The following is a 144179-nucleotide window of genomic DNA, read 5'->3' on the forward strand; positions in this document are numbered from 1 at the left end:
AAGCAAAAATGAACTATTGGACTTCATCAGTGAGGAAAACTATCAACAAAACTAAAAAGCAACCTATGAAATGGGAGAAGATATTCACAAATGACGTATAAGTATCCAAAATCTATAAAGAACTTATCAAACTCAACACCCCCAAAATAAAAAATCCAGTCAAGAAATGGGCAGAAGACATGAACAGACATTTCTCCAAATAAGACATACAAATGGCCAACAGACACATGAAAAAATGCTCCTCATCATTTGGCATCAGGGAAATACAAATCAAAATGACAGTGAGATACCACCTCACACCAGTCAGAAGGGCTAAAATTAACAACTCAGGAAACAACTGATGTTGGTGAGGATGCAGAGAAAGGGGAACCCTCTTATAGTGTTGGTGGGAATGCACACTGGGTGCAGCCACTCTGGAAAACAGTATTCCTCAAAATGTTAAAAATAGAACTACCCTACATCCCAGCAACTGTACTACTAGGTATTTATACAAAGGATATAAAAATAGTGATTCAAAGGGGCACATGCACCCCAATGTTTATAACAGCAATGTCCACAATAGCCCAAACATGGGATGAGATGAGTCCAGATGTCCATCAACAGATGAATGGATAAAGAAGAAGTGGTATATACATACAATGGAATATTACTCAGCCATAAAAAAGAATGAAATCTTGCCATTTGCAATGACATGGATGGAACTAAAGGGTACTATGCTAAGTAAAAAAGTCAGAGAAAGACAAATACCATATGACTTCACTCGTATGTGGAATTTAAGAAAGAAAACAGAGGAACATAGGGGAAGGGGAGGAAAAACAAAATAAGATGAAATCAGAGAGGGAGACCAACCACAAGAGATCTTAACTATGGGAAACAAACAGGGTTGCTAGAGGGGAGTTGGGTAAGGAGATGGGGTAATTGGGCACTTGATGTAAAAAGCACTGGGTGTTATGAGCAACTGATGAATCACTAAATTCTACCCCTGAAACTAAGAGTACACTAGATGTTAACTAAATTGAATTTAAACAAACAAAAAAAAATTTAAAGGAAAGAAAAGGGTTGCTTCCATAATTTGGACACTGAATATAATTCTATGAACATAGGTGTGCATGTATCACTTTAAGTTAGTGTTTTTGTATTTTGGGGATAAATACCCAGTAGTACAATGAACGGATCATGGGGCAATTCTATTTTTCTAAGTTTTAATTAATTAATTAAATTTTTCAAGTTTTTATTTAAATTCCAAGTAGTTAACAGTTAGTTAACTAATATTAGTTTCGGAAATAGAATATAGTGATACATCACTTACATACAACACCCAGTTCTCATTTAAACAAGTGCCCTCCTTAATACACATCACCACTTTAGCCCATCACCCTACTGACCTCCACTCCAGTAACCCTCAGTTTGTTCTCTACACTTAAGAGTCTGTTTTACGGTTTGCCTATCTCTTTTTTCCCCTATGTTCATCTGGTTTGTTTCTTAAATTCCATATATGAGTGAAATCACATGGTACTTGTCTTTCTCTGACATTTTTCACTTAGCATAATACACTCCAGTTCCATACATGTCATTACAAATAGCAAGATTTCATTCTTCTTTATGGCTGAGTAATATTCCACTATATATATATATATATATATATATATATATATATATATACACACACATACACAACTCACCTCTTCTTTATCCATTCATTAGTCAATGGACACTTGGGCTCTTTCCATAATTTGGCTATTGTTGATAATGTTGCATAAACATCGGGGTGCACGTGTCCCTTTGAATCAGTATTTTTGTATTATTTGTGTAAATAGTAGTGCAATTGTTGAATCATAAGGTAGTTGACTTTTAACTTTTTGTGGAAACTCCATACTGTTTTCCAGAGTGGCTGCACCACTTTGCATTCCCACCAACAGTGTAAGAGGGTTCCTCTTTCAGTGCATCCTTGCCAACATCTATTGCTTGTTCTGTTGTTAATCTTAGCCATTCTGACAGGTGTGAGGTGATATCTCATTGTAATTTTGATTTGTATTTCACTGATGATGAGTGATATTGAGCACCTTTTCATGTTTGTTAGCCATCTGCATGTCTTCTTTGGAAAAATATATATTTCTGTCTTCTCCCATTTTTTAACCGGATTACTTGTTTTTTGGGTGTTGAGTTTGATAAGTTTGTTATAGAGTGTGGATACTCACCATTTACCAGATATGTCATTTGCAGATATCTTCTCCCATTCCAAAGGTTCCCTTTTAGTTTTGTTGATTGTTTCCTATGTTTTGCAGAAGATTTTTCTCATGACAAAGTTCCAATAGTTCATTTTTTGTTTTGTTTCCCTTGCCTCAGGAGACGTGTCTAGTAAGAAGTTGCTATGGTCAATGTCAAAGATATTGCTGCCTGTGTTCTCCTCTAGGATTTAGAGGATTTTCATGGTTTTCTGTCTCACATTTAGGTCTCTCATCCATTTTGAATTTATTTTTGTGTATGGTGTAAGAAGTTGGTCCAGTTTCATTCTTCTGCATGTTGCTGTCCAGTTTCCTCAACACCATTTGTTGAAGACACTGTCCTTTTTCCATCGGATATTCTTTTCCTGCTTTGTTGAAGATTAGTTGACCATACAGTTGCGGGTTCATTTCTGGGTTTTCTATTCTGTTCCAATAGATCTATGTGTCTGTTTTTGTGCCAGTACCATACTGTCTTGATGAATACATCTTTGTAATACAGCTTGAATTCCAGAATTGTGATGCCTCCAATTTTGTTTTTCTTCTTCAAGATTGCTTTGGCTATTTGGTTCCGTACAAATTTTAGGATTGTTCTACTCTGTGAGAAGTACTGGTTGTTATTTGATAAGGATTGCATTAGAAGTGTAGATTGCTGGGATGCCTGGGTGTCTCAGTTGGTTAAGCATCTGCCTTTGGCTCAGGTCATGATCCCGGGGTCCTGGGATTGAACCCCACATCTGGCTCCCTGTTCAATGGTGAGCCTGTTTCTCCCTCTCCCTGCTGCTCGTGCTGTCTCTCTCTCTCTCTCTCTTTGACAAATAAATAAATAAAATCTTTAAAAAAGTGTAGATTGCTTTTATACATTGTAACAATATTTGTTCATCTAATCCATGAGCATGGAATGTTTTTCTATTTCTTTGTGTCTTCCTCAATGTCTTACATATGAGTTCTATAGTTTGCAGAGTACAGATCTTTTACCTCTTTGGTTAGGTTCATTCCTAGGTATTTTATGGTTTTTGGTGCCATTGCAAATGGGATGAATTCCTTGATTTTTCTTTCTGCTGCTTCATTATTGGTGTATAGAAACACAACAGATTTGGGGCACCTGGGTGGCTCAGTTGGTTAAGCATCTGCCTTCGGCTCAGGTCATGACCTCAGGGTCCTGGGATCGAGTCCCACTGGTTGTTATTTGATAAGGATTGCATTAAAAGTGTAGATTGCTGGGGTGCCTGGGTGTCTCAGTTGGTTAAGCATCTGCCTTTGGCTCAGGTCATGATCCTGGGGTCCTGGGATTGAACCCCACATCTGGCTCCCTGTTCAATGGTGAGCAGGGAGTCCCTGCTCAATGGGGAGTCTGCTTGTCCCTCTCCCTCTGCCCCTCATCTACACTCATGCTCTCTCTTGCTGTGCTCTCGCTCTCTCTCAAATAAATAAATAAAATCTTTTTTTAAGAGAAATGCAACAGATTTCTGTACATTAATTTTATATCCTGTAACTTTACTGAATTCGTGCATCAGTTCTATCAAGTATTTGGTGGAGCCTTTTGGGTTTTCTACCTAGAGTGTCATATCATCTGTGAACAGTAAAAGTTTGACTTCTTCCTTGATGATTTGGATTCCTCTTATTTCTTTTTGTTTTCTGATTGCTGAGGCTAGCACTTCCAGTACTATGTTAAGTAACAGTGGTGAGTGTGAACATCCCTGTCTTGTTCCTGACCAAAGAAGAAAAGCTCTCAGTTTTTCCCCACTGAGGATGATAGCTGTGGGTCTTTTATATATGGCCCTTTTGATGTTGAGGTGTGTTCCCTCTACTCCTACTTTGTTGAGGGTTTTTATCGAGAAAAGATGCTGTACTTCGTCAAATGCTTTTTCTACATCCATTGAGAAGATCGTATTTATCATTTTGATTGATTTCCAAATATTGAACCACTTATCCAGAGCAAGAATAAATCCCACTTGATTGTGGTGAGTGCTCTTTCTTTCTTTCTTTTTCTTTCTTTCTTTCTTTCTTTCTTTCTTTTTCTTTCTTTCTTTCTTTCTTTCTTTCTTTCTTTCTTTCTTTCTTTCTTTTCTTTTCTTTTCTTTTCTTTCTTTCTTTCTTTCTTTCTTTCTTTCTTTCTTTCTTTCTTCCTTCCTTCCTTCCTTCCTTCCTTCCTTTCTTTTTTTTTGTGAATGATTCTTTAAATGTACTATTGGGTTCGATTTACTAGTATTTTGTTGAGAATTTTTGCATCCATGTTCATCAGGGATATTGGCCTGTAATTCTCTTTTTTAGTGGGGTCGTTGGTTTTGGAATCAAGGTAATGATGGTCTCGTAGAATGAGTTTGGAAGTTTTCCTTCCATTTCTACTTTTTGGAACAGTTTGACAATAGGTATTAACTCTTCTTTAAATGTTTCATAGAATTCCCCTTGGAAAGCATCTAGCCCTGGACTTTTTTTCTTAGGAGATTTTTCATTACTGATTCAACTTTTTTTTTGCTGGTTATTGGTCTGTTCAAGTTTTCTATTTCTTCCTGTTTCAGTTGTGGTAGTTTATATGTTTCTAGGTATTTATCCATTTCTTCCAGATTTCCCAATTTGATAGCATATGATTTCTCATAATATTCTCTTATAATTTCTTGTATTTCTGTGGTGTTGGTTGTCATCTCACCTCTCTCATTAAAATGTTATTTATTTGGATTCTTTCTCTTTTCTTTTTGATAAGTCTGGCTAGGGGGTTATCAATTTTAATAATTCTTTCAAAGAACCAGCTTCTAGTTTCATTCATCTGTTGTACTGGGGTTTTGTTTGTTTGTTTCCATATCATTTATTTCTGTTCTATTCTTTATTATTTCCCTTCTTCTGCTGGCTTTAGGCTTCATTTGTTTTTCTTTTTCTAGCTCCTTTAGGTGAAAGGATAGGTTATGTAGTTGAGATTTATCTTCCTTCTTGAGATAGGCCTGTATTGCTATATACTTCTTTCTAATGACAGCTTTTGCTGCATCCCAAAGGTTGTGGACCATCCTGTTTTCACTTTCATTTGTTTTCTGGTATTTTTTATTTCTTCTTTAATTTCCTGGTTGACCCATTCATTCTTAAGTATGATGTTCTTTAACCTCAATGCATTTGTGGTCTTTCCAATCTTTTTCTTGTGGTTGACTTTAACTTTCATAGTGTTCTTGTTGGAAAATAAACATGGTATGATCTCAAAATTTTTGTACTTCTTGACAGCTGATTTGTGACCCAGTATGTCATCTATTCTGGAGAATCTCCCATGTGCACTTGAAAAGAATGTGTATTCTGCTGCTTTAGGATGAACTGTTATGAATCTATCTGTTACATCCGTCAGGTTCAGTGTGTTATTCAAAACCATTTTTCCTTGTTGGTTTTCTGTATGGTAACCTGTCCATTGCTGTAAGTGGGGTGTTAAAGTCCCCTACTATTATTGTATTACTATCAATGAGTTCCTTCATGTTTGTTTTTAATTGTTTTATATATTTTGGTGCTCCCAAGTTAGGAGCATATATATTTACAATTGCTATATCTTCTTGTTCGATAGACACCTTTATTATGATAGAGTGCTCTTCTACATCTCTTGTTACAGTCTTTGGTTTAAAATCTAGTTTGTCTGATGTAAGTATGCCTACTCCACTTTCTTTTGACCTCCATTAGCATGATAAATGGCTCTCTATCCCCTCACTTTCAAATGCAGCTGTATTTCTGTCTAAAATGAGACTCTTGTAGGCAGCATATAGATAGTTCTTTTTTTTTTTTTAATCCATTCTGACAGCCTATGTCTTTTGATTGGAGAATTTAGTCCATTACATTCAGAGCAATTCATTGATATGAATTTAGTGCCATTGTATTACTTGTTAATTCATTGTTTCTGGAGATTTTTTCTATGTTCCTTTTTAGTCTTTGTTGCTTTTGGCCTTTCTTTCCCACTCAAAGAGTCCTCTTTAATAATTCTTGCAGGTTTGGTTTAAGGTTCACAAACTCCTTTAGTTTTTGTTTGTCTGGGAAGCTATCTCTCCTTCTATTCTGAATGACAGCCTTGTTGGATAGAATATTCTTGGCTGCATATTTTTCCCATCAGCACATTGAATATATCATGCCACTTTCTTCGGGCCTGTCTAATTTCTGTGGAGAGATCTGCCGCTAACCTTATTTGTCCTCCCTTGTAGGTCAGGGATTTCTTTTCCCTTGCTGCTTTCAGGAGTCTTTCCTTATCTCTGTATTTTTCAAATTTTACTACAATATGTCTTGGTGTTCGCCATCCATTGTTGATTTTGATGGCTGTTCTCTGTGCCTCCTAGATTTGGATGCCTGTTTCCTTCCTCAGATTAGGGAATTTTTTAGCTATCTTTTGCTTAAATAACCTTCTGCCCCCCTTTTTCCTTTTCTTCTTTTTCTGTAACCCTGATGATATGAATGTTATTATGCTTTATGGAGTCGGTAAGTTCCCTAAGTCTACCTTCATGATCCAATATTTTTCTTTTCCTCTTCTTGTCAGCTTATTTGTTTTCCATCATTTTATCTTCTATATCACTTACTCATTTCTCTGTTTTTTTTCCATCCTTGTGGTCATTACATCCAGTCAGTTTCACATCTCGATTATAGCATTTTTAATTTCAGCCTCATTAGTTTTTAGGTGTTTTTAGCTCTGGGTTAATGGACTCCCTGGTGTCTTTATGCTTTTCTCAAGCCCAGCTAGTATCCTCATGATTTTTGTTTTGAATTCTGGATCAGGCATATTACTTATATCTGTTTCAATTAGATCCCTGGCCACGACCTTGTTTTGTTTTCTCTTTTGGGATGAATTCCTCTATCTTGGCATTTTGTCTAGGTCTGTGTTCTTTGTGTGTTAGGAAATCTTGTTATGTTTCCTGCTCCTGAGAGTAATGGCTTTATGAAGAAGAGATCATATAATGTCCAAGGCCTGGTGCTTCAGGAAGTGTTTCTGGTGGGTGCTATGGGCACTCTGCTGCTGTGTTGTGTCTGCTTTATTCCTCAGGTCAGTTCTCTGCAGTGTTTCTCCTTGTCTACAGTGGGGAGTGTTTGGACCTTGATCAGAGTGTGGTGAGTTTTAACTAGGTGTACTCTGGTTTGGTTGTTAAAAGAGACCTGATGCTATTTCCACTAGAGCTGAAGATTTGTAGCACTCTATGGTCTATAGACATGGTGCAGGTGGGAAGGTTTGTGCTAGTAGTCTGGGGTAGGGGACCACTGCTCTGGTTCTCAGGCACTGTTGCCCTAGGAAAGCTATACCTGCAGAGTGCAGGGGGGAGGGGATTGGTGTAAGTGGTTTTAGCCACCACTGTTGGTGCTGTGCTGCTTACCAAAGTTAGCTTATGCTAAGAGGCAGGGGAGGGAAGTGTCCCCAGCCCTCTCCCTCATCCCAAGAGAAGGTAGTTTGTGCCTGCTGCTGTCCAGAAAGCAAACAAAAAAGCGAACAATCTCCCCTCATGTGTCCCAGGCATCCCACAGATCCCTGCCTTCACCCTGTCTGTGTCCAGGCCATCTGCCCACCCAGCAGTGCAGTGAACCTGTGTTTTATCCCATGCAGGCCATCTGAGTTTTAAAACTTCAAACTTTAGGGACTTGGCATGGCCTGGACCTGCAGTTGTCCTCTACAGCAAGTTCTCGCTACACTGGGGCTGGTGCCAGTTTGTCCAGAAGGGCAATTGCACCAATGTGCAAGAGCTTGGAGTTTGGAGTAAGGCACAGGAAAAGCCAGTGTCCAGGCTAGCCACCCTCAACAGGTGTCTCTGCACCTATGATGAGGAGCAAGGGAATGTAATGATGCCCATCAGTGCTTTTGTCCCTCGAAAGGCAATGCCACCTCTCTCAGATGTGCTCCAAGAAGGGGGAGCTGTCAGGGCACCTGGGTGGCTCAATTGGTTAAGCATCTGCCCTCGGCTCATGTCATGATCCAAGGGTCCTGGAATCAAGCCCTGCTTTGGGCTCCCTGCTCAGCAGGGAGTCTACTTCTCCCTCTGCCCCTCCCCCTGTTTGTGTTTGCTCTCTCTTCTCAAATAAATACATAAAATCTTTTTTTTTTAAGATTTTTTAAAAAGTAGGGGGGGGGCTGTCTCTCCCAGTGCATCCCAGAGGATCCTCAAATCATGCAGTCTGCTACTGTGCTATCTGCCCTCCTCCACAGGAACAGTGCAGTGTCGGCTGGGCTCAACACCTGCTACAACCCAGACCCCTAAAACACCAGTCTTTGAGCTCCACTGGTTGGAAAAATTCATGATAATCAGCCCCTCTAGTTTTCCCAGTCAATGGCTTTGGGGAAGTGTTTTCCTTTTGTGATCCCCTATGCACTCCTCTATTTCTCTCTCTTTGTCTCTTTCTCACCTCTCTCCATGATCAGGGCTCCATCTTCTCTGCAGTACCTGCAATCCTTTTATCCACCAAATCACATCTCCAACACCTTCTACCTTCCATGATGTGGCCTCTTCTCTTCCTCTAGTTGTGCAGTTTGTTCTGTCTGTGCTCAGATGGATTTCTTGGGTATTCAGAATGATTTGATATTTATCTAGCTGTGTTCAAGGAAGGAGGCAATCCTAGGGTCCCCCTACTACTCCACTGTCTTAGCTCACTCAGGTTTTTATTTAAATTCCAGTTAGATTGCATACAGTGTAATACTCGTTTGAGGTGTACAATTTACTGATTCAACACTTATATGCAACACCTGGTGTTCATTACAACAAGTGCACTTCTAAAATCCCATCACCTATTTAACCCATCTCCCCATCCACCTCTCCTCTGTTAACTATCAGTTTGTTCTCTTTGGTTGAGAGCCTGTTTCTCAGTTTGCCTCTCTCTTTTTTCTACCTTGCTCCTTTGTTTTCTTTCTTAATTCCACATATGACTGAAATCATATGATATTTGTCTTTTTCTGACTGACTTATTTTGCTCACCATAATACACTGTAGCTCCATCCACATTGTTGTAAATGGCAAGATTTCATTCTTTTTATGGCTGAGTAATATTCCATTATATATAATATATTTAATATTAATATATTAACTATATATTACTATATTAACTATATATTAACGTTATAAATATTAATTGATATTAATATATAATATATTTACATATTTTCTTTATCAGTCAATGGACATTTGGGTTCTTTCCATGATTTCACTATTGTAGATAACACTATAAATATCAGGGTGCATGTAAACTTGAATAAGTATTTTGTATTCTGCGGGTAAATACCTAGTACTGCAATTGCTGGACCATAGAGTAGTTCCATTTTTCACTTTTTGAGGAATCTCCATGCGTTTTTTCAGAGTGGCTCCACCAGTTTGCATTCCCAGAAACAGTGCAAGAGGGTTCCTCATTCTCCACATCCTCACCAACACTTCTTCTTTCCTGTGTTGTTGATTTTAGCCAACATCACAGGTGTGAGGTGATATCTCATTGTACTACTGATTTGCAGCTCCCTGATGATGAGTGATGTTGAGCATCTTTTCATGTACCTGTTGGTCGTCTTTAAGTCTTCATTGGAAAAATATCTATTCATGTCTTCTGCCCATTTTTTAACTGGATTTTTGGGGTGTTGAGGGTTTTTTTAAGATTTTATTTATTTATTCGAGAGAGAGAGAATGCACATGCATGAATGGGGAGGGGGGCAGAGGGGGAGGGACAGGGGGATGGAGAGAGATTTGAAGCAGACTCCATGCTGAGTATGGAGCCCAATGCAGGGTTTGATTTCATGACCACGAGGTCATGACCTGAGCCAAAACCAAGAGTAAGATGTTCAATCAACTGAACCACCCAGGTGCCCCTGGGTGTTGAGTTTTATAAGTTCTTTATATGTTTTGGACACTAACCCTTTATCAGATATGTCATTTGCAAATATCTTCTGCCATTCCATAGGCTGCCTTTTAGTTTTGCTGATTGTTTCCTTTGCTATACAGAAGATTTTAATTTTCATGAAGTTCCAACAGTTTATTTTTGCTTTTGTTTCCCTTGCCTCGGGGGACATATTTAGAAAGAAGTTGCTATGGCTGATGTTAAAGAGGTTACTACCTGCGTTCTTCTCTAGGATTTTTATGGTTTTGGGTCTCAGATTAAGTCTTTAATCCATTTTGAAATTTTTGTGTGTGTGTATGGTGTAAGAAAGTGGTCCAGTTTCATTCTTCTGCATGTTGCTGTCCAGTTTTCCCAACATGGTTTGTTGAAAAGACTCTCTTTTCCCCCATTGGATATTTTTTCTTATTTTGCTGAAGATTAGTTGACCATATACTTGTGGGTTCATTTCTGGGTTTTCTATTCTGTTCCATTGATCTATGAGTCTGTTTTTGTGCTAGTACCATACTTTCTTGATGATTATGGCTTTGTAATATAACTTGAAGTCTGGAATTGTGATGCCTCCAGCTTTCCTTTTCTTTTTCCAGGTTACTTTTGCTATTCAGGGTTTTCTGTGTTCTGTTAGAAATTTTAGGATGGTTTGTTCTAGCTCTGTGAAAAATGCTGGTGGTATTTTGATAGGGATTGCATTAAAAGTGTAGATTGCTTTTGGTTGTATACACATTGTAACAGTATTTTTTTTCCAATTGATGAGCATGGACTATCTTTCCATTTCTTTGTATCATCTTCAATGTCTTTCACCACTGTTTTGTAGTTTTCAGAGTACAGGGCTTTCACCTCTTTGGTTAGGTTTATTCCTAGGTATATTATGGCTTTTGTTGCTATTGTAAATGGGATCAATTCCTTGAATTCTCTTTCTACTGCTTCATTATTGGTATAGAGAAATGCAACAGATTTTTGTAGGTTTACTTATTATCCTGTGACTTTACTGAATTTTTGTATCACTTCTAGCAATTTCTTGGTGGAAACTTTGGGGTTTTCTATATAGAGTACCATGTCATCTGCAAACAGTGAAAGCTTTACTTCCTCCTTGATGATTTGGATGATTTTATTTCTTTTTGTTGTCTGATTGCTGTGGCTAGGACATCGTGTACTATGTTAAATAACAACGGTGAGAGTAAACATCCCTGTCTTGTTGTTGACCATTTCTTTCAGTTTGTCTAATTTGTTGGCATATAGTTTTTTATAATCTCTTAAAATTGTTTGTATATCTGTGGTGTTGGTTGTTATTTTTCCTCTCTCATTTGTGATTTTATTTATTTGGATCCTTTCAATTGTCTTTTTGATAAGTCTGGCTAAGGGTTTATTAATTTTATTAGTGTTTTTGAGGAACCTCCAGACTGTTCTCCAGAGTGGCTGCACCAATCTGCATTCCCACCAACAGTGCAAGAGGGTTCCCCTTTCCCTGCATCCTCACAAACACCTGTTCTTTCTTGTGTTAATTTTTTTTTTTAAGATTTTTTATTTATTTATTTGACAGAGAGACAGACAGCTAGAGAGGGAACACAAGCAGGGGGAGTGGGAGAGGGAGAAGCAGGCTTCCTGCCAAGCAGGGAGCCCGATGCGGGGCTCGATCCCAGGACCCTGGGATCATGACCTGAGCCGAAGGCAGACGCTTAATGACTGAGCCACCCAGGCGCCCCTTTTCTTGTGTTAATTTTAGCCATTCTGACAGGTGTGAAGTGGTATCTCATTGTGGTTTTGATTTTTATTTCACTGAAGATGAGTGATGTTGAGCATATTTCCTGTGTCTGTTAGCCATCTGGATGGCTTTTTTGCAAAATTATCCATTCATGTTTTCTGCCCATTTCTTTTTCTTTTATTTCTTTTTTTTATTATTATTGTTCTTTTTCTTTTCTTTATCTTTTCTTTTTTCTATATAGTACATCATGTACTATATGTTGGCTAATTGAACTTCTTAACTGGATTATTTGTTTTTTGAGTGCAAAGTTTAGTAAAATCTTTGTGGATACTAACCCTTTATCATATAAGTCACTTGCAAATATTTTCTCCCATCCCATGGGCTGCCTTTTAGTTTTGTTGATTATTTCCTTTGCTGTTCTGCTCCAGTCTTTATTATTTATTTCCTTCTGTTTGCTTTAGGCTTCACTTGTAGTTTTTTTCTAGCTTATTTATGTGTAAGATTATGTTGTTTATTTGAGATTTTTCATGCTTCTTGATGTATGCTTGTATTACTATTTCCCTCATATGACCTCTTTTGCTGCATCCCAAAAGTGCCATTGTATTACCTGTAAAGTCCCTGTTTCTGTAGATTGTCTCTGTTTTTTTCTAGTCTATGTTACTCTTGGGGTCTTTCTTCGCTTGCAGGATCCCCCTTAATATTGCAGGACTGACTTCGTGGTCATGTATTCTTTCAGTTTCTGTGTGTACTGGAAACTCTTTATTTCTCCTTCCATTCTGAATGACAGCCTTGCTGAATAAAGTATTCTTAGCTGCATGTTCTTTTCATTTAGTATCCTGAATGTATCATGCCAGTCCTTTCTGGCCTGCCATGTCTCTGTGGATAGGTCTGATGTTAGTCTGATGTTCTTATCTCTGTAGGTTAGGAGCCTTTTGTCTCAAGCTGCTTTCAGGATTTTCTCTTTATCTCTGAAGTTTGCAAGCTTCACTATTATATGTCGGGGTGTTGATCTATTTTCAATTATTTTGGGAGGGGTCCTCTCTACTTCTTGGATATGAGTGCCTGTTTCCTTCCCCAGATTAGGGAAGTTCTCAGCTGTGATTTGCTCAAACATATGTTCTGGCCCTCTCTCTCTCTCTTCACCTTCAGGCAACCCAATAATTCTGATGTTGGTTCATTTTATGGCATCAGTGGGCTTCTAGAAGCCTCTCCTCATAGGCTATTAGTTGTTTTTCTCTCTTTTCCTCAATTTCCTTTTTTTCCCCATCAACCTGTCTTCTATGTCACTTGCAGTCTCTTCTGCCTCATTTACCCTAGCTGTTAGAACATCCAATTTAGAGTGCATCTCAATTAGAGCATTTTTTATTTCAGCCTGAGTAGATCTCATTTCTGCACTACGAGTTTCCCTAGTGTCTTCTATGCTTTTTTCAAGCCCAGCTATTAACTTTATAATTGTTATCCTGAATTCCATTTCTGACATCTTACTTATAACCATATTGGTTAGATCTGTGGCAGAGTGCATTACCTCTGTTACTTTCTTTTGTTGTGAATTCCTCCTTCTAGTCATTTTTCCCAGAGAAGAATGGATGAGCCAGTGAGCAGAATCAAAAATATCAACCACGACCCAAGTGAAATACACACTAGACAAACCTGAAGAGGTCAGAAACCAAAAGAGAAAAACAAACAAAAACAAAACGGGGGTGGGGGAGAGAATATAATCTCACAGGGTGGACAAAACAGGGTGATCCACTTGTTCCTGAGTGTATTTTGGTCTGTGTTAGAAGACACTAATCCCAAAATTGCAAAGAAAGCAAAAAAAAAAAAAAAAAATATATATATATATATATATAATTGAATAGAGTGAAAGGAGGCCAAAACTGAATAATATATTTATAAAATGTAGATGTAAAAAATGAGAGTTAAAAAAAGACTTAAAAACAAAGAGTTAATAAAATAAGAAACTAGTTGAAAAGGAAAAAAATGGAAATTTTAAACTGAAAGATAAACGAATCATGAGAAGAAACCTTGAATTCTATGTACTATTTTCCCCTAGCATTGGAGTTTTACAGTCTTGTGGGATCCGTAAACCTGCTGTGCACCTGTTCTTCCAGTTGGTCTTCTGGGGGAGGTGCCTGATGCGCTGCTTCTCAGGTGTATTTGCCTGGGTAGAGTTGCACCGCCCCTCACCAGGGGGCTGGGCTTAGTGTAAGCTGGTCCTCTGTGTGGCTTTTTCTCCCTGAAGTCTTTCCTTGCCTCTTTGGAGGATCAAAATAAAAATGGCTGTGCCCCAATCTTCAGCCCCAGAGTCAAAAGATCGCAGTCCCCTTTCTTTAATAAACCCTCTGGGATAAAAGGTCTTCACTTTCGTGTGTGCCAAACTCTACAGACTCCTGCTGTGCAGGCCCACAGTGATCTTCCTGGGGGAAATCAGAGGGTCCCCTGTTACTGCCCTTTGTAGGGCCTCAACACTGAAAGCAGTCATGGGATCTTGCACGTACTGTTCTGCCCCCTTCCTGGGAAGATGGAGGGTCACCCTGTACTGTCCTTTATAGGGACCCCACCTTTAGAGCTTTTCCCTGGTCATGTGTGCACTCATTCTGCCCCTCCTGGGGGATGGCATAGGGTCTCTGGGCAGAGAGCAATCACCCGATCGGCCCCAGCTGGCAGTCTATGGTGAATAGAGCTGGGAACCCCCTCCTGCTCCACTGCTTGGGAACTCCACCGGTTCAGGCACCCCTGTTATAGTTCTTTGACTCCTGGGATCCTGATCAGACCATATTGACCCACCTGGAATTCTGCCAGTTTCATCCCCTGATCACCTTTCAGGCAGGGGTGACTCTCACTGGAGCAGATTTCTAAGGATATCCATTTTGCCCTCCAGGGCTATAACACACTTTCTGGGTGTGGCTCCCTTCCTCCTCCATTTATCTTCCAATATCTCCCTTCAGATTCACTTCTCCACACCTCCTACCTTGCAAAAAGTGGTCACTTTTCTACTTGTAGAGTTCCAGATACTTTTTCTTACATCTCAGGTTGAATTCATGGGTGTTTAGAATGGTTTGAGAGTTATCTAACTAAATTCAAGGGACCAAATGAAATGAAGTCTCCTACTCTTCCACCATCTTTCACATGGTCAATTATCATTCTTTCCCAGGATTTACTGTTATGGGCTTCTTAAAGCTGTAATAGTCTGTCTAGTGACTTTGCTGGCCTGGGTAAATTCCAAGTTAGGCAAAACAGACATGAATGCCTTCATCAGTCTTTTAGTTAACCCACAGACAGGTTAGAACAGCATATATGATAAATTGCAAATGAAGTCTGTTGTGCTTCTCCTGGAGCCAGGTACCAGAGTCTCACTCTGTAAATGTAACTGCCCTCTTCAACATCATTGTCAATCTGAGGAGAGGGTGGGACAATGACAAATAAAAACGCCACAAACTCCTGCAATAATTTTCCACAAGAATTTCTTGATTAAAAATCTTTTGATTGCTGTGAACCTTTGACTGATTTCCAGAATTCTAACAAAGTTGGTTCTAACAATATTTTGCTTGTTTTTCACTGTTTTGTTAATGGGATGGGAATGGAGCTGCTTGCTCTGTCATTTTCCTGATGTCACCTAGAATCTTTTTTTTTTTTTTAAGGAAAAGGGAATCCTGAGAAATTAATTTGCTTTTTTTTTCTCCGAAGAATCCTATGGGAAGCATGATTGAATTTGTAATTTCATTCCAACCTTGGCTGTTCAGAAACTCAAAGATAGATTGTGGCTACCATTAGCAATTATGCAATAATTTCTTTTTTTGTATTTACCTCTGCCTTTATCTTATTTTATGCATTTATTTCCCATTTGTTCCTCTTTCTTTTTTCACTTTATTTATTTATTTATTTTACAATGTATGTATCTTTGTAAGCTGCATGAAATTCTTTTTGTGGAAGGAGGTGAGATATAAAGAAGAGAATATAATTAAAATTCCAATGTTTTCACTTACTACCTAACCATCTTAAAACTGGGAAAGAATTCATCTTAAGTATCTGTTGAAATCGTGTTGCTTTAACAATATATCATTGCATCAGTGAAAAAAAAGCCAAGAAGAGAACAAAAAAGAATATCATGGCTAATAATTCATAATTGTGTTCCTGAACCTGCCTTTCAAATAGAAGCCCATAAACTGGAAGAGATGAAGATTACTGCAACAACTCAGCAATACAAAGGAGTACAAAGTTTCTGGACATTGACTAATATAAAGAAAAATGCGTTTTGGATCCCTAAGAACACCTTGATTTAAAAAACACAGATCTAATAAACTAAAATTTTATTTAACTTATTCATATAGAATATTACATAATGTTAAGCACATGAGCTCTTCAGCCAGTTTGCCTAGGTTTGATCCTAGGGGCATCGCTTTTTAACTAAGTGATCTTGGGCTAGTTATATGCACTACCTCTCCCCGATTCTGGTTCTTCAGCTTTAACATGAGTGTAATGGTAATGCATAATTCATAAAGTTCTTTTAAGATAAATTTGTTTATACATGTGAAGCTTTAACATAGTACCTAGAATATAGTAAGTACTCAATAAATGTTAGTTATTATTCAATGATGAATCACATGCAAAAAAATGAAGTTGTGTTTCTATAACTAGCTAAAAAAGAGTTAATTTTTAAAATGAAAACACAAAATTTTAGAAATTCTGATATAGACCCCTTTTAACAGTAAATAATTATCTTAGAATCATGAAAATAAGTATGACTAGGATCCTGGCTTTGCTATTTAGCAAGTGGCTTTGGGTAATTTTGTTTCACCTATTTGCACCTGAGATTCCTCAACTGTAAAGTGGGCATTGAAATAATAACTTCTTTGAGGATGAAATAAAATACCCAGCACAGTGCTTGACACATAAGTGCTCAAATGGCTTTTATTATTATTCTGGAATAAAGAATAGGCAGGTTTAAAATAGAGGAAAGGAGCTCTAGGAGAGTGGGGAAAAAGAGAACCCTTAACAATAAATAACCAGTAAGTCTGAGATTAAGAATTAAATAAATCAATCAGGCAGCACATAAAGGGAGCAGGGATAACACAAAGATAAGGAGCTTAAAGGGATGGGGTGGCTAAGCTGATGCCAACTCCCATAGTGACAGGGTTGTCAAATAAAATACAAGATGCCCAGCTAACTTTGAATCTCAGACAAAGCACAAAAAATTTAGTATGTTTGAGATATCACATGAGACATACTAAAGAAGTATTGTTTATCTGAAATTTAAATTTGACTGGGTGTCCTGTACTTTATTTGCTAAATCTAACAATCGTATCTGGGGGGAGGGATGCAATAGTCCCATTTGCAGAGGTTAGCTAAAGATTGCACGGTTAAGTGGTCTAAGATCAAGGCCCAGTTCCTGACGTGGCAGCATTAAGTTAAGCCTTGTGGTGGGTGGGTCAGGCAGCCATGTATCCAGACACTTGCGCAATACTCAGGAATCATCAGGGAGGTAGGACCTGGGCTCTGGAATAGTCTACTTCAGGACATAATCAGTGGCTAGGAAGGGTGGGGGTCAGATCCGTCCCAAGTAAAGGCAGTGGCAAGCAATACAAGCAGCGTGAAGAATAACGAGCAATGGTAGTGCTTTGTATCTGTGGGAGGAAAAGAAGGAGTGAAACTTGACAGTATCAACCACAGTAACCATCAATACCAAAATGGGAAAGTAGCAGAAACTTGGCTCTGCAGACTTGAGCACAAGTGGGGCAGAGCCAGCAAGTTGGAGTTAGGGAATAAGATCAATAACATGACCAGGTCTGGTCCCTGAGATTACTGAATCATGAGTATGCCTGGGAGAAAGAAGGCTTGGGACGTTCAGCTATTGTGAAGGGACATCCAAATTTGAGAATGTAATTCTAAGCCCCACAGAGCAGTCAGCAGGGTTATATGTCTTGCCAAGTGCTCAGACACAGGCAGATCTGAGCCTGGATAGGAGCATTAGTGGATTCAGCTACAATTTTAACAGACATGTAGGTGGCATACATTGAGGGTTTCTCAATCACAGCCTATCATAGGGCAGGGTTAGGAGGTATGGGGGATGAGAAGACTCATTTGGCCTAAAAGTCACATTCATGTAGAGTCTTCAGAATTGTGGCATTTTCTCCAAATGAGTTTAAATACTGTCACTGGTATAAGACATGATTTGACATTGTTTTTTGAGATATAGTTCACATAGCATAAATTTCACCCTTTTTAAAATGTACAATTACTTTTTATTTATTTTTTTAAGATTTTATTTATTTATTTATTTGACAGAGAGAGAGACAGCAAGAGAGGGAACACAAGCAGGGGGAGTGGGAGAGGGAGAAGCAGGCTTCCCGCGGAACAGGGAGCCTGATGCGGGGCTTGATCCCAGGACCCTGGGATCATGACCTGAGCTGAAGGCAGACACCTAACCAACTGAGCCACCCAGGTGCCCCTAAAATGTACAGTTACTTTTTTTTTTTTTAAGATTTTATTTATTTGACAGAGAGAGACACAGCGAGAGAGGGAACACAAGCAGGGGGAGTGGGAGAGGGAGGAGCAGGCTTCCCGCTGAGCAGGAAGCCCGATGCGGGGCTCGATCCCAGGACCCTGGGATCATGACCTGAGCCGAAGGCAGACGCTTAACGACTGAGCCACCCAGGCGCCCCTACAGTTACTTTTTAAATGTACAATTCAGTGGCTTTTATTACATTCACAGTATTGTGCAACCATTTCCACTGTCTAATTCTAGAACATTTTCATAACCACCAAAAGAAAACCCATACCCATTAAGAAGTCACTCTGTATTCCTCACCCCTCCGATCCTCTGGCAATCTACTTTCTGCCTACAGATTTGTCTATTCTGAATATTACATACAAATGGAATCATACAATATGTGGTCTTTTCTATCTGACCTCTTTCATTTAGCATGTTTTCAAGGTTCATCCATGTTTTAGCAGGTGATCAGTATTTCATTCTTTTATGGATAAATAATATTTCTTTTTTTTTTTTAAAGATTTTTTTTTTAATTTATTTATTTGAGAGAGAGAGAATGAGAGAGAGCAAGCACATGAGAGGGGGGAGGGTCAGAGGGAGAAGCAGACTCCCTGCCGAGCAGCGAGCCCGATGCGGGACTCGATCCAGGGACTCCAGGATCATGACCTGAGCTGAAGGCAGTCGCTTAACCAACTGAGCCACCCAGGCGCCCTGGATAAATAATATTTCATTGTAAGGACAGACTATATCTTGGTTAATCCATTTGTCAGTTGATGGACTTTAGGGGTTTATTTCTACCTTTTGGGGTTTTATGAATAATGCTGCTATATTCATATACAAGTTTTTGTATGGACATAGGCATATGTTTTCATTTCTTTTCTTTTTCTTTTTTTTTTTATTTGGTTTTCATTTCTCTTGGGTATATGCCTACGTGTGGAATTGATGGGTTACATGATAACTTTGACTTATTGAGGAACTATCAACTTTTCCTTTTTAATATTCCCAAGAGCCTTCAAAAATGGAAATAAATCTGAGACTCTTCACCACTGAGAAATCCTGTCCTTAACCAATTTTCACTACTGGGATGATCTTCAAGGTCCAATAGAAAGAATAATACCAATATAACACTGCCACCCCCAAATGAGGTCTTACTTCCGTTCTTCCCACACCTTCCCTCTTGTATCTATTTACTTCATGGAGATAGGGAGGTGTAAAATGGATTTTTATATGTCTTTCAGATACACTGTATTTTCCAGGTTACAAAGCTTTTTTGACAAGAAGGCATTATTATTCCCATTTGGCAGATGAGGAAACTGAGGCTCCAAGAGGTAAAGTGACAAGTCAAAGTGACTTGTCCTAAAATCAGTGAGTTTCTGGTCTTACATTAGATGCTAAGGCTTTCAACACCTGGTCTAGACCCTTTTACACTAAAGTGCATGCCCTATAACACCTCTAGAAAAGGTGGAAGATCACTGATACATTTGGGCTCATAAACTGAATCCAGATTACCTTAACAATGTTGAAAATTAATCTTTATTACAAAAGGAAAATAAATAAACATGGACAGAAGGAGACAAGGAATTCTGTTTTTCCTTGTGAAGGTAGCATTACTGGGAATAACTTATCTGAAGGGAATTATCCATTCCCCACCTGTACAGTGTGAATCCACTGAGGGCCTGGTCTATGCTAGGCCCTGAGATACAGAAGAGAAGGAGAAAGGCTGGAACTAAGGTGAAATGAGTGAGGTATTTGCTTTGGGAAGAATTTTAAGGGGACCCAACAAATATAGTAATCAAGATAAACAATATTTTTCTTAAATTTTTTAATTTTCAGATAATTATAGATTCATATACAGTTGCAAAAATAATACAGATAGATCCTGGGTACCCTTTACTGTGTTTTTCCCAATGGTAACTTTTGCAAAAACTATAGTACAATATCACAAAGAGGATACTGATGACACAGTCAAGATACAGAACATTTTTACCACTGCAAGGATCCCTCATGTTACCCTTTTATAGCTATACCCTCTTACTACCATCCTCTCTCTTAACCCTGGCAACCATTAATTTGTTCTCTATTTCTATAATTTTATCATTTAAAGAATGTTACATAATAGAATCATATAGTATGTAACCTTTGGAGATTGGCTTTTTTTTTTTTCACTTAGCATAATTATGCTTTTATTGCTGAGTAGTATTCCAAGGTATGCATGTACCACAGCTTGTTTAAACATTCATGTGTTGAAGAACATCCAGTTTTTGGCTATTAAAAATAAAATGGTTATAAACGTATGGGTTTAGTGTAAACATAAATTTTCACTTTTCTGGATAAATGCCCAGGAGTGCAATTACCACATTATATGATAGTTACATGTTCCTTTTTTAAAAGAAACTTCCAAACTGTTTTCCAGAGTGGCCACACCATTTTACATGCTCACCAGCAATATATGAGTGATCCAGTTTCTCTGAATCTTTGCCAGCATTTGGTATTATCAATATTTTTAAAAATTTTAGCCTTTATGATCATTGTGTAGCATATTTCATTGTGGTCTGAATCTGTACTTCCTAAATGGCTAATGATGTTGAACATCTTTTCATGTACTTAATTGCCATCTGTATATCCTCTTCTGTGAAATATCTCTTCATATCTTTTGCCCATTTTCTAATCAGATTGGTTGTTTTCTACTGTTGAAGTTTGAGAGTTCTTTATATATTCTAGATGCTAGTCCTTTGTTGAATATGTCTTTTTCATATATTTTATTACAGGTTATAGCTTGTATTTTCATCTTCTCTCAACAGAAGTTTTAAATCTTGATAAAGTCCAATTTATCAATTTCTCCTTTTATGGCTTATGCCTTTGGCATAAATCTAGGAAATATTTGCCTAGCCCTAGATTCCAAGGATTTCCTCCTGTTTTTCTTTCCTAAAATTTTTATAGTTTTACATTTTACATTTAAGTCCATCATCAATTTTGAGTTAATTTTTGCATAAGATGTGAGGTTTAGGTCAAGATTAATTTTTTGGTTGTTGTTTTGCCATGGATGGCCACTTGGCCCAGCATCATTTATTGAAAACCCATCCTTCTTCCACTGAAATGCTTTTGTACCTTTGCCAAAAATCAGTTGGGTATATTTGTCTGGGTCTATTTCTAGGCTCTCTATGCTATTCCATTGATTTCTGTGTTTATTCCTCCACCAATACCACATAGTATTAAAGACTGTAGCTATTTAATAAGTATTGAAATAGGTTACAATGATTTCTTTCACTTCAGTCTTCTCTTTCAAAAGTGTCTTTAGCTATTCCAGTTCCTTTGCCTTTCCATATCAATTTTAGAATTATCTTGCCTCTAGCTACTCCCATTTTTTCCCCTGTATTTTGGTATCAATTGCATTAAACTTATGTATCAATTTGAAAAGTGTCAACATTTTGTCCCAGTGCTAATCATTAGGCTCTCACCTTGTTCCCTGTGCCTTATTTGTTGCCCAGGTCACCAATCCCTCTACAACAGGGACCTGCTTTTATCTCACTGGACAGTGTATCTACCTTCCTCCATTGCTTTCATATCAGAGACTAACTGAAGTCTAGTGGATAGAGCTCTTGTCTTTATGGACACACCATTTTGGAGGCAGCTGCATACTGGGATCTTCCAAATATGTTACTCCTTTGGAACCTTCTTGCTCTGCATCTCCCACCTGTGGGGATACTCTTGTTAATTCACATCACACTCCAACTAACTCTCTGGTCTGTGGCTTGTCAGTTAATGTACCTAGTCCAGCTTTCTATGTGGGGCCTCAGTCTTCCCCAAACACTCATCTAACACCAATGTGCATATGTGGTAACAGGGGAATGAGGAGGATTCTTGGCTCTGGATTCTGGTCCCCTTCAGCTTTACTTGGTTTTCCACTGCTAACAAGGCCACACTAGGCAGGGCTTCTTTTAAAAAAAAAATTTCATTTATTTATTTGAGAGAGAGAGAGAGTACCTGAAAGAGGGAGCACAATTTGAGGGGAGGGGCAAAGGGAGAGGAAGAAGCAGACACACTGAGCAGGGAGCCTGACCCAGGGTTGGATCCCATCCCAGGACACTGGGATCATGACCAGAGCCAAGGCAGATGCTTAACCAACTGAGCCACCCAGGTACCCCTAGGCAGGGCCTCTGGCTTGGGACTGGAGGACTTAGAGTCTAAAAAAGGCACTTTGGCAAAGCTGTTTTTGACAAATAGAAGATAAGCATGTTTGTCTTCACAGCACTTGTTTTCTTCTTGCATTTCTTTGGTCTTTGGTCAGGTCCTGCTTACTCTGATCCTCAATTTACCTATCTTTAAAATAAAGACAAGTAGGACTGAAATACTGTTTTTCTTTAAAATCCAGTATTGTTTTAAACAACAGAGTACTATGTTGAAAAATCTCTTTTATGAAAACCCCAAATATAAAAACAATACCAGCTGAGCTCTAGTTGAACCAGGAATGGGGTGGCTTTCCTTTACTCTGAAACTTTTGGAGCTTTCTCAAACCCAATTTGAAAACCACTGATCTAGTTGACTTCTGAGAAACCTTTCCAGAGCTGATATTACTAGCTTTTGTAGCATTAAATAAACCAAGAAGTAAGAGGGTCAAGAGAAGGAGAAATGTTGAGTCAGTCTTTATTCAAGATGTGTTGGTTTAGAGGGGCATGGGTTCTAGAATATGCATGTCTTTGCCTGCCATAGGGAAATTAATTCAAGCTTTTTAATGGTGCCTGCAGCAGACCCAGTTCGGATAATATCTGTCTGGGAAAACCCTCCTGATTATCCAATTTGGAGTTCCTTCATCCTTTCTATGTGATCCTAGAGCATGCAATCCACTTCTCCATTATAACACAACTCACAATGTATTGCTATTGCTTGTTTACCAGCCCATCTCAAATTAGGCTTTAAACTTTCTGAAAGTAGGAACTGTTATTTCTTTGGACCCCCAGCCCCTAGAATAACACCAAAAATAGAGAGCTTATTCAATAAATATTTGTTGAAGTGAAATGTTGGATCAAGAAAAAAATGTTTCTACAGTGTGGAGGTTCCTCAAAAAGTTAAAAATAGAGGCACGTATTGCATGGAGCACTAGGTGTTATATGCAAACAATGAATCATGGAACACTACAAAAAAAAAAGAAGAGTCAATGTAAATAAAATCATTCACACACTGTAAAAAAAATAGAGCTGCCTTATAAGCCAGCAATTGCACTACTAGGTATTTACCTAAAAGATACAAACATAGTGATCTGAAGGGGCACATGCACCCTAATGTTTATAGCAGCAATGTCCACAATAGCCAAACTATGGAAAGAGCCCAGATGCCCATTGACAGATGAATGGATAAAGAAGATGTGGTATATAAATACAACGGAATATTACTCAGCCATCAAAAAAATGAAATCTTACCATTTCCAATAACGTGAATGGAATTAGAGAGTATTATGCTAAGCGAAATATGTCAATCAGAGAAAGACAATTAGCATATGATTTCACTCAATGTGGAATTTAAGAAATAAAACAGAGGATCATAGGGGAAGGGAGGGAAAAATAAGACAAAATCAGAGAGGGAAACAAACCACAAGAGACTCTTAACTATAGGAAACAAACTGAGGGTTGCTGGAGGGTTGTGGGGGGGATGGGGTAACTGGGTGATGGGCATTAAGGAGGGCACATGATGTAATGAGCGTTGGGTGTTATAATCAACTGATGAATAACTGAACTCTACCTCTGAAACTAATGATACACTATATGTTAATTAATTTAGAATTTAAATAAAATAAAATTAAGAAAAGAAAAAAAATGTTTCTTGAATTCCTTTGTTCCTTCCTTGAATACTTCCCCCTAAGAAACCCAAATCATCCAAATCATTCTCCAAAAAGCATATCTTAATTTAAAGAAAGCAAACTATATTAATTAAATTTTTAGTCTTCAATAGAGTTAGTGTATTAATTTTTTATCTGATTTATGATAAAGTTGAGATGCATTTTTATGTGCCAGTGTACTATATGTAGGGTTTATCTAACATTATTTGATTAACATGAATAAAAGATCATGTGATCAATGTGTATAGTAAATTGATGGCCATTTTATAGGACCAGGAATATGATTTCTCTATTTTTTTAAAGATTATATTAATTTATTTGAGAGGGAGAGAGATAGTGAAAGCATGGGGGGTGGGCATGGGGGGTGAAGAGGGAGAAGTAGGCTCCCCACTGAGCAGGAAGCCCAACTTGGGGCTCAATCCCAGGACGCCAGGATCATGACCTGAACCAAAGACAGTTGCTTAACCGACTGAGCCACCCAGGTGTCCCATGATTTCTCTGTTTTTAAATGATGTCAGAAATTTAAATTTTTTGAATGTTCAATTTTATGACATATTGGTGATATGGCTACAATAGGCTCAATCCTTCCTTTCAATCCTTAGGATTTAGAGGAAAATGGGAACCTGACTGATGTGGGGCTAGGCTGCCAATGGTGGTAAATAAGATGATGACAAGAAGTTTATTGAAATATATCCATCTTATAATAGCAAATATTTCTATATTGCTTATTATGCCAGTAACTGGAACTGGTTTTAAGCCAGTTCCAAATATTAACTCAACTTAATTCTCTTTGCAACTCTAAAAGGTAGTTATAATTACTATTATCCACATTTTCCAGATAAGAAGAACAAAATTCAGAGAAAGCAAGTGATTTGTCCATAAGTCAAACAAAATAAACATATTGGGGCACAGACATGCAGCCTGACTGCAGATTCTGGGTGTCTCAGCACTCTGCATACTGCCACCTGTGCTAAGAAAGGAAGGGATATATGGGGCAGTCATATAAGCTGTTTTTGCCTTATATTCAGGGAGGGACAATGACTCCAACCTTCATATTATATGCTGCTCTGTTTTGAGATTTCTAAGTGAAACCTCTATCGTTGTCTTCTTATGCATAAATCAAGACAAACTATCATTTTTCATGCTCTGCTCCTATTTCTATTCACTAAATTCTCTCTGAATTTGGGGGCACAAAGCAACTCTGAGAATTAGGAGAAGTGGAGAGGACAGTAAATGTATTAACAGATACTGAATGCCTACTATGTATCAGCCACTGTGCTGGGTGTTTTTCAAACCTTATCTTTTTTCATTTAATCCTTAAACAGCTGTATGAGGGGGAGGAAGGACCTATGGGTGGTTCCAAGGTGCCCCAAACTGAGAAAAATGTGAGAGGACCCTGGTAACATTCAGCCCTTCTAGAAGCCTAGCTCCATACTTGGTCCTGGAGATATAAAGCAGGCATTTGGTAATGAGGGTCTGAAGGTGATCTGAGCAGTTTGTCATCCTTAAAGACGTAAGAATTAAAGAAAGAGGGAGGGCTGTTGTCAGTTTCCTGAGGGAGAAAGCAGAAAAAAAGAAGAGATTTGATGTCAATACCTTGGGGATTGCTTCTATTTTGAAGTCAGGGGGAAGAAAAGGAGCAAAGGAGGAGAAATGCACTCAGAGAAAAAGGCAGTAAGAGCTGTGCTGTGGCTTGAAAGCCAAGGGAAGGAATGACAGTTCAGTATGATGTCACTCTGGGAACATAGCTCTGACCATCTCTCTGGGCAGCAACATAGATGGAGCCCAGCAACAAGCCTGCTACTCCTCTACCACAGAAGCCAAATGAGAACTAGGACAGGTTGCAGCAAAAATGAAACATATAGATGAAAGCATTTAGTAGAACAGCAAACATATTCACACACAGGTGAACACACATGTCGGAAAATTCTGACCATTACCAGCTTATGTGTTTGGAGGGCAATATCCAAGGAGTAAGAAAAGTGACAAATATAGTTATCCAGCTCTTTTGTCTACCCAGCAATCCTCAAATATAGTCAATTACAGCATCATAGAATCCCAAAGTGATTAACTAGAATACCAGACCAGCTAGTCTAACCCTTTTGTGTTAGAAATGTTGGAAACATAGAGAAGGAAACAGACCTGCACAGGTCACACAGAGAGTTAATGGTAAAGCTGGGCAGAGAAGCCAGTTCTCCCTCCTTCTCTCCTTTGCATGATTCAGAGTAAATGAGAAATGAACAAGGAAAGGAATGGTGGCAAATGTTCCCAGTAAGTTGATGAATTTTTAAAAGTATATGTGGTAAAAAATAGAATCTCAGAATGTTATTAATAGAGCAGGCCCTGGAGTTCATCATCTACTGTAAGGTTATTTTACAAATAAGGAAACTGAGGCCCAGAGAGTGCTTGGCTGGTTAGTGGTGCAGCCAGTCCCTCAACACAGCTCTCCTGCTTCCTTACCCTGCCCCTCCATGGAAGCTAATCCATACAGATTTAGAAAACCTGCATACATTTAAGAAATAAATACAACAAAGCAGTTGTCCACATGATTTCCTCACCTGTCCTAGTCAGAATACAAGTGCTGTGGGAACAAGCACGTAGGAGAAAGTTCAAGGAAAGAGAGAATGACTGTATACTTTAGAACAGGATAAACAGGAAAGAGCAAGGGCAGATGGCTTAAATGACTCACATCTACTGGGAGTTGGAGGAATGGGTGACACAGGGAAACAAATAAGAGAGGGCCCTAGGTTCACATCTTGTTGGGCTTAGAAAATGGGGCTTTTAAGCATGTACACTCTGTTAGATATTTTCTTTTATGTTCCAAGGTACATTAGAGAATGCCATCCTATCATTCTAAAGATGGGAAAACTGAGACCCAGTAGGGGAAGGGACTTTCCCAAGACACAGGGAAGCAGTGTGAAAGGTGGGATTTAAATCCAAGGTCATAGGCTCAGTAGTCAGTGTATCTTTTTCCTTTAGTTCTGGAGGAAGCTGATGAATGCTTACTAAGAAAATTCAGTAGAGGTTCACTAGGCTACTTTTATAATAGGGTTTTTCACAATAGAGTTTACAGACTTGGAGTGAAGCTTCCCTATTCTGACAGAATTTCTTTATACTCTGCACTTTCTTTTGGGGGATTTAGGTCAGTGACATTGGGTAGGTGAGAAAGGATAGAAGAGCCAGAAAATTCAGTGACAAAAAACCATCAAAAATAGCAAGAATCTCAGCTGAAACATTGCCGGAAAATACCTAGCACAATCCATGTAGGCAGATGCAAATTATATGCTAATCACCCACAATTCCCATCTCCTGAGGGAATCTTGAGTAAGTTTTCAATTACTCCCCCCCCCACACACACACTATAAGAATTATTAGGCCAGATTAATTGGAAACATGGAGAACATAAACATTTCTGTGAAAATGGGATTGCCTATCTCTGCTCCCAACTTACTGGTTGACCCCAGACAGGTCAATTACCATTTCTGATCTTCAGTTTTTCCATATGCCACATGTGGGAGCCCTTCTATATCTAATATCCTATGGTTCTCTTCCATTCTTCCCTGTCTCAATGAATGGCACTACCCTATTATCCACTCTAAAAATCTAGGAGTCATTTAAGATGCCCTATCTTTCCCTCTATACTTCTTTATCCAGTCCATGAGCGAATCATACCAGTTCTGCATCCAATAATATGTTTCCAATCAGTCTGTTTTTCTTCATACCTACTGTTACTACCCCAATCCAAGCCACCATCATCTATTTCCTGGATAACTGCAATAGCCTTTCAATGGTTTTCCTGCTTCCACTCTTGACCCAATACAATCTATTATTCTCACAACAGTCAGAGTGATCTTTAAAAACTAGATCATGGGACACCTAGGTGGCTCAGTCTGACTTTGGCTCAGGTCATGATCTCAGGGTCCTGGGATGGAGCCCCGCATTGGGCTCCACACCCAATGGGAGGTCTGCTTGTCCCTCTGCCCCTCCCCCTGCTGGTGCTCACATGAGCTCTCTCTCTCAGATTAATAAAATCCTAAAAAAATAAAAATAGAAATAAAAATAAAACTAGATCATGGACTCCACTACTTAAAACCCTCAATGGATGCCATTGTAATTAGAATAAAATCCAAACTTCTCACTAGGGTTTACAAAATATTATCTCTGCCTATCTCCTCAATCTACTACGGCTCCCCTCAATCAGCCAGAGTCCTGCTTACTTTCTTTCATAGATCAAGCATGTTTCTGCCTCAGGACTATTACACTGGCTGTTCCCTCTGCCTGGAATACTCTTTCTTCAGATCATTGCATGACTGATTCCTTTTCAGGAATTCCTTTTCGGTGTCATCTCTAAAGAGAACCCTTCCCTGGCCATTCTACCTAAAATATTACACTACTCTAATTCCATTGTCTTCTTTTAGTTTGTTTATTGGCTTTATCTTTACCTAAAATTATAATTTTTTTCTTTTCCATGATTATTGTCTTGTTCCTCCCACTAGAATGTAAACTTCATGAGGACAGGAAACTCAGGGAAACAATAGAACATAATGGTTAGGAGCATGGCTTCCAGAGCTAAACTGTCTAAATTCAAATCTCAGTTCTGCCACTTATTAGCTGAGTGACTCTGGGAAAGTTACCTAACTTCTCTATGCCTTAGCTTGCTCTTCTATAAAATGGGGATAATAACAGTAATACTTCTTTGAGTTGTTGCAAAAATTAATCTGAATACATGCAAAGGACTATATCCTCAGTATCTAGAAGAGTGTCTGGCATGTAGTAGGTGGCCAAGAAATATTTGAAGGCTGACTGCATGAATGAATCCTTGATGCCTTCTATTCCTTCCCTCCTTTCCTTCCTAGTTTCCTTTGGGAAGATTTTCTCTGACTATAACCCTGCCATCTGCCCAAGACTAAGTTTGTTCCCCTGTTATGTCTACTCACAGAACCCAGACTTCTTCCAATTCCTAATTGCTGGGTATAGCTATATATTTGTATGTGATCTTTGTAATATAACTGGTCTCTCTCCAAAAAAACTTCAAGCTTGCTGAGGGCAGGGCCTATGTTTGTTATATCTATTATGGAATCTCGTCTGCACACCATAATGCCTGACATAATAGGTACACAATAAATATTTTTTAGCTGAATGACCCAAACACTTTGACTCATTTTTCTCTAAGAAATGCTACTTAAGAAACATGATTTGAGGGGTGCCTGGGTGGCTCAGCCATAAAGCGTCTGCCTTCAGCTCAGGTCATGATCCCAGGGTCCTGGGATCGAGCCCAGCATCGGGCTCCCTGCTCGGTGGGAAGCCTGCTTCTCCCTCTCCCACTCCCCCTGCTTGTGTTCCTTCTCTCGCTGTGTCTCTCTCTGTCAAATAAATAAAATCTTAAAAAAAAAAAAAAGAAACATGATTTGAGAAACTTAATAAGTACTTGGCAGCACTTTTTGAAAGGCAATTCAGATTTAAAGTTGTTGTTGCACCTCTGCCTCCTCTTTTTGTTCAGTTCAGTATTGAAGCACAGAAAAAGATACATGAATTCAAACATTTTGGCCTCTACTCTTAATTCTTGATCTACTTCTTGAAAGCATCATGTCAACAAGCAACTGGCTGGCTTCTCCTTTGCTAATTCCTTGCATTTTAATGGTATTCACCCCAACATTCCTTGCCCTTCTTACCTATGTCTTACTAGTAAGGACAATGTTGGTCCTGATAGGACTAAGTTTGTTTTTCCCCGCCACCCCAAATCAATCAGTTTTTCTAATAAAATAATGCATTAGAACTCACCGCTAGCACAGCTCCTATATATTCTCTCATCCATTACAGACTTCTAATCAATTGAGAGTTATTGAACACCTACTATAGGAAGGCTACCAGCTTGGCTTGAAGGTATTGTTTTAAGTACTGCTTCAGGAGAAAGGGCAGAGGGCTATAATTTCTTTCTATTCCCCTCTCTTATCTTTAAAGTTTTCCTTCCCTTCCTTGCTAGCCTGGTTTCTTACAACTCAGTAAACAGCAGGTGAGATATCTGTCGTTAAAGAGGTCAAGAAGCCAAGATAAACTCATAGAAGTTAAGAGGCTTAAGAACCCTTTCCTTGATTGTTTCTTAACATATATTGCATGGATACCTTGATTGTTACACATAGCACAAACCTTCCAAGCTTTAGGTGCTCCCAAGATCCCTCCTTCCACATTAACTGTAATTTCCTTTTAATGTCTATGGATTGGGGGCATAGGACATACTTGGCCCTCCGTAGGCTCCCCATATTGGAGAATACCATCTGGCTAAAGTAACAGAGACATTGGATTCCATGGGGACCACAGCAGCTTGATAAAGGCATGTGGGGCTACAGGAAGAGCACAAGGTCCTGAGTTAGGAGTCCTGTTTCTGTGTCAGATGGGGTGGGTGACTTTGGACAAGTCCTTTGCCCCTCTTGGCCTGTTTCCTTGGTTTTAGTGAGGTTTGAAAGACAAGATATTTGCAAAATTACTTTCAAAATCAGACTGTGAAGCTATTAATACATTTAATTTAAACAGATGCAAAGCCACATCTAGACCCTTACCAGATATGTGAACAGAGCAAGATTAAGATTCAAAGAGTAAGTGGATAGTGAAAGAAGAAACATTAGTTTTAAAATCTCTAAGGAAATTCCTAAATTGCTTCCCACACATTACCAAATGCACCTTCCATTTCTCTTCAAACCAGAGTTAACTCATATTATAAAGCAATTTATGTTTGACATAAGTACATACATCTAAGACCCCATTTTACTTTTGATCTCCATATTTTTTCATACATACACCCTTTTTAATCTCCAACTAACTTGGTCCAACCTGAGCCCAGGCTCTAGCTTTGTAACTTAACATGTGGCCTTGGGCCAAGCCACTTTCCTTATATGAGTCAGTTTTCTTCCTTGTCAAAGGGGATGAATCTACTTACCACCTTCATAGTGGTTGTGAAGATCAAATAAGGGACTGCACATGCACCTCTCAGCACAGTAGCTGATACAGGCCAGACATTTACACGGACTTGTTCCCTTTACCCTCCTCTTATAAGACAGGGCTGGGCCAATTCTTGCCTCTGGACTCTATGGTAGGGTAGCTCAGACCCACAGTCTTTGTGACCAACTAACTGTATAGTCTTCAAATGCTTGCTAGTAGCACTACATGACAGGGATCTTCAAGACCATGAAAAAAGTATTAGACAACACCTTGAGAATTTCCTGGTTGTGAAAGGTATGTCTGGGATCCAAAGAAGAGAAGGGCTTTATTTTTTTCCCTAGAGAACTCTTTAAATCAGTGTGGACATTCCCAGAATGTCCTGAGATTTATATTCCACTAACTTTTCTCTAGCACCTAAAAAATATCAAGCCCTGTATTCTGCACCATTGGGGATGTTTTCATTGAGTACTCACAACAAGCCCTTAAAGTGGGGCTAAATAGGTTCATTTTTCAAATGAGAAAACTGAGGCCCAGAAAAAGAAATAACAAGCTCAGAGAGAGTTCTGATTCACTTTAGTTGGGAGTGAACCAAATTCCTCTTTTTGTCTGAAGCCCAGCTCTCTGGGCCTGTGCTCTGAGAGTAACTATTTCTCACATACTCTCATCGCCTCTAAATCATTTTCCACTTTGCCCCTAGAGTCACCTTCCTAAGAAATCCCTGCAATCTTATTACTCCCATGCTTTGAAACATAAAATAATTTGGCATTATTTGGCACACAGTAAGCATTTAATAAATGTATATTGAATAAATGTGTGGCTATATGATTAAGTCCAAATTCTTTAGTGTGACATTCAAGGTCTTTCACATTCTTGCTCCAACCTACCTTTTCTACATACTTTTCCCACTCCTCTTTCCCATCTCCACATGCCATATTATGAACCTTATACCTCGACACCATGGCCCACTTTTCCTTTCCTTCCTATATCTGTTGTGCCCTCTCCTGGAAAGTCCATCCTCCTCAATTGTCTGGCAAATTCTCAGTCACTTTTTGAGACCTATTTACATCTTCTCTGCTCAGGTTACACCTTATCCATTCCTGTATTATGATAGAATACTGCACTATAATTAATGGGTCACCTTACAGTCTCCCGTTCCTCAAAGCCAAGGACTTGTTTTTATTTATTTTTGCCTCACCCAGTGACCTCCCCCCCACCAGTACCTCTTTCATTGACTGGCAAAATCTGTCCACAATAGCCAAACTGTGGAAGGAGCTGAGATGTCCTTCAACAGATGAATGGATAAAGAAGATGTGGTTTATATATACAATGGAATATTACTCAGCCATCTGAAAGGATGAATACCTACCATTTGCATCGCCATGGATGGAACTGGAGGGGATTATGCTAAGTGAAATAAGTCAATCAGAGAAAGACAATTATCATATGGTTTCACTCATATGTGGAATATAAGAAACAGCACAGAGGATCATAGTGGAAGGGTGGGAAAACTAAATGGGAAGAAATCAGAGAGGGAGACAAACCATGAGAGACTCTTGACTCTGGGAAACAAACAGGGTTGCGGAAAGGGAGGTGGGTGGGAGGATGGGGTAACTGGGTAATTGGCATTAAGGAGGGCACCTGATCTGATGAGCACTGGGTGTTATATACAACTAATAAATCATTAAACACTACACCAATTTGAATTAAAAAAAAAGAATAAAAAGATCTGAGCTCAGTAACTGTTTTTAGAATGAATGGAGGGCTGGAAGGAACTAGGTCACTCCCCCATTCCCCCAGCTTTAGCAGCTGCTCCCTCCTTCCTCCCCCGCCTCTTCTCTAATCCCACCCCCCTCATCTCCATCTGAATGCCAAAGCCACTAATTCCCCTGCAGCAGCCAGAACATTCAACATCTCAAAAGAGAATTCTTCTGCAGGGTTTCTCTCCAGCGAGAAAGCGTCCACTAATTAGGGACTCCTGGTTATCTTTGGGGAGGGGGTAGGCATAAGGGCCCCGGGAATGGAAGGGTGTGAGTACGTCTCTTATCTCTCCAGTTGCCTTCTGGGGTATTTTTTCCCATTTTTCCCGCATGGGCCAGACGAATATCCTCGTTCCCTTGAACACCTCACAACCTTTGACATAATTATCTGTGACAAATTGATTTAAAACGTGACAGCAGGAAGAGAAACAGGAATGTCTCGCTTGGCCTTCTGGGAGTTGTAGTCCCGCTGGTCCCTGGGCTGCCTGGCTGGTCCAGGAGCTGCGGACTACAGCTCCCAGGGCTGCTCTGAATCCCTACCGCACAAGCTCAGAGCCCCATGCCCGGAGGCGGTGGTTACGTTGTGTCTATTGTATCCCTGGTCGTGTGTGTTTGTACATTTCTCGGGACGTGAAATTGAGAGTGAAAAGCATGGCAGATGAGCAAGAAATCATGTGCAAATTGGAAAGCATTAAAGAGATCAGGTAAGTGGAACATTGCAGCGCCCTCTCAGACCCCTTGAGGCCCCCAAAATACCCCGCTGCGGGAGAGAGCTGAGTTACCTACGGAAAGTATCTATTGTTAAGCTACTTGTGGAGAGGGGCGGGAAAGGAACACATTCACGGAATTCAAGGATAGGAGGGAGGCTGGAAGGTGTCGGGACTGAGGCTAGCGGAGAAACTGACCAAGAGAGACCTCTTGCCAGATGTCAGAGAGAAAGCCAGATGGAGACACACGGGGGTTGGGGAGGACGGGGTGGGAGTGGGCGGTGGGTGGTAGTGGTGGTGTTGGTTCCAAGACAGCTTTTTTCATCTTGGGGTGGTAGTTAGGGGACAGCATTCTTAGATCCATTATTTTTTTAGGGTTTGTTGGCTCCATGGTGTATGTGACTCCTTGCTCTTTCGGAGTCAAGATTTTTTTCAGTCTCCTGATCAACTTCAGGACCTAGAGCTCAGGCTAGCCTTTTGAGAGCAAAGTCCAGCACACTGGGGCTGGTGGTGGCCGCCAGGGACTGAGAGCTGGGGGTGCAGAAGTATCCGGCAGGCTGGGACTGGTAGGACGGCAAGCACTCGCGCGTGTTTATTTTTTGCATTCACACATTCACCACCTTCTTCCTCTCCTACCCGGTGCTCTGTAAGGGGGATGGGAGCAATGGAGACGGGGGGAGGCGGTGGCTGTGCCAGATGGTGGGAACTCAGCTGCAGCTCTAAGGTGCCAGAGGTGAAGGGCAGGCCAGCAAAGTGGGAGTTGCCTGCGTACTGACCCTTTCCTTCCAGGCGCAGCTTTGGCAAGGTGATGATGTTGTCCTTGCTCAGAACACAGTATCGCCAGGCAAGTAGACTGTCTGGGATCGCACCAGGCTTTCCTTCACCTACTCTGCTTTGCCAGAACCAGTCCCCCTCGCCGGCCCCAGCTTCCACCCTCATTTTGAGGGTGGCCTGGGTTGGACAGTCTCCCTTTAGTGCTTTCATGGAACCTGGGGGAAAGGATGTGGATATCAAGTGTGTCTCTTTAAGAAATAAGACTTTAGACCAAGAGACTTAACCCTTGGAGTTGATGTCTTTGGTGAAACTCACACATGTAGGTGGTATAGGGAAGCACTTGAGCTTTTTTGTCCTTTGGAGGGGTTGCATCTCTACTTCTGCTGGGGTGTAAAGGGAAGGGAACTATTATTTATTGAGCACATGGTATGCCAAGTTCATTGACCCACTATTGCTTATTTCAGCAAGAGTCCTGAGAGCTTCCTACACCTCATTACAACTGGGAAAATGGAAGGTCAGAACATTTAGGTAACTTTCCCAGAGTCAAACAGCTTGAAAATGCCAGATTTTGACAGGAACCCAGTCAATTTGTGTGCAGAGGCGCTGGTTTTCCCACTCTATCCCACAGAGGGTCTAGGAAAGGCTGGGGGGGTGGGCGGTTATGTTGCAATATTTTTCTGCAAAATCATAAGGAAATAAGGAGTGAGATACTTTGGTGTGTCAGAAGGCCAGCTATCATAATAACAATATAGCTAATAAGAAGCTTAGGCCTGCAAGTGAAGAGCCTAGATTTCTGTTCTTACTGGATTTTAAAGAAACCTCTTTCCCACCCCAAAAGAAGGTACAGTTGGGAGAAAGGCAAGTAACCCTTCCCAGTGCAGACCACATGGGGAGCCTTTACCCTTACCATTATAAGTCAGGCATTCCTACTGCTAGCTGGGATGGCTACATCAGTGGCCTACAGAGAGGGCTGAGCTCCCACCAGCAACCAGCAGTAACAAGGAGCCCCTTGCAAACCTGGAGGTCAACCAGAGACCCAGTGGAGAACCTGGACTTAAACTGCTCACTTGCTGCAAAAGGAACATGTCAGGTCTGCATAACCAAAAGTTTTAAAAGAGATCCATTGTCCAAATATAATTTTTAGAAAAATCACTTGCCATACCAAGATTATCAATTTAAATGACAAGAGAAAGTAAACCCTTGTGAACATTGAGATGACACAGATGTTAGAATTATCTTACAAAGATTTTGAAGTATTCACTAAGTGATTGCAACACACTTAAATGATAAAATCAAATATCTCAGGATATAAATAGAAAGTCTTAGCAAGGTTATATAAAACATAAAGGAGAACCAAATAGAAATTTGTGAACTGAAAAAATACAATAGCCAAAAAAAATTATACAAACTGAGTGGATGGGCTCCACAGCAAGATGGAGAAGATAGGAAAAAAAATAAGACAACTTAAACATCAAACAGTAGAAATCTCACAATCTGAACGAAGGAAAATTAGATTCCAAAAAAATAAGAAAAAAGAAAGAATTAAGCAGAGCCTCCAGGCCTGTGGGACTATAACAAAAGATCTAACATTTATGTCAACAGAATCTCAGGAAGAGAGGAGAAAAATTCAGGACTAGGAAAGTACTTAAAGAAATAGTGGGTAAAACTTCCCAAATTGAGCAAAGGACATGAACCTCCAGATTCAACAAGCAAAACAAACACCATCAGGATAAATGTGAAGAAATTCACACCAAGACACATCATAATCAACCTTCTGAAAACAAAGGCAAAGGAAAGATCTAGAAAGCAACCAAAGAGAAACAACACTTTACCTATACCTTCAGGGGAAAAAATTTAGAAGACAACAGATTTCTCCTCAGACACTGATGAGGCCCTAGCAGAAAGTGACACATTTTCCAAGTGCTGAAAGGAGAGAATCATGAATCCTGAATGAAATCCCAAATGAAACCCCAAATCCTATGTCCAGTGATAATATCCTACATGAATAAAAGGATTAATCAAGACATTTTAAAGTGAATTGAAGCAGGGAATTTACCAATAGGAGGTCTACCTTATAAGAATGACTAAAGTAAGTTCTTCAAACACAAAACAAACAATAAAAGGAATTTTGCAAGGAAGAATACAGTGAGCAAAAGCATGGGTAAATACAAGAGAAGTCTTTTCCTCTTGAGTTGTCTGAATTATGCTTGATGATTTGATCAAAATTTATCACACTGTCTCATGCAGTTCTCAGTGTATGTAAACACTTAAGACATTCATGTCACAAGTAGGGGAGTGTAAAGGGAGGTGAGGTTTATATTTCACTTGAGCTGATACAATGATGACATTAGATGACTGTGATAAATTATGTATACATAATGTAATAATGAGAAGAAACACTAAAAAAGCTGTACAAAGGGATACACTCAAAAACATTATAGATAAATCAAAATGGAATTTAAAAAATGTTCAAGTCCCCCACAGGAAAGCAGGACAAAACAAAAAACAAAAAAACAAAAACAAAAAGAACAAAAACTAAAACCAGATAGAACAAACAGGTAACTAAAATGGCAGGCTGAGCCTTAACATATCAATAATTTTGTACATATAAATGGTCTAGACACCAATGTGAAAGAGTGGATTTAAAAAGAAAACAATCCAACTATATACTATCTATAAATAAATGCACTTCAAATATAATGATATAGGTAAGCTGAGAGTAAAAGGAGGGGAAAAGATACCATGGAAACTTTAAAAGAAACCAGGAGCAGCTATGTTAATGTCAGATAAAGCAGATTTCAGAGCAAAGACAAATCCCAGGAACAGAGTGGGATATTACATAATGAGAAACGGTCAAACCACCAAGAGGACATAACAATTCTAAATATGTATGCCCCAAAAGTCATTTAAATTAACTTGCTTTAGACAATTTTACAGTAATATACAAAGGTTACATCACTTGGTTTAAGAATTTAAAGTGGGGAAAGTACTATAAATACATACCTGATGTTCACACATGGGACGGGTAAACATGTATGGGGGGGGAAGAAGGAGGGAGCAAAGGAAGGGGTAGAAGGAACTGGAGAAAGGAGCTCACATTTGTTGATCACCTAATTTCAGAGCTCTTGGCTCATTTATATTTGATTGTCCTAGTGGAAATCTGTGGTAGGAATTATTATCCCCATTTTACAGTAATGATACTGAGGTTCAGAGAGGTTAGATAACCTATCTATGGTCACACAGCTAAGAAAAGGAAGAGAGAATACATCCTCCTATTCACATGGCATACGCATTTCAACAAATGCTGATACTCTCATTAACTATTATTTACAGTTCTTTAACTGCTCTAGTCTCAAATCCCTAGAAGGTATGAGCAGAGCAGCCTATTTCTGTTAAAAAATAATAATAATGTCACTTCTGAGCTTAAGTAGCAGTGATGATGGCAACATCATCAAAAGACCTGATTAAGACAAGCTGGAAGCTAGACAGACCCCCCAGGCCCAGGCCCAGAAAGAAACTCATTCATACTCAGTGTTCATGCATACAAGTGGCAGAATTTGAAATGGGAAATGTTTCAGGAATAGATTCTCCAACCACAGACCATTCCCTACTCCTGACTCTGACCACAGGTCCAGCCCTGTCTTTTCTCTCAATCCCAACCACATTCCCAATACTGTGCTTCATAACATAGCCCCCAAATCTCACACTGGTCTGTTTTGCCAACCCATTCGTTAGGCTTTCAGTTGGTGGTGAAGGAACATGCAGATATGTAGAAAGGGGACAGGGAGAATAGAACAAAAGAAAGGAGATAGAAAAGAGGGAAGAAAAGAAGCTATGAGGCAGAGAAAGTGAGTGCAGCCATCACTAAATGAACCAGAGCCCTTCACCAGCTCCCCAGATGCATACTAATATCTCCTTATCATGCACATTCCATTCATACACACACATTACATCCAACCATGCCCTGGTGCACACATATCTATACACAATGAGTTTTCCCTGCTTAAGAAAGGAAAACACATTTTGGAAGTATAAACAGGTGTACCTCATTTTATTGTGCTTTGCAGATAGTGTTTTGTTTTGTTTTGTTTTTTGTTTTTTTTTACAAATTAAAGGTTTGTGTCAACCCTGCATCAAGCAAGATTTTGGGTGACATTTTTCCTATAGCATTTGCTCACTTCATGTCTCCATGTCATATTTTGGTAATTCTTGTAATATTTCAAGCTTTTTCATTATTATTGTATTTGTTATGGTGATCAGTGGTTAGTGATCTTTGATGTACTATTGTAATTGTTTGAGGGTGCCATGAACTGCACCCATATAAAATGGTGGACTTACTCAGTAAATGTCTGTTCTGACTGCTCTACTGCCCAACTGTTTTTCCATCTTTCTCCAACTCCTTGAGCCTCCCTATTCCATGAGACACATCAATATTGAAATTAGGCCAATTAATAAGCCTACAATGATCTCTAAGTGTTCAAGTGAGAGAAACACATCTCTCACTTTAAATCAAAAGCTAGAAATTATTAAACTTATTGAGGAAGGCAAGTCAAAAGCTGAGATAGGCCAAAAGCTAAGCTTCTTGTGCCAAACAGTTAACTAAGTTGTGAGTGCAAAGGAAAATTTCTTGAAGGAGTTGAAAGTGCTGCTCCAGTGAATAATAAGAAAGAAAAACAGCCTTATTGCTGATATGGAGAAAGTTTTAGTGGTCTGGTTAGAAAATAAAACAAGCCACAACATTCCCTTAAGCCAAAGCCTAATCCAGAGCAAGGCCCTAACATTTTTCATTTCTGTGAAGGCTGAGAGAGGTGAGGAAGCTGCAGAAGAAAAGTTTGAAGCTAGCAGAGGTTGGTTCATGAGTTTTAAGAAGCCTTCTCCATAACACAGAAGTATAAGGTGAAGGCAAGCACTGATGTAGAAGCTGCAGCAAGTTATCCAGAAATGTAGCTAAGATAATTAATGAAGGTGGGTACACTAAACAACAGATTTTCAATGTAAATTAAATAGCCTTATATTGGAAGTAGATGCCATCTAGGACTTTCATAGCTAGAGAGAAGTCAACACCTAGTTTCAAAGCTTCAAAAAACAGGCTGACTCTCTTGTTAAGGGCTGATGCAGCTGGTGACTTTAAGTTGAAGCCAAGGCTCATTTACCATTCTGAAGATCCTAGTGCACTTAAGAATTATCCTGAATCTTTTCTGCCTGTGGTCCATAAGCAGAATAACAAAGCCTTGATGAGAGCACATCTGTTTACAACATGGCTTACTGAATATTTTAAGCCTACTGTTGAGACCTACTATTGAGAAAAAAAAATAATTCCTTTCAAAATATTGCTACTCTGACAAGATACCTGGTCATCCAAGAGCTCTGATGAAAACAAACAACGAGATTAATGTTGTTTCCATACCTGCTAACACAGAGTCCATTATGTAGCCTATGGATCAAGAAGTAATTTCACCTTTTAGATATACATTTTCTAAGGGCATAGCTGCCATAGATAGTGATTCCTCTGATGGATCTTGGCAAAGTAAATTGAAAACCTTCTGGAAAATGTTCATTCTAGATGTCATTAAGAACACTCATGGTTTATGGGAAGTAGTCAAAATATCAACATTGACAAGAGTTTGGAAGAAATTAATTGCACCCTCATGGATGACTTTGAGGGGTTCAAGACTTCAATGAAGGAAGTAACTGCAGATGTAGTAGAAATAGCAGGAGAACTGAAATTAGAAGTAGAACCTGAAGATGTAACTGGGTTGCTGCAATCTCATGATAAAACTTCAACAGATGAGGAGTTGCTTCTCATGGATGAGCAAAGAAAGTGGTTTCTTGAGATGGAATCTACTCCTGTGAAGATGCTGTGAAGATTGTTGAAATGACAACAAAAGATTTGGAATAGTACATAAATATTAGTTGATAAAGCAGCAGCAGCTTTTGAGAGGATTGACTCGTTTTGAAAGAACTTCTGTGGGTAAAATGGTATCAAACATCATCACATGCCACAGAGACATCATTCATGAAAGGAAGAGTCAATTGATATGGCAAACTTCATTGTCTTATTTTAAGAAATTGACAAAACAACCACACCTTTTGCCAACCATCACCCTGATCATTCAGCAGACACCAAGATCAAGGCAAGACCCTCCACTAGCTAGAAGATTATGACTCATTAAAAGGTCACATCATGGTTAGCAGTTTTCTAGCAATAAAGTATTTTTTAATTAATGTATGGGCATCTTTTTTTAGACATAATGCTATCGTACACTTAATAGACTACAGTACAGTGTAAACATAGCTTTTTATGCACTGGGAAACAAAAAAAAAATATTGGCTCTCTTTATTGCAATATTCACTGTATTGTAGTGATCTGGAACAGAATCCACAATATCTCAGAGACATGCCTGTTTTGTGGTGTGAAGTAGATTTCCTTAAGTGTAAGTTTCTGTTCTGGGTCCTCTCTTTTTCTTTCTTTACACATTCTCCTGGGTGACCAGCTATACTCTTATGACTTCAGATATTACCTTCAAATCCCCAATCTCTATCCCCCTACCTTCCTTCCAAACTTCAGCCCAATACATCCCACACTGCAGTGGGTTTGTCCACCTGGTTGTTCCACAGATGCTGCTTAAGTTGGCCAACTCTTATGACTTTGTCTCTCCCTACCCCAGTCCAGGTTCTGGTTTAATGCCATTATTCTCTGAATATAACTATTGAAACCTAAATGTCAGTGTTGCTTACACTTTCTTTTTTACAAATTGTCTCTGACTCTTAGCAAATCCTACTGTTTCTATGTTTGCCATATGGGTTAAATTCCTGCCCCACCCTCCACTTCCACAATAACTGCCCCATTTTATGCCTTCATCAAGACTGAACTGCATGTTTGTAATTCTACCTATAGAATTACTTTCCTGTCTTCATTCTCCTTCCTTGTATTCAATGCCATCCACATTGCTATAAGAACTATCTTCCTAAAGCATTGGTTATTATTATGTTCTCTCTCAAACACATTTATCAACTTCCCATTGCCTATAGCAATATTTTTCAAAACACAGGTCATGAACAATATGTTTCATGAGAAAATTAATCAGTTGTCAGTAGCATCTATAAAATATTTTTAAAATATTTTTATTATTCTTTTATTTAATGCAGTTAGCCAACATATGGTACATCATTACTTTCAGATGTAGTGTTCAATAATTGATCAGTTGCGTATAACACCCTGTGCTCATTACATCATGTGCCCTCCTTAATGCCCATCACCCAATTACCCCTTCCCCCCACCGACCTCCCTTTCAGCAAGCCTGTTTCTTTCCTATAGTTAAGAGTCTCTCATGGTTTTTCTCCCTCTCTGATGACTTATCACTCAGTTTTCCCTCCCTTCCCCTACAGTCCTCTGCACTGTTTTTTATAATCCACATATGAGTGAAACCATATGATAATTATCTTTCTCTGATTGACTTATTTTGCTCAGCATAATACCATCTAGTTCCATCCATGTCCATGTAAATGGTAAGTATTCATCCTTTCTGATGGCTGAGTAATATTCCATTGTATATGTATACCACTTCTTTATCCATTCATCTGTCAATGAACATCTTGGCTCTTTATACAATTTGGCTATTGTGGACATAGCTGCTATTAACATTGGGGTGCAGGTGCCCCCACTGCATTTCTATCTTTGGGGTAAGTACCTAATAGTACAATTACTGGGTCGTAGGGTAGCTCAATTTTTAACTTCATGAGGAACATCCATACTGTTTTCCAGAGTGGCTGTACCAGCTTGCAGTCCCACCAACAGTGTAAGAGGGTTCCCCTTTCTCTGCATCCTTGCCAACATTTGTTCTTCTGTTATTGTTAATTTTAGCCATTCTGACTGGTGTGAGATGGTAACTCATTATGGTTTTGATTTGTATTTTCCTGATGACAAGTGATCTTGAGCATTTTTCAGGTCTCTGTTGGCCATTTTTGTCTTTTTTGGAGAAATGTCTGTTCATGTCTTCTGCCCTTTTCTTGACTGGATTATTTGGTTTTTGGGTGTTGAGTTTGATAAGTTTGTTATAGATCTTGGATACCAGCCCTTTATGTGATGTGTCATATTCAAATATCTTCTCCCATTCTATAGGTTGCCTTTTAGTTTTGTTGACTGTTTCCTTTGCTGTGCAGAAACTTTCTATCTTCATGAAGTCCCAATAGTTCATTTTTGCTTTTGTTTCCTTTGCCTTTAGAGACATGTCTTGCAAGAATTTGCTGTGGCCGAGGTTGAAGAGGTTGTTGCCTGTGTTCTTCTCTAGGATTTTGATGGATTCCTGTCTCACATTGAGGTCTTTCATCCATTTATAATTTATCTTTGTGTATGATGTAAGAGAATGGTCAGTTTCATTCTTCTGCATGTGGCTGTCCAATTTTCCGAGCACCATTTATTGAAGAGACTGTCCTTTTCCATTGGATATTCTTTCCTGCTTTGTCAAAGATTAGTTGACCATAGACTTGAGGGTCCGTTTCTGATCTCTCTTCTGTTCCATTGATCTATGTGTTTGTTTTTGTGCCAATACCATGCTGTCTTGATGGTCACAGCTTTGTAATATAGCTTGAAATCAGGCATTGTGATGCCCCCCAGCTTTGGTTTTATTTTTCAACATTCCCCTGGCAATTCAGGGTCTTTTCTGGTTCCATACAAATTTTAGGATTGGTTGTTCTAGCTCTGTGAAAATTGTTGATGGTATTTTGACAGGGATCACATTGAATGAGTAGATTGCTCTAGGCAGCGTAGATATTTTAACAATATTAGTTCTTCTAATCCATGAGCATGGAATGTTTTTCCATCTCTTTGTATCTTCCTCAGTTTATTTTATAAGTGATCTATAGTTTTTAGATTACAGATCCTTTACCTCTTTGGTTACTTTTATTCCTAGGTATCTTATGGTTTTTGGTGCAATTGTAAATGGGATCAATTCCTTGATTTCTCTTTCTTCAGTCCCACTGTTGTTGTATAGCAATGCAATTGATTTATGTGCATTGATTTTTATATCCTGCCATGTTGTTCAATTCCTGTATGAGTTCTAGCAATTTTGGGGTGGAGTCTTTTTGTTTTCCACATAAAGTGTCCTGTCATCTATGAAGAGTGAGAGTTTGGTTTCTTCTTTTCCAATTTGAATGCCCTTTATTTATTTTTATTTTCTGATTGCTGAGGCTAGGACTTCTTGTACTATGTTGAACAACAGTGGTAAGAGCGGGCATCCCTGTCATGTTCCTGACCTTATAGGAAATGCTCTCAGTTTTTCCCCATTGAGAATGATATTTGCTGTGGGCTTTTCGTAGATAGCTTTAATGATATTGAGTTATGTTGCCTCTATCCCTACTCTTTGAAGAGTTTTAATCAAGAAATGATGCTGTATTTTGTCAAATGCTTTTTCTGCATCAATTGAGAGGATCATATGTTTCTTGCCTTTTCTTTTATTAATGTACTCTATCACGTTGATTTTTTTGTGAATGTTGAACCACCCTTCCATCCCAGGAATAAGTCCCACTTGTTCGTGGTGAATAATCCTTTTAATATACTCTTGGATTCTATTGGCTAGTATCTTGGTGAGTATTTTGGCATCCGTATTCATCAGGGATATTGGTCTGTAATTCTCCTTTTTGTTGGGGTCTTTCTCTGGTTTTGGTATCAAGGTAATGCTGGCCTCAAAGAATGAGTTTGGAAGTTTTCCTTCCATTTCTGTTTTTTGAAACAGCTTCAGTAGAATAGGTATTATTTCCTCATTTAAACATGTGTTTAAATATTCCCCTGGGAAGCCATCTGGCCCTGAAATCTTGTTTTCTCAGAGGTTTTTGAATACTTCTTCAATTTCCTTCCTGGTTATGGGTCTGTTCAGATTTTCTACTTCTTCCTGTTTCAGTTTTGGTAGTTTATAGGTTCCTAGATATGCATCCATTTCTTCCAGATTGCTTAATTTGTTGCCATATAGTTGCGCATAATATATTCTTAAGATTGTTGGTATTTCATTGGTATTGGTCATGATCTCTCTCCTTTCATTCATGAATTTAGCAATTTGGGTGTTTTCTCTTTTCTTTTGCATAAGTCTGGCCAGAGGTTTATCGATCTTATTAATTCTTTCAAGGAACCAGCTTATAGTTTCATTGATCTGTTCTACTGTTCTTCTGGTTTCTATTTCATTGAAATTGCCTCCAGTCTTCATTATTTGTCTTCTCCTGCTTGGTTTAGGCTTTATTTGCTGATCTTTCTCCAGCTCCTTTAGGTGTAAGGTTAGCTTGTGTTTTTGAGATTTTTCTAATTTCTTGAGAGAGGCTTGTATTGCAATGTACTTTCCCTCTTAGGACTGCCTTTCCTGTATCCCAAAGATTTTGAACAGATGTGTTTTCATTCTTATTAGTTTCCATGAATTTTTAAAATTCTTTCTTTTTTTATTTAAATACAATTAGCCAACATATAGTACATCATTAGTTTTGGTGAAGTGTTCAATGAAAATTCTTTAATTTCTGTGTTGACCCATTCATTGTTTCATAGGATTCTTTTTAACCTCCATGTGTGTGAGTTCCTTCCAAATTTCCTCTTGTGATTGAATTCATGTTTCAAAGCACTGTGGTCTGAAAATACACAGGGAATAATCCCAATCTTTTGGTATCAGTTGAGACCTGATTTGTGACCCAGTATGTGATCTATTCTGGAGAAAGTTCCATGTGCACTGGAGAGGAATGGGTGTTCTGTTGTTTCAGGATGGAATGTTCTTCATATATCTGTGAAGTCCATCTTGTCCAGTCTGTCATTCAAAGTCCTTGTTTCATTGTTGATCTTCTGCTTAGATGAGCTGTCCATTGCTGTGAGTGGGGTGTTGAAGTCCCTTACTATTAATTTATTCTTATCAATATATTTATTTACTTTGGTTTTTAATTGGTTTATATAATTGGCTGTTCCCATGTTGGGGGCATAAATATTTACAAATGTTAGGTCTTCTGGTTGGATAGACCCTTTAAATATGATATAGTATCTCTCTTCATCCCTTTCTCCAGTCTTTTGTTTAAAATCTAATTTGTCTGATATGAGGATTGCTATCCCACCTTTCTTTTGAGGTCCATTAGCATGATAAATGGTTCTCCACCACCTCACTTTCAGTCTGGAGGTGACTTTCGGTCTAAAATAAGTCTCTTATAGACAGCATATAGATAGGTCTTGCTTTTTTTTCCAGTGTGATACCCTGTGTCTTTTGATTGGAACATTTAGCCCATTTACATTAAGAATAACTATTGAAAAATATGAATTTATTGCCATTGTATTACCTATAAAGTCCCTGTTTCTGTAGCTTGTCTGTTTCTTTCTGGTCTGTGTTACTCTTGGGCTCTCAATTCGACTACAGGATCCCCCTTAATATTTCTTGAGGGCGGGATTGGTGGTCTCATATTCCTTCAGTTTCTGTCTGTCCTGGAAGCTATTTATCTCTCCTTCTATTCTGAATGACAGCCTTGCTGCATAAAGTATTCTTAGCTGCATGTTCTTCTCATTACTAGTACCCTGACTATATCATGCCAGCCCTTTCTGTCCTGCCAGGTCTCTGTGGATAGGTCTGATATTATTCTGATGTTCCTCTCTCTGTAGGTAAGGAGACTTATATCTCGAGCTGCTCTAGGAGTTTCTCTTTTTCTCTGGAATTTGCAAATTTCCCTGAAATATGCCTCACTATTGTACGTCAGGATGTTGATCTATTTTTATTGATTTGGGGAGGGGTCCTCTCTACCTGTTGGACATAAATGCCTATTTCCTTCCCCATATTAGGGAAGTTCTCACCTATAATTTGCTCAAATATAACTTCTGGCCTCTGTCTTCACCCTCTGGCACCCCAGTTAATTTAACATTGGTATATTTCATGGCATCATTGATTTCTCAAAGTCTGTTTTCATGGGCTATTAGTAGTTTTTCTCTCTTTTCTTCAATTTCCTTTCTTTCCATCAACCTGTGTTCTAGATTACTTACTCTCTCTTCTGCCTCAGTCACCCTAGCTGTTAGAGCATCCAATTTAGACTGCATCTCAGTTATAGCATTTTTAATTTCAGCCTGATTAGATCTAATTTCTGCACTATGATATTCTCTAGTGTCTTTTAATGCTTTTTCCAAGCCCAGCTATTAACTTTATAATTGTTATCCTGAACTTCACCTCTGACATCTTATATCCGTATCAGTTAGGTGTGTGGCAGAGAATATTACCTCCACTTCTTTCTTTTATTGCAAATTCCTCCTTCTAGTCATTTTGCCCAGAGAAGAATGGATGAGTGAGTGAACAGAATCAAAAATATCAACCATGACCCAAGCAAAATATTCACTAGACAAATCTGAAGCGGTCAGAAACCAAAACAGAAAAGCAAATAAAAACAAAACATTAAAAAAAAAAGAAACAAAAATAAAGTTGGTGGGGAGAAAGAATATAATCTCACAGGGTGGAAAAAGCAGGGTGATCCACTTATTCCTGAATGAGTTTTGGTCTGTGTGTTAGAAGACACTAAAAATCCCAATATTGCAAAGAAACCTATATATATATATATATATATATATATATATATATATATATATATATATAAAATTGAATAGATCGAAAAACAGCCAAAAATGAAGCATATATCTATAAACTGTGGATGTAAGAAATAAAAGTTAAAAAGCAACTTAGAAACAAAGTGTTGACAAAATTAGAAACTAGTTGAAAAGTGAAAAAAAAAAAGAAATGGAAAATTTTAGACTGAGAGATAAACGGATCATGAGAAATTCCACAAGTTCTATATGCTGTTTTCCCCTAGCGCTTGATTTTTACAGTCTTGTGGGATCCGTAAATTTGTTGTGCGTGTGTTCTTCCAGTTGGTCTTCTGAAGGAGGGACCTGCTGTGGTACTTCTCATGTGTCTTTGCCTGGACAGCTTTGCACCACCCTTTTGCTGGGGGGGTGGGGTGGGGGGGTGGGTTCAATAGGAGCTGGTCCTCTGCCTGGCTTTTGTCCCCTGAAGGCTTTCTTTGCCTGTTTAGAGGATCAAAATAAAAATGGCCATGCCCCATTCTCCAGCCCCAGAGTTGAAAGATCACAGTCCCCTTTATTTAGTAAACCCTCTGGGATAAAAGGTCTTCACTTTCTTTTGTGTCAAACTCCACAGAATGTGCGGTGCATGCCCACAGCAATCTTCCCAGGGGTTGTCTGAGGGCCTTGCATTACTGCCCTTTGTAGGGCCCTGGTGCTAAGAGCGGTCCTGGGATAGTGCACATTCCCACTCTGCCCCCCCCCCCCAGCTGAGTGTCTCCGTACTGTTGTTTACAGGGCCACTACCCTGAGAGCTGTTGCCTGGTCATGGGCACACCTATCCCACCCCTCCTTATATTCATATCAATTAGATCTGTGGCAGAGAGTATTACCTCTGGTTCTTTCTTTTGTTGTGAATTCCTCCTTCTAGTCATTTTGCCCAGAGTAGACTGGATGTATGAGAGAACAAAATCAAAATTATCAACCATGACCCAAGCAAAATACATATCAGACAAATCTGAAGAGGTGAGGCCAAAAAAGAAAAGAGAAAGAAAAAAAAAGGAAAAAAAGAGGGAATATAATCTCCCAGGTGGACAAAACAGGGTGATCCACTTGCTCCTACATGTATTTTTTTTATTTAAATTCAATTAGCCAACATATAGTACATCATTAGTTTTTGATGTAGTGTTCAATGATTCATTAATTGCATATAACACCCAGCAATCATCACATCATGTATTTTGTTCTGTTTGTTAGAAGACATTAAATCCCAAAATTGTAAAGAAAGCAAAAATATATATATATATATATACATATATACATATTTTATATATATATATATATATAATTTGAATACATTGATAGGAAGCCAAATATGAAGAATATATCTATAAAATGTAAAGGTAAAACTGAAATTTTAAAAAAAGACTTAAAGGGGCGCCTGGGTAGCCCAGTCGTTAAATGGCTGCCTTTGGCTCAGGTCATGATCCCAGGGTCCTGGGATCAAGCCCCGCCTCAGGCTCCCTGCTCCACGGGAAGCTTGCTTCTCCCCCCTCTCCCACTCCCCCTGCTTGTGTTCCCTCTCTCACTGTGTCTCTCTCTGTCAAGTAAATAAATAAAATATTTTTAAAAAATAAAAAAATTAAAAAAGACTTAAAAACTAAGTGCTGATAAAATAAGAAACTTGTAAAGAAAAAAAAGAAAAGGAAAAATTTAAACTGAAAGATAAAAGAATCATGGGGAAAAAATATCAAATTCTGTATACTATTTTCCCCTAACGCTGGAGTTTTGCAGTTCTGTGTGCTCTGTAACCTTGGTATTTGCCTGATGTTCCAGCTGGTCTTCTGGGGGAGGGGCCTGCTGCACTGAATCTCAGGTGTGTTTGCCTGGGCGGAGTTGCATTGCTCCTTTCCAGGGACTATGCTCAGTGTAAGCTGCTCCAGGTTGCTTTATGTGGCTTTTGTTCCCTGAAGGCTTTCTGAGCTGCTTTAGGGATGAAAACAAAAATGGTGGCACCCCAATCTCCAGCCCCAGAGCTGAAAGATCAGGGCCCCCTCTCTTCAGTAAACCCTCAGGGAAAAGCAGTCTTCACTTTTGTGTGCACTAAACTCTGCAGACTACTGCTGTGCGTACCCTCACTGATCCTCCCGGGGGAGGGAGGGTCACAGAGGGCCTGCCACTTGCAGGGCCCTCACACTGAGAGCAGTTGCCCAATCATTGGTGCTCCCTGCCCCCACTCCCAGGGGAAGGAGGAGGGTTGCCACGTTTCTGCCCTTTGCAGGGCCACCACATGGGGAACGGTCACCTGATCATGCCACAGCTTGTGGTTTATGGCAAACCGAGATGACAGCCCACTCCTGGACTTGCTGACCAGAGCCGATTTCCCTGCTCCAATGCTTGGGAACTCTCCCAGCTCAGGCACCCCCATTCTTTCTGTTACCCTGAGAATCCTAAGACCACACTGTCCCACCTAGAATTCTGCCCTGCTTCGCCACCTGAGCACCTTTCAGGCAGGGACATCTCTCACTGGAGCAGACTTCTAAAAGTTCTGATTTTGCACTCAGGGGCTATATCACTTTCTGGTAACTGTCTTATGGAGGATCCCTCCCCCCCACCCTTTATCTTCCAATATATCCTCCGTGATTCTCTTCTCCACACCTCCTACCTTGCAAAAAGTGGTTGCTTTTCTATTTGTAGAATTCCAGCAATCCTTTTCTTACATCTTAGGTTGAATTCATAGGTGTTCAGAATGATTTAATAGATATCTAGCTAAATTCAAGGGACCAGATGAAATGAGGTCCCCTACTCTTCCACCATCTTGTCCCAGTCCTGTAAAACATTTTTTAAAATAACAAAATATGATAGAAAATATCATCATATATACATAAGAAATGGTAAGTATTCTTTTCAGAAACTTTTGTTTCAAGTTTTTATCTATGTATGTGTGTATTGGGTCACACTATGAAAATCATTTCTTGCTGTAGGTCATTTCTTACTGTATGTCTACTGGACAGATATTTGCATACATTTGTTGCATTCATGCCCCTCTGCCCCACATGTCTGGCCCAGACCCACATTTCCAATCTTACCTGCTACTACTCCTTTTCATTCAACCTCTCCTTTATCTACATGAACGTTCCTTGCTCTCTTATACACTTTTATTCCCCCAGGCCTTTGCCAATGTCAATCCCTCCTTGAACACCCTTCCCTCATTCCAAGCCTGTAATTCCTAATCATTCTTCAAGGAAGACCCAGAACAAACCCCACTTCTTGTCCAAAACCTTCCAAATTCGCCAGTCCAAATGGATCACTACCTTTTTGGGCTCCCACAGGAAGCTTTATTATTGCACTCAGGTTATTCTGTCTTATCAAGTTTTGAATTGGCATGTATCTCCTTTCCTTTCTCCCTTCATTCAGTCATTGCTCTGGCAGCTTCAGCAGGCTCCTCTGTCACCTAGCTTGAGAAATTACACAGCCTCAGTGCTCACTCAACTGCCAGTTACAGGAGATCTGGTACCTCTGGAATTTAGATATGGGTAAGTCAAGCCAAACAATGCTGATCACAGGAAAGAGAATGGGAAGGAGTTGACATTTGTCAGTGAGCTGTAAGAAAGTCTTTAAACTCAACTGTTCTAAGGTATCTGCTTTTCTCAGAGTAGCTGTTTTCCCAGATGAGCAAATAAATATTAAATGGAGGAACACTTGATACTTAGGGAGTGTTCTAGCTACTAGAGAAAGCAGGAAAAGCTTGCTCCCCTTTCTTCATTCAGTGACATTTACCAACCACCTGTTCTGGGCCCTACACTGGACTGGTATATTCTGTGGGGACCATTAAGGTAAATTAGACATGTTCTCAAGGATCTTAGAATTAAGGTGAATAGCTGTGATCTCTCCCCTGAGTTCCAGACTCATATATCCAACTTCCCACTTAACCAACCCCATTGGATGTGTCACTGGCATCTCAAACAACCTCCAACAGAACTTTCAATTCCACTCCCACAGCAACATTCTCCTTTCCTAGTCTACCCCATCAGTAGTAAATGTCTCCCCAACGCCAAATCTGGAATCATTCTTCATCCCTCCCTCTTTCTTTTTGAAACAATAGCGTAGTGATTAATCAAACATTAGCACACTGGTTTTGCATCAGGCTCTACCTGGAGGACCATTGAAATAGATTGCTGGGTCCCATCTCCAGTTTCTGATTCAGTAGATCGGGGTGGGGCCTATGCATATGCATTTCTAACAAGTTCCCAGGCAATAGTGTTACTACTATTTTCAGGGATCACACTTGGAAAACCACTGCATTAGTAAGACCTAGTAGGTTATACCTATATAATATATTCTGAATCTGTCCACTTCTCACCATTTTCGTAGCTCATCAACAAATCTGTGCAGTTTTCCATCCATCTTCACTACCCAGTGGCTTCACTTGATCAGCCCATCCTCAAGTTCTACACGTCCCAGCTGTCCTACCCTGCTTATTGTGTGAGTATTGGGACTAAGTCACCTCTGAAGCTGGATGACAGATGAGCTTGCCAAGTTTGGCCCAGGAATGAATATTCCATTGCCCTAGAACCTCCCCTCCTCTCTACACTTCCTACTCCATGTTAGCCAGCAAAAAGCCATTGGAAAGAAGTCAGCCAGCTGAGTGGTTTTTGTTTTGACTCAGGATTCTGTCTGGATAGCTGTGGCCTAGGAAGGTCAGATATCCTGGTTCAACAGTTAAGAAAGACTATGACCCCAGTGATTGTGGGTAACCCTAAGGAAGTATATTGTTGTTTTCCTGTGATTCTGTGGTCAAACCTGGTGCACTTTAGCCTCTTGGGAGGATTTCATTATAAAGCTTTCCACATAAAATCACATCTTTAATGACTTGGATGCTTTCCTCACTTGTAAGGCCAAATATGCCACAGGTTCTACCTCATGGAGTCATCTAAGACCTCTGTGCAAGGCTACACTGAGTTCTACTTCTCAGGTGGAATTTCCAAGGTTCCAGGAGGTTCCATGATATGCCCTGTTTCACCCTGAAAATTGGTGACTACACCAGGACAAGAATTCACCTCCATTTGTTTATTTTCTGTCGCTTGAGATCTATCATATGAGGAAAGTTCCTTGGTATGGTGGCAAGGTTGATTAGGCTCACCACAATAGAGTCTCCACTTACTGGCTTTGTGATCTTTGGCAAGCCACTTCTCTCAGCCTCAGAATTTTCATCTGTAAAAATGAAGCTAAACATACCTATTGATATTATCATGATGGGGATTAAATTAGATGACATATAAAATGCCTAGCACAATTACTGGAACATAGGAGACACACACACATACACACACCTACTATTATTAAACAGAACTTTTCTGAACACTCAATTTCTTCTCAGTTCCTGGCACTTATAGACTCTTAATAAATGTTGACTGAATGAATCAAATCCCCCCCCCCATGGTAATGTCTTTCTTTCTCTGAGGCTACTTAAATTACAGTCAATACCCTAAACTTACTACCTATTTGGTTTCATATTGTCACTCCAAATGTAACTGCTGAGCCCTGCTTATGGCCAAAGCAGTGTGATGGATGACGGGGAGTTTACAGGAGAAGTATGAAATTGTGACAGTCTCCAGAAAGCTCTTGTGTGTATAATTATCTGGATTTTAAATTGCTTCATGTGTAAGTCTGTACATTTAGAGGACCCAGAGGACCATAGCTGCATTCTCTTGGGCTAGTTCTTTGCTCTTTTTGGACATCTGTTTCATCATCTCTGAAATGAAGAGGATGAATTTGATTGGTAGCTTTGAAATATTCTCTGAGGAGCCCTGGGAGTTCCATGGAGGTATATCACGGGCCACTCTAATAGAGTCAGGCAGAGTTGGATTTGAAGAGGGAATAAGGACTCTGGGGGTCCCACTTCCATTTCAGCCGTAACAGTTACAATTTGTTCTATTTTCTATATTGGGTCACAATTTTTTATTTGAAGGAAGAGGTCTACTCATCAGTCACCCACAAGATCCAGCACACTGTTGGAGTAAATGGTACTTGCTTAATAAACTTTCTTTGTCCACTTGATTGATAGAAAATGTGAAGAGAGGGGCGCCTGGGTGGCTCAGTCATTAAGCATCTGCTTTCGGCTCAGGTCATGATCCCAGCGTCCTGGGATCAAGCCCTGCATCGGGCTCCCTGCTCCGCGGGAAGCCTGCTTCTCCCTCTCCCACTCCCCCTGCTTGTGTTCCCTCTCTCGCTATGTCTCTCTCTGTCAAATAAATAAATAAAATCTTTAAAAAAAAAAAAAAAGAAAATGTGAAGAGAAAGAAACTAGCATGATGTCTACTCTGTAGGTTAGAGAAAGGAGGGACATTTTCCTTAAATTTAATCTTAGCCCAAACTATCCAGTTACTGGACAGAGCATAGAAAGTGGGGCATTAGATACTGAATGTGAAGAGCATAGTAAAGGCAATTAATCACAAGGGTAACATATCTGCATTTTTTGTTTCATCATTAACCCCCTCCCTAGTCCTCCTGGGTACCTCCATTGTCCAACTCCATTAAAAATCTATTTCCTCTACACAAGCCTTCTGGTGTGTCATTTATTTTCCTGGAGAAACAGGAACAGAGTAGAAAGAGCTTAGAATTTGGGTTTAGACGGTGTTGTGCATTAAATTTAATTCTGAGTACAGTAAGAATTCATTGGAGGATATACGTTTAACAGCTCTATTGAGTTGTAATTTACATACTGTAGAAAACATCCATTTTATGTGTACAATTCAGTGGCTTTTAGTAAATTTACAGAGTTGTACAACTATCACCTCAATACAATTTTAGAACATTTCCATCATCCCATAAAAAGCCCTTATGCCCAGTTTAAATTGATCTCCATTCCCACCCACAGCTCCAGGCAACCAGTAATGCACTTTCTGTCTCTACAGATTTGCCATTACAGGACTTTGCATATAACTTAACATGTTGGTTTTGAGGCTTATACACATTGTAGCATATGCCACTGTTTCTTTCCTTTTTATTGACAAATAGTTTTTCATTGTATGGGTACACCACATTTTGTTCATTTGCTGACCAATTAATGAGCATTTGGATTGTGTCCACCTTTCAGCTTCTATGAATATGTTTCTCTGAACATAGGCATATAAGTCATTGCATGGAAATACGTTTTATTTTTAAGATTTTATTCAAATTCCAGTTAGTTACCATACAGTATAACACTAGTTTTAGGTGTAAAATATAGCGATTCAACACTTCCATACAACACCCAGTGTTCATCACAAGTATACTCCTTAATCCCCATCACCTATTTAACCCATCCCTCCCACTCACCTCCCCTCTGATAACCATCACTTTGTCCTCTATGGTTAAGAGTCTATTTCTTGGTTTGTCTCGCTCTTTTTTCCCTCTTTCTTCATTTATTTTGTTTCTTAAATTCCACATATGAGTGAAATCATTAGGTATTCATCTTTCTTGACTGACTTGTTTCACTTAGCATAATACTCTGTAGTTCCATTCATGTCATTGCAAATAGCAAGATTTCATTCTTTTTTATGCATGAGCAATATTCCATTGTCTATATATACCATAACTTATTTATCCATTCATCAGTCAATGGGCACTTGATCTGTTCTATAATTTGGCTTTTGTAGGTAATGTTGCTATAAACATCAGGGGGCTGTTTGGGTAAATACCTAGTATTGCAATTGCTGGGTCGTAGAATAGCTCCGTTTTTCACTTTTTAAGGAGCCTCCATGCTGTTTTCCAGAGTGGCTTCACCACTTTGCATTTTCACCATCAGTTCGAGAGGGTTCCCATTTCTCCACATCCTCGGCAACACCTAATTTTTTTTTCTGTTGTTAATTTTAGCCATTCTGACATGTGTTAGGTGATATGTCATTGTAGCTTTGATTTGTGTTTCCCTGATGATGAGTGATGTGTTGAACATCTTTGCATGTGTCTGTTGGCCATCTGGATGTCTTCTTTGGAGAAATGTCTCTTCATATCTTTTGTCCATTTCTTAACTGGGTTATTTGTTTCTTGGGTGTTTAGTTTGATAAGTTCTTTATAGATTTTGAATACTAACCCTTTATCAGATATGTCACTTCAAAATATCTTCTCCCATTCTGAAAGTTGCCTTTTAGTTTTGTTGATTATTTCCTTCACTACGCAGAAGTTTTTTATCATGATGAAGTCCCAATAGTTAAATTTTTTTTTGTTTCCCTTCCATCAAGAGACATGTCTAGTGAGAAGTTGTGACAGCCAATGTCAAAGAGGTTGCTACCTGTGTTCTCCTCAAGGATTTTGATGGATTCCTGTCTCACATTTATGTCTTTCATCCGTTTTGAATTTATTTTTGTGTATGGTATAAGAAAGTGGTCCAGTTTCATTCTTCTGCATGTCGCTGTCCAGTTTTCCCAACACCATTTGTTGAAGAGACTGTCTTTTATTCCATTGGATATTCTTTCCTGCTTTGCCAGAGATGAGTTGACCATATAGTTGTGGGTACATTTCTGGGTGTTCTACTCTGTTCCATTGATCTATGTGTCTGTTTTTGTGCCAGTACCATACTGTCTTGACGACCATACCTTTGTAATATAGCTTGAAGTCTGGAACTGTGATGCTTCCTTTCTTTTGCAAGATTGCTTTGGCTCTTCAGGGTCTTTTGCAGTTACATACAAATTTTAGGATTATTTGTTCTAGCTCTGAAAAATGCTGTGGTATTTTGATAGAGATTATATTGAATGTGTAGATTGCTTTGGGTAGTATAGACATTTTAACAATATTTATTTTTCCAGTCGATGAGCATGGAATGTTTTCCCATTTCTTTGTGTCATCTTCATTTCTTTCATAAGTGTTCTATAGTTTTCAGAGTACAAATCTTTTTACCTCCTTGGTTAGGTTTATTCCTAGGTATCTTATGGTTTGGGCTTTAATTGTAAATGGGATCAATTCCTTGGTTTCTCTTTCTGCTGCTTCATTATTGGCGTATATAAATGCAACAGATTTTTGTACATTGTTTTTGTATCCTGCAACTTTACTTAATTTGTGTATCTGTTCTAGCAATTTTGGGGTGGAGTCTTTTTGTTTTCCACACAAAATATCATATCATCTGTGAAGAGTGAGAGTTTGACTTCTTCTTTTCCAATTTGAATGCCTTTTTTTTCTTTTTGTTGTCTGATTGCTGAGGCTAGGATTTCCAGTACTATGTTAAATAACAGTGGTGATAGTGGACATTCTGGTTTTGTTCCTGACCATAGAGGAAAAGCTCTCAGTTTTTCCCCATTGAGGATGATATTAGCTGTGGGTCTTTCATATATGGACTTTATGATGTTGAGATATGTTTCCTCTATCCCTACTTTGCTGAGGGTTTTTTAACAAGAATGGATGCTATACTTTGTCAAATGCTTTTTCTGCATCTATTGAGAGTATTCTTATTCTTTCTTTTATTAATGTGGTATATCACAATGATTGATTTGCAAATATTGAACCGCTCCTGCAGCCCATGAATAAATCCCACTCGGTCATGGTGAATAATTCTCTTAATGTACTGTTGTATTTGATTTGCTAGTATTTTGTTAGTATTTTATTGAGAATTTTTATACCCATGTTTATCGGGGATATTGGTCTGTAATACTCCTTTTAAGTGGGGTCTTTGTCACATTTTGGAATCAAGGTAATACTGGCCTCATTGAATGAGTTTGGAAGTTTTCCTTCCATTTCTGTTTTTTGGAACAGTTTCAGAAGAATAGGTATTAATTCTTCTTTAAATGTTTGTTAGAAGGGGCGCCTGGGTTGCTGAGTCAGTTAAGCATCTGCCTTCGGCTGAGGTCATGATCTCAGCGTCCTGGGATCAAGCCTGGCATCGGGCTCCCTGCTCAGTTGGGAGTCTGCTTCTTCCTCCCCCTCTGTCCCTCCTCACTGCTCATACTTTCTCTCTTGCTCTCTCTCTCTCGCTCTCTCTCTCTCTCAAATAAATAATTAAAATCTTTTAAAAAATAACTGTTTGGTAGAATTTGCCAGGGAAGTCATGTGGCCCTGGACTTATCTTTGTTGGGAGATATTGATGTGTGATTCAAATTCTTTGCTGATTATTTGTCTTTTCAGCTTTTCTGTTTCTTCCTTTTTCAGTTTTGATGGTTTATATGTTTCTTGGAATTTATCCATTTCTTCCCGATTGCCCAATTTGTTGGCATATAAGTTTTCATAATATTATCTTATAATTGTTTGTATTTTTGTGATGTTGATTGTGATCTCTCCTTTTTCATTCATGATTTTATTTGTTTGGTCTTTTCCCTTTTCTTTTTGATAGGCCTGGCTAGGAGTTTATCAATTTTATTAGTTTTGTCAAAGAAGCAGCTCCTGGTTTCATTGATTTGTTCTACTGGTTTCTGTTGTTGTTGTTGTTGTTGTTTCTACATCTTTTATTTCTGCTCCAGTCGTTATTATTTCCCTTCCTCTGCTTGGTTTAGGCTTCATTTGTTTTTCTTTTTCTAGCTCCTTTAGGTGTAAGGTTAGTTTGCTTATTTGAGATTTACCTTACTTATTGAGGTAGGCCTGTATTACTATATACTTCCCTCTTATTTCCACCTTGGCTGCATCCAAAAGATTTTGGACCATCCTGTTTTTACTTTCATTTGTTTCCATGTATTTTTTGTATTTCTTCTTTAATTTCCTGGTTTTTGAATGACCCATTCATTCTCCAGTAAGATGTTCTTTATCCTCCATGTATTTGTGGTCTTTCTAAATGTTTTCTTGTGGTTGACTTCAAGTTTCATAGCATTGTGGTCTGAAAATATACATGGTATGATCTCAATTTTTTGTACTTGTTGAGGCCTGATTTGTGACCTAGTATTTGATCTATTCTAAGGAATGTCCCATGTGCATTTCACAAGTATGTGTCCTGCTGCTTTAGGATGAAATGTTCTGAATATATCTTTTCTGTCCATCTGGTCCAGTGTGTCATTCAGTCATTGTTTTCTTGCTGATTTTCTGCTTAGATGATCTGTCCATTGATGTAAGTGGGATGTTAAATTCCCCTAGAATCACTGTATTATTATCAATGTGTTCCTTTATGTTTGTTGTTAATTGCTTTGTATATTGGGTGCTCCCAAGTCAAGGGGATAACAATTTATAATTGTTAGATCTTCTTGTTGCATAGACCCCTTTATTATGATATAGTGTCCTTCTTCATCTCTTTTTTAAAACATTTATTTATTTATTTATTTATTTATTTATTTATTTATTTGAGAGACTGAGAGTGTATGGGGGGAAGGGGCAGAGGGAGAGGCAGAGAATCTCAAGCATTTTCCCAACTGAGCTCAGAGCCCACAGCTTGATCCCACGACCCTGAGATCATGACCCGAGCTGAAATCAAGAGCCACATGCCAAACCCACTGAGCCACCCAGGTGCTCCCCCGCTTCGTCATCTCTTGTTACAGTCTTCAGTTTAAAATCTAGTTTGTCTGATATAAGTATAGCTACTCCAGCTTTCTTTTAACATCCATGAGCATGATAAATATTTCTCCATCCCCTCACTTTTAATCTGCAGGTGTCTTTAGGTCTTAAATGAGTCTCTTGTAGCCAACATGTAAAATGGGTCTTGGTTTTGTATCCATTCTGACACCCTATGTCTTTTGATTGGAGCACTTAGTCCATTTACATTCAGAATAATTAGTGATAGAAGTGAATTTAGTGCTATTTTATTGCTTGTTTTGTCATTATTTCTTGAGATTTTCTCTGTTCCTTTCTAGTCTTTTTCCTACTCAACAAGTCCCCATTAATATTTCTTGAAGGGCTATTTTAATGGTCATAAACTCCTTTAGTTTTTGTTTGTCTGGAAAATTCATGATCTCTCCTTTTATTGTTAATGAAAGCCTTGCTAGATAGCTTTCTTCTGACCTGCCATGTTTCTATGAAGAGTTCTGCTGTTAACCTTATTTGTCTTCCTTTGTAAGTTACGGACTTCTTTTCCCTTGCTGCTTTTAGTCTTGGTTTTTTTGTTTCTTTGTCTTGACTGTTTTTTGTTGTAGTTGTTGTTTTTAAATCTCTATATTTTGCAAATTTCACTACAATACATCTTGGTGTTGGCCTGCTTTTCTTGATTTTGGTGAGAGTTCTGTGTGCTTCCTGGATTTGGAAATCTGTTCATTCTCCAGATTAGGGAAGTGTTCAGCTATAATTTCCTCACATAAACCTTCTACCCCGTTTTCTCTCTGTTCTTTTTCTGGGATTCCTATGATGTGAATGCTATTACATTTCATGTAGTTATGGAGTTCCGTAAGTCTACTTTCCTGATCCAAGATTTTTTTTTTTTATTTAAAAATTTTTTTTATTGTTATGTTAATCCCCATACATTACATCATTAGTTTTAGATATAGTGTTCCATGATTCATTGTTTGTGCATAACACCCAGTGCTCCATGCAGAACGTGCACTCCTCAATACCCATCACCAGGCTAACCCATCCTCCCAACCCCCTCCCCTCTAGAACCCTCAGTTTGTTTTTCAGAGTCCATTGTCTCTCATGGTTCTTCTCCCCTCCGATTCCCCCCCCTTCATTCTTCCCCTCCTGCTACATTCTTCTTCTTCTTTTTTTCTTTCTTAACATATATTGCATTATTTGTTTCAGAGGTACAGATCTGAGATTCAACAGTCTTGCACAATTCACAGCGCTTACCAGAACACATACCCTCCCCAGTGTCCATCACCCAGTCACCCCATCCCTCCCACCCCACCCCCCACTTCAGCAACCCTCAGTTTGTTTCCTGAGATTAAGAATTCCTCATATCAGTGAGGTCATATGATACATGTCTTTCTCTGTTTGACTTATTTCGCTCAGCATAATAGCCTCCAGTTCCATCCACGTCGTTGCAAATGGCAAGATCTCATTCCTTTTGATGGCTGCATAATATTCCATTGTATATATATACCACATCTTCTTTATCCATTCATCTGTTGATGGACATCTTGGCTCTTTCCACAGTTTGGCTATTGTGGACATTGCTGCTATAAACATCGGGGTGCACGTAGCCTTTCGGGTCCCTACTTTTGTATCTTTGGGGTAAATACCCAGTAGTGCAATTGCTGGATCATATGGTAGCTCTATTTTCAACTTTTTGAGGAACCTCCATACTGTTTTCCAGAGTGGCTGCACCAGCTTGCATTCCCACCAACAGTGTAGGAGGGTTCCCCTTTCTCCGCATCCCCGCCAACATCTGTCCTTTCCTGACTTGTTAATTTTAGCCATTCTGACTGGTGTGAGGTGGTATCTCATTGAGGTTTTGATTTGGATTTCCCTGATGCCGAGCGATATTGAACACTTTTTCATGTGTCTGTTGGCCATTTGGATGTCTTCTTTGGAAAAATGTCTGTTCATGTCTTCTGCCCATTTCTTGATTGGATTCTTTGTTCTTTTGGTGTTGAGTTTGATGAGTTCTTTATAGATTTTGGATACTAGCCCTTTATCTGATATGTCATTTGCAAATATCTTCTCCCATTCTGTCAGTTGTCTTTTGGTTTTGTTGACTGTTTCCTTTGCTTTGCAAAAGCTTTTTATCTTGATGAAGTCCCAATAGTTCATTTTTGCCCTTGCTTCCCTTGCCTTTGGTGATGTTTCTAGGAAGAAGTTGCTGCGGCTGAGGTCGAAGAGGTTGCTGCCTGTGTTCTCCTTTAGGATTTTGATGGACTCCTGTCTCACATTGAGGTCTTTCAACCATTTTGAGTCTATTTTTGTGTGTGGTGTAAGGAAATGGTCCAGTTTCATTCTTCTGCATGTGGCTGTCCAATTTTCCCAACACCATTTGTTGAAGAGACTGTCTTTTTTCCATTGGACATTCTTTCCTGCTTTGTCAAAGATTAGTTGACCATAGAGTTGAGGGTCCATTTCTGGGCTCTCTATTCTGTTCCATTGATCTGTGTGTCTGTTTTTGTGCCAGTACCATACTGTCTTGATGATGACAGCTTTGTAGTAGAGCTGGAAGTCCGGAATTGTGATGCCGCCAGCTTTGCTTTTCTTTTTCAACATTCCTCTGGCTATGCGGGGTCTTTTCTGGTTCCATACAAATTTGAGGATTATTTGTTCCATTTCTTTGAAGAAAGTGCATGGTATTTTGATGGGGATTGCATTGAATGTGTAGATTGCTCTAGGTAGGATTGACATCTTCACAATATTTGTTCTTCCAATCCATGAGCATGGAACGTTTTTCCATTTCTTTGTGTCTTCCTCAATTTCTTTCATGAGTATTTTATAGTTTTCTGAGTACAGATCCTTTGCCTCTTTGGTTAGATTTATTCCTAGGTATCTTATGGTTTTGGGTGCAATTGTAAATGGGATCGACTCCTTAATTTCTCTTTCTTCTGACTTGTTGTTTTTGTATAGGAATGCCACTGACTTCTGTGCATTGATTTTATATCCTGCCACTTTACTGAATTCCTGTATGAGTTATAGCAGTTTTGGGGTGGAGTCTTTGGGATTTTCCACATAAAGTATCATATCATCTGCAAAGAGTGAGAGTTTGACTTCTTCTTTGCCAATTTGGATGCCTTTGATTTCTTTTTTTTGTCTGATTGCTGTGGCTAGGACTTCCAATACTATGTTGAATAGCAGTGGCGATAGTGGACATCCCTGCCGCGTTCCTGACCTTAGGGGGAAAGCTCTCAGTTTTTCCCCATTGAGAATGATATTCGCTGTAGGTTTTTCATAGATGGCTTTTATGATATTGAGGTATGTACCCTCTATGCCTATACTCTGAAGAGTTTTGATCAAGAAAGGATGCTGTACTTTGTCAAATGCTTTTTCTGCATCTATTGAGAGGATCATATGATTCTTGTTCTTTCTTTTGTTAATGTATTGTATCACGTTGATTGATTTGCAGATGTTGAACCAACCTTGCAGCCCAGGGATAAATCCGACTTGGTCGTGGTGAATAATCCTTTTAATGTACTGTTGGATCCTATTGGCTAGTATTTTGGTGAGAATTTTTGCATCCATGTTCATCAGGGATATTGGTCTGTAATTCTCCTTTTTGATGGGGTCTTTGTCTGGTTTTGGGATCAAGGTAATGCTGGCCTCATAAAATGAGTTTGGAAGTTTTCCTTCCATTTCTATTTTTTGGAACAGTTTCAGAAGGATAGGTATTAATTCTTCTTGAAATGTTTGGTAGAATTCCCCTGGGAAGCCATCTGGCCCTGGGCTTTTGTGTTTTGGGAGATTTTTGATGACTGCTTCTATTTCCTTAGTGGTTATAGGTCTGTTCAGGTGTTCTATTTCTTCCTGGTTCAGTTTTGGTAGTTGATACATCTCTAGGAATGCATCCATTACTTCCAGGTTATCTAATTTGCTGGCATATAGTTGCTCATAATATGTTCTTATAATTGTTTGTATTTCTTTGGTGTTGGTTGTGATTTCTCCTCTTTCATTCATGATTTTGTTGATTTGGGTCATTTCTCTTTTCTTTTTGATAAGTCTGGCCAGGGGCTTATCAATCTTGTTAATTCTTTCAAAGAACCAGCTCCTAGTTTCGTTGATCTGTTCTACTCTTCTTTTGGTTTCTATTTCATTGATTTCTGCTCTGATCTTTATTATTTCTCTTCTCCTGCTGGGTTTAGGCTTTATTTGCTGTTCTTTCTCCAGCTCCTTTAGGTGTAGGGTTAGGTTGTGTACTTGAGACCTTTCTTGTTTCTTGAGAAAGGCTTGTATTGCTATATACTTTCCTCTTAGGACTGCCTTTGCTGTATCCCAAAGATTTTGAATAGTTGTGTTTTCATTTTCATTGGTTTCCATGAATTTTTTAAATTCTTCTTTAATTTCCTGGTTGACCCATTCATTCTTCACTAGGATGCTCTTTAGCCTCCATGTATTTGAGTTCTTTCCGACTTTCCTCTTGTGATTGAGTTCTAGTTTCAAAGCATTGTGGTCTGAAAATATGCAGGGGATGATCCCAATCTTCTGGTACCGGTTGAGACCTGATTTATGACCTAGGATGTGATCTATACTGGAGAATGTTCCATGGGCACTAGAGAAGAATGTGTATTCCGTTGCTTTGGGATGGAATGTTCTGAATATGTCTGTGAAGTCCATTTGGTCCAGTGTGTCATTTAAAGTCTTTATTTCCTTGTTGATCTTTTGCTTAGACGATCTGTCCATTTCAGTGAGGGGGGTGTTAAAGTCCCCCACTATTATTGTATTGTTGTCGATGTGTTTCTTTGCTTTTGTTATTAATTGCCTTATATAATTGGCTGCTCCCATGTTAGGGGCATAGATATTTACAATTGTTAGATCTTCTTGTTGGATAGACCCTTTAAGTAGGATATAGTGTCCTTCCTCATCTCTTATTACAGTCTTTGGTTTAACATCTAATTTGTCTGATATAAGGATTGCCACCCCAGCTTTCTTTTGGTGTCCATTAGCATGGTAAATGGTTTTCCACCCCCTCACTTTCAATCTGGGGGTGTCTTTGGGTCTAAAATGAGTCTCTTGCAGACAGCATATCGATGGGTCTTGTTTTTTAATCCAATCTGATAGCCTGTGTCTTTTGATTGGGGCATTTAGCCCATTTACATTCAGGGTAACTATTGAAAGATAGGAATTCAGTGCCATTGTATTGCCTGTAAAGTGACTGTTACTGTATATTGTTTGTGTTCCTTTCTGGTCTATGTTGCTTTTAGGCTCTCTCTTTGCTTAGAGGACCCCTTTCAATATTTGTTGTAGGGCTGGTTTCGTGTTTGCAAATTCCTTTAGTTTTTGTTTGTCCTGGAAGCTTTTTATCTCTCCTTCAATTTTCAATGACAGCCTAGCTGGATATAGTATTCTTGGCTGCATATTTTTCTCATTTAGTGCTCTGAATATGTCCTGCCAGTCCTTTCTGGCCTGCCAGGTCTCTGTGGATAAGTCTGTTGCCAATCTAATGTTTCTACCATTGTAGGTTACATATCTCTTCTCCCGAGCTGCTTTCAGGATTTTCTCTTTGTCTCTGAGACTCGTAAGTTTTACTATTAGATGTCGGGGTGTTGACCTATTTTTATTGATTTTGAGAGGGGTTCTCTGTGCTTCCTGGATTTTGATGCCTGTTTCCTTCCCCAAATTAGGGAAGTTCTCTGCTATAATTTGCTCCATTATACCTTCTGCCCCTCTCTTTCTTCTTCTTCTGGGATCCCAATTATTCTAATGTTGTTTCGTCTTATGGTATCGTTTATCTCTCGAATTCTGCCCTCGTGATCCAGTAGTTGTTTATCTCTCTTTTTCTCAGCTTCTTTATTTTCCATCATTTGGTCTTCTATCTCACTGATTCTTTCTTCTGCCTCATTTATCCTAGCAGTTAGCGCCCCCATATTTGATTGCACCTCATTGATAGCCTTTTTGATTTCTACTTGGTTAGATTTTAGTTCTTTTACTTCTCCAGAAAGGGTTTCTCTAATAACTTCCATGTTTTTTTCAAGCCCAGCTAGTATCTTTAAAGTGATGATTCTGAACTCTAGATCTGACATCGTACTAATGTCCGTATTGAGTAGGTCCCTGGCAGTCGGTACTACCTCTTGTTCTTTTTGTTGAGGTGATTTTTTCCGTCTTGTCATTTTGTCCAGAGGAGAATAGATTAATGAGAGAACAAAATGCTAGCAGGGTAACAACGTCCCCAGAAAATATACTCTAAACAAATCAGAAAAGACCTGAAGCAGTGGGAAAAGAAAGGGAAAGAGAGAAAAAAGAAAAAGAAAGAAAAAAAGAAAAAAGAAAAAGATAAAGATAAAAACAAAAGCAGGACAAAACAAAACAAAACAAAAACAGAATGTGATCAAATATGATCAGGCTGGATTATAGATTAGTGCCACACACTAGATTTTGGGTGTATTTTGGTCTGTTAAAAGAAAGTCCCTCCCAAAATTTTAAAGAAAGAAAAACTTATATATGTACAAAAATAAGGGTTGATATGATGAAGGGATGGAATATGACTGTAAAGATGGAAATTATAAAAAATTTTTAAAAAGGATTTGATAAGTTGTTTGAAAAAAGAAAGAATAGGATTAAAAAAAAAAGAAAGAAAAAAGGGAGAGAATGTGATCAGGCAGGGGAGTAGAAAAAAACCATACACTAGAGATTTAGAGTATATTTTGATCTGTTAGAAGAAACTATCTCAAGATTTTAAAGAGAGAACAACTTATATATATATATGCCAAAAATACGGGTAACTACTATGAAGGGATAGAATATGACTTTAAAAATGAAAAATAAAAATTTTTTTTTTTTAAAAAGGGATTGATAAGATGTTGGTTGAAAAAGGGAAAAAGAAAAATTCAAAAAAAAAGAAAAAAGGAAAAAAGAAAAAAAGACAGTTAAAAAAAATAATTAACTTTGAAAGACTAAAGAATCATGGTAAAAAAGCCATGAATTCTATGTGCAGTATTCCCCTAGCGCTGGAGTTCTGCCGTTCTCATTGATCGGTAAACTTGGTCTTGGCTGGCTGTTCTCACTGATCTTCTGGGGGAGGGGCCTGTTGCCGTGGTTCCCAAATGTCTTTGCCGGAGGCAAAATTGCCCCGCCCTTGCCGGTCCGGGCTAAGTAATCTGCTCGGGTTTGCTCTCCGGAGCTTTTGTTCCCTGCAAGCTTTCCGTACAGCTTTGGAGGCGGAGAGTGAAAATGGCGGCCTCCCAGTCTCCGCCCCGGCGGAGCCGAGAACTCGGGGTCCCGCTCCTCAGCGAGCCCCCAGAGAAAAGCAGTCAGTCACTCCCGTCTCCCCGGTCTCCGGCCGCACTCCACGCTCACCCGGCCTGTGACCGCGCCTTTCTATCTGGCACCTGACCCCGGGTGGAGTCTCCAAACCCAGCAGATCCCCGCGGTGCGCTCCCGCACCTCTCCTCCCGGGGGAAGAAGGTGAGTCTCCCCGGATCTGCCGCTTGTTGGGTCCCTGCTGGAGGAGCAGTGGCCCGACTGTGCCGCGGATCACGGTTTATAGCAACCCCGAGCTGAGAGCCCGCGCCCAGGCTCCGTCTCTGCAGCCGGCTTCCCTGCTCCGATCCCTGGGAGCTCTGCCGCACTCAGGCACCCCGGTCTTTCTGTGACCCCGAGGGTCCTGAGACCACACTGTCCCGCGAGGGTTCCACCCCCCACTTCGCCACCAGAGTGACGTCCCTCAGCGGAGCAGACTTCTAAAAGTTCCGATTTTGTGCTCCGTGGCTCTATCACTTGCCAGAAGCGGCTGACGGAGGCCCCTCCCCCGCCGTCTATCCTCCCGAATATCGCCTCGGATTCACTTCTCCGCAAGTCCTACCTTCCAGAAAGTGGTCGCTTTTCTGTTCAGAGTTGTTGCTATTCTTTTCTTCGATCTCCTGTTGAGTTTGTAGGTGTTCAGAATGGTTTGATCCCTATCCAGCTGAATTCCTGAGAGGAGACGAAATCCAGGTCTCCTACTCCTCCGCCATCTTGCTCCGCCCCCTGATCCAAGATTTTTCTTTCCCTCTTTTGATCAGCTTCATTATTTTCCATAATTCTATTTTCTGTATCACTTATTTGTTCCTCTGTTTGTTCCATTCTTGAGTTCATTATATCCAGTTGGTTTTGGATCTTGGTTATTGCATTTTTCATTTCAGGCTGATTCATTTTTGGCTCCTTTATCTCTGTGGTATGGATCTCCCTGACATCATCTATGCTTTTCTGAAGCCCAGCTAGTATCCTTATAATTGTTGCTTTAAATTCTGAATCAGGACTATTACCTATATCTGTTTCAATTAGATCCCTGGCCATGAGCTTTTCTTGTTCTTCCTTTTGGGATAAATTTCTCTATTTGGCATTTTGTCTAGGTCTTGGTCATCTTCTCTGTGCTAGGAAAGCCTGTTATGTTTCCTGCTCCTGAGAGTAATGGCTTTATGAAGAAGAGGTCATATAATGTCCAGAGCCTGGTGCTTCAGGAATTGTCTCTTGTGTATGCCGCGTGCACTCTGGTTCTGTGTTATGGCTGCTCTATCAAGTCAGTCCTCTACAGAGCTTTTTCTTACCTGCAGTGGGGAGTGTTTGTACCTTGGCCCGAGTGTGACGAGTTTTAACTTAGGAGTGCTCTGGTCTGCTTGTTATAAAAGACCTGATACTATTTCCACCAGTGCTGAAGCTTTGCAGAACTTTATGGTCAGTAGACATGGTGTGTACTGGGTTTGTGCTGGTCTTCTGGGGGAGGGTCCCAGTACACTGGTTCTCAGCCACACTTGCTTGAGAAAAGCAGTACCAGCAAAACACAGGGGAGGCAAGGCTTCATTTAAGAAATTTAGGCCTCCAGTGTTGGCCCTGTGCTATTTATTGAAGTTAAATTATGCTAAGGGGCAGGGGAGGGAAATGGCACCAGCCAGCTTCTTTGTCTTCAGAGAGGGTAATTCATGTTCACTGCTGTCAGGGAAGCCCTCCTAGAGGAGTGAATAAATTTCCCTCATGCATCCTAAGCATTTTTCAGATCACTGCTTACACACTGTCTGTATCCAGGTCACTTGCTGGTCTGGAGAAGTGCAGTGAGGTTATCCCATCCAGGCCAGCTGAGTTTTAAAACTCCAAAGTTTAGAGACCTGGCATGGTGGGGACCCATTCTGGTCTTCTGGGGGAGGGTCTTACCATGCTGGGATTGATGCAGATTTGACCCAAAAAAGCAGTTGCACCAGAGCTCAGGCACGTGGAATTTGGAGCAAAGCAAGTTGTTTTGCTAAGCGGCTAGTGTCTGGGTTAGCCACCCTTAGCAGATGTCTCTGTGCCTATGCTGAGGGGCAGGGGAGGGTAATGTCCCCCGCTAGCTCCTTTGTCCCCAGAGAGGCAATGCCAGCTCTCTCAGATGTGCTCCAAGAAGGGGGAACTGTCTCTCCCAGTGTGTCCCAGGATATCCTGATGTGGTGCCATCTGCCCCCTGGGTTACAACCTGACTGCCTTCTCTACAGGAACACTGCAGTGTCCTCAGTGCTATATACTAGCTACACCATGGACCTCTAAAACTCCAGTCTTTGAGCTCTGCTGGTTGAAAAAAACCAAAAAATCAACCCCTCTTGTTTTCCCAGTCAATGGCTTTGGAGAAGTGTTTTCCTTGTGTGATCCCCTGTGCTCTTCTCTTCTCCCTCTCTCTCTCTCTAATCTCCACAAAGAATCTGTTTCTTGATTTACCTCTCTCTTTTTTCCCCTTTGCTTGTTTGTTTTGTTTTTTAAATTCCACATATTAGTGAAATTATATGGTATTTGTCTTTCTCTGACTACTTATTTCATTAGTATAATATGCTCTAGCTCCATCCATGTTGTTACAAATGGCAAGATTTGATTCTTTTTGATGGCTGAGTAATATTCCATTGTGTGTGTGTGTGTGTGTGTGTGTGTGTGTGCGCGCACACACACGCGTGCACGCACGTGTGGATCCATCCATTCATCAGTTGATGGACACTTGGGATATTTCCATAATTTGGCTATTGTACATAATGCTTCTATAAACACTGGGGTGCATTATTCCTTTGAATTAGTATTTTTATATTTTGGGGTAAATACCTAGTAGTGTAATTGCTGGATCATAAGGTAGTTCTATTTTTCACTTTCTGAAGAACCTCCATACTGTTTTCCAGAGTGGCTGCACCACTTTGCATTCCCACCAACAGTGCAAGAGGGTTCTCATTTCTCCACATACTCTCCAACACCTGTTGTTTCTTGTGTTGTTGATTTTAGTCATTCTGACAGGTGCGAGGTCATATTTCATTGTAGTTTTGATTTGTATTTCCCTGATAATGAGTGATGTGTTGAACATCTTTTCATGTGTCTGTTGGCCATTCTGATGTCTTCTTTGGAAAAATATCTATTCATGTCTTCTGCCCATTTTTTAATTGGTTTATTTGTTTTTTTGGGTGTTGACATTTATAATTCTTTATATATTTGGATACTGCCCCTTATTAGTTATGTCATTTGCAAATATCTTCTCCCATTCCATAGGTTGCCTTTTAGTTTTGTTGATTATTTGCATGGAAATACATTTTAATTTCTCCTGGTTAGATTCCTAGGAGTGGAATTTCTGGGTCCTATGATAAGCATACATGTAACATTTTATGGCATTGGAAACTGTTTTCCAAAGTATTGTGGCACTTTCCATCACTAGAAGTAGTGTATGAAGATTGCACTTGTTCTGTATCCCTGACACTTGTTAGTTGGGTGTCTAAAAAAGGACATTTTAGCCACCATAGTGGTGTGAAGTAGTAATTCTTTGTAGTTTACTATAGTTAATTTGCATTTCTCTAATGACCAATTGTGTTGAGCATCTCCTTCATGGGATTATTTGCCACCCATATATCTTCTCTGGTGAAATGCCTATTCATACCTTTGGCCTATTTTTCAATTGAGTTGTTTGTTTACTTACTATTAATTTTTTTTTTTTATATTCAGGATACAAGTCCTTTAGATACATGCATCACAAAGATGGTTTCCCAATCTGTGACTTGTCTTTTCATTCTCTTAACTGTCTTTTGAATTGCAGAATTTCTTAATAGTGATGAAGAAGTCTAAATCTTTAGTATTTTCTTTTATGGGTTGCATTTTTGTAAAATAAGTCTTTGCCTAAGAAAAATTCACAAAAATTTTCTCCTATGTTTATGTCGCAAATATTTTCTTCTGAGTTTTCTTCCAGAAAGTTTATTTTTTTAGGTTTTACACATAGGCCTATGATCCATTTCCATTTAATTGTTGTATATGATGCAGAATGTAAGTCAAATTTATTTATTTGTTTGTTTGTTTATTTATTTATTTATATTCTGCATGTGAATATACAGTTGTAGTTGTATCAGGACCAGTTGTTGAAAGGACATTCTTTCTCCGAGGCATTGTTTTTACACCTTTGTCAGAAATCAGTTGTCCATATATTTGTAGGTTTGCTTCTGGACTTTCTTTTTTGCTTCATAGTTCCATTTGTGTATCTTTATGACAATATGTCAGTGTTGCTTTTAAAATTTATTACTGAAGTATAATGGACCTATAATGTTATATTAGCCTCAGGTATATAAAAGAGTAATTCAACCATTCTGTACATTACTAATTGTTCACTACTGTAATTGTTGTTACCATCTGTCACCATACTACATTATTACAATATTATTGACTATATTTGTTGTGCTGTACTTTTCATCTCCATGACTTATTTATTTTATAACTAGACTTTGTACTTTTTAATACCCTTTATCTATTTCACCCAGCTTCCCCCTCCACCTTTTCAGTGGTACCCACCAGTTTGTTCTCCATTTTCAATAGTTTCTGTTTTTTGTTTATTTGTTTTATTTTTTGATCCCACTTATGAGTGGAATCATATGGTATTTGTCTTTGTCTGAGTTATTCCACTTAGCTGAATGCCCTCTAAGTCCATCCATATGTTACAATGGCAAGATCTCATTCTTTTTATGACTGATTAATATTCCATTATATATTTCTATACCACATTTTCTTTATGCATTCATCTATTGGTAGACACTTGCATTGCTCCCATTTCTTGATGTTGTAAATAAAACTCAATAAATACAGAGGTTCATATATCTTTTTGAATTAGTGATTTTATTCTTTGTGTAAGTACCCAGTAGTGGAATTATTGGATCATATGTTATTACTATTTTTAATTTTTTGGGGGGAACTACAAACTGTTTTTCACTGTGGGTGTACCAATTTACATCACCAACAACAATGTATGAGGGTTCCTTTTTCTCCACATTCTCACCAAGTACTTATTTCTTTTCTTTTTTATTCTAGCTATTCAGATTCTCTGCCCATTTTTAATCAGATTACTTGTTTTTTTATGTGTCTCTTGATTTGTATAAGTTCTTTATATATTTTGGATATTAACCTCTTATCAAATATATCATTTTCAAATATCTTCCTTCATTTAGTAGTTTGCCTTTTCATTTCATTGATGGTTTCCTTTGCTTTTTATTTTAGTATTGTCCCAATAGATTATTTTTTGCTTTTGTTTTCCTTGCCTGAGGAAACATATCCATAAATATGTTGCAAAGGCTGATGTCCAAGAGGTTATTGCTCGTGTTCTTTCTTAGAAGTTTTATGGTTTCAGGTCTCACATTTAGATCTTTTATCCACTTTGAGTTTATCCTGTTTTTGTGTGGGCATAAAAACAGCTCATATATCCCTGCCTCTATGTATAAGTCCACCAATACTATTGGATTTGTGCCCCACTGTTAAGACCTTATTTAACCTTATGCTTCCCTAAAAATCTTCTCTCCAAATACTGTCACTTTGGAGGTTAAGGTTTGAATATATGTATTTTAGAAGGACCAATGCATTCTTTACTTTCCACTGTATGCTCGCCCAGGCACATTCTTCTCATGTGCAAAGGTCATTCATTCCTTCCTATAACTCCAAATGTCTTAATCCATTGCAGCATGTATGCCGAGCCCATAATCTCATCTAAATATCATCTAAATTAGGTTTGGGTGAGACTTGTGGTATGATTCATCCAGAATCAAAATTCCTCTCCATCTGTGAAAGCAGACAAATTATCTGTTTCCCAAGTATAGTGGTAGGGCAGGTATAGGATAGACATTCCCTTTTTAAGAAGGAGAAATCAGAAAGATCAGATTGATGGGTCCCAATGAAGTACAAAAACCTAGCATGTTAAATTCCATTACATTTTTAAGGTTCAAGAATCAACTTCTTTGGCTAGACAATTTGAGCAGCATCACCCCTACAACTCCTTGTGGCAGCCACACCCTGACAGCTCTTTGCAGTCACCTTTTTCCTGAGGCACTAGTCAGAGGCATCCTGGCCTATTGAAACTGAGGAGGGGAACCCACCCATTGAAACTGAGGAGAAAACAGCCTTGCCCCCTGGGTCTGTTAGGTCTGGGCCTATGGTGGGAGTGGCAGCCCTGATGATCTTTGAATTATATTCCGCATAATTCTTCCCTTTACTTGAAAGATAAAGCATGTTTGAGCCAAATAACTCTGTTGTTCTTTCCTGTAGAATCCCAGAGTTCCAAAAATTTTATTTTATATTTCTCCTTTCCTTGGTCCGTACTGACAGTGTCATATTTCTATTCCTGAAGTCTGCTGAGATACCTGATTAAAATGATAAGTAATCTCCTCATAGAGTGATTTCCAGCCACATCCTTGGTGTTCTTTCCATAACATGTTTTATCATATTTTGCAATATAGATAGAATTAGAGTTTTCTAAATCTTCAAGTTCTGGTTCCTTTTTGCTTAATGATTCTTTCAGTTTCTCCTTCTCCTCTTGCATTTAACTGTAAGCAACAAGGAGAAGCCAAGCCTTACCTTCAACATTTTCTTTAAAAATCTCTTCAGCTAGGGCGCCTGGGTGGCTCAGTTGGTTAAGCGACTGCCTTCAGCTCAGGTCATGATCCTGGAGTCCCGGGATCGAGTCCCGCATCGGGCTCCCTGCTCGGCAGGGAGTCTGCTTCTCCCTCTGACCCTCCCCCCTCTCATGCTCTCTCTCTCTCATTCTCTCTCTGAAATAAATAAATAAAATCTTTAAAAAATAAAATAAAATAAAATAAAATAAAATAAAAATCTCTTCAGCTAAAAACCCAATGTCATTGCTCACATTTACTACCTTTCACAAAACACTAGAACAAAATTCAGCCAAATTCTTTGCCACTTTATAACATGGATTACCTTTCCTCTAGTTTCCAAAAGCATGTTCTTCTTTTCTCTGTGAGAACTCCTCAGAAACACCTTTAATGTCCATATTTCTATCAACAATCCCTTTGATGCAATATAGGCTTTTTTATTTATTTTATTTTTTTAAGATTTTATTTATTTATTTATTTGAGAGAGAGAATGAGAGAGAGAGAGAGAGAGAGAGAGAGAGCACATGGGGGGGAGGGTCAGAGGGAGAAGCAGACTCCCTGCCGAGCAGGGAGCCCGATGCAGGACTCAATCCAGGGACTCCAGGATCATGACCTGAGCCGAAGGCAGTCACTTAACCAACTGAGCCACCCAGGCGTCCACAATATAGGCTTTTTTAGCATGCACCCCAAACATGTCCAGCCTCTACTCATCACCCAGTTCCAAAGCTACTTCCACATTTTTAGGTATTAAGGTAACACCCCACTTCAAAGTACCAAAAGCTGCTCAGTCTTCTACAACAAAATATCACAGACTGGGTGACTTATACAGCAGACATTTATTTTCTTACTTATGGAGGCAGTTATGGTCAAAGTGCAGCAAACTAGCTTTCTGGTGAGGGCTCTCTTTCTGACTTGTAATTAGCCACCTTGTTGCTGTGTCTTCACATGGCCTTTCCTCTGTGCATTCAGAGAGACAGCAATCTCTGGTGTCTCTTTTCTTATAAGAGCACCAATCCAATTGGATTAGGGTACCACATTTATTACCTCATTTAACCTTAATTTCCTCTCTAAAGGACCTCAAACTAAATGCACTCACATTGGGGGTTAGGGCTTCAACATGGGAATTTTTGAGAGACACAATACAGTCCATAACCAAACGCCAAATTTTATATGTAGCAAAAATATCTATATCTACCCTAAAATAAAGGAATTTCCTTTTAAAAGAAGGAAATAAAAGAAGAAAACATGAAATATCAGAAAGAAAGAAAACAAAGAATAAAAATATGATTAAAATACAATACATTTTCCTTCTCCTGTTTAGTTTTCTAAATCAGTTCTGATGGTGAAAGCAATAATGTAGTGCTAACATGGTTTTCAATGTATGTAGAAGAAATATTTTAGATAATTATAAAGAGTGGAAGGTAAAGGGGCATAAAGGTAGGTAATGTTTCTACTATCATACCAATAAAATGATGACACAATAGAATACAAAATTATGAAATGTAATATCTAGAGCAACCACTAAAAAACTATAGAAAGAGATACACTTAAAAACGCTATAGACAAAATATATTTCTGAAATAAAATTAATTAACCACAGGACAGCAGCTAAAAAAAGACAGAATCAAATAAAAGATCAAATGGTAAACAAAAATGAATTGGTACACTTAAGCCCTAATTTATCAATAAGTACACTAAATATAAATGGCTTAAATAATTAGATACTGATTAGCCAAGAGAATTAAAAAAATGTGACCCATTTATATGCTATCTACAAGAAACTCACTTCAAATATATAGATATATGTATGTTGAAAGTGCATAGAATGGAAGAAGATATACACTGGGTTCATTAATCAGGAAAATAGGATGAAATATTAATATCAGATAAAGTAGACTTCAGAGCAAAGAATGTTACTAGGTACATAGAGGCACATTACATAATGATAAAAGTGTCAATCCACCAAGAAGACATAGTAATCCTAAGTGGGTGTACACCAGACAAAAGAACTGCCAAATATATGAAGCAAATCTGACAGAACCAAAGGAAAAAAATAGATAAATCCAATTATAGTTGGAGACTTTAACATTCCTCTATCATTTGGTAGAACTAGACAGAAAATCAGCAAGGGTATAGAACTCCACAACACCATCAGCAACAAGATCTACTTAACATTTATAGAACACTTATCCCAAAGACAAGTTATATATTCAAGTGCCCATGGAATATATACCACGACACATAGGCCATATCCTGGGATACAAAATAATCTCTAACAAATTTAAAAGAAAGGAAAACAGAGTGTTCTCTGCATTAATAAAATCATAAGAATAAAGACATAAAAACCTTTATAAAAATATTAACAAATAGATTTCAGCAATATATAACAAGCATCATACACCATAATTAAGTGGGATTTATTCCAGAGATGCAAGGCTGGTTTGCTACTAAAAAAGTCAATGTTACTTGTCATATTAATGGACTAAAAAAGAAAAGTGACATGATCATGTCAATTGATACAGATAAAGCATTTGACAAAACTCAACACATTTATGATAATATCTCTTAGAAAACTAGGAACAGGGGAGAATTTTCTCAACTTGATAAAGTGTACCTATAAAAACTTTCCAGGTAGCTAACATTATACTTGATTGTGAAAGAAGTATAATGTTATCCCCCCAAGACCAGGAAGAAAGCAGGGATGTCCATTCTCAGCACTGCTAGTCAATATAGCACTAGAGGCTCTAGACAGGACAATTAGTCAAAAAAAATAAATAAAATACCTACAAATGAAAAGGAAGAAATAAAACTGTCCTTGTTTGCAGATAACGTAGTTGTCTATGTAGGAAATCCCAATAAATTGAAAACAACAGAAACCCAAAAAAGTCCTAGATCTAATAAACTTATATAGCTACAGTAATCAAGGTTATGTGGTATTGGCAAAGGGACAGACACATAGATAAATGGAACAACATTGAGAATTGAGAAATTGACCCACAAAAGTATGGCTAACTGATTTTTGACAGAGATGCAAAGTAATTCAACATAGGCAGGACAGTCTTTACAACAAATGGTGCTGGAGCAATTGGATATCCATAAGCAAAAAAGAAAAAAAAAAGGTGGGGGGAATCACAGCCTAAACCTCACACTTTATACAAAAATTAACTCAGAGTGAATTGTAGATATAAATGTAACTATAAAAATTTTAAATGATAATATAAGGGAAAATCTGCAAAACCTAGAGCTTGGTGAAGAGCCTTAGACCTGACACCAAAGCATTATCCATAAAAGAAAACTTTGATAAATTGGACTTCATAAATTTTTTTTAATGTTCTGCTAAAAATCTGATTAAGATGATGAAAAACAAGCCACTGACTGGGAGAACATATTTGCAAACCACATATCTGACAAAGGACTCATGTCTAGGATATATAAAGACTCTCAAAACTCAACTATTAGAAAGCAAATAATCCAATTAAAAATGGACCAAAGACAGACATAGCCATTTTATGGAAAAAGATATACAGTTGACAAATAAGTACATGAAAAGATGTTCAACATCACTAGCCATTAGGGGACTGCAAATTAAGATCACTTTGTGGGGGGGACCTGGGTGGCTCAGTCATTAAGCATCTGCCTTCGGCTCAGTTCATGATCCCAGGGTCCTGGAATCGAGCCCCACATCGGGCTCCCTGCTCAGTGGGAAGCCTGCTTCTCCCTCTCCCACTCCCCCTGCTTGTGTTCCCTCTCTCTGTCAAATTAATAAAATCTTTTTTTTTTTTAAATCACTTTGAGGTATCACCACATGCCTACTAAAACAGCTCAAGTAAAATGGCTGACCAGGTAGAGGAACTGGATCACTCATGCATTATTGGTGAGCATGTGAAATGGTACAGCCACTCTGGAAAACAGATTGGCAGTTTCTAGAAAAAGTAAACATGTAATTACGATACAACCCAGCAATTTCAGTCTTGGTCATTTATTCTAAAGAAATGAAAACTATGGTCACACTAAAACTTCTACATTGATATTCATAGCAGCTTTATTCATAATTGCCAATACATAGAATCAGCACAGATGTCCTTTAGTGGGCATTGTTTAGAATTGTCAGTGCATTGTGATAATAAAGAGCAGACCAACTTTAGTTGGTTCTATGATTATTTTTTAAATATCTACACACAATGTACCTTTTATTTTCTGCACCCAGGGTGGACTGTTTCCACTTTCCTGCCCTTGGTATACCACTGCTGAGAGGTAACAGTAGTATACCACCAAAGCCTCAGTTCCCTCCACTAAAGCATGGGCCAGACTCCCCCCACAGAAACTGACATCAGAAATAGCATTAAAGAGGGGTGCCTGGGTGGCTCAGTCAGTTAAATGTCTGCCTTCGGCTCAGGTCATGATCTCAGGGTCCTGGGATCAGGCTGTGATGAGCTCTCTGCTCAGCGGGAAGTCTGCTTCTCACTCTCCCTCTGTGCTCTCTCTCTCTCACTCTCAAGTAATAAATAAATAAATAAATAAATAAATCTTTAAAAAAAAAGAAATAGCATTAAAGAGAGGCTGTTTCTGAAACCCATTTTCATAACTGTTTCCCTCCTCTAACCAGGAGTCTTGGGCCTTCTGCCCCTTAATCAAGGTTTCTAGTCCTTCCTATTTCTTGCCACAGTGGACAATTGAAGAATCCTCCAAAGCATCATGGTTACAGGCAGACATTGTGGCTTCCCTGGGCCTCATACCCAAAGGATGAAGCTGCCATTTTGCTGGTGACAGCCCTCCTTCTCAGAGAGAGGAAATAACACTGATGCTTTAAGGAAGACTGTGCCTTTGATTTTCCAATTAGAGGGAGCACTTGACTATGAACCAATCGGGTGAAAAGTCTTTGCTTTATTTTGATTTAATCTGGGACCATAGTGTCTCTCCTGCCTTAAAACATGAGGTTCTATAAGCAGAATTAAGCATGGAGGAAGGAAGGAGAGGATAACGTAAAAAGCACTCATCCAAGCAGAGAAAGATGTACCATGCTGGTTTCTATGAAGTGTTAGTGAGAGTCCTCTCACCCTGATTTCATTTAGTAGTCGTTGGCATCTTAATTGAATTGGGTACAAATTAGGAAGGCTCAGCCCAGTTCTATAAAATTATTTATATTGAAATTATGAGGTGGCTTATGCTAATAATTATTATTGTAATCTTAGTAACTGCTAATATGTCTTGCTGCTCATGCTAGTACATGTACACACATGCACACACATGCACACGCACACACACAGACCCTACTCATTGTAGACTTTTTATAACAAAGTTAAAACAACTGTGGGAGATAACCATAGCAGAAGAGTTGGGCAGAGTGGGGAGAGAAGGGTACTATAATTTGTTGACTGCTCACCAAGTGCCACATATTCTGCTTGGGGACTTTACATGTCTTATCTCATTTAACCCTCACCACATAACCAGTAAAGTAGGTGCTATTCTTATTCCTGTGTTACTAATGAGGAAGCTAAGACCGAGAGAAGTGAGATAATTAGATTTATGTCACTCTCTTGATGCTTGAAATACTACAATGATTCCCCCTCTCCCTAAAGATAAAAGTCCTAAATCCTCATCTCAATCTCCAGGCCACATTCTGGCATCCTCCCTAATTTCATCTCAGGCCTCCTCCCTCTTATAGTAAATGCTCCAGCCACACTGACCTTTGTTTAATTCCTCTGATGTGCCATATTCTTTTCTGCTCCAAGGACATTACCCATGCTGTTCTTTCTGCCTGGACTGCTTTCCTCTGTGACTACCTGCACTCACCAGCTACATCCTACTCATTTTCCAGGTCTTAGCTTAATGTCACATCCACAGATTCTCAGGGAAGCATCCCCTGACTGCCCTCTTTACTCTAAAATGTCCCTCAGACTATGTTAGATCCCTTTGTTGTGTTTTTCTATTGCATTCTACATCTCATCCCTACTACTCATCACATAGTTTTTCATAAAACAATGCGTTCAGGAATTTAAATTTAAAAAAAAAAAAAAAACCTGTACAGGGTCCTTTTTTTCTTTTTTTTTTTTTTTTTTTGGCCATTCTTAAAATTTTATTGTAGAGGAAATTCTGAGATCACAGTTTTTCACTCTGTGTCTGCCATACCTTTCTACATTACTACCTTAAATGCTCTTCCTGATAATATAGACTTTAACCTTCTAGTTATTTTTAATTTAAATTCAATTAGCCAACATATACTACATCAACAGTTTCAGATGTAGTGTTCAGTAATTCATCAGTTGTGTGAAACACCCAGAGTTCATCACATCACATGCCCTCCTTAATGCCCATCACCCAGTTGCCCATCCCCCCACCCACCTCCCCTTCAGAAACCCTCAGTTTGTTTCCCAGAGTCAAGAGACTCCCATGGTTTGTCTCACTTTATAAATTCTTCCCATTCAGTTTTCCCTCCCTTCCCCTATGATCCTCTGTGCTATTTCTTATATTCCACATATGTGTGAAACCATATGATAATTGTCTTTCTCTGATTGACTTATTTCATTACCATAATACCCTCCAGTTCCATCCATGTCGATGTAAATGGGAGGTATTCAACCTTTCTGATGACTGAGTAATATTCCATGGTATATATAAACCACATCTTCTGTATCCATTCATCTGTTGGAAGATATCTTCGTTCCTTCCACAGTTTGGCTATTGTGGACATTGCTGCTATGAATATTGGGGTGCAAGTGCCCCTCTGTTTCACTAAATCTGTATCTTGGGGGTAAAGTGCAATTGCTGGGTTGTATGATAGCTCTACTTTTAACATCCTGAGGAACCTCCATATTGTTTTCCAGAGTGGCTGTACCAGCTTGCATTCCAACCAACAGTGTAAGAGGGTTCCTCTTTCTCCACATCCTCACCAAAATTTGTTGTTTCCTGTCTTGTTAAATTTAGCCACTCTAACTGGTGTAAGGTGGTATCTCATTGTGGTTTTGATTTGCATTTCCCTGATGACCAGTGATGTGGGGCATTTTTTCATGTGTCTGTTGGGCATTTGTATGTCTTCTTTGGAGAAGTGTCTGTTCATGTCTTCTGCCCATTACTTGACTGGATTATTTGGTTTTCGGGGGGGTGTTGAGTTTGATAAATTCTTTATAGATCCTGGAAACCAGTGTTCAGGGTCCATTTTAGTCATTAGATGAAGCAACCTGTCCACACACTATTCTATTCATTGCCCTGTCCCTAGCAAGTGGTACAGTGCATGGTGCATGATAAATGTCCCTAAAATATCTGCTGAATAAATGGACTTTATATATAAATCCTATGTAATTGGCATAATAGATGCTCAATAAATATAAACTATAAATATAGCTGTTATTATTATTAATTTCTCTTTTTTCTTTATTTTTATTAAGTTCAATTAGCCAACATATAGTACATCATTAGTTTTTGATGTAGTATACAATGATTCCTTAGTTGCATAACACACAGTGCTCATTAGATCATGTGCCCTTCTAATGCCCATCACCCAGTTACCCCATCTCCTATCCCCCTCCCTTCTGTAACCCTCAAAATTTGTTTCCCAGACTCCAGAGTTGCTCATGGTTTCTCTCCCTCGCTGATTTCTTCCCATTCATTTTTCCTTCCTTTCCCCTATGCTCTGTTGTGCTATTCCTTATATTCCACATATTAGTGAATCCATATGATAATTGTCTTTCTCTGCTTGACTTATTTCACTTAGCATAATACCCTTCAGTTCCACCCATGTTGATGCAAATGATAGGTTTTCATCCTTTCTGATGTCTGAGCAATATTCCATTGTATATATGAACCACATTTTCTTTTTTTTTTTTTAATTTCATTATGTTATGTTAGTCACCATACAATACATCATTAGTTTTTGATGTAGTGATCCACGATCCATTGTTTTCGTATAACACCCAGTGCTCCATGCAGTACGTGCCCTCCTCAATACCCATCACCGGGCTAACCAATCCCCCCTCCCCCCTCCCCTCTAAAACCCTGTTTGTTTCTCAGGTCCATAGTCTCTCATGGTTCATCTCTCCCTCCAATTCCTCCCCCCATTTTTCCCTTCCTTCTCCTAATGTCCTCCATGTTATTCCTTATGTTCCACAAAGAAGTGAAACCATATGATAATTGACTTTCTTTGCTTGACTTATTTCACTTAGCATAATCTCCTCCAGTCCCATCCATGTTGATGTAAAAGTTGGGTATTCATCTTTTCTGATGGCTGAGTAATATTCCATTGTATATATGGACCACATCTTCTTTATCCATTCATCTGTTGAAGGGCATCTTGGCTCTTTCCACAGTTTGGCTATTGTGGACATTGCTGCTATGAACATTGGGGTGCATATGGCCCTTCTTTTCACTACCTCTCTGTCTTTGGGGTAAATACCCAGCAGTGCAATTGCTGGGTCATAGGGTAGCTCTATTTTTAAATTTTTGAGGCACCTCCACACTGTTTTCCAAAGTGGCTGTACCAACTTGCATTCCCACCAACAGTGTAAGAGGGTTCCCCTTTCTCCACAACCTCTCCAACATATGCTGTTTCTTTCCCTGTCCATTTTTGCCATTCTAACTGCTGTAAGGTGGTATCTCAATGTGGTTTTGATTTGGAATTCCCTGATAGCTAATGATGATGAACATTTTTTCATGTGTCTGTTAGCCATTTGTATGTCTTCTTCAGAGAAGTGTCTTTTCATATCATCTGCCCACTTTTTGACTTGATTATTTGTTTTTTGGGTGTTGAGTTTAAGAAGTTCTTTATAGATCTTGGATACCAGTCCTTTATCTGTAGAGTCATTTGCAAATATCTTCTCCCATTCTGTGGGTTGCATCTTTGTTTTGTTGACTGTTTCCTTTGCTGTCGAGAAGCTTTTTACCTTGATGAAGTCCCAAAAGTTCATTTTTGCTTTTGTTTCAGTAGCTTTTGGAGATGTATCTTGAAAGAAGTTGCTGTGGGTGATGTCAAAGAGGTTACTGCCTATGTTCTCCTCTAGGATTTTGATGGATTCCTGTCTCACATTGACGTCTTTCATCCACTTTTATCCTTGTGAGTGGTGTTAGAGAATGGTCAATTTCATTCTTCTGCATGTGGCTGTCCAATTTTCCCAGCACCATTTATTGAAGAGACTGTCTTTTTTCCATTGCATGTTTTTTCCTGCTTTGTCAAAGATTATTTGACCATACACTTGAGGGTCCATATCTGGGTTCTCTATTCTGTTCCATTGGTCTGCATGTCTGTTTTTGTGCCAGTACCATGCTGTCTTGGTGATCACAGTTTGTAATATAGCTTGAAATCGGGCAATGTGATGTCCCCAGCTTTGTTTTTCTTTTTCAACATTTCCTTGGCGATTCGGGGTCTTTTCTGATTCCATACAAATTTTAGGATTGTTTGTTCCAGCACTTTGAAAAATGTCATTGGACTTTTGATCAGGATGGCAATGAAGGTATAGATTGCTCTGGGTAGCATAGACATTTTAACAATATTTATTCTTCTGATCCATGAGCATGGAGTATTTTTCCATCTTTTTGTGTCTTCTTCAATTTCTTTCATGAGTGTTTTGTAACTCCTAGAGTACAGATCCTTTACCTCTTTGGTTAGGTTTATTCTGAGGTATCTTATGGTTTTTGGTGCTATTGTAAATGGAATCGTTTCTCTAATTTCTCTTTCTACAGTTGCGTTGTTAGTGTATAAGAAAGCAACTGATTTCTGTGCATTGATTTTGTATCCTGCCACATTAGTGAATTGCTGGATGAGTTCTAGTAATTTGAGGGTGGAGTCTTTTAGGTTTTCCACATAAAGTATCATGTCGTCAGTGAAAAGAGAGAGTTGGACTTCTTCTTTGCCAATTTGAATACCTTTTATTTCTTTTTGTTGTCATATTGCTGTTGCTAGGACTTCTAGTACTATGTTGAACAATAGTGGTGAGAGTGGGCACCCTTGATGTGTTCCTGATCTTAAGGGAAAGGTTCTCAGCTTTTCCCCATTGAGGATGATATTCGCTGTGGGTTTTTCATAGATGGATTTTATGAGTTGAGGAATGTTCCCTCTATCCCTATACTCTGGAGAGTTTTAATCAGGAAAGGATGTTGTATTTTGTCAAATGCTTTTTCTGCATCAATTGAGAGGACCATATGGTTCTTCTCCCTCCTCTTATTAATGTGTTCTATCACACTGATTGATTTGCGAATGTTGAACCACCCTTGCATCACGGGAATAAATCCCACGTGGTCGTGGTGGATGATCCTTTTAATGTATTGTTGGATCCTATTAACTAGGATTTGTTGAGGATTTTGGAATCCATATTCATCAGGGATATGGGTCTGAAATTCTCCTTTTTGATAGGGTCTTTGCCTGGTTTGGGGATTAAGGTAATGCTGACCTCATAGAATGAGTTTGGAAGTTTTCCTTCTGTTTCTATTTTTTGAAACAGCTTCAGTACAATAGGTATTATTTCTTCTTTGAATGTTTGGTAGAATTCCCCCTGGAATCCATCAGGCCCTGGACTCTTGTTTTTTGGGAGGTTTTGGATCACTGCTTCAATCTTGTTACTGGTTATTGGCCTATTCAGGTTGTCAGTTTCTTCCTGTTTCAGTCTTGGCAGCTTTTAGGTTTCCAGGAAGGCCTCCATTTCATCCAGATTGCTCAGTTTATTGGCATATAGTTGTTGATAATAATTTCTAAGAATTGTTTCTATTTCCTTGGTGTTAGTCGTGATCTCTCCCCTTTCATTCATAATTTTATTAATTTGGGTCCTTTCTCTTTTCTTTTGGATAAGTCTGGCCAGTGGTTTATCAATCTTATTAATTCTTTCAAAGAACCAACTTCTAGTTTCGTTGATCTGATCTACTGTGTTTCTGGTTTCTAATTCATTGATTTCTGCTCTAATTTTAATTATTTCTCTTGTAATGCGTGGCTTAGGCGTCATTTGTTGCTTTTTCTCTAGTTCTTATGGTGTAGAGTTAGTTGGTGAATTCGGGATTTTTCTGTTTTTTTGAATGAGGCTTGGATGGCTATGTATTTCCCCCTTAGGACTGACTTTGCAGTATCCCATAGGTTTTGGACCGATGTGTTTTTGTACTCATTGATTTCCGTGAATTGTTTAAGTTATTCTTTGATTTCCTGGTTGACCCAAACATTCTTGAGCAGAGTGGTCTTTAGCTTCCTAGTGTTTGAATTTCTGCCAAATTTTTTCTTGTGATTGAGTTTCAGTTTTAGAGCATTGTGGTCTGAGAATATGCAGGGAATAATCTCAATCTTTGGTATCAGTTGAGACCTGATTTGTGACCCAGTATGTGGTCTATTCTGGAGACTGTTCCATGCAGGCTCGAGAAGAATGAGTATTCTGTTGTTTTAGGGTGGAATGTTCTGTAAATATCTATGAGGTCCATCTGGTCCAATGTATCATTCAAAGCTCTTGTTTCCTTGTTGATTTTCTGCTTAGATGATCTGTCTGTTGCTGAGAGTGGAGTATTGAGGTCTCCTACAATTAATGTATTGTTACCAATATGACTCCTTATTTTGGTTAACAGTTGGCTTATATAGATGGCTGCTCCCATGTTGGGGGCATAGATATTTACAATTGTTAGATCTTCTTGTTGGATAGACCCTTTAAGAATGATACAGTGTCCTGGGGAGCCTGAGTGGCTCAGTCATTAAGCATCTGCCTTCGGCTCGGGTCATGGTCCCAGGGTCCTGGGATTGAGCCCCGCATTGGGCTCCCTGCTCGGCGGGAAGCCTGCTTCTCCCTCTCCCACTCCCCCTACTTGTGTTCCCTAGCTCACTGTGTCTCTCTCTGTTAAATAAATAAAAAATCTTAAAAAAAAAAAGAATGATATGGTGTCCTTCTGTGTCTCTAAATACAGACTTTAGTTTAAAATCTATTTTTTCTGATATACGAATTGCTACCCCAGCTTTCTTTTGAGGTCCGCTGGCATGGAAGATGGATCTCCATCTCTTCACTTTCAGTCTGAATGTACCTTTAGGTTCAAAATGAGTCTCTTGTAGACAGCATATGGATGGGTCCTGTCTTTTTATCCAATCTGCAACCCTGTGCCATTTTATGGGAGCGTTTAGGCCATTCACATTGAGAGTGACTACTGAAAGATATGAATTAATTGCCATCATGTTGCCTGTGAAGACGTTGTTTTTATAGATTGTCCCTGTAAATTTCTGTTGCATATCACTCTTGGGGTCTTTCTCCTTTTATAGAACCCCCCTTAATATTTCTTGTAGGGCTGGCTTAGTGGTCACATATTCTTTCAGCTTCTGCCAGTCGTGGAAGCTCTGTATCTCTCCATCCATTCTAAATGAAAGCCTTGCTGGATAAAGTATTTTTGGCTGCATGTTCTTCTGATTTAGTACCCTGAATATGTCTTGCCAGGCCTTTCTGGCTTGCCAGGTCTCTGTGGATAGGTCTGACGTTATTCTGATGTTCCTCCGTCTGTATGTAAGGAATCTCTTCCCCCTAACTGCCCTTAAGATGGTTTCCTTGGTTCTAAGATTTGCAAGTTTTACTATTACATGCCAGGGTGTTGGCCTGTTTTCCTTGATCTTGGGAGGGGTCCTCTCTGCCTCTAGGACTCAAATGTTTGTTTCATTCCCCAGATTATGGAAGTTCTCAGCTACGATTTGCTCAAATACATCTTCTAGTCCTCTCTCTCTGTCCACTCCCTCCGGGATTCCAATAATTCTGACATTGGAACTCTTCATGGTGTCACTTATTTCTCTGATTCTATTTTCATGGATTCTGAGTTGTTTTTTCCTGGCCTCCTCTTTTCCCTTTTTATCTATTATATTGTCTTCCAGGTCACTTATTCTCTCTTCTGTCTCAGTTACCCTAGCTTTTAGATTATCTAGATTGTATTGGATCTCATTGATAGCATTTTTAAGTTCTGCCAATTCACCTTTTATTTCTGCCCTTAGAGACTCTATGTTGCCATTAATTGATTTCTCCATTGTAGCCATTGTCTTCACAATTGCTAGCCTGAATTCCATCTCCGACAACTTGGTTATATCTGCATCCATTTGTAAATCTGCAGCATAAGTCATAATCTCTGATTCTTTTCTGTTTCAGGGGCTCCTCCTCCTAGTCATTCTGTTGATGGGTGTTTGAGGAAATGTATAGAGTCCAAATTATTGATCAGAACCCAAGCAAGATGCACCTGTTTTCTTGGGACCTTAGGGTTGCTGGCCTCTTGTTTTCCCAGCCTATCTTCCCTGGGAGGGGCCTGCCGCGCTGTTACTTAGGCAACCCTCTTTGGGTGGAGTTGCCCTGCACCCCTGTGGTGGGGGATGGGCTCAGTGGGAATCAGTCTTTGGGGCTTTTGTTCTCTGGCGCCTTTCCCTGGTGGCTTTCCACGTCTCTTCCACGAGTCAGAGCAGAAGAGACCGTTTCCAACCCTCTGCCTCAGAGCAGAGAGACCACAGTCTGTTCTTCAGTGAGCCCTCCAGGCTACACTGTCTCCGTTTCTGTCCGTGCTGCTATAAACTGTAGCGTCCTGGGTTGTGCGCCCCTCTGCAGCGCTCCCAGTGCTGCCTCCAGGTTGGGGCATGTCTCTGCTCTTTGTGCTTCTAAAACCGCCAGCCGCTCCCAATTCGCGCTTGCGACTCCGCCAGTTCGGTTTCCGACCAGGGGGCTGCAGTTCGCGTTTGCGCGACTCCGTCGCTCCGGGTTTCTGTCCCCGGGGCTACAGTTTGCGTGCGCGCGACTCCGTCGCTCCGGATTTGCACCCCGGGGGCTGCAGTTCACCCGCACCACCCCGGCGCTCCTGGTTTCCGTCCAGGGGGCTGCAGTTCATGTGCGCGCGACTCCGCGCCTCCAGTTTGCGTCCCGGGGGGCTGCAGTTCGCGTGTGCGTGACCCCGCAGCTCTGGGTTTCCGTCCCTGGGTCTGCCCTAAAGTCCTTTCCCCGACGCTACCTGTCTGCAAGTCTGTGCCCGTCCGCAGCGCGCGAGGCTGTCACTCACCGGCAGTGTCGGATCCCCACAGCCAGTCACCCTCCCGCTGCCGTTTATCCTCCGATATCTGCCCGCAGAATCATGGCTCTCCGCTTCGTACCTCAAACCCAACCACCTGCGATATTCTGTTTGTAGAGATCCAGATCTTCTTACATCTCAGGCTGGTTTCTTGGGTGCTCAGAGTCGTCTGGTAGATATCCAGCTCAATTCCGGGGACCAGCTGAAATAGGGTCCCCTACTCCTCTGCCATCTTTCCCCCCGACTGAACCACATCTTCTTTATCCATTCATCTGTGGAAGAACATCTTGGCTCCTTCCACATTTTGGCTATTGTGGATATTGCTGCTATGAACATTGGGGTACATGTGCCCCTTTTCACTACATCTGTATCTTTGGGGTTAAGTACCCAATAATGTGATTGCTGGGTCATAGCGGAGCTCTATTTTTAACTTCTTGAGGAACCGCCATGATTTTTTTTGAGAGTGGCTCTACCAGCTTGCATTCCCACCAACAGTGACATCCTCTATCTCCACATCCTTGCCAACATTTGTTGTTCCCTGTCTTGTAAATTTTAGACATTCTGATTGGTGTCAGGTGGTATCTCATTGTGGTTTTGATTTGTATTTCCCTGATGGCAAGTGATCTGGAGCATCTTTTCATGTCTCTGTTAGCTATTTGTATGTCTTCCTTAGAAAAGTGTCTATTCATGACTTCTGCCCATTTCATGACTGGATTATTTGTTTTTTAGGTGTTGGGTTTGAGACGTTCTTTATAAATCTTGGATATCAGCCCTTTAACTGTTATGTCATTTGCAAATATCTTCTCCCATTCCGTGGGTTGCCTCTTAGTTGTGTTGACTGTTTCATTTGCTGTGCAGAAGCTTTTTATCTTGATGAAGTCCCAATAGTTCATTTTTGTTTTTGCTTCCCTTGCCTTTAGAGACGTGTATTGCAAGAAGTTGCTGTGGCCGATGTTGAGGAGGTGATTGCCTGTGTTCTTCTCTAGAATTTTGATGGATTCCTGTCTCACATTGAGGCCTTTCATCCATTTTGAGTTTATCTTTGTGTATGGTATAAGAGAACGGACATGTTTCATTCTTCTGCATGAGGCTGTCCAATTTTCCCAGCACAGTTTATTGAAGAGAATGGTTTTTTTCCATTGGATATTCTTCCCTGCTTTGTCAAAAATTAGTTGACCACAGAGTTGAGGGTCCATTTCTGGGTTCTCTATTCTTATCCACTGATCTATGTGTCTGTTTTTGTGCCAGTACCATGCTGTCTTGATGATCATAGCTTTGTAATATAACTTGAAGTCAGGCATTGTGATGCCCCTAGCTTTATTTTTCTTTTTCAACATTCCCCTGGCAATTCGAGGTCATTCCTGGCTCCATACAAATGCTAGGATTGTTTCTTCCAGGTCTGTGAAAAATGTTGATGGTATTTTGATAGGGATTGCATTGAAAGTGTAGATTGCTCTGGGCAGCATAGACCTTTTCCCAATGTTTATTCTTCCAATCCATGAGCATGGAATGTTTTCCCATCTTTTTGTGTCTTCCCCAGTTTCTTCCATAACTCTTCTGTAGTTTCTGTAGTAAAGATCCTTTACCTCTTTGGTTAGGTTTGTTCTTAGGTATCTTATGGTTTTTGATTCTATTATAAAAGGAAACGATTCCTTAGTTTATCTTTCTTCAGTCACATTGTTAATGTATAGAAATGCAACTGATTTCTGTGCATTGAGTTTATATCCAGCCACATTTGCTGAATTGCTGTATGAGTTCTAGCAATTTTTAGGTGGAGTTTTTTGGGTTCTCCACATAAAGTATCATGTCATCTGCAAAGAGTGAGAGTTTGACTTCTTTGCCAATTTGAAAGCCTTTTATTTCTTTTTATTGTCTGATTGCTTAAGTTAGGACATCTAGTACTATGTTGAGCAGTAGTGGTAAGAGTGGGCATCCCTGTCGTGTTCCTGACCTTAAGGGAAAAGCTCTCAGTTTTTCCCCATTGAGAATGATATTTGCTGTGGGCTTTTCATTGATGCCTTTTATGATATTGAGGTATGTTCCCTCTATCCCTATATTTTGAAGAGTTTTAATCAGGAAAGGATGCTGTATTTTGTCAAATGCTTTTTCTGTATCAATTGAGAGGATCATATGGCTCTTGTTTCCTCTTTTGTTAATGGGATCTATCTCGTTGATTGATTTGTGAATGTCGAACCACCCTTGCATCCCAGGAATAAATCCCACCTGGTCGTGGTGAAATCCTTTTAATGTACTGTTGGATCCTATTGGCTAGGATTTTGTTGATTATTTTCGCATCTATGTTCATCAGGGATATTGGTCTGTAATTCTCTTTTCTGATGCGGTCTTTCTCTGGTTTTGGGATCAGGATAATTCTGACCTCATAGAATGAGTCTGTAAGCTTTTCTTCTATTTCTATTTTTTGGAACAACTTCAGTAGTATAAGTATGATTTCTTCTTTAAATGTTTGGTAGAATACCCCTGAGAAGCCATCTGGCCCTGGACTCTTGTTTTTTGGGAGTTTGTTGATTACTGCTTCAATTTCATTACTAGTTATGGTCTATCCAGATTGTCTTTTTTTTTCCTGTTTCAGTCTTGGTAGTTTATACGTGTCCAGGATTGCATCCATTTCTTCCAGATTGCCTAGTTTTTTGTCCTATAGCTGTTGGTAATAAGTTCTAATAATTATTTCTATTTCCTTGGTATTAGTTGTGATCTCTCCACTTTCATTCATGATTTTATTAATTTGGGTCTTTTCTATTTTCTTTTGGATAAGTCTGGCCATAGGTTTATCGATCTTATTGTTTCAAGGAACCAGCTTCCAGTTTCGTTTTTCTGTTCTACTGTTCTTCTAGTTTCTATTTTATTGATTTCTGCTCTAATCTTTATTATTTCTCTTCTCCTGCTTGTTTTAAGCTTTATCTGCTGTTCTTTCTCCAGATCCCTTAGGTGTAAGGTTAGCTTGTGCATTTGGAATTTTTCCAATTTTTTGAGAGCGGCTTGGATGGCTATGTACTTCCCTCTAAGGACCGCCTTTGCAGTATCCCATAGGTTCTGAACCAATGTGTTTTCATTCTCATTGGTTTCCATCAACTGTTTAACTTCCTCTTTAATTTCCTGTTTGACCCATTCATTCTTTAGCGTGATGCTTTTTAACCTCCAAGTGTTTGTATTCCTTCCAAAGTTTTCCTTGTGAGTGAGTTCCAGTTTCAATGCATTGTGGTCTGAAAATATGCAGGGAATAATCTCAATCTTTTGATATTTGTTGAGACCTGATTTGTGACCCAATATGTGAGCTATTCTGGAGAAAGTTCTGTGTGCACCTGAGAGGAATGAGTATTCTGTTGTTTTAGGATAGAATGTACTGTATATATCTACAAAGTCCAACTGGCCCAATGTATGCTTGAAAGCTCTTAGTTCTTTGTTACTCTTCTGCCTGGGTGATCTGTCCATTGCTGAGTGGAGTGTTGAAGTCTCCTGGTATTAATGTATTATTATAAATTTGATTCTTTATTTTGGTTAATAGTTGGTTTATGTAGTTGGCTGCTCCCATGTTGGGGGCATAGATATTTACAATTGTTATATTTTCTTGTTGGATAGACCCTTTAAGTACGATATAGTGTCCCTCTACATCTCTTACTACAGTCTTTGGTTTAAAATCTAATTTGTCTGATATATGGATTCCTACCCCAGCTTTCTTTGGAGGTCTGTTGGCATGATAAATTGTTCTCCATCTCCTCACTTTCAACCTGGAGGTGTCTTTAGGTTCAAAATGAGTCTCTTGTAGACAGCATATAGATTGGTCCTGCTTTTTTATCTGATCTGAAACCCTATGCCATTTGATGGGAGCATTCAGCCTGTTCATGTTGAGGGTAACTATTAAAAGATATAAATTTAGTGCCATCATACTGCCTGTAAAGTCCTTGTTTCTGTAGATTGTCTCTGTAAATTTCTGGTCTATATTACTCTTCGGGTCTTTCTTCTTTTATAGAATCCCCATTAATATTTCTTGCAGGGATGGCTTGGTGGTCACATATTCTTTCAGTTTCTGACTGTCCTGGAAACTCTTTATCTCTCCTTCCATTCTGAATGACAGCCTTGCTGGATAAAGTATTCTTGGCTGCATGTTTTTCTCATTTAGTACCCTGAATATGTCTTAGCAGCCCTTTCTGGTTTGCCAGATCTTTATGGATATGTCTGATGTTATTCTGATGTTCCTCCCTCCATACTTAAGAAATCACTTACCTTTAGCTCCTCTCCAGATAGGTTCCTTTGCTCTAAGATTTGCAAGTTTCTCTGTTATATGCCAGGGTGTTGGTCTGTTTTTATTGATTTGGGAGGGGTCCTCTCTGCCTCTTGGACATGAATGCTTGTTTCCTTCCCCAGATTAGGGAAGTTCTCAGTAATGATTTGCTCAAATAGACCTTCTAGCCCTCTCTCTCTCCACCCACTTTGAGATCCCGATAATTTGGACATTGGTTTGTTTCAACACATTATTAAATTCTTGAAGCCTTTCTTCATGGGCCATTAGTTGTCTTTCTCTCTTTTCCTCAACTTCCTTTCCATCAGCCTGTCCTCTAGATCACTTATTCTCTCTTCTGCTTCATTTACCCTAGCTATTAGAGCATCTAATTTAGACTGCATCTCATTCATAGCATTTTTAAGTTCAGCCTGATTAGATCTCATTTCCACGCTTAGAGATTCTGTATTTTCATTTATGCTTTTTTCAAGCCCAGCTATTAACTTTGTGATTGCTATCCTGAATTCTATCTCTGACATCTTGCTTATATCCATATCAATTAGCTCTGTTGCAGAGAACACTGCCTCCGGTTCTTTATTGTGAGTTCCTCCTTCTAGTCATTCTGCCTAGGGGAGGATGGGTGAGCGAATGAACAGATTCCAAAATATCAACCAAGAACCAAGCAAAATTCAACCTAGAAAAAGTCTGGAGTGGTTGGAAGCCACCACAGAAAAGCAAATAAACCCAGGATGAACCAAAACAATAAAAAAGGAGGGGGAGACTATAATCTCACAGGGTGGACAAAGCAAGGTGATCTTTTTCCTGATTGGATTTTGGTTGTGTGTTAGAGAACACTACATCCCAAAATTGCAAGGAAAGCAATGTTCATATATATATATATATATATATATATATATGGTAAAGTGAAAAAAGGACTAGAGTGAGGCATAAATCTATAAAATGTAGATGTGAGGGGGAAAAAAGTTAAAAAACAACTTAAAAGCATAAGTTGGGGGGTGCCTGGGTGGCTCAGTTGGTTAAGCATCTGCCTTTGGCTCAGGTCATGATCCCAGGGTCCTGGGATCTAGCCCCACATCGGGCTTCCTGCTCAGTGGAGAGCCTGCTTCTCCCTCCCCCTCTGCTACTCCCTCTGCTTGTACTCTCTCCCTCCCTCTGTCTCTCTGTCTCTCTCTCTCTCTCTCTGTGTCAAGCAAGTGAATAAAATCTTTTAAAAAATAAAAACATAAAAACATAAGTTGGTGAAATAAGAATATAGTCACAATGGGAAAAAGATTAAAAAAAAGAAGAAATGTAAAATTTTAGACTGAAGGATAAACGATTCAGGAGGAAACACCTGGAGATCAATATATTGTTTTCCTCTGGCTCTGGAGTTTTACAGTCCTGTGAGATATATAAGCTTGTCATTCACCTGTTCTTCTAGTCTGTCTTCTAGGTGAGAGACCTGCTGTTTTGCCTGTCAGGTGTCTTGCCTGGGCGGAGTTGCCCCACCCCTTGTCAGGGGAATGGGCTTAAGGTTAGCTGGTCCTCTATGTGGCTTTTGTTCCCTGGTGGCTTTCTGCACCTTTTCAGAGGGTCAAAGCAAAAATAGCTGTGCTGGGATCTCTGGCCCAGAGCTGCAAGATTGTGGTCCCCCTTCTTCAGTAAACCCTCCAGGTCAAACCATCTCCACTTCTGTGTTCACCAAACTCGCAAACTCTCATGGTTTGCCCCCACTGCAATTCTCCCAGGAGGACTCCCTGGGGCCCACAAATGACACTTCGCTTTGTGCCTTTGCAACTGTGAGCTGTTATCGGCTCGCGTGTGCACCCTGCTCCACTGTTCCCAGGTTACAGCTGGGTGCCATCCTACTGTCCTTTCTGGGGCCACCACCACCCTGAGAGTTGTTGCTCAGTCATGGGCTCAGCCATTTCATCACTCCCAGGGGATGTTAAATGGCCCACACATTCCAGTCCTTTTCGGGTGCTCAGGAAGACAGCAGTCTCCCTACTCACCTGGCTTGCAGTTTATAGCCACTGGAGCTGGGAGTCCTTCCTGGGCTCACTGACCATCACCAATTTCCCCACTCCACTGCTTGGGCACTCTATTGGATCAGGCACCCCCATTTTTCTGTGTCTCCTGGGATCCTGAGACCACAGTGATGCACCTAGAATTCTGCTCTTTTCATCCCCTGTGCCTCTTTCAGAAAAGGATGTCTCTCACTGGAGCAGATTTCTAAGGGTTCTGATTTTGTGCTCTGGTGTTATATCACTTTCCAGTAGCCAGCTTATGGAGGCTCCCTCTCCCGTCCCTTTATCTTCCAATATTTCCCAAAGATTCATGGTTTTTCACTTCCTACCTTGCAAAAAGCAGTCATTTTTCTGCTTGTAGAGTTCCTGATATATTTTCTTACATCTCAGGCTGAATTTGTGTGTGTTCAGAATGTTTTCATAGATATCCAGCTAAATGTGAGGGACCAGATGAAACGAGGTCCCCTACTCTGCTGCCATCTTGCCTCCCCTTTTTTCTTTTTTTTTAATTTAAATTCAGTTAGCCAACATATAGTATATCATGAGTTTCAGATGTAGTGTACAATAATTCATCAGTTGCGTAAAACAGCTGTTATTATTATTGTCCAAAAACAAATAGCCAGTCAAGGGCAGAACCCGGATTTATACCCAGGTCTGAATCTAAACTTGTGTTCCTTTAGTAATATTGCTCTGCTTAATACAGAAATGGGTTGTAGGGTGAGCACTGCCACAAACTGGCTCTGTGACTTAGTGTGATATACTGTATCACTTTGAATCTTATTAGTTTCTCATCTGTAAATTGGGATAAGGATAGGTAAAGTTCAGATTGCTCTGCATGTAATCTAGAGGAGGAAAATGGAAGTCTAGATAGGAGGGGCTTTAAATAATTAATTGGCCAATACAAGTCAGTTTCATCCTCTGCAAGACAGTGGAATAGGTATACCAAGAACCCTCAATATGTTTATGCTCTTTAGTCTGGGCAACCCCACTCAGGCAGTGTGGAATAGTGGGTAGTGTTAGAGAGCCCTGCATTCAAATGCCAACATCCCATTTACTAGTTCTGTGGTCTTGGGCAAGTTACTACCCGGAATCTCAATTTCCTTTTTTTTTTTTTTTTTTTTTTTTTTTTTACAAATGGGGTAATAACACCCATCATTTTTACCCTTTTCTAAGGTAACAAAATATAATAACATGAAAAGAATTGTTTTGAATAAAGAAAGAAAGAAAGTTTTGAATAAAGAAAGAAAAATTTCTCCCGTTGTCCTATCTACCTAACACAATTCTCTTTGTGGTTCTGTGCCACTGAGGGTCACCTCTTAAGGCAGGAGCCAGAGGAGAGAGAGACTAAAGACAGAAACAGGCTAAAGCGAGACCAGGGTCTAGGGTGTAGAGCAAGAGCACCCATGGGATGGGCTGGAGCAAAGGTGAAAGCCAGATACTGATGCAGAAGAAAAGAAATGCCAAATCTGAGTGATGGATAACAGCTAGGCAGTACCTGAAAACCAGAGAGTACAGAAAGCCAGTGGGAGGACAACAATGTGCTCTAGAGGGGCCTCCTTCCAAAGCTTTGTGGCTCTTTCATTTAGGCAGGCTTCAAATGGTCTTAAAGGTCTTTGAAACTGTGCCAGTATATTTTGTGCATGTATATTTTGAAAAATGCAACCCAAGTGTATATACTTTTTCATTGAGTATCATATCTTCAACATTTTCCATGTCACAAGTCTTCATAGTGATTCCTTTTAATAGCTTCCTAAATATTGCCATTTTGCTCATAGTCCAGAATGAACATTCCTGTGTGTTAACTTTTTGTTTCCCTTAATTATGTCCTTAGAATAAATTCATAGGTGTGAGATTACTGAACCAGAGAGTATACAACTGGGATTTAACAGCCAGATGCAGGTTTTATTTTTTAGGAAAAGAAATAAGCTATAGTTCTTCCATTACTCTTCCTCTTCTGGAACCAAGGAGTGGACCCTGTAGAGTTGTGCTGTCCAATTAACCACATGTGATGGTTTAAAGTTAAATTAATTAAAATTTTTAAAAAATCAAAATTCAGTTCTTCAGCTGCACTAGCCACATTTCAACTACCCAGTAGCTACATGTGCCTAGGGTATGGGAAAGTATAGGTATAGAAAATTTCCATCATTGTAGAAAATTTAATGGACAGTGCTCCTTTAAGAGTTTCTCAAAGGTCATAGTTGGCATCTTGGGTGGGAATTATTTGTGGTGTGGGACTTTCCTGTGCATTGAGAGGCTATTTAGCATCTCTGACCCATGTCCACTACATACTAGTCGTGCTCTCTCTTGAATCAGTCTAATAGCAAAAACCTCCACGTTTGCAAATGTCCCATAAGGAAATAAAATTATCCCCTTTTGATACCCACTGAGCTTCAATCTTAGAATAAAGGATCTTCTATTTTTGGGGAGATGGCTTCAGGTTGGATCTGCCTGGAGAAAGAAAAGCTTAGAAAGATGGCTTAGAAAAATAACCTTGGCTCAGAGCCTAAATCTCTACTCCATTCCCATTTTCCTCCCTTTTCCTGCTGGTCTGTTTCTTGCTTTTTGGTAATTGTAGGAACAAGACCATGCAGATGGAGAAGATCAAGGCACGTTTGAAAGCTGAGTTTGAGGCCCTTGAATCAGAGGAGAGGCACCTGAAGGAATACAAGCAGGAGATGGACCTGCTGCTACAGGAGAAGATGGCCCATGTGGAGGAACTCCGACTGATCCATGCTGATATCAATGTGGTACGTGGCTGGCTTCCCAAAGCCTACCTATGGGCCCTTTGAGGACTAGACAGTAGTGAGTACTGTGGCCTCTCTTGAGATGTGGCTGTGGCCAACTTGGGGAAGTAAGCATCAGGCTGTGGTGGAATGGAAGAATCCAAGAGTTCTGAGATCTAGCTCTGGCACTGTCACTGATTGACTGTATATGACTGGACAAGTCCCTTTTTCTCCTGGGCCTCATTTTCTCTCTCTTTACTATGACAGGGATTCAGTCACCTCAGAGCACTGATGTGCTCTCATCCTGGGAGTCTGGGAGTTGAGAGCTAGCCTTGGGGTAAAGCAGAGCAGACAGCCTCTGGGGTCTAGCTCAAAGGGCTCTAAAACTTCCAAGTAGGCTAAACAATCCCTGCCAGCCTACTGAAGTGTAGCTCCCTTTTTAGAGTCTCTCTTTTGGAGATACTTGGAACAGGGTAAGTGAACTGCCTGCTAAGTTGATAAGTTCCCCAATTTTTGGAGTTATTCAAGGAGAGCCTGAATGATCACCTGTCTGGGCTGCAGTATTGATGCACCAGGAGGAAAGTTGGAGGTGCTGACTTACAAAGTCCTTTCCAATCCTTAGAGCCTAGGACAATGATAAACATTTTTTTAAAAATTACATTTGAAGGAGTTGTTTCTATTTTTGGGAAACTCATTTCTATGACAATACTTATTTCCTGATATTGCCAAGCCTAGGATCTTAAAAGAAATAGGAATGTGACTTAGACAGTAGGTACTTGGTATTTTCTGTGTCACAAGATCACAGGATTCCAGGGTTTCATGAGCTGCTGCCAGCTAACAAAGGATACAAAGCCAATACAAATAACAAAATATTAGCCACAGAGGGACTGAGAATCTAAGCCAGTGGATGTCTAACTTAAACTTGAATAAAAGTCACCTGAAGAGGTTCTTAAAACAGATTATTGGACTCTACACCAGAATTTCTGATTTTTATATGTCTGGGGCCATGCCTGAGAATTTGCATTCCTAATGAGTTTCCGGGTGATGCTAATGATGCTGATCTGGTGACTACATTTTGAAAACCACTGATCTAAGAGAAAAGCCACCAGCCTTGGAAGCTTCAGCCCCGAGTCTTTGTCTATGCTTTGCCCCTAAGAAGTATTTCTCTGGGGAAGTTTCTTAAGTTTCTTCTTTCTGAGTCTCAATTCTCTGATCTGTAAAATGGTGGGGTGGACTAAATGAACTCTAAGGGCCATTCTAGCTTTAAGGTGCTATATTTGAATAATAACTACCATTTATTGAACCTTTTCTCTGTGGTAGCCCTTGTACTGAGAGCTTTATATGAATTCAATCACTGAAAATTCATAAGATTATATGAGGTAGGAACTATTATTATCACCATCATAAAGATGAAAAAAAACTGAGGCTTGACAAGAGTCACATAGAATACATGGTGAATGAAGGACTTGGCCATAGATTGGTCTGGATCTGGAGCCTGGGTTATTTTATCCACTTAGCTTTGCAGAGAATGATGGTGTCTTTTCTCTGTACCTACCTCACTCTGTGTTCCAGATGGAAAACACCATCAAACAATCTGAGAATGACTTAAATAAGTTGCTAGAGTCTACCCGGCGGCTACATGATGAGTATAAGCCACTGAAGGAACATGTGGATGCCCTACGTATGACTCTAGGCCTGCAGAGGCTCCCTGACCTATGTGAAGAGGAGGAGAAGCTCTCCTTGGAGTAAGCTGCCTATTCCCTGTCCCTGCAACATACACACAACACACACCACACACACACACACACACACACACACACACACACACATACAGAGGCGCATACACATGCATAAAGCCTGGTTTAAAAGTCATAGTACCCAGTCCTAGCTTCAGGCCTGTCAGTAACTGACTCATTGTATGACTTTGGGCAAGTCTCTGTGTATCAAAATAAGGATGGTTAGACTAGTATTACCAGCTAGTTTTTAAAATTCTCTGTGCAATTTTGACAACATAAGACTGTGTCTATGACCCTGTGTGTGTGTGTGTGTGTGTGTGTGTGTGTGTGAGTGAGACTCTTAAGAGGTCAATTCCCAAGTCAAGGTCTAGCAGGGGTGTCTAGAAACCTTTGAAAACATAGAAGGCTGGGCTTTCATGGTCTCCAGGGGCTAGCCTGGAACTTCATCTTAAGACCCAGAATTAAGAACTACACTCACCTTACAGAGACAGTTCAGTTCAGTAGAAGGAAGCACACTTCCTTAAAGTAAAGCAGGTTGCCTGTGGAAGTGGTGAGCTTCATATTCCTAGAAGTATGTCAACAGAGGCCTGAGGACACTTAATGGGAATATTGCAAGGGTACATGGGATGAACAGCAGGCAAATGCCCTTTAAGGACTTTGCTAGCCCTGGGAGTCTTGATTCTCTGGGTGTGTCAGAGCCAAGGAGGAGGAGGATTACCCTTCCCAGCAGACAGTGGCCCAGGTACCCAAGGAGAAGAACCTTGTGCTGGGGAGGGTGCAGGAACTTTCTATAGTGAGCCACAGCCCAACCCCTTTGGTCCTGTGTCATGGAGTCTTTAAGAGGGGCAAGGTTCTCCTTGCTTTCAGAATGATCCAGCTAATGTCTTTCATCTCCAAAGTTACTTTGAGAAGCAGAAAGCAGAGTGGCAGACGGAGCCTCAGGAGCCCCCCATCCCTGAGTCTCTGGCCGCTGCCGCTGCTGCTGCCCAGCAACTCCAAGTGGCTAGAAAGCAGGACACTCGGCAGACAGCCACCTTTAGGCAGCAGCCCCCACCTATGAAGGTAAGTGAGCTGGGTAGGGGTTGTGGAGGAAGCAAGGTATCTTCAAGCAGCCCCATGGAAGGCTAGGACTGGGGCTTTGTAGTTACCTATTTGTGCCTTTCTAAAACAGACTTTGCTTGGGACACAGAGGAAGGGTTGGTGTATATGTGCTATAGCAGACCAGCTGATTTTATTGTTTTATATTCCCCGAGGGGCTACAATGCAGGAAGGTTGGCAGATTCTGCTAAAGCATAATTTTAAAAAGTTAGAAACAAGACTTGTGCAAATATATAGTGAGCATGTGTTGTTAATGAGGGAGTCAGCAGGATTACAAAACTGGTTCCAAAAGCATTTGAGAAACAGATAACTATATAGTAAGAAAAGGAAAGGAATGCTGAAATAAGTTTGCAAAATTAAATACAGAACTGGTTGATGTCCTACAGGGCAATAAACTGTAACCTTTGTGATTAGCTTTTCCTTGGAACAGAAATAATCTGCATCTCTACTGGGCAACAACCATTTGTAGCTGATTAGCATAAATCACAGTTTGGGCCCTAATCAATAGTAAATAGTCAAACAAAGGGACATTCTCCTAGAGCAGGGGTCAGCAAACTAGAACCCACAGGCCAAGTCTGACTTGCTTGTAAATAAAGTTTTACTGGTATACACACATGCTTTTTTGTTTATGTATTATCTGTAACTTCTTTCATGTAGAACAATTATATTTGAGTAGTTGCAACTAACATCATATAACCTGAAAAGTCTAAAATATTTACTCTTTTGGCATTTGTAGAGAACGTTTACTGATACCTATCCTAAAGAATTAAATAATCCTTAATAGAGCCTGTTGGACTATGCTCCAATATAATGTTAAAATGATATGTAGTTCTCATTTTGCCTTATTTCCAAATTCTGGATATTTTTCCTCAATAACCCTCTTTGACCCTCATCCCCTTATAGCCTTTACTTCCCTTACATCTGGCACTGGTCTCTCTACTTGTTGAGAAGTACTAGTAACCTCTTCCTGTTGGGAAATCACAATTGCTTTCTGGACCCTTGGGGATCAGAAGGCTGAACCATAGGCTAGAAGAATCTGATCACTAACTTTCTTTGTCCTGTGTCCTCCCACCAGGCCTGCTTGTCATGTCATCAGCAAATTCATCGGAATGCACCTATATGCCCTCTGTGCAAAGCCAAGAGTCGATCCCGGAACCCCAAAAAGCCAAAACGGAAGCAGGATGAATGAAGAGATGGAGAACCCATGGAGCTCTGCTACTCATAACCTCTCCCCTTGGCCAGAGTGATTAATGTCCTGATTTGAAACCACCCTACCCCACCTCTACTGAGTTTCCTATTTAATGTGATGAAAGCACAACCCCTCTCACTTTGCTCTTATTTTTTTCTTCTCTTGGGGTTTCTGACTTAAGAAGAGATATGGTTCAGGTGCTAATGACAGTGTATCTGATGATCCCTTCTCTCCCACCCACATTTCAACCCCTGCCCTTGTTTGAAGCTGAAGGAAGGGCAGAAGGCCCAGATGTGATTCTCTGCCTCTTGTGTCTGATGCCTGGGGCCTAAGGGCTGAGGGCTGGAGGAGGCCCTTGTTTCAGGTGAAGGCTTCAGTGTGCCCCTTCCCTGTACTTTTGCCTTAGGCTCTGAAGGGACAACAGTCTTCTTGCTGGACTTTCCAGTAAACTTGGTGTATATATCTTCCTCACGTGCCCCTTCATTTCATCTCATCTAAGCAAGGGCCAGAGGTAAGTTGGGCAAGCCCACCTTTTCATCTTCATTTGGGAGGCCTGGCTGTTATTATGGAGTTCACTCCCATGCCAGTCTCCCAGATATGCTAAAGTTCTCAGGTACAGGTTGTGTGTCTAGAGATCCTGAGATCCCCATAACTCTCATTTTTCAAATCAGTGGCAGAAGTTCCCCACAGTGAAATCAGAGAGCCACACCCACACCGCAAATCCTAAATAACTTGCTGCCTAAATCATTGGGCTCTACTGTAGGGGCTACCTTAGGATGAGAGGAGCCCCAGGCTGACATCTTTGTTGCCAAGTGTCCAAAACCATTTTTGTTCAAAACCATTATTCTGGCACTTACTCAATGATATATCTTAGGGGTTAGAGGCGTGAGTTGAGAGTCAAGTGAATGCCAACCATTTTACATATGTAAGAGTGTGGGACTTCCCCTCCATTCATCTCTCCCTCTCTTGGGTCCACCCTCTTCTATAAGGTAGCCTCAGCTCAGGTCAGCTGCTGGCCACCCCCTTTCCTATAGATTCTGTTGATGGCCTTCCCTTACAGAAGAAAAGGCACTGGACTCCCCAGGCCCTACAGTTCTCCTCTCTACCAAAATCAGATCTCTAGTCAAGTCACTCTTAGACTTAAAGGACAGAGATGGGGGTTGGCTTTAGATCCAAGTCTCAGTCCCTGGTTGGGAAAGGGGATATTTTCCTTTCTTTTCTTAACTGTAGTTTTAATTTGCCACAGTGTTTTTTATTCATAATATAAAAAGTTCCTCTGCTCTTTGAAAGTGAGAGTGTTATGTCTGTACAAATTCTTTTAAATAAACATTTGTTCATTGGAGTGAATGCTGATGAGTGCCTATAAGTACCAAGTAATAGAAAAGATATAGTGATTTTTCCCCTTCTGGGTAGCTCTTCACTTTTATTCACTCAACCCTACAAATGAGGAAACCAAACATACCAGTGCACAGTAATTTATTATTATTATAATTGCCATTTATTCAGTAATTACTCTGTGCCAGGTCTCTGCAAGATGCTTTATGTACATGATTGTATTTGATTTTCAAAACAATCTTTCAAGCTAAGTATTTTTATTACATTTTCCAAAAAGGTAAAACAAAGCTCAGAGAAATTAAATAACTTTCCCAGAGTTAAATAACTGGTAAGGGAAATTTCAAGATTTGAATCCAGATTTGGTTCTTGAGCCCATTTTTTTCTACTTTTCTCTACGATCATTTTTTTTTTTTTTTTCTTTAAGCCTTTCTCCCTTTTGGGATGGTTTGATGATGGAGTAGTTGAAGTAACTCTAAACTAGAAATTAGGGACTAGGAATCCAGTGACTGATGCAGGAATACAAAGGCCTAGTTCCCTATAGAAATACTATAGGGAACAACAGTGAAAGACCATCCTAGTTTCAGAGCTCTCTATAGGGTGGACTGAGGTTTCCATTAAGACTGCATTGCGGTTCATCAGCACCCTCTGCTCAACCCTGCCTCCTCTAATGCTTCTCCTCTACAGGTGTTAATCCCAAGACCTCCCTAATTAACATCCTGTACATTAAATAGTCCCAGTGCTTCCCAGTAACCCAATAGCTCACAAAAATGCCTCTGTGCCTCAGTGTCCTCATCTGGAAAATGGGGAAAATAATAATACCCTCTTCTGAGGCTATTGTAAGCAATGCTAGGTACATAGTTAAGCACTCAATAAGTGTTAATTTCCTTCAAGTAGATTGAATGACTGGTCAAAGAAATACTATTTTTCTTACCTGATATTACTTCATCACCCCAGACTTTGTTCATCTACAAGCCTGCTTTTCAGCTGGCCCAGGCTCACTGTGGGCAAAGGGAGGACACTCAGCTGTGTGACTTGGGGTATATCTTAACCTGTATAGGCCTCAGTAGGTCCCTGTAAGTATATGAGGAGTGGTTATTGCTCTGCATCCTTGCACACTGGAGGTCAGATTCGTCAATTCTAAACATCAGTTGTAGCACCACTAACTAGATCAGCCATTTCCCAGAGACACTCCTGAATGGGAAGGAACAATCATGTGTTGAGCACCTACACCTGCTAACCACTGGGTGGAGTGCTACTACCTCATTTAGTTTCTTTGGTTCATTTATCTATTGTTGTGAAACAAACCACCCCAAAACTTAGTGGCTTAAAACAACAATTTATTTGCTCATGACCTGCAATTTGTACAAGATTTGCTGGGAATAGCTTATTTATATTCCATGTGGTGTTGCCTCAGGCAGCTTGGCAAAGTCTGGAGGATCCATGATGTCTGCACTCTCATATCTGGCACCTCAGCTGGGCTGCCTGGGCTTCCCACCTCCTTTGTTAGTATTTTATCCTCCACAGCCTCTCCTCCACTTGGCCTCTCATCTGAGTAGTCAGATATTTTTTACATGATGACAGGCTTCCAAAGGGTAAAAAACAAAGCCTTTTGTGGCATAAGACCAGAAGTGATATAGCAACACTGCTGCTGTACTCTTATTGGTCTAAACAAGTCACACAGCTAGCCCAGATTTAAGAAGTGGGGAATATCCTAATGGGAAGGGCTACATGCTTGTCAGAGATGGGAGGAATTGTTGGCCATATATGCAGACAATCTACCACATTTTCCAACAACCTTGCAAGGAAGGTGCTATTTGTGCCCATTTTATAAATGATAAAACTGTGACTCAAAGAGGTAAAGTAATTGCCCAACAGCTAAGAAAAAGGCACAGCCAGGAGTCAGACCCAGGTCCCTTTTCCTCTAAGGCTGTGTTCCTTCTGCCTAACTACACTGCTGACAGGAAGTCTGAGACCTGCTTAAAGGAAAAGAAGGAAAGAGAAGGAATAAAAATAGAGTGAAATAAGAAGACAATGGGGATGTACAAGTTTGGAGACATCTGAGTGGCTCCATCAGTTAAGCGTCTGCCTTCAGCTCAGGTCATGATCCCAGAGTCTTGGGATTAAGTACCACATCAGACTCCCTGCTCCCTCTACCCTTCCCCCCTGCTCATGATCTCTCTCTCTCTCTCTCTCACTCTCAGATAAATAAATAAAATCTTTTAAAAAAAGAGAAAAAAAGAAAGAGAAAAGATTGAGGAGGAGGAGAGTAAAGGAAGTTAACTGCACTGGTAAAATCATTTACACTTCAAGCACCTTTTCAATATTCTCATTTGATGCTTATGTTAATACCCTGTACTGTTAGTCCTGCATGTATTATTATCATCCACATTTTAAAGATGAGACCCAGAGAGGGGAACTGACTTCATCAAAGGCACAAAGCAAGTTAAGAGCAACTAGAGCCATAACTAGAACTCACGTCTTCCAATCTTGGAATAACCCAGTCTGGGGACCTCTTTACATTTTTGACACAGTGGGGATGAATTTATTTTTAATCTGAAGATTTATGTTTTCCTTCCATATTTCATTTTTTTTTAATTTCAAGATTTGACTTAAATTCAAGTTAATTAACATAGAGTGTAGTGTTAGCTTCAGGGGTAGAATTTAGTGATTTATCACTTGCGTATAACACCCAATGCTCATTACAAGTGCCCTCCTTAATGCCTATCACCCATTTATTACATCCCCTGACCCATGACCCCTCCAGCAACCATGAGTTTCTTCCTTATTCCTGGGAGTCTCTTATGATTTGCCTCCCTCTCTAATTTTATCTTATTTTATTTTTCCTTCCTTTCCCCTATTTTGATCTGTTTTGTTTCTTAAATTCCACATATGAGTGAAATCATATGGTATTTGTCTTTCTCTGACTTATTTTGATTAGCATAATACACTCTAGTTCCATTCATGTCATTACAAATGGCAAGATTTCCTTCTTTTTATGGCTAATATTCCATCATATATATACCACATCTTCTTTATCCATTCAACCATTGGTGGATATTTGTGCTGTTTCCATATTTTGGCTACTGTGGATAGTGCTGTTATAAACATTGTGGTGCATTTGCCTCTTTGAATCACTATTTTTGTATCCTTTGGATAAATACCAGGGAGTGCAACTTGTGGGTCATACAGTAGTTCCAATTTACCTTTCTGAGGAACCTCCATACTGTTTTCCAGAGTCGCTGCACCAGTTTGCATTCCTCCCAACAGTGTAAGAGTGTTCTCCATTCTCCACATCCTTGCCAACATCTGTTTTTTCCTCAGTTGTTAATTTTAACTATTCTTTTTTTAAAATATAAATTATTTAAATTCAATTTAGTTAACGTATACTGTATTCTTGGTTTCACGGGTAGAATTTAGTGATTCATCAGATGCCTATAACACCCAGGGTTCGTTACATCAACACCCTCCTTAATGCCCATCACCAGTTATGCCTTCCCCCCACCAACCTCTCCTCCAGCAACCCTCAGTCTGTTTCCTAGAGTTCAGCATCTCTTACAGTTTGCCTTCCTATTTTCATCTTATTTTATTTTTCCTTCCTTTCCCCTGTGTTAATCTGTTTTGTTTCTGAAATTTCACATGAGTGAAATCATGTGGTATTTGTCTTTCTCTGACTGACTTATTTCGTTTAGCATAATACCCTCTACTTCCACTGATGTCCATGCAAATGGCAAGATTTCATTTTTTGATGGCTGAGTAACATTCCAGATAGATAGATAGATAGATGATAGATAGATAGATAGATAGATAGATAGATAGATAGATAGATAGATAGATAGATATAAATAGATAGATAGATATGTAACATCTTCTTTATCCATTCATCTGTCAATAGACAACTGGGCAATTTCCATATTTTGGCTATTGTGGACATTGCTGCTATAAACACTGGGGGGGGGGCAGGTGCCTCTTTGAATTACTATGATTCTATCATTTGGATAAATACCTAGTACTGAGGTTGCTGGGTCGTGGTATAGCTCTATTTTTAACTTTTTGAAGAACATCTATACTGTTTTACAAAGTGGCTGTACAAGTTTATATTCCCCAAAAACTGTAAGAGGGATCTCCTTTCTTCCCATCTTCATCAACATCTGTTGTTTCCTGAGTTCTTAACTTTAGCAATTCTGATTGGTGTGAGGTGGTATCTCATTGTGGTTTTGACTTGGATTTCCCTGATGCGGAGAGATATTGACCATTTTTTCATGTGTCTGTTGGCCATTTGTATGTCTTCTTTGGAAAAATGTCTGTTCATGTCTTCGGCCCATTTTTTGACTGGATTATTTGTTTTTGGGGTGTTGAGTTTCATAAGTTCTTTACAGATCTTGGATAATATCTCTTTATCTGATATATCATTTGTAAATACCTTCTCCTATTCCATAGGTTGCCTTTTAGTTTTGTTGATTGTTTCTTTGCTGTGCAAAAGCTTTTTATTTAGATGAAGTCCCAATAGTTCATTTTTCCTTTTGTTTCTCTCGAATTTTGAGACATGTCTAGCAAAAAATTGCTCCCGTGGAGGTCAAAGAGGTTGCTGCCCATGTTCTCCTCTAGGATTTTGATGGATTACTGTCTCACATTTAATTCTTTAATCCATTTTGAGTTTATTTTGCTGTACAGTGTGCAATGGTCTAGTTTCATTCCTCTGTGTGTGGCTGTCTAATTTTCACAGCACCATTTGTTGAAGAGACTGTCTTTTTTCCATTGGATATTCTTTCCTGCTTTCTCAAAGATTAGTTGACCATAGAGTTCAGGGTCCATGTCTGGGTTATCAATTATATTCCATTGATCTATGGGTCAGTCTTTATCCCAGTACCATACACTCTTTATGATTAAAACTTTGATACACAGCTTGAAGTGGGGAATTCTGATGCGTACAGCTTTGGTTTTCCTTTTCAACATTACTTTTCTTATTCAGAGTCTTTTCTGTTTCCATACAAATTATATGATTGTTTATTCCAGCTCTGTGAAAAATGATGATGGTATTTTGATAGAGTTTTTTTTAATTTAAATTCAATTAGCCAACATATAATACATCATTAGTTTTTATATAATGTTCAATGATTCATCAGTTGCATGAAACACCCAGTGCTCAAACCTCACCTGCCCTCTTAACACCCATCACCCAGTTACCCCATTCTGCCACCCAACTCCATTTACACAACCCTCAGTTTTTTTTTTCCCAGAGTCAGGAGTCTCCCATCGTTTGTTTCCCTCTCTGATTTTTCCCATTCAGTATTCCCTCCCTTCCCCTATTGTCCTCTGCACTATTCCTTATATTCAACATATGAGTGAAACCATATGATAATTGCCTTTCTCTGCTTGACTCAGCATAATACCCTCCAGTTCCATTCATGGCGATGCAAACTGTAGGTATTCATACTTTCTGATGACTGAGTAATATTCCATCGTATATATGAACCACAGCTTCTTTATCCATTCATCTGTCAAAGGACATCTTGGCTCCTTCTACAATTTGGCTATTGTGGACATTGGTGCTATGGACATTGAGGTGCATGTGCCCCTTCTTTTCACTACATCTGTATCTTTGCGGTAAATACCCAGTAGTGCAATTGCTGGGTCCTAGGGTAGCTCTATTTTTAACTTCTTGAGGAGCCTCCACACTGTTTTCCAGAGTGGCTGTGCCAGCTTGCATTCCCCTTAACTGTGTAAGAGAATTCCCCTTTCTCCAGATCCTCAGCAAAATTTGTTGTTCCCTGTCTTGTTAATTTTAGCCACTCTAACTGGTGTAAGGTGGTATCTCATTGTGGTTTTGATTTGTATTTCAAATGGGAGGTGGTGTGGAACATTTTTTCGTGTGTCTGTTGGCCATTTATATGTCTTCTTTGGAGAACTGTCTGTTCATGTCTTCTGCCAATTTCATGACTGGATTATTTGGTTTTTGGGTGTTGAGTTTGAGACATTCTTTATAAATCTTGGATATCAGCCCTTTATCTGTTATGTCATTTGCAAATATCTTTTCCAGTTCCATAAGTTGCCTTTAAGTTTTGTTGACTGTTTCCTTTGCTCTGTAGAAGTTTTTTTATCTTTTTTTAAATTTTATTTTATTATGTTATGTTACTCACCATACAATACATCATTGGTTTTTGATGTGGTGATCCACGATCCATTGTTTTCATACAACACCCAGTGCTCCATGCAGTACGTGCCCTCCTCAATACCCATCACAGGGCCAACCAATTCCCCCTCCCCCCTCCCCTCTAAAACCCTGTTTGTTTCTCAGAGTCCATAGTCTCTCATGGTTCACCTCTCCCTCCAATTTCCCCCACCCCATTTTTCCCTTCCTTCTCCTAATATCCTCCATGCTATTCCTTATATTCCACAAATAAGTGAAACCATATGATAAATGACTATCTCTGCTTCACTTATTTCACTTAGCATAATCTCCTCCAGTCCCATCCATGTTGATGTAAAAGTTGGGTATTCATCCATTTTCATGGCTGAGTAATATTCCATTGTATATAGGGACCACATTTTCTTGATCCATTCATCTGTTGAAGGGCAGCTCGGCTCTTTCCACAGTTTGGCTATTGCAGACATTGCTGCTATGAAAGTGGGGTGCATATGGCCCTTCTTTTCACTACATCTTTGTCTTTGGGGTAAATACCCAGCAGTGCAATTGCTGGGTCATAGGGTAGCACTATTTTTAAATTTTTGAGGAACCGCCACACTGTTTTCCAAAGTGCCTGTACCAACTTGCATTCCCACCAACAGTGTAAGAGGGTTCCCCTTTCTCCACAACCTCTCCAACATTTGTTGTTTCTTGCCCTGTCCATTTTATCATTCTAACTGGTGTGAGGTGGTATCTCAGTGTGGTTTTGATTTGAATTTCCCTGATGGCTAAAGATGAAGAACATTTTTTCATGTGTCTGTTAGCCATGTGTATGTCTTCTTCAGAGAAGTGTCTTTTCTTATCTTCTGCCCACTTTTTGACTTGATTATTTGTTTTTTGGGTGTTGAGTTTGAGAAGTTCTTTATAGATCTTTGGTACCAGCCCTTATCTCTACAGTCATTTGCAAATATCTTCTCCCATTCTCTGGGTTGCCTCTTTGTTTTGTTGACCGTTTCCTTTGCTGTCCAGAAGCTTTTTCTCTTGATGAAGTCCCAAAAGTTCATTTTTGCTTTTGTTTCGCTAGCTTTTGGAGATGTATCTTGAAAGAAGTTGCTGTGGGTGATGTCAAAGAGGTTACTGCCTATGTTCTCCTCTAGGATTTTGATGGATTCCTGTCTCACATTGAGGTCTTTCATCCACTTTGAGTTTATCTTTGTGAATGGTGTTAGAGAATGGTTGAGTTTTATTCTTCTGCATATGGCTGTCCAATTTCCCCAGCACCATTTATTGAAGAGACTGTCTTTCTTCCATTGCATGTTTTTTCCTGCTTTGTCAAAGATTATTTGACCATAGAGTTGAGGGTCCATATCTGGGCTCTCTATTCTGTTCCATTGGTCTATGTGTCTGTTTTTGTGCCAGTACCATGCTGTCTTGGTGATCACAGCATTGTAATATAGCTTGAAATCAGGCAACATGATGCCCGCAGCTTTGTTTTTCTTTTCCAACACTTCCTTGGCTATTCGGGTCTTTTCTGATTCCATACAAATTTTAGGATTGTTTGTTCCAGCACTTTGAAAAATGTCATTGAAATTTTTATCGGGATGGCACTGAAGTTATAGATTGCTCTAGGTAGCATAGACATTTTAACAATGTTTATTCTTCCCATCCATGAGCATGGAATATTTTTCCATCTTTGTGTGTCTTCTTCAATTTCTTTCATGAGTGTTCTGTAGTTCCTAGAGTATAGATCCTTTACCTCTTTGGTTAAGTTTATTCTGAGGTATCTTATGGTTTTTGGTGCTATTGCAAATGGAATCGTTTCTCTAATTTCTCTTTCTACAGTTGCGTTGTTAGTGTATAAGAAAGCAACTGATTTCTGTGCATTGATTTTGTATCCTGCCACATTACTGAATTGCTGTATGACTTCTAGTAATTTGGGGGTGGAGACCTTTGGGTTTTCCACATAAAGTATCATGTCATCTGCACAAAGAGAGAGTTGGACTTCTTCTTTGCCAATTTGAATACCGATTATTTCTTTTTGTTGTCTGATTGCTGTGGCTAGGACTTCTAGTACTATGTTGAACAATAGTGGCGAGAGTGGGCATCCTTGACGTGTTCCTGATCTTAAGGGAAAGGCTCTCAGCTTTTCCCCATTGAGGATGATATTCGCTGTGGGTTTTTCATAGATGGATTTTATGAACTTGTAGAATGTTCCCTCTATCCCTATACTCTGGAGAGTTTTAATCAGGAAAGGATGTTGTATTTTGTCAAATGCTTTTTCTGCATCAATTGAGAGGACCATATGGTTCTTCTCCCTCCTCTTGTTAATGTGTTCTATCACACTGAATGATTTGTGAATGTTGAACCACCCTTGCATCGCGGGGATAAATCCCACTTGGTCGTGGTGGATGATCCTTTTCATGTATTGCTGGATCCTATTAGCTAGGATTTTGTTGAGGATTTTGGAATCCATATTCATCAGGGATATGGGTCTGAAATTCTCCTTTTTGATGGGGTCTTTGCCTGGTTTGGGGATTAAGGTAATGCTGGCCTCATAGAATGAGTTTGGAAGTTTTCCTTCTGTTTCTATTTTTTGAAACAGCTTCAGGAGAATAGGTATTATTTCTTCTTTGAATGTTTGGTAGAATTCCCCCGGGAATCCATCAGGCCCTGGACTCTTGTTTTTTGGGAGGTTTTGGATCACTGCTTCAATCTCGTTACTGGTTATTGGCCTATTCAGGTTGTCAATTTCTTCCTGTTTCAGTCTTGGCAGCTTATAGGTTTCCAGGAAGGCCTCCATTTCATCCAGATTGCTCAGTTTATTGGCATATAGTTGTTGATAATAATTTCTAAGAATTGTTTCTATTTCCTTGGTGTTAGTCGTGATCTCTCCCCTTTCATTCATAATTTTATTAATTTGGGTCCTTTCTCTTTTGTTTCGGATAAGTCTGGCCAGTGGTTTATCGATCTTTTTAATTCTTTCAAAGAACCAACTTCTAGTTTCGTTGATCTGATCTACTGTGTTTCTGGTTTCTAACTCATTGATTCCTGCTCTAATTTTAATTATTTCTCTTATAATGTGTGGCTTAGGCATCGTTTGTTGCTTTTTCTCTAGTTCTTTAAGTTGTAGAGTTAGTTGGTGAATTCGGGATTTTTCTATTTTTTAGAGTGAGGCTTGGATGGCTATGTATTTCCCCCTTAGGACTGCCTTTGCAGGATCCCATAGGTTTTGGACTGATGTGTTTTTGTTCTCATTGATTTCCATGAATTGTTTAAGTTCTTCTTTGATTTCCTGGTTGACTCAAACATTCTTGAGCAGAGTGGTCTTTAGCTTCCAAGTGTTTGAATTTCTGCCAATTTTTTTCTTGTGATTGAGTTCCAGTTTTAGAGCACTGTGGTCTGAGAATATGCAGGAAATAATCTCAATCTTTTGGTATCAGTTGAGACCTGATTTGTGACCCAGTATGTGGTCTATTCTGGAGAAAGTTCCATGTGCGCTTGAGAAGAACGAGTATTCTGTTGTTTTAGGGTGGAATGTTCTGTAAATATCTATGAGGTCCATCTGGTCCAATGTATCATTCAAAGCTCTTGTTTCCTTGTTGATTTTCTGCTTAATTGATCTGTCCATTGCTGAGAGTGGAGTATTGAGGTCTCCTACAATTAATGTATTGTTATCAATATGACTCTTTATTTTGGTTAACAGTTGGCTTATGTAGATGGCTCCTCCCATGTTGGGGGCATAGATATTGACAATTGTTAGATCTTCTTGTTGGATAGACCCTTTAAGAATGATATAGTGTCCTTCTGTGTCTCTAAGTACAGACTTTAGTTTAAAATCTAATTTGTCTGATATACGAATTGCTACCCCAGCTTTCTTTTGAGGTCCGCTGGCATGGAAGATGGATCTCCATCCCTTCACTTTCAGTCTGAATGTATCTTTAGGTTCAAAATGAGTCTCTTGTAGACAGCACATGGATGGGTCCTGTCTTTTTATCCAATCTGTAACCCTGTGCTGCTTTATGGGAGTGTTTAGGCCATTCACGTTGAGAGTGATTATTGAAAGATATGAAGTAATTGTCATCATGTTGCCTGTGAAGACGTTGTTTTTATAGATTGTCCCTGTAAATTTCTCTTGTATATCACTCTTGCGGTCTTTCTCCTTTTATAGAACCCCCCTTAATATTTCTTCCAGGGCCAGCTTAGTGGTCACATATTTTTTCAGTTTCTGCCAGTCGTGGAAGCTCTGCATCTCTCCATCCATTCTAAATGACAGCCTTGCCGGATAAAGTATTCTTGGCTGCATGTTCTTCTCATTTAGTACCTTGAATATGTCTTGCCAGGCCTTTCTGGCTTGCCAGGTCTCTGTGGATAGGTCTGACGTTATTCTGATGTTCCTCCCTCTGTACATAAGGAATCTCTTCCCCCTAACTGCCCTTAAGATGGTGTCTTTGGTTCTAAGATTTGCGAGTTTTACTGCTACATGCCGGGGTGTTGGCCTGTTTTCCTTGATCTTGGGAGGGGTCCTCTCTGCCTCTAGGACTCAAATGTTTGTTTCATTCCCCAGATTAGGGAAGTTCTCAGCTACGATTTGCTCAAATACATCTAGTCCTCTCTCTCTGTCCACTCCCTCTAAGATTCCAATTATTCTGACATTGGAACCCTTCATGGTGTCACTTATTTCTCTGATTCTATTTTCATGGATTCTGAGTTATTTTTTCCCTGGCCTCCTCTTTTCCCTTTTTATCTATTATATTGTCTTCCAGGTCACTTATTCACTCTTTTGCCTCAGTTACCCTAGCTGTTAGATTATCTAGATTGGATTGGATCTCACTGATAGCATTTTTAAGTTCTGCCAATTCACCTTTCATTTCTGCCCTTAGAGACTCTATGTTGCCATTAATTGATTTCTCCATTGTAGCCATTGTCTTCACAAGTGCTAGCCTGAATTCCATCTGCGACATCTTGGTTATATCTGCATCCATTTGTGAATCTGCAGCATGAGTCATAATCTCTGTGTCTTTTTTATTTTGGGGTCTCCTCCTCTTAGTCATTTTGTTAATAGTTGTTTGAGGGAATGTATAGAGTCCAAATTATTGACCAGAACCCTAGCAAGATGCACCTGTTTTCTTGGGACCTTAGGGTTACTGGCTTCTTTTTTTCCCAGCCTGTCTTTTGGGGGAGGGGCCTGCCATGCTGTTACTCAGGCCACCCTGTTTGGGCAAAGTTGCCCTGCTCCCCTGTGGCAGGGATGGGCTCAGCGGGAATCAGTTTTGGGGGCTTTTGTTCTCTGGCGGCTTTCCCTGGCAGCTTTCCGCATCTCTTCCGCGAGTCAGAGCAGAAGAGACCGTTTCCAACCCTCTGCCTCAGAGCAGAGAGACAGCAGTCTGTTCTTCAGTGAGCTCTCCAGTCCACACTGTCTCCGTTTCTGTCCGTGCTGCTATAAACTGCACTGGGTTGTGCGCCCCTCTGCCACGCTCCCAGTCCTGCCTCCAGGTCGGGGCACATCTCTGCCCTTTGTGCTTCTAAAACCACCAGCTGCTCCCAGTTCGCGTGCGCGCGACCCTGCCGCTCAGGGTTTCCATCCCGGGGGCTGCCCTAAAGTCCTTTCCCTGCCGCTACCAGTCTGCGAGTCTGTGCCCTGTCTGCAGCACTCATGGCTGTCGCTCACTGGCGGTGTAGGTTCCCCACGGCCAGGCACCCTCCCCCTGCCGTTTATCCTCTGATATCTGCCCACAGAATCATGGCTCCCCGCTTCATACCTCAAAACCAACTGCCTGCAATATTCTGTTTGTAGAGATCCAGATCTTCTTACATCTCAGTCTGGTTTCGTGGGTGCTCAGAGTGGTCTGGTAGATATCCAGCTCCATTCCGTGGACCAGTTGAAATAGGGTCCCCTACTCCTCCACCATCTTTTCCCCCTCCTCAGAAGTTTTTTATTTTGATGAAGTCCCAATAGTTCATTTTTGCTTTTGCTTCCCTTACCTTTAGATGTGTGTCTTAGAAGACGGTGCTGTGGCTGATGTCGAAGAGGTTACTGCCTGTGTTCTTCTCTAGGATTTTGATGGATTCCTGTCTTTTAGGTCTTTCATCCATTTAGAGTTTATCTTTCTGTATGGTATAAGAGAATGGTCCAGTTTTATTCTTCTGCATGTGGCTGTCCAGTTTTCCCATCACCATTTGTGAAGAGATTTTTTTTTTCCATTGGATATTTTTTCCTGTTTTGTCAAAAATTAGTTGACCATAGAATTGAGGGTCCATTTCTGGGCTCTCTATTCTGTTCCATTGATCTATTTGTCTGTTTTTGTGCGAGTACCATGCTGTCTTGATGATCACAGCTTTGTAATATAGTTTGAAGTCAGGCATTGTGATGCCGCCAGCATTGGCTTTCTTTTTCAACATTCCTTTGGCTATTCTGGTCTTTTCTGGTTCCATCTAAATTTTAGAATTCTTTGTTCCAGCTCTGTGAAAAATGTTGATGTTATTTTGATAAGGATTGCATTGAATGTGTAGATTGCTCTGGGTAGCATAGATATTTTAACATATTTTTCTTCCAATCCCTTAACATGTAATGTTTTTCCATTTCTTTGTTTCTTCCTGAATTTCTTTCATTAAGTGTTCTATAGTTTTTGGAGTACACATCCTTTACCTCTTCAGTTAGGTTTATTCCTAGGTATCTTATGGTTTTTGGTTCAATTATAAATGGGATTGATTCCTTAATTTCTCTTTCTTCTGTTTCATTGCAATGCATAGAAATGCAACTGGTTTGTGTGCATTGATTTTATATCCTGCCACATTGCAGGATTTTTATATGAGTTCTAGCAATTTTGTGGTGGAATCTTTTGGGTTTTCCACATGAAATATCATGTCATCTGCAAAGACAGAGAGTTTGACTTCTTTGCAAATTTGAATGCCTTTTATTTCTTTTTGTTGTATGATTGTTGAGGCTAGGACATCTAGTACTATGTTGAACAAGAGTAGTGAGAGTGGGCATCCCTTTTGTGTTCCTGACCTTAAGGGAAAAGCTCTCAGTTTTTTCCCATTGAGAATAATATTCACTGTGTGCTTTTCACAGATACTTTTTATGATATTGAGGTATGTTCCCTCTCTCGCTACACTGTGGGGAATTTTAATCAAGAAAGGATGCTGTATTTTGTCAAATGCTTTTTCTGCATCAATTGAGAGATTCATATGCTTCTTGTTCTTTCTTTTATTAATGTGATGTATCCCATTGATTTATTTGTGAATGTTGAACCACCCTTCCATCCCAGGAATACATCCCATTTGGTCATGATGAATAATCCTTTTAATGTACTATTGGATCCTACTGGCTAGTAACTTGGTGAGAATTTTGGCATCCATGTTCATCATAGATATTGGTCTGTAATTCTTCTTTTTGATGGAGTCTTGGTCTGGTTTTGGGATCAAGATAATTCTGGCCTCATAGACGAGTTTGGAAGTTCTCCTTCCATTTCTATTTTTGGAAACAGCTTCAGTAGAATAGGTATTATTTCTTCTTTAAATGTTTGGTAGAATTCCCCTGGGAAGCCATCTGGCCCTGGACTCTTGTTTTTTGGTAGGTTTCTATTTTTTATTTATTTTTATTATTATTATTTTTTAAGATTTTATTTATATGCCAGAGAGAGAGCATGCATAAGCAGGGGTAGTGGCAGGCAGAGGGAGAAGCAGGCTCACTGCTGAGCAAGGAGCCCAATGCGGGACTCAATCCCAGGACCCTGGGATCATGACCTGAGCCAAAAGCAGACGCTTAACCATCTGAGCCACCCAGGCATCCCTTTGGTAGGTTTTTAATTAGTGCTTCAATTCCCTTGTTTCTTATGTGTCTGTTCAGATCTTCTATTTCTTCCTGTTTCAGAGTTGGTAGTTTATAAGTTTCTAGAAATGCATCCATTTGTTCCAAATTGCCTAATTTTTGGCATATATTTGCTCATAATGTGCTCTTAAAATTGATTCTATTTATTCAGTGTTGGTTGTGATCTCTCCTCTTTCGTTCATGATTTTATTAATTTGGGTCCTTTCTCTTTTCTTTTTGAAAACTTTTTCTAGGGTTTTATCAATCCTAATTCGTTCAGAGAACCAGCTTCTAGTTTCCTTATTCTGTTCTACTGTTCTGGTTTCTATTTCATTGATTTCTCCTCTAATTAATATACTTTCTCTTCTCCTGCTTGACTTAGGCTTTATTTGTTGTTCTTTCTCCAGCTCCTTAGGTGTAAGTTTAGTTTCTGTATCTGAGAGAGGCTTGTATTGCAATGTACTTCCCTCTTAGGACTGTCTTTGCTCTATCCCAAAGGTTTTTTTTTTGTTTTTTTTTTTTTTTTTTACTGTTGTCATTTTTTTAAAATTTTTTTATTGTTATGTTAATCCCCATACATTACATCATTAGTTTTAGATATAGTGTTCCATGATTCATTGTTTGTGCATAACACCCAGTGCTCCATGCAGAACGTGCCCTCCTCAATACCCATCACCAGGCTAACCCATCCTCCCACCCCCTCCCCTCTAGAACCCTCAGTTTGTTTTTTAGAGTCCATCGTCTCTCATGGTTCGTCTACCTCTCCGATTTCCCCCTCTTCATTCTTCCCCTCCTACTATCTTCTTCTTTTTTTTTTTCCTTATCATATATTGCATTATTTGTTTCAGAGGTACAGATCTGAGATTCAACAGTCTTGCACAATTCACAGTGCTTACCAGAGCACATACCCTCCCCAGTGTCTATCACCCAGTCACTCCATCCCTCCCACCCCACCCCCCACTCCAGCAACCCTCAGTTTGTTTCCTGAGATTAAGAATTCCTCATATCAGTGAGGTCATATGATACATGTCTTTCTCTGTTTGACTTATTTCGCTCAGCATAATACCCTCCAGTTCCATCCATGTCGTTGCAAATGGCAAGATCTCATTCTTTTTGATGGCTGCATAATATTCCATTGTATACACATATATATATATACCACATCTTCTTTATCCATTCATCTGTCGATGGACATCTTGGCTCTTTCCACAGTTTGGCTATTGTGGACATTGCTGCTATAAACATCAGGGTGCACGTACCCTTTCAGATCCCTACTTTTGTATCTTTGGGATAAATACCCAGTAGTAATTGCTGGATCATATGGTAGCTCTATTTTCAACTTTTTGAGGAACCTCCATACTGTTTTCCAGAGTGGCTGCACCAGCTTGCATTCCCACCAACAGTGTAGGAGGGTTTCCCTTTCTCTGCATCCCCACCAACATCTGTCATTTCCTGACTTGTTAATTTTAGCCTGACCCATTCTTTCTTTAGTAGCATGCTTTTTAGCCTCCAAGTGCTTATGTTCTTTCCAATTTCCTCTTGTGACTGAGTTCAAGTTTCAAAGCATTGTGGTCTGAAAATATGCAGGGAATAATAATAGTCTTTTGGTATTGATTGAGACATAATTTGTGACCCAGTATGTTATTTATTCTGTAGCATGTTCCCTGTGGTCTCGAAAAGAATGTGTATTCTGTTGCTTTAGGATCAAATGCTCTCTATATATCTGTGAAGTCCATCTGGTCCAGTGTGTCATTCAAATCCCTTGTTTCTTTGTTGATCTTCTGCTTAGATGATCTGTCCATTGCTCTGAGTGGGGTGTTCAAGTCCCCTGTTAATATTGTATTGTTATCAATGTGTTTCTTGAATTTGCTTATTAATTGGTTGATATAATTGGCTGCTCCCATATTAGGACCATAAATATGTATAATTGTTTGATCTTCTTGTTGGATAGACCTTTAAGTATGATATAGAGTCCCTCTTCATCCCATACCACAGTCTTTGGTTTAAAATCTAATTTGTCTGATATGAGGATTGCTACCTTAACTTTCTTTTGAGGTCCATTAGCACTTTTAATGGTTCTCCACACTCTCATTTTCAGTCTGGTGGTGTCTTTTTGTCTATAATGAGTATCTTCTAGATAGCATATAGATTAGTCTTACTTTTTTTATCCAGTCTGATACACCTATATCTTTATTATTTATTTATTTATTTATTATTTTATATATTTTTTTAAGATTTTATTTATTATTTATTTGAGAGAGAGACAGAGATAGTGAGAGAGAGCACGAGCAGGGAGAATAGGGAGAAGTAGGCTTCCCACCAAACAGGGAGCCCAATTCGGGGCTTGATCCAGGACCCTAGGATCATGACCTGAGCCAAAGGCAGACGCTTAACTGACTGAGCCACCCAGGCATCCCAATACCCTATATCTTTTGATTGGAGAATTTAGTCCATTTACATTCAGACTGATTATTGACTGATATGAATTTATTTCTATTGTGTTACCTGTAAAGTTGCTCTTCCTTTACATTTTGTCTTTTCCTTTCTGGTCTTTGTTACTTTGTGGCTCTCTCTCTCGGCTCCCTGTAATATTTCTTGAGAGCTGGTTTATTGTTCATAAATTCCTTCAGTTTTTTTTGTTCTGGAAACTCTTAATCTCTCCTTCTATTTTGAATGACAGCCTTGCTAGATAAAGTCTTCTTAGCTGCATATGTTTCCCATTTATTATGTTGAATATATCATGCCAGTCCTTTCTGGTTTGCCATGTCTCTGTGCACAAGTCTGATGCCAGCGTCATGTTCTATACTTGTAGGTTTAAGACCTCTTGTCCCAAGCTGCCTTTAGGATTTTCACTTTATCTTACTATATGTTGAGATGTCGATTTATTTTTATTTATTTTGAGGGAGATTCTCTGTGCCTGCTGCACTTGAATGCCTGTTTCCTTCTCCAGATTAGGGAATTTCTCACCTATAAATTGTTCAAATAAACCTTCTGTCCCTCTCTCTCACTCTTCAACTTCTGGGATCCCTATTATTTGCTTTATGGAATTGCTGAGTTCTTGAAGTCTCCCTTCATGATCCATTAGTTCTCTTTCTCTGTTCTTTACAGCTTCTTTATTTTCCATCATATTATCTTCTTGTGACTCTCTTCTGTCTTTCTTCTCCTCACTGTTAGGGCCTTCATTTGTGATTGCATTTCAGTAAAAGCATTATTAATTTTGGCCTGATTAGATTTTAGTTATTTTCTTCCTACATAAGGGATTCTCCAGTGTCTTCTATGCTTTTTCAAGCCCAGCTAGTATCCTTATAATCTTTTTTTAAATTCTAATACAGACATCTTCTATCCATGTTGATTAAATCCCTGGCCATGAGTACTGCTTCCTGTTCTTTCTTTTTTTTTTGGTCAGTTTTTCCATCTCATCATTATGTCCAGAAATGAATAGATGAAGGAGAGAAAAAAGACAAAAATAACAAGAGAAAATTAGAAACAAACCAAAAGAAAACAAAATTTTTAAAAGTCAAACAAGAAGTAAAACACAACAAAACAACAAACTAGATCCTGAGTGTATTTTGCTCTGTTTGTTAAAAGAAACTGGATTCCAAAATAGGAAAGAAAGAAATATATATACAACAATACATTAAAATAGAATGAATGGAAGCCAAAAATAAAAAAGTATATATATAACATATAAGGATAAAAATTTTAAAAAATTAAGAATTGATAAATAGCTGAAAAAAATAAAACTGAGAGACTACTGAATAATAATAATAATAATAATAATAATAATAATAATAATAAAAACCTCAAATGCTATATATCTTTTTCCCAAGTGCTGAAGTTTTGCAGTTCTTATGATCAGTAAAGTTGATGCTAGGGAATTGTCCCTGGGGGAGGGACTTGTTGCACTGAATCTCAGGTGTCTTTGCCAGGGTAGAATTGCCCCTCCCTTGCCAGAGGGCCAGGCTCAGTGTAAGTGTCTCCAGATTGTACTATGTGGTGCTGTTTTGCTCTCTGAAAGCTTTCAGCACTGTTGGGAGGGGTGGTGAAAATGGCGACATCTCGATCTCTAGCCCAGGAGCTGAAAGTTCACTCCCCTCACTCTTCAGTGAGCTCTCACAGAAAAGCAATCACTCTTCTCTCCCAAGTTTCCATCATGCCAGTGCTAACTTGCTGTTGTAATAAAAAGCTGATAAGGCTGCATTTCTTTCATGCCACGTTACCAGCTAGTAAACATCTCTGCCTTTGCTTTGTGTGTTCTGGGGGCATGGAAGGGGGGATGGAAAAGTATTGTTTGGACATTACTTTGGTCAGTTCCCATGAAAACAGCAGTAAAACTAAAACTATGACTTTGTTTTGGATTTAAGGAGATATTTTGGATTAGTAATAACAAATAGGAATATATGAATAAATTCAGGAATAAAATGATTTTTCCCTTGTTCCACCTGTCACCGTATTTGCCCAAGTAGATCTCCATTTCTATTCATGTAACTTATTTTTCATTAAACATGAATCAAAGCTGTCAAAAAAATTCTCTCACAAATAAATAAAATCCTAAAAACAAACAAACAAACAAACAAACAAACAAACAAACCTGTGACTGAACATTTTTATCTCAGGCACACAACCCAGTTTCCAGCCTCCAAACTTTTCAGACTCCTTTGGCCTGGACCCATTTCATTCCTCCCCAGGAATGGAGGGTGTTCTCATCACACTTCTGCTTTTGGCTGGGCCCTTGCTGGGAGAGTGGTTGCGTGACTGTGCAGCAGTTTACAGTTTATGGCAATAATGGGCAGAAAGCCTGCACCTAGACTGGCTCTTTTCAACTGGTTTCCCCAATCCAATGCCTGAGAACTCTGCTGCACTCAGGCTCCCCCATTCTTTTTGTGACCCCAGGGATCCTGAGGCCATGCTGTCCCACCTGGGATTCTGGCCCACTTTGCCACCTGAGCACCTTTATGCCAGGGACATCCCCAACTGTAGCAGACTTCTAAAAGTTTTGCTTTTGCACTCTGCTGCTTATAATTTCTGGTATTTTCCTTAAGCAGGCTCCCTTCCCTCCATGGTTTATCTTCCAAATATCACCCCGGGTTCACATCTCTGCACTTCCTACCTTGCAAAAAGTGGTCACTTTCCTATTTGTAGAATTGTAACAATTCTTTTCTCAGATCTCCACTTGATTTTGCTCGTGCTCAGAATTTGATAACTATCTAGCTGAAATCCAGGGACCAGACAAAATTAGGGTCAACTACACCTCTGCCATCTTAACTCCTCAGAAGCTATATTCTTAAGATGAACTGAAATCTTCTGGTAGCTTTTTCTGAGTTTGTTATGAGTCCTTCTTGTTCTGCCCTCTAAATCTATATAGAATCCATCAGCAACCTCTTCTATGTAGCAGACTTCCTTAGCTGAAAACAGCTTCTACTGCTACTGGCTATCACATCACCCACTTGTGCCAAAGAAAAGGTAAATATTATCTTTTATTTTGCCAAATAGCAACAAAGTACAGGCTGAATTTCCTATGGAAACATAATTTCATACTTACCCAATGATAATTTCATCTGAAAATTTTGCTCACAGATACACAGAGATATACACACACACTGCACACTTAACTCAAGGTCATCGTACACTGGTGAGTGGATTTGGTGAAAGGGAAAGAGATTAGGTTGTATTTTCAATGGGAAATTCCATTTCTGTGAGCCCTGCTTGAACAAGCCTCCTGTATGTAGAGATACTCTGTAGAGCTCTGATCCCTTCTTTGGTGCAGTTTGGTGCATGTCTGATCTTGATGGAATATCCCAGGTAGCTCACCATATTTGAGAAAGTGGATAAGTCAATTATGACCTTGCTGTTCCCATAATCTTTGGTGATGTTCTGCCAACACTTCTGTGGATTAAAGTTTTTTATGATTTTATTTATTTATTTTTGAGACAGCGAGAACAAGCACATGTTGGGGGGAGGGGCAGAGGGAGAAGCAGACTCCCTGCCGAGCAGGTAGCCTGATGCAGGACTCAATCCCAGGACCCTGGGATCATGACCTGAGCTGAAGGCAGACACTTAACTGACTGAGCCACCCAGGCACCCTGGATTGAAGGTCTTTAAGAAACAAATCTTTTGAGGGGCATCTGGATGGCTCAGTTGGTTAAGCATCAAACTCTTGATTTCAGCTCAGGTCTTGATCTCAGTGTCATGAGTTTAAGCCCTGGGTTGGGCTCCATGCTGGGCGGGGAGCTTACTTAAAAAAAAAAAAAAGGTAAAAAGAAACGAGTCTTTTGAAATCATTTGATCAGACTATACCCTTTCCAGGGCACACAGTCAGTCATGTTCTCTGTGGTAGCCTTGAAAACTAGCAGCATCACAAACATGGTAGCTATGAAAGCAAGCAGTTTAGTAGAGTGAGTCTGGAATACCTCAAAAAGACCCATCCTCAGAAAGTTGACATTTTACATGTCAGGAATTTCCCCAGAAAATCACCATTCATAGAGTTTGTCATTATTTTACCTGACTCAGTGCCTCTGCTCAGTAGGCAAAGTTCTATCCCTAAGGCATTTGTTCAAATCAATCACTGGCATTTTTTTAATATTGCTGATGCCTGAGGCAGTGATACTAGTTGGGTCAAATAAAAGGTTGGCCAAAATAAGAAAATTTGTGTAATGAAATGCCTATGGTGGGCTTTGAAAAACTCCAATATATTCCTAGGCATTTAGAAGGGCATGTACATGTGCAGGCCTCTATGTGTGTCCAGGAAAGAAGAGACCATAAGCTGTTACCCTTGGCTGTCCTTGAGGCTCTGCACAGGCAGGAAGTGAAGGTTAAGACTGAGTTGTCACTTGCTTGCCAGAACATTGAAGGTGTGCCCCAAGGCACATACAGAGGCCCACAGTAAAGGCTGACAAGCTTACTGGTTCAGAGAATTTAAGGCAATCTCTGTTCAATCCTTAGCTGACCACTAAGCTAACTGAGCAGAGACTACAGTGTCTTCATATAACAGTGAATACAAACTGTACAGAATTAGTCAAGGAAACTCACTAAACAAAGAACAATTATAACATCAATAATAATGACAACAAAACAGCAACAGCAACAAATCCTGAGGGGTGAAAGGATTCTGATATCTAGAGTTGCCATATTATATCATGCAAAATGTTCATTTTTCAACAACAACAAAAAAGTGATAGAGGTAAAGAAAAGAAAAAGTATAGCCCATACATAGGGGAAAAAAGAAGTTAATAGAAATTGTCCCTGAGGACAATTCTCTGATATTGGATTTAATAGAAAAAGACTAAATAGGCTATATGTTCAAAATACTACAGGAAGCGCTACCTAAAGAAATTATTAAGGAAATTATGTGAACAATGCTTCACCAAATAGAGAATATCAATAAGGAGACTGAAAAATTTTAAGGTGCAAAATATATTTTCTCGAGTTGAAAAGTGCAACGACCAAAATGAAAAATTCAATAAAGGGGCTCAATAACAGCTTTGAGCTGACACAGAAATGAATCAGTGAACTTGAAGAAGGTGTGGATTGTTAATAATGGCTCCCAAAGATGTGTCCATGTTCTAATCCCTGGAACCTGTAACTGTTACATTATTTGGAAAATGAGTTTTGCAGATGTGATTAAGTTTAGGATCTTGAGATAAGACTATCCTCTTGGGCTCTAAATGCCATTGCAATGTCCTTATAAGAGAGATTTTAGAGGGAGATTGCACACACACACACAAGCACACACACACATACACACACAGAAGATGTGAAGATGGAAGCAGAGATTGCAGTGCTACAGTCTGAAGCCAAGGAATGCTTGGCAACCACCAGAAGCTGGAAGGGACAAGAAATGGGTGTTCCTTTAGAACTTCTAGAAGGAGCATGGCACTGATGACACCATTATTTCAGTTTTTGGCCAAAGGTGTTAAAACAGTAAATTTTTGTAATTAAGTCACAAAATTTGTGGTAACTTGTTACAACAGCCATAGGATACCAATATATAAGTCAATTAAAATTAGTCTGAAAAACAAAAAGAAGAAAGACTGAAGAAAAATGAATAGAGCCTCAGAGACTTGCAGGATATCATCAAACATACAAATATGCTTATAAGGGGAAAACTCAGAAAGAAAGAATAGGACAGAAAGAATAGTTGATTAAAAATGACCAGTCTTCCCAAATTTCATGAAAAACAATCTGTAAAACTAAGAAAGACAACAAACTCCAAGTAGGATAAACTCCAAAGGATCCAGAGTGAGCCAAATCATATTAAAACTGTCAAAAGATAGAGAAAAAGAGAGCATCATGAAAGCAGCAAGAAAAAAAAAAAGAACTTGTGATATACAAGGGATCCCTATAAAATTAGCAGCTGACTCTTATGAGAAACCATTGAAACCAGAAGGCAGTGGGATTACATATTCCAAGTGCTAAAAGAAAATATGTCAACCAAGAATTCTATGTCCAGACAAAATATCCTTCAAAACAAAGGAGAAATTAAGACTTCTCAGACGAAAAAAAAAAATTAAGTGAATTTGTCTTTATCAGATTTTCCCTACGAAAATACTAAAGGAAATTCTATAGGTTGAGATAAGTAGACACAGAGAGTATTACAAATCTGCATGAAAAAATAAAGATCACTAATAAAGGTAATTACATAGGTATATATAAAAGACAGTAAAATATATTTTTATTTGTAACCTTTTCCTTCTCCAAATGATGTAAAAGACAACTACATAAAGCAATAGTTATAAAACTGTGTTCATGGCAGATGTAAGAGACAACTACATAAAGCAATTGTTATAAAACTTTGTTCATGGCAGATAATTTTTTCAAGTTTTTATTTAAATTCAAGTTATTTAACATACAGTTCAACACCAATTTCAGGTGTAAAATTTAGTGATTTATCACCCACATACACCTGATGATATTTTTTAAATTAGTCTGTATGACAGTTACAGCACAAAGGAGAAAGGAAGAAATGGAGCTTTATTGGAAAAAAATATTCTATTGAAATGAAGTGGGTATTAATCCATTCTAGATTGTTTAAAGTTAAGATGTTAAATGTAATCCTCACAGAAACAATAAGAAAATGACTCAAAAATAGTGTAAGAAAAAGAATTAAAACTGTTCACTAGAAAATATTTAGCACATCCCAAAAAGCAGTAATGGAGAAATAGAGGAACAAAAAGGACAAGGCACAAAGAAAACAAATAGCAAAATGGCAATTGTAAATCTTATTTTATCAGTAGTTACATTAAATGTAAATGGATTAAAACCTCTAAATGAACGGCAGGGACAACAGAATCCAAGAATCCAATGATATCCTGTGTCGAAGAAATACACTTTAGATTCAAAGACACTAATAAATTGAAAGATGATGGAAAAGAGACATAACATACACACAGTGACATGGGAACTTGGATGCTGGTATTCATCAGACAAAACTTTAAGGAAAAAGCAGTTTTTCAAGGCAAAAAAGGATATTTTATGCTAAAATGGTAAATCCATCAAAAAGATAACAATTCTAAACATATATGCACCTCAGAACAGCCTCAAAATACATGAAACAAAAACAGAATTGAAAGGAGAAATAGACCATACAACAATAATAGATGGATTCTTCAATACCCCATTTTCACTAATGTATAGAGCAAATAGGCAGAAGATTAACAAGTAAATAGAAGACTTGAAAAACACTATAAATCAACTAGTGCTACAGAAATCTATAGGATCCTTTACCCAATGATGCAGAAAACACATTCTTCTCAAGTGCCCATGAGACGTTCATCATGATAGACCATATGCTAGACCATAAAAAAGCCTTAATAATTTCTGGGCGCCTGGGTGGCTCAGTCATTAAACATCTGCCTTCAGCTCAGGTCATGATCCCAGGGTCCTGGGATCAAGCCACACATCAGGCTCCCTGCTCAGCGTGAAGCCTGCTTCTCCCTCTCCCACTCCCCCTGCTTGTGTTCCTGCTCTTGCTATATCCTTCTCTCTCTGTCAAATAAATAAATAAAATCTTTTTTAAAAGCCTCAATCATTTCAAAGAATTGAAATAAAACTATGTGTGTTTCATGACCACGATGGAGTTTAATTAGAAATAACTTCATGGAAGAAAAGATGGCGGAGGATTAGGGGACCCTATTTCAACTGGTCCCCCAAATTGAGCTGGATATCTACCAGACCACTCTGAGCACCCACGAAACCAGCCTGAGAACTAAGAAGATCTGGATAGCTACAAGCAGAATATCGCAGGCAGTTGGTTTTGAGGTATGAAGTGGGGAGCCCTGACTCCGCAGGCAGATATCAGAGGATAAATGGGAGTGGGATGGTGCCTGGCCGTGGGGATCTTACACTGACGGTGAGCGACAGCCTCGTGCACTGGGGACGAGGCACAGACTCGCAGACCCGTAGCGGCGGAAAAAGGACTTTAGGGCAGCCCCTGGGACAGAAACCTGGAGTGGCGGGGTCGCACGGGTGAACTGGGAGTGGCTGGTGGTTTTAGAAGCACAAAGGGCAGAGACGTGCTCCGACCCGGAGGCAAGACTGGGGATGCTGCGGAGGGTCGCACAACCCAGGCTGCTGCAGTTTATAGCAGCACGGACAGAAATGGAGACGGTGTGGCCTGGAGAGCTCACTGAAGAACAGGCTGCAGTCTCTTTGCTCTGAGGCAGAGGGTTGGAAACAGTTTCTTCTGCTCTGACTCGCGGAAGAGACACAGAAAGCCACCAGGGAAAGCCACCAGAGAACAAAAGCCCCAAAACTGATTTCCGCTGAGCCCTTCCCCTGCCACAGTGGGGCAGGACAACTCCGCCCAAACAGGGTTGCCTGAGTAACAGCGTGGCAGGCCCCTCCCCCAGAAGACAGGCTGGGAAAACAAGAGGACAGCAACCCTAAGGTTCCAAGAAAACAGGTGCATCTTGCTTGGGATCTGGTCAATAATTTGGACTCTATAAATTCCCTCAAACACCCATCAACAGAATGACTAGGAGGAGGAGCCCCAAAATAGAAAAGACTCAGAGATTATGACTTATGGTGCAGATTTACAAATGGTTGCAGATATAACCAAGATGTCAGAGATGGAATTCAGGCTAGCAATTGTGAAGACAATGGCTACAATGGAGAAATCAATTAATGGCAACATAGAGTCTCTAAGGGCAGAAATGAAAGCAGAATTGGCAGAACTTAAAAATGCTATCAGTGAGATCCAATCCAATCTAGATAATCTAACAGCTAGGGTAAGCGAGGCAGAAGAACGAATAAGTGACGTGGAAGACAATATAATAGATAAAAAGGGAAAAGAGAAGGCCAAGGAAAAACAACTCACAATCCATGAAAATAGAATCAGAGAAATAAGTGACACCATGAAGCATTCCAATGTCAGAATAATTGGAATCCCGGAGGGAGTGGACAGAGAAAGAGGACTAGAAGATGTATTTGAGCAAATTGTAGCTGAGAACTTCCATAATCTGGGGAATAAAACAAACATTTGAGTCCTAGAGGCAGAGAGGACCCCTCCCAAGATCAAGGAAAACAGGCCAACACCCCGGCATGTAGCAGTAAAACTCGCAAATCTTAGAACCAAAGACACCATCTTAAGGGCAGTTAGGGGGAAGAGATTCCTTATGTACAGAGGGAGGAACATCAGAATAACGTCAGACCTATCCACAGAGACCTGGCAAGCCAGAAAGGCCTGGCAAGACATATTCAGGGTACTAAATCAGAAGAACATGCAGCCAAGAATACTTTATCCAGCAAGGCTTTCATTTAGAGTGGATGGAGAGATGCAGAGCTTCCACAACTGGCAGAAACTGAAAGAATATGTGACAAAAAAAAAAAAAAAAAAAAAAAAAAAAAAAAAAAAAGAAAGAATATGTGACCACTAAGCTGGCCCCACAAGAAATATTAAGGGAGGTTATAGAAAGGAGAAAGACCCCAAGAGTGATATACAACGGAAATTTACAGGGACAACATATAAAAAAAAAAAAGTTTTCACAGACAACATGATGACAATTAATTCATATCTTTCAATAATCACTCTCAATGTGAATGGCCTAAACACTCCCATAAAATGGCACAGGGTTGCAGATTGGATAAAAAGACAGGACCCATTCATATGCTGTCTAGAAGAGACTCATTTTGAACCTAAAGATACATCCAGACTGGAAGTGAAGGGATGGAGATCCATATTCCATGCCAGCAGACCTCAAAAGAAAGCTGGGGTAGCAATTCGTATATCAGACAAATTAGATTTTAAACTAAAGTCTGTACTTAGAGACACAGAAGGACACTATATCATTCTTAAAGGGTCTATCCAACAAGAAGATCTAACAATTGTCAATATCTATGCCCCCAACGTGGGAGCAGCCATCTACATAAGCCAACTGTTCACCAAAATAAAGAGTCATATTGGTAACAATACGTTAATTGTAGGAGACCTTAATACTCCACTCTCAGCAATGGACAGATCATCTAAGCAGAATATCAACAAGAAAACAAGAGCTTTGAATGATACATTGGACCAGATGGACCTCATAGATATTTACAGAACATTCCACCCTAAAACAACAGAATACTCATTCTTCTTGAGCCTGCATGGAACAGTATCCAGAATAGACCATATACTGGGTCACAAATCAGGTCTCAACTGATACCAAAAGATTGAGATTATTCCCTGCATATTCTCAGACGGCAATGCTCCAAAACTGGAACTCAATCACAAGAAAAAAATTGGCAGAAATTCAAACACTTGGAAGCTAAAGACCACTCTGCTCAAGAATGTTTGGGTCAGGGGCGCCTGGGTGGCTCAGTCGTTAAGCATCTGCCTTCGGCTCAGGTCACGATCCCGGGGTCCTGGGATCGAGCCCCGCATCGGGCTCCCTGCTCCGCGGGAAGCCTGCTTCTCCCTCTCCCACTCCCCCTGCTTGTGTTCCCTCTCTCGCTGTGTCTCTCTCTGTCAAATAAATAAATAAAATATTTTTTAAAAAAATGAATGTTTGGGTCAACCAAAAATCAAAGAAGAACTTAAACATTTCATGGAAATCAATGAGAACGAAAACACATTGGTCCAAAACCTATGGGATCCTGCAAAGGCGGTCCTAAGGGGGAAATACATAGCCATCCAAGCCTCACTCAAAAAAATAGAAAAATCCCGAATTCACCAACTAACTCTACACCTTAAAGAACTAGAGAAAAAGCAACAAACGATGCCTAAGACATCCAATAGAAGAGAAATAATTAAAATTAGAGCAGAAATCAATGAATTAGAAACCAGAAACACTGCAGATCAGATCAATGAAACTAGAAGTTGTTTCTTTGAAAGAATTAATAAGATCGATAAACCACTGGCCAGATTTATCCAAAAGAAAAGAGAAAGGACCCAAATTAATAAAATTATGAATGAAAGGGGAGAGATCATGACTAACACCAAGGAAATAGAAACAATTCTTAGAAATTATTATCAACAACTATATGCCAATAAACCAAGCAATCTGGATGAAATGGAGGCCTTCCTGGAAACCTAAAAGCTGCCAAGACTGAAACAGGAAGAAATTGACAGCCTGAATAGGCCAATAACCAGTAACGAGATTGAAGCAGTGATCCAAAACCTCCCAAAAAACAAGAGTCCAGGGCCTGATGGATTCCCTGGGGAATTCTACCAAACATTCAAAGAAGAAATAATACCTATTCTCCTGAAGCTGTTTCAAAAAACAGAAACAGAAGGAAAACCAAACTCATTCTATGAGGTCACCATTACCTTAATCCCCAAACCTGGCAAAGACCCCATCAAAAAAGAGAATTTCAGACCGATATCCCTGATGAATATGGATTCCAAAATCCTCAACAAAATACTAGCTAATAGGATGCAAAAATATAGTAAAAGGATCATCCACCACGACCAAGTGGGATTTATCTCCGCGATGCTAGGGTGGTTCAACATTCGCAAATCAATCAATGTGATAGAACACATTAATAAGAGGAGGGAGAAGAACCATATGGTCCTCTAAATTGATGCAGAAAAAGCATTCCACAAAAAAAAAAAAAATCCTTTCCTGTTTAAAACTCTTCAGAGTATAAGGATAGAGGGAACATTCCTCAAGCTCATAAAATCCATCTATGAAAAACCCACAGCGAATATCATCCTCAATGGGGAAAAGCTGAGAACCTTTCCCTTAAGATCAGGAACACATCAACGATGCCCACTCTCACCGCTATTGTTCAGCATAGTGCTAGAAGTCCTAGCAACAGTAATCAGACAACAAAAAGAAATAAACAATATTCAAATTGGCAAAGAAGAAGTCAAACTCTCTTTTTCACAGGCGACATGATACTTTATGTGGAAAACCCAAAAGACTCCACCCCCAAATTACTAGAAGTCATACAGCAATTCAGTAATATGGCAGGATACAAAATCAATGCACAGAAATCACTTGCTTTCTTATACACTAATAACGCAACTGTAGAAAGAGAAATTAGAGAAACGATTCCATTTACAATAGCACCAAAAACCATAAGATACCTCAGAATAAACTTAACCAAAGAGCTAAAGGATCTATACTTTTGGAACTACAGAAAACTCATGAAAGAAATTGAAGAAGATACAGAAAGATGGAAAAATACTCCATGCTCATGGATCAGAAGAATAAACATTGTTAAAATGTCTGTGCTACCCAGAGCAATCTATACCTTCAGTGCCATCCCAATCAAAAGTACAATGACATTTTTCAAAGCGCTGGAACAAACAATCCTAAAATTTGTATGGAATCAGAAAAGACCCTGAATTGCCAAGGAAATGTTGAAAAAGAAAAACAAAGCTGGGGACATCACATTGCCCGATTTCAAGTTATATTACAATGCTGTGATCACCTAGATAGCATGGTACTGGCACAAAAACAGACATATAGACCAATGGAACAGAATAGAGAGCCCAGATATGGACCCTCAACTCTATGGTCAAATAATCTTTGACAAAGCAGGAAAAACATGCAATGGAAAAAATACAGTCTCTTCAATAAATGGTGCTGGGGAAATTGGACAGCCACATGCAGAAGAATGAAACTCAACCATTCTCTAACACCATTCACAAAGATAAACTCAAAGTGGATGAAAGACCTCAATGTGAGACAGGAATCCATCAAAATCCTAGAGGAGAACATAGGCAGTAACCTCTTTGACATCACCCACAGCAAATTCTTTCAAGATACATCTCCAAAAACTAGGGAAACAAAAGCAAAAATGAACTTTTGGGACTTCATCAAGAGAAAAAGCTTCTGCACAGCAAAGGAAACAGTCAACAAAACAAAGAGGCAACCCACAGAATGGGAGAAGATATTTGCAAATGACTCTACAGATAAAGGGCTGGTATCCAAGTTCTATAAAGAACTTCTCAAACTCAACACCCAAAAAACAAATAATCAAGTCAAAAAGTGGGCAGAAGATATGGAAAGACACTTCTCTGAAGAAGACATAGAAATGGCTAACAGACACATTGAAAAATGTTCATCATCATTAGCCATCAGGGAAATCCAAATCAAAACCACATTGAGATACAACCTCACACCAGTTAGAATGGCAAAAATGGACAGGGAGAGAAACAACAAATGTTGGAGAGGTTGTGGAGAAAGGGGAACCCTCTTACACTGTTGGTGGGAATGCAAGTTGGTACTGCCACTTTGGAAAACAGTGTGGCGGTTCCTCAAAAATTTAAAAATAGAGCTATCGTATGACCCAGCAATTGCACTCCTGGGTATTTACCCCAAAGACACAGATGTAGTGAAAAGAAGGGCCATATGCACCCCAATGTTCATAGCAGCAATGTCCGCAATAGCCAAACTGTGGAAAGAGCCGAGATGCCCTTCAACAGATGAATGGATCAAGAAGATGTGGTCCATATATACAATGGAATATTACTCAGCCATCAGAAAGGATGAATACTCAACTTTTACATCAACATGGATGGGACTGGAGGAGATTATGCTAAGTGAAATAAGTGAAGCAGAGAAAGTCAATTATCATATGGTTTCACTTATTTGTGGAACATAAGGAATAGCATGGAGGACATTAGGAGAAGGAAGGGATAAATGAGGGAGGGGGAATTGGAAGGAGAGATGAACCATGAGAGACTATGGACTCTGAGAAACAAACAGGGTTTTAGAGGGGATGGGGGAGGGGAGACTGGTTAGCCCAGTGATGTGTATTAAGGAGGGCATGTACTGCATGGAGCACTGGGCGTTATACGAAAATAATGGATCATGCATCACCCCATCAAAAACTAATGATGTATGGTGACTAACATAATATAATAAAATTAAATAAAAAAAAAACTTCACACCTCTGAAAAACCAAACAAGAAATAACAAGAAAAATTGGAAAAATACCTTAATATCAATGTAATTGAAAACACAGCATACTAAAACACATCGGATACAGTAAAGCAGTTCTTAAAAGGAAAGTTATAGTTGTAATACCTATATTAACAGATAAAGGCCTGAGATCAACAACCTATCTTTTCACCTTAAAAAAAAAAAAAATAGAAAAAGAAAAGCACACCAAACCTAAAGCAAAAGAAGGAAGGAAATAAAAGACTAGAATAGAAATAAATGAAATAGAGAACAGAAAATATATGGAGAAAATTAATGAACCCAAATATTGATTCTTTGAAAAGATCAGCAAAATTGACACAGCGTGAGTGACCAAGGGGGGAAAAAAAGATTCTAATCACAAAAATCAGGAATAAAAGAACAGGCATTACTATTGAACTTGCAGAAATATAAAGAATTATAAGGGAATACTATGAACAACCCCTGCATGCCAACAAATTATATAAACCAGATGAAATGGAAAAATTCCTAGAAAGAGTAAATTCATTGCACATAGGAATAAAAAATGGTGCACCAACTTTGGAAAGCAGTCTGTTTCTCAAAATGTTAAAAATAAAGTTACCATGTGATCTTGCATTTCACTCAAGTATATACACCGAAATGAAAATGTGTCCTCATAAAAATAATTCATAATAGTTAAAAAGTGAAAAAAGCCAGTCACAAAAGGCCACACACTGTATGATTCCATTCATATGAAATGTGCAGAACAGGCAAATACATAGAGATAGAAAGTAGATTATTGGTTGACAGGGTTTGGAGGGAGGAATTAATTGGGAGTGACTCCTAATATGTACCTAATATGTGGTAACAAAAATTTTCTAAAATTAGGTAGTAGTAGTGATTATATAACTGTGACTATACTAAACACCACTGAATATACTGAACAATATTTTAAAAGAGTTAAATATATGGTATGCATGTTACATTTCAATAAATTGAAAAATATATAAATAAAGAAGAGAGAGGCAAAAGATAGGTGTTAGAACTGGATGGCAATGGCACATGCACAGAGGAAGGGTTAGTTGCTATGAGGACAACAAGCTCAGGAGAAACACCTGCTTTGGCCCTTCCTGAAGTTTGATCAGCCGTAGCTGAAGCTTTCCTTGTAATCACTGTTTAAATCAGTCAGGAAAAGACAGATGAGCTCCACCTCACCTCAGTTGTCTTTGGGAAGTCTGACTGTGAGCTCAAGGAAAAACAGGCAGAGGTTGAGAAGGAAGAGATTTAAGTGTGGCTACTCCTAGTTATTCCCCATAGGGTCTTACTGCTGCATCCCAAATGGGAGGGGGCAGGGTGGTAAAGGTTGGAGTAGGTGGGAAACAGGGATTAAATGAAGGAAGGAAAGATAATGTTGCTCTAAACTGCATTCTTGGAGCCTCTGGAAAGATTGCTAGGATTATGGTAGGGTTTTGGGATGATTAGGGAAGAGGTTCAAACAGATTATTCCTTGCCATACTGATCCTGAGGTGCATGACTAACCCCAAATGCCTCCTAGATCACACTTTTCCTCTCACATGCATATTTTGCTTAGATTGGGAGCAACTTCTACCTCCCAGTGCCCATCCTGCCCTGCAGAAGACACTGTCGACTGTCAATAACGTTTGACTTCTCAGGGTGAGGACTTTGACTTTTTACTTAAAAAATTATTGAACTCCAGGAGAGGAGTTAAGATAGTGGAAGAGTTGGGGGACCCTAAGCTTGTCTCATCCCTCAAGCACAGCTAGATAGTTATCGAATCATTCTAAACACCCAAGTAATCAATTGGAGGTCTGAGAGAACAAAAACTGCAAGTCTACAAGTAGAAAAGCAACCACTCTTTGGAAGGTAGGAGGTGCAGAAGTTGGGGCGGATATAGCTGTGGATATGGCAACGGGGAGGGGATGTGATTATGGAGGCTGCACAAAGTATTATAATCAACAGAGCACAAAATCTGAACTTTTAAAGTCTGCTACTATGGGGGATGTGCCTGGTTGGGGGTGCTCAGGTGGAAAACTGGGGCAGAATCCTAAGTGTGACAGGGTGCTCTGAAGATCCCCTGGGTCAAAAGAAGAACGGGTGGTGCCAAATGGCTGCAGTGTTCCCAGGAATAGTGGCAGGGAGGCAGGCCAAGGGAAATAGGTCTTGGTGCCAGGATTCTGAACTGTTTTGCAATGAACTGCAAACCGCTGTGTAGTCTTGCAAACTTTGCCTGGGATGGGCTGGCCGGTGGCAAAAGTATGGCAAGACCCTACCCTGGGGGAGCAGCATGGGTCTGTGCCCTGGGAGTCTCTAATGTTTGGAGTTTTGGAGCTCACTCACACACCTGAGATGGATGGGATCAGACACAGGCAAGGTGAACATGGTATTCTGGTGGAGACCAGAGACACAAGAGTGATTAATTGCTCTTCTATGAGGGCTCACTGAAGAGTGGGCGTGTGAAATTTCAGCTCCAGGGCTAGACAGGTGGGTAACCCCATATTCATCATGCCCATCAGCACGGAAAGAATTCAGGGAGAAAACAGTGCCACCTAGTGAGGGCCAGAACTGCTTACACCAAACCCAGCACCCTGGGCTTGGAGGCACATTTCCCCCCTTTTTTTTTTATTATGTTATGTTAGTCACCATACAATACATCATTAGTTTTTGATGTAGTGACGCATGATTCATTGCTAAGGCAAGTCCACCTGAGAATAACACAACAGGCCGCGACCACAGAAGGCAAGCATAAACAACTCGCTCACACCAAGTAACTAATCATATAGTGCTGCAAGCTTCAGCTCTAGGGGAAATAGAATCAGCTTTCTTTTTTTTTTTATTTATATATATATTTTTTATACTAAGCTGAGTTTTTAATGTAAACAATACAATCAAGTGTATAAACAAAACTGTGGTAACATAAGCGCAATCTATACAGTTCAATCCAGGAGAGATCTTTTGTTGTGTTCACATGCAAAACTTGATAACTAAATTAATGGAAGTTACACACTATAGTTCAGTTGTACTAGCAGCCAACTGTTGCTAGTTTACGTAAACTGATCACTTAACAAATGAAGTCAAGAGACTTCTTTAGAGAAAGGAACAGACAAGACAGAACATTGTGTTGTAACATCAGTTTTCCCTTTTTCTATAATGTGTCCTAATTCTGGAGGAGACCAGAATGAAGGATAATGAGATAATGATGAAATTTTACAAGATTCTAATGAATTGGGCTTTCTAAACTACTGAAGAAAGTCAAAAACTTGTTATCTAAGGGTTCCCACCCTTGAGAGTGATACCTCGAGGCGATGGCCCTCCTAAATTAGTACCCTCAGGAACAGAACTGTCAAGTAAGAGGTTTTCTTTCTCAGCTGTCTCTTCTCTAGTGTCTTACCTAAGAGAAAAATGTGAATGAAAATCTAGTGGCAATGTGTTCTACCAATACCCTTAAGGGTGACCAGGCCTGAGACACACTTCTCTTCCTTCTGTACTTGTGTCTTCTCAATACCTTGTTCCTATCTATAGTTTTATTAGATTTTATTATGATATGTTAGTCACCATACAATACATCATTAGTTTTTGATGTGGTGATCCACGATCCACTGTTTTCGTATGACACCTAGTACTCCATGCAGTATGTGCCCTCCTCAATACCCATCAAAGGGCCAACCAATCCCCCCTCCCCCATCCCCTCTAAAACCCTGTTTGTCTCTCAGAGTCCATAGTCTCTCATGGTTCATCTCTCCCTCCAATTCCCCCCCCCATTTTTCCCTTCGTTCTCATAATGTCCTCCACGCTATACCTTATGTTTCACAAATAAGTGAAACCATATGATACATGACAATCTTTGCTTGACTTATTTCACTTAGCATAATCTCCTCCAGTCCCATCCATGTTGATGTAAAAGTTGAGTATTCATCCTTTCTGATGGCTGAGTAATATTCCATTGTATATATGGACCACATCTTCTTGATCCATTCATCTGTTGAAGGGCATCTCGGCTCTTTCCACAGCTTGGCTATGGCAGACATTGCTGCTATGAACATTGGGGTGCATATGGCCCTTCTTTTCACTACATCTGTGTCTTTGGGGTAAATACCCAGGGGTACAATGGCTGGGTCATACGGTAGCTCTATTTTTTAAATTTTTGAGGGACCTCCACACTGTTTTCCAAAGTGGCTGTACCAACATGCATTCCCACCAACAGTGTAAGAGGGTTCCCCTTTCTCCACAACCTCTCCAACATTTGCTGTTTCTCTCCCTGTCCATTTTTGCCATTCTAACTGGTGTGAGGTTGTATCTCAATGTGGTTTTGATTTGAATTTCCCTGATAGCTAATGATGATGAACATTTTTTCATGTGTCTGTTAGCCATTTCTATGTCTTCTTCAGAGAAGTGTCTTTCCATATCTTCTGCCCACTTTTTGACTTGATTATTTGTTTTTTGGGTGTTGAGTTTGAGAAGTTCTTTATAGAACTTGGATACCAGCCCTTTATCTGTAGTGTCATTTCCAAATATCTTCTCCCATTCTGTGGGTTGCATCTTTGTTTTGTTGACCGTTTCCTTTGTTGTGCAGAAGCTTTTTCTCTTGATGAAGTCCCAAAAGTTCATTTTTGCTTTTGTTTCACTAGCTTTTGGAGATGTATCTTGAAAGAATTTGCTGTGGGTGATGTCAAAGAGGTTACTGCCTATGTTCTCCTCTAGGATTTTGATGGATTCCTGTCTCACATTGAGGTCTTTTATCTACTTGGAGTTTATCTTTGTGAATGGTGTTAGAGAATGGTCGAGTTTCATTCTTCTGCTTGTGGTTGTCCAATTTTCCCAGCACCAGTTATTGAAGAGATTGTCTTTTTTCCATTGCATGTTTTTTCCTGCTTTGTCAAAGATTATTTGACCATAGAGTTGAGGGTCCATATCTGGGTTCTCTATTCTGTTCCTTTGGTCTATATGTCTGTTTTTGTGCCAGTTCCATGCTGTCTTGGTGATCACAGCTTTGTAATATAGCTTGAAATTGGGCAACGAGATGCCCTCAGCTTTGTTTTTCTTTTTCAACATTTCCTTGGCGATTCGGGGTCTTTTCTGATTCCATACAAATTTTAGGATTGTTTGTTCCAGCACTTTGAAAAATGTCATTGGACTTTTGATCAGGATGGCACTGAAGGTATAGATGGCTCTGGGTAGCATAGACACTTTAACAATGTTTATTCTTCTGATCCATGAGCATGGAGTATTTTTCCATCTTTTTGTGTCTTCTTCAATTTCTTTCATGAATGTTCTGTAGTTCCTAGAGTATAGATCATTTACCTCTTTGGTTAGGTTTATTCCGAGGTATCTTATGGTTCTTCGTGCTATTATAAATGGAATTGTTTCTCTAATTTCTCTTTCTACAGTTGCGTTGTTAGAGTATAAGAAAGCAACTGATTTCTGTGCATTGATTTTGTATCCTGCCATATTACTGAATTGCTGTATGACTTCTAGTAATTTGGGGGTGAAGCCTTTTGGGTTTTCCACATAAAGTATCATGTCATGTTCGAAAAGAGAGAGTTTGACTTCTTTGCCAATTGGAATACATTTTATTTCTTTTTGTTGTCTGATTGCTGTGGCTAAGACTTCTAGTACTCTGTTGAACAATAATGGCAAGAGTGGGCATCCTTGATGTGTTCTTGATCTTAAGAGAAAGGCTCTCAGCTTTTCCCCATTGAAGATGATATTCGCTGTGGGTTTTTCATAGATGGATTTTATGAACTTGAGGAATGTTCCCTCTATCCCTATACTCTGAAGAGTTTTAATCAGGAAAGGATGTTGTATTTTGTCGAATGCTTTTTCTGCATCAATTGAGAGGACCATATGGTTCTTCTCCCTCCTCTTATTAATGTGTTCTATCACATTGATTGATTTGCAAATGTTGAACAACCCTTGCATCACGGGGATAAATCCCACTTGGTCGTGGTGGATGATCCTTTTAATGTATTGTTGGATCCTATTAGCTAGGATTTTGTTGAGGATTTTGGAATCCATATTCATCAGGGATATCGGTCTGAAATTATCCTTTTTGATGGGGTCTTTGCCTGGTTAGGGGATTAAGGTTATGCTGGCCTCATAGAATGAGTTTGGAAGTTTTCCTTCTGTTTCTATTTTTTGAAACAGCTTCAGGAGAATAGGTATTATTTCTTCTTTGAATGTTTGGTAGAATTCCCCAGGGACTCCATCAGGCCCTGGGCTCTTGATTTTTGGGAGGTTTTGGATCACAGCTTCAATCTCGTTACTGGTCGTTGGCCTATTCAGGTTGTCAATTTCTTCCTGTTTCAGTCTTGGCAGCTTTTAGGTTTCCAGGAAGGCCTCCATTTCATCCAGATTGCTCGGTTTATTGGCATATAGTTGTTGATAATAATTTCTAAGAATTGTTTCTATTTCCTTGGTGTTAGTCATGATCTCTCCCCTTTCATTCATAATTTTATTAATTTGGGTCCTTTCTCTTTTCTTTTGGATAAGTCTGGCCAGTGGTTTATCAATCTTATTAATTCTTTCAAAGAACCAACTTCTAGTTTCATTGATCTGATCTGCAGTGTTTCTGGTTTCTAATTCATTGATTTCTGCTCTAATTTAATTATTTCTCTTCTAATGCGTGTCTTAGGCATCGTTTGTTGCTTTTTCTCTAGTTCTTTAAAGTGTAGAGTTAGTCAGTGAATTCGGGATTTTTCTATTTTTTTGAGTGAGGCTTGGATGGCTATGTATTTCCCCCTTAGGACCGCCTTTGCAGGATCCCATAGGTTTTGGACCGGTGTGTTTTCGTTCTCATTGATTTCCGTGAATTGTTTAAGTTATTCTTTGATGTCCTGGTTGACCCAAACATTCTTGAGCAGAGTGGTCTTTAGCTTCCAAGTGTTTGAATTTCTGCCAATTTTTTTTTTGTGATTGAGTTCCAGTTTTAGAGCATTGTCGTCTGAGAATATGCAGGGAATAATCTCAATCTTTTGGTATCAGTTGAGACCTGATTTGTGACCCAGTATATGGTCTATTCTGGAGAAAGGTCCATGCAGGCTCAAGAAGAATGAGTATTCTGTTGTTTTGGGGTGGAATGTTCTGTAAATATCTATGAGGTCCATCTGGTCCAATGTATCATTCAAAGCTCTTGTTTCCTTGTTGATATTCTGCTTAGATGATCTGTCCATTGCTGAGAGTGGAGTATTGAGGTCTCCTACAATTAACGTACTGTTATCAATATGACTCTTTATTTTGGTGAACAGTTAGCTTATGTAGATGGCTGCTCCCACGTTGGGGGCATAGATATTGACAATTGTTAGATCTTCTTGTTGGATAGACCCTTTAAGAATGATATAGTGTCCTTCTGTGTCTCTAAGTACAGACTTTAGTTTAAAATCTAATTTGTCTGATATACGAATTGCTACCCCAGCTTTCTTTTGAGGTCTGCTGGCATGGAATATGGATCTCCATCCCTTCACTTCCAGTCTGGATGTATCTTTAGGTTCAAAATGAGTCTCTTGTAGACAGCATATGGGTGGGTCCTATCTTTTTATCCAATCTGCAACCCTGTGCCGTTTTATTGGAGTGTTTAGGCCATTCACATTGAGAGTGATTATTGAAAGATATGAATTAATTGTCATGTTGCCTGTGAAGACGTTGTTTTTATAGATTGTCCCTGTAAATTTCTGTTGTATATCACTATTGGGGTCATTCCCCTTTTATAGAACCCCCCCCTTAATATTTCTTGCAAGGCCGGCTTAGTGGTCACATATTCTTTCAGTTTCTGCTGGTCGTGGAAGCTCTGCATCTCTCCATCCATTCTAAATGAAAGCCTTGCCAGATAAAGTATTCTTGGCTGCATGTTCTTCTGATTTAGTACCCTGAATATGTCTTGCCAGGCCTTTCTGGCTTGCCAGGTCTCTGTGGATAGGTCTGACGTTATTCTGATGTTCCTCCGTCTGTATGTAAGGAATCTATTCCCCCTAACTGCCCTTAAGATGGTTTCCTTGGTTCTAAGATTTGCAAGTTTTACTATTACATGCCGGGGTGTTGGCCTGTTTTCCTTGATCTTGGGAGGGGTCCTCTCTGCCTCTAGGACTCGAATGTTTGTTTCATTCCCCAGATTATGGAAGTTCTCAGCTACAATTTGCTCAAATACATCTTCTTGTCCTCTCTCTCTGTCCATTCCCTCCAGGATTCCAATAATTCTGACATTGGAACGCTTCATGGTTTCCCTTATTTCTCTGATTCTATTTTCATGGATTCTGAGTTGTTTTTCCCTGGCCTACTCTTTTCCCTTTTTATCTATTATATTGTCTTCCAGGTCGCTTATTCTCTCTTCTGTCTCAGTTACTCTAGCTGTTAGATTATCTAGATTGGATTGGATCTCACTGATAGCATTTTTAAATTCTGCCAATTCAGCTTTCATTTCTGCCCTTAGAGACTCTATGTTGCCATTAATTGATTTCTCCATTGTAGCCATTGTCTTCACAATTGCTAGCCTGAATTCCATCTCTGACATCTTGGTTATATCTGCAACCATTTGTAAATCTGCACCATAAGTCATGATCTCTGAGTCTTTTCTCTTTTGGGGGCTCCTCCTCCTAGTCATTCTGTTGATGGGTGTTTGAGGGAATGTATAGAGTCCAAATTATTGACCAGATCCCAAGCAAGATGCACCTGTTTTCCTGGGATCTTAGGGTTGCTGTCCTCTTGTTTTCCCAGCCTGTCTTCTAGGGTAGGGCCCTGCCACGCTGTTATTCAGGCAACCCTGTTTGGGCAGAGTTGCTCTGCCCCCCTGTGGCAGGGGATGGGCTCAGCGGGAATCAGTTTTGGGGGTTTTTGTTCTCTGGTGGTTTTCCCTGGCGGCTTTCTGCGTCTCTTCTGCGAGTCAGAGCAGAAGAGACCGTTTCCAACCCTCTGCCTCAGAACAGAGAGACCGAAGTCTGTTCTTCAGTGAGCCCTCCAGGCCACACTGTGTCCGCTATGAACTGCAACGGCCTGGGTTGTGCGCCCCTCTGCAATGCCCCCAGTCCTGCCTCCAGGGCACATCTCTGCCCTTTGTGCTTCTAAAACCGCCAGCCACTCTCAGTTCGCCCCTCGCGAACCCGCCGCTCCAGGTTTCTGCCCCGGGGATGTCCTAAAATCCTGTTCCCCACTCTACTGGTCTGCGAGTCTGTGCCCTGTCCCCAGCCGGCGAAGCTGTCACTCACTGGCGGTGTAGGATCCCCATGGCCAAGCACCATCCCGCTGCCGTTTATCCTCTGATATCTTTCTGGGGAATCAGGGCTCCCCACTTCATACCTCAAAACCAACTGCCTGCGTAATTCTGCTTGTAGAGATCCAGATCTTCTTACATCTCAGGCTGGTTTCGTTGGTGCTCAGAGTGGTCTGTGATCCTTTACCTCTTTGGTTAGGTTTAATCCTAGAGATCTTATGGTTTTTAAAGCAAAAGTAAATGGGATCTAGCTCTATTTTTAACATCTTGAGGAAACATGATACTTTTTTCCAGAGTGGCTCTACCAGCTTGCATTCCCAGAAACAGTGTAAGACCATTCCCATTTCTCCACATCCTCGCCAACATTTATTGTTCCCTATCCTGTTATTTTTGCCATTCTAACTGGTGTCAGGTGGTATCTCATTGTGATTTTGATTTGCAAATCCCTGATGGCAAGTGATGTGGACCAATTTTCATGTGTCTTTTAGCCATTTCTCTGTCTTCTCTGGAGAAGTGTTCATGTCTCTTGCCCATTTCATGACTGGATTATTTGTTTTTTGGGGTGTTGAGTTTGAGAAGTTCTACATCTTTGGTACCAGTGCTTTATCTGTTATATCATTTGCAAATATCTTCTCCCATTCCAAAGGTTGCCTTTTAGTTTTTTTTTTTACTGTTTCCCTTACCATGCAGAAGTTTTTATCTTGATGATGTCCCAATAGTTCATTTTTGCTTTTGTTTCCCTTACCTTTAGAGACGTCTTTTGCAATAATTTGCTGCTGCCAAGGATGAAGAGGTTATTGCCCGTGTTCTCCTCTAGGATTTTGATGGATTCCTGCCTTATATTTAGGTCTTTCATCCCATTTTGAGTTTATCTTTGTGTATGTGTAAAAGAATATTCCAGTCTCATTCTTCTGCATATGGCAGTCTAATTTTCCCAGCACCATTTATTGAAGAGACTGTCTTTTTTCCATTGGATATTCTTTCCTGCTTTGTCGATGATTAGTTGATCATAAAGTTGAGGGTCCATTTCTGGGCTTTCTATTCTGTTCCATTGAACATATATGCCTGTTTTTGTGCCACTACCATGCTGTGTTGATGATCACAGCTTTATAGTATAGTTTGAAGTCAGGCATTGTCATGCCTCCAGATTCAATTTTCATTTTCAACTTTACCCTGGCGGTTCATGGTTTTTTCTGGTTCCATACAAATTTTAAGATTGTTTGTGCCAGCATTTTGAAAAATGTTGACAGTGTTTTGACAAAGATTTCATTGAATGTGTAGATTGTTCTGGACATTGTAGACATTTTAACAATATTTATTCTTCCAATCCGTGAGCATGGGATGTTTTTCCATCTCTTTGTGTCTTCCTTAATTTCTTTCATTGGTGTTCCATAGTTTCTAGATTAAAGATCCTTTACTTCTTTGGTTAGGTTTATTCCTAGTGATTTTATGGCTTTTTGTTCAATTTTAAATGGGATCGATTCCTTAATTTTTCTTCCTTTAGACACATCGTTAGTGTATAGAAATACGACTGATTTCTGTGCATTGTTTTTATCCTGCATTGTTGCTGAATTGCTGCATGAGGTTTAGCAATTTTGGGGTAGGGTCTTTTGGGTTTTCTACATAAATTATCATGTCATATGCAAAGAGTGAGAGTTTGACTTCTTTGCCAATTTGAAAGTCTAGTATTTCTTTTTGTTGTCTGATTGCTGAGGCTACAACTTCTGGTAATATGTTGAACAAGAGTGGTGAGAGTGGGCATCCCTGTCATGTTCATGACCTTAAGGGAAAAGCTCTCAGTTTTTCCCCATTGAGAATGATACCCACTGTGGGCTTTTCATAGATGTCTTTTAAAATATTCAGGTATGTTCCCCCTATCCCTATGATTTAAACAGTTTTTTTTAAGATTTTTCATTTATTTATTTGACAGAGGAAGAGAGAGAGAGCACAAGCACGGGGAGAATCAAGCAGAGGGAGAGGGAGAAGCAGGATCCCCACCAAGCAGGGAGCCTAACACAGGGCTTTATCCCAGGACCCTGAGATCATGATTTGAGCCAAAGGCAGATGCTGAACGACCTGAGCCACCCAGGTGCCCCTACTTTCAACAGTTTTAATCAAGAAAAGATGCTGTATTGTGTCAAATGCTTTTTTTGCTTCAATTGAGAGGATCATATGTTTTTGTATTTTCTTTTATTAATGTAATTTATCATGTTGTATTATTTGTGAATATTGAACCACACTTGCATCTCAGGAGTAGATCCCACCAATTCCTGGTGAATAATCTTTTTATTGTACTGTTGGATCAAATTGTCTAATATCTTGGTGAGTATTTTGCCATCCATATTCATCAGAATTATTGGTTCATAATTCTCCTTTTTGATGGGGTCTTTGTATGGGTTTCCAACAAATTAAAGAAGAATTTTAAAAATTCTTTGAAACTAATGAGAATGAAAACAGGTTGGTTCCAAACCTCTGGGATACAGCAAAGGTGGACCTAAGAGGGAAAGGCATTGCAATACAATCCTCTCTCAAAAAATTAGAAAAATCTGAAATACACAAGCTAAACTTACACCTAAAGCAGCTGGAGAAACAACAGCAAAAAAAGCCTAAATCAAGCAGGAGAAGAGAAATAATAAAGTTTAGAGCAGAAATCAACAAAATAGAAACTAGAAGAACAGTAGAACAGATCGATGAAACTAGAAGCTTGTTTGTGAAAGAATTAATAACAGCAATAAACCTCTGGCCAGACATATCCAAAAGAAAAGAGAAAGGACCCAAATTTATAAAATCATGAATGAGAGGAAAGAGATCACAACCAACACCAAGGAAATACAGACTATTTTAAGAACATATTACGAGGAACTATATGCCAAAAAATTGGGCAATCTGGAAGAAATGGATGCATTCCTGAAAACTTAAAGACTACCAAGACTGAAACAGGAAGAGATAGAACATCTGAACAAATAACTAGCAAGGAAATTGAAGCAGTAATCAAAAACTTACCAAAAAACTAGAGTCCAGGGCAAGGTGGTTTCCCAGGGGAATTCTACCAAATATTTAAAGAAGAAATAACACCTATTCTGCTGAAGCTTTTTCAAAAATATAAATGGAAATGCAAACTTCCAAACTCATTCTATGAGGCCAGTATAAACCGTCTTTCAACTAAAATCTCATTTCATGAAGATAGAAGCATTTTCATAAGTATGTGTTAAAGCATAAGGAAAATGTTACATACTTAACTCTGAGAATCAAGTCTGTGTACAATGCATCTTTCAACTAACATCTTGTTTCATGAAGATAGAAGTGTTTTCAAAAGTACCTGTGGGTGCATAAGGAAAGTGCCATACACATAACTCTAAGGAAGAAAACTGTATGGAAACAGCCTTTCAACTAACATCTTCTTTCATGAAGATAGAAACATTTTCAAATCTATGTGTGTTAGCCTAAGGAAATGCCATATACTTAGCTGTGAAAAACAAGTCTGTGTACACTGCAACTTTCAACTAACATCTTGTTACATGAAGATAGAAGTGTTTTCAAAAGTATACGTGGAAGCATTAAAATAGTGCCATATACTTATTTCTAAGAAAGAACACTGTATACAAATATCTTTCAGAGGCAAGATGGTGGAGGAGTGGGGGACTCAGTTTCAACTGGTTCCCTGAATTTAGCTAGATATCTACCAAGCCACTCTGAACACCCAGAAAATCAGCCTGAGATATAAGATTATAGTCTGGATCTCTACGGGAGCAGAGGATCATCAGTCGAGAGGTACAATAGACAGAGTTAGGATTGCCTGGACAGATGTTGGAGGATTAACAGAAGGGAGAGGGGACAGCCAGAAACTAGCCTTTGGAAAGTAATACCCCAGTTCAAAAGTGTCTTGCACCTAGGGACAAGTGATAGCTTGGAGAGCGGTGGCCGAGGGATGGGAAGGGACTGATAACAGTGCTCAAACAGAACACAGGGTCTTAAGGGGCAAACGCTGGGACTGGGTGGCTGCAGAGCCATGAGCGGCTGCCTGAGCCTGCACCCACACCAGAGAGGACCTGGTGCAGACTGGGGCGGCCACCTCCACTGCCCACACCTGGGAGCACACAGCTTTAAACTGTGCCCACAGACCCAGGGGCCAGCCACATATCCCGCCACAGCCCAGGACTGCCCAGTCTGGGATCACTCCCAGTTTGGGTGGCACAGGAGGCAGAGACAAGGGGGGACTGGAGTCCACCACTGAGGTGATTGCTTGGGGTGCACACAGCCTGTGGGAAGCTGTGGTTTTCAGCGGCACTCACAGAGCAGGAGACTGTGTGTTCTGAAGGATTCAGAGAGTAGCAGACTGTGGCTTCTCTCCTCTGGGGCGGAGGTCTGGGTGCAGACA

General features: G+C 39.6%; 1 protein-coding gene across 5 annotated transcripts; it reads left to right on the forward strand.

Annotated features, from left to right (window-relative positions):
* Positions 1-33263: 33263 nt before the first annotated feature.
* On the forward strand, positions 33264-100350 carry LOC118519988 (zinc finger C4H2 domain-containing protein). 5 transcript variants are annotated; one of them, XM_078065329.1, is made up of 6 exons: positions 33267-33450; positions 51116-51226; positions 94838-95009; positions 96558-96730; positions 97621-97783; positions 98895-100350. In XM_078065329.1, the coding sequence occupies exons 1-6, from the start codon at positions 33398-33400 to the stop codon at positions 99006-99008; spliced, it is 786 nt and encodes a 261-aa protein (XP_077921455.1). In that variant the 5' UTR covers positions 33267-33397; the 3' UTR covers positions 99009-100350. The 5 variants fall into 5 exon arrangements, with proteins under 5 accessions (XP_077921456.1, XP_077921455.1, XP_077921458.1 ...); XM_078065333.1 differs by lacking the exon at positions 33267-33450 and adding an exon at positions 50239-50277; XM_078065330.1 differs by lacking the exon at positions 97621-97783 and having other exon boundaries at positions 33264-33450.
* The last annotated feature ends 43829 nt before the right edge of the window (positions 100351-144179 follow it).

This window comes from Halichoerus grypus, chromosome X (assembly GCF_964656455.1).
Source record: "Halichoerus grypus chromosome X, mHalGry1.hap1.1, whole genome shotgun sequence".
Lineage (NCBI taxonomy): Eukaryota > Metazoa > Chordata > Mammalia > Carnivora > Phocidae > Halichoerus > Halichoerus grypus.

Bases quoted from the DNA above. Each gene is read 5' to 3' on its own strand.
- LOC118519988 (XM_078065329.1), top strand. From the start codon at position 33,398: ATGGCAGATGAGCAAGAAATCATGTGCAAATTGGAAAGCATTAAAGAG. The intron at 33,451-51,115 runs GTAAGTGGAACA...CCATTTTCGTAG, and splicing joins GAAAGCATTAAAGAGATCAG to CTCATCAACAAATCTGTGCA. The intron at 97,784-98,894 runs GTAAGTGAGCTG...TCCTCCCACCAG, and splicing joins AGCAGCCCCCACCTATGAAG to GCCTGCTTGTCATGTCATCA.